This window comes from Oreochromis niloticus, linkage group LG12 (assembly GCF_001858045.2).
Source record: "Oreochromis niloticus isolate F11D_XX linkage group LG12, O_niloticus_UMD_NMBU, whole genome shotgun sequence".
In the NCBI taxonomy this organism is placed as follows: domain Eukaryota; kingdom Metazoa; phylum Chordata; class Actinopteri; order Cichliformes; family Cichlidae; genus Oreochromis; species Oreochromis niloticus.
Genome location: NC_031977.2, coordinates 6874436 through 7004400, shown reverse-complemented (window position 1 = coordinate 7004400; position 129965 = coordinate 6874436). Strand labels below are relative to the sequence as shown.

General features: G+C 41.8%; 7 protein-coding genes and 2 long non-coding RNA genes across 11 annotated transcripts; 6 read left to right on the top strand and 3 right to left on the bottom strand.

The window, feature by feature from the left end:
- Positions 1-5973: 5973 nt before the first annotated feature.
- LOC102078728 (uncharacterized) lies at positions 5974-8224 on the top strand. Of its 3 annotated transcripts, none has more exons than XR_003213170.1 (4): positions 5974-6132; positions 6228-6334; positions 6924-7508; positions 7903-8224. It is a non-coding gene; the product is annotated as an uncharacterized LOC102078728 (long non-coding RNA). The 3 variants fall into 3 exon arrangements; XR_002064088.2 differs by having other exon boundaries at positions 5974-6334; positions 6924-7251; positions 7412-7508; XR_001224710.3 differs by having other exon boundaries at positions 5974-6334.
- Positions 8225-13079: 4855 nt separating this feature from the next.
- On the top strand, positions 13080-20971 carry neff1 (neuronal intermediate filament family member 1). Its single transcript, XM_025896915.1, has 4 exons — positions 13080-14108; positions 15908-16225; positions 16418-16542; positions 19061-20971. Exons 1-4 carry the CDS (start codon positions 13104-13106, stop codon positions 19428-19430), a joined length of 1818 nt encoding a protein of 605 aa, XP_025752700.1. The 5' UTR covers positions 13080-13103; the 3' UTR covers positions 19431-20971.
- A 21293-nt stretch (positions 20972-42264) lies between these two features.
- Positions 42265-47627, bottom strand: LOC102082868 (ATP-dependent RNA helicase DDX54). Its single transcript, XM_019365240.1, has 7 exons — positions 47621-47627; positions 47183-47328; positions 43545-43693; positions 43341-43454; positions 43140-43250; positions 42934-43024; positions 42265-42770 (listed from the first exon to the last, which is right to left on the bottom strand). Exons 1-7 carry the CDS (start codon positions 47625-47627, stop codon positions 42702-42704), a joined length of 687 nt encoding a protein of 228 aa, XP_019220785.1. The 3' UTR covers positions 42265-42701.
- Positions 47628-48266: 639 nt separating this feature from the next.
- On the top strand, positions 48267-67656 carry cds2 (CDP-diacylglycerol synthase (phosphatidate cytidylyltransferase) 2). Its single transcript, XM_003448618.5, has 13 exons — positions 48267-48485; positions 56238-56380; positions 56867-56963; positions 57695-57792; positions 58271-58410; positions 59809-59867; positions 60937-61019; positions 61133-61220; positions 61392-61460; positions 62288-62440; positions 62711-62830; positions 62943-63046; positions 64915-67656. Exons 1-13 carry the CDS (start codon positions 48414-48416, stop codon positions 65051-65053), a joined length of 1365 nt encoding a protein of 454 aa, XP_003448666.1. The 5' UTR covers positions 48267-48413; the 3' UTR covers positions 65054-67656.
- Positions 67657-68671: 1015 nt separating this feature from the next.
- arhgap25 (Rho GTPase activating protein 25) lies at positions 68672-85013 on the top strand. Its single transcript, XM_013273376.3, has 11 exons — positions 68672-69314; positions 73243-73445; positions 75539-75626; positions 75788-75901; positions 78660-78864; positions 80540-80672; positions 80796-80869; positions 81063-81184; positions 81573-81727; positions 83068-83612; positions 84029-85013. Exons 1-11 carry the CDS (start codon positions 69251-69253, stop codon positions 84225-84227), a joined length of 1902 nt encoding a protein of 633 aa, XP_013128830.1. The 5' UTR covers positions 68672-69250; the 3' UTR covers positions 84228-85013.
- Positions 85014-87018: 2005 nt separating this feature from the next.
- bmp10 (bone morphogenetic protein 10) lies at positions 87019-90873 on the top strand. Its single transcript, XM_003448620.4, has 2 exons — positions 87019-87881; positions 88402-90873. Exons 1-2 carry the CDS (start codon positions 87473-87475, stop codon positions 89433-89435), a joined length of 1443 nt encoding a protein of 480 aa, XP_003448668.1. The 5' UTR covers positions 87019-87472; the 3' UTR covers positions 89436-90873.
- A 3659-nt stretch (positions 90874-94532) lies between these two features.
- ch25hl3 (cholesterol 25-hydroxylase like 3) lies at positions 94533-98335 on the bottom strand. Its single transcript, XM_003448621.5, has 2 exons — positions 97630-98335; positions 94533-96227 (listed from the first exon to the last, which is right to left on the bottom strand). Exons 1-2 carry the CDS (start codon positions 98067-98069, stop codon positions 95867-95869), a joined length of 801 nt encoding a protein of 266 aa, XP_003448669.1. The 5' UTR covers positions 98070-98335; the 3' UTR covers positions 94533-95866.
- LOC102078129 (uncharacterized) lies at positions 98116-100383 on the top strand. The gene is made up of 2 exons (XR_269621.4): positions 98116-98249; positions 98333-100383. It is a non-coding gene; the product is annotated as an uncharacterized LOC102078129 (long non-coding RNA).
- Positions 99379-119044, bottom strand: erlin2 (ER lipid raft associated 2). Its single transcript, XM_003448586.5, has 12 exons — positions 118897-119044; positions 114006-114113; positions 113554-113635; positions 109295-109341; positions 108994-109055; positions 108746-108871; positions 108566-108639; positions 105121-105179; positions 102099-102190; positions 101904-101993; positions 101286-101365; positions 99379-101191 (listed from the first exon to the last, which is right to left on the bottom strand). Exons 1-12 carry the CDS (start codon positions 119031-119033, stop codon positions 101012-101014), a joined length of 1137 nt encoding a protein of 378 aa, XP_003448634.4. The 5' UTR covers positions 119034-119044; the 3' UTR covers positions 99379-101011.
- Between the last annotated feature and the right edge of the window lie 10921 nt (positions 119045-129965).

Below are 129965 nucleotides of genomic sequence, written 5' to 3'. Positions count from 1 at the left end.
TGATATACTCTGGCAATTTCTGTGAATGTACAACAAAAACCAATTTTGAGCAATAAGCTAACAGAGGTCGATCAACTTGGATAATTAACTCACCTTATGTGGATATGGTTTTTCTTATCAGGCCTACAACCACACTTCAGTAAAGAACTGAAAAAAAAACAAAAACCCTGTGTGTTTGAGAACTGTGGATTTGTGAATTTCTGTAGTTTTGAAATACATTTTCCATGTATCATTCTTGCATCTCTGCTGTTTTATGCATATGTTTTTTCCTATAACAGGTCTGGACTGCAGGTATGCCAGTTTAGCATCCGGGCTCTTTTGGAGTCAGGCTGCTGGAATGCATGCAAAATGTGGCGTGACATGGTTTCACTGAAATTAAGCCCTGCCTTGAAAAAAGTGCAATTTGAATGGTACTCCAAACCATGCCATTACAAGTGACTGTGTGTTAATGCACCCTTATTAGTATATATGATTAAGATATAATAACCAGTTACTGTATATGGGCCATTTATTTGGATCTCTGAACAAAAAAAGAAGAAATAAATCCGTGTTATTTGTCTAAATAAATCAGTTGGTTGAATCAATGAGGCTTTCACCTTGTCCACCTCTTCCAAGTGATGCAAAATGATTCAGTCCACCTGCACTCTGGCTGCCTTTACAGCACAGCTAATTTATTATAAATAGAGAACTGCTAATGTGCATCCTGAGTCATGTCTTTCCCCCAAGAAAGCAAAATCGAGGAATCAAAAAGAAGAAATGAGAGGTGAAGAAGCAGTAACTGAAATTTTAAAACATTTCTTTCAAATGAAAGGTGAGCAGAGTAAAACCTTTACTGCTCTCAGCATTCATTGGGTATGATAAGTAATTTTCTGAGGCTATTTAATAGGAAAAAAAACAATATCATAATTATAAATATACATTGATTAGCATGTAATTACTCTTCCAACAAACTGATATAGCCTCATAAATATATAAATAATCCATACATAGGATCCATCCATACAATACATAGGAGTGGGCGCCAGTTTGTGTAAGCCACCATGTGGAATACAGTGGTCGAGATGGATCTCCATTCTGCTTATTTGTAGTTTGTGTATGTGGCTAGAGATCAGGCACTTATGAAGTATGTCACAGATGGAGGGTCCTAAGATAGGGTCCTTTTCCCCAAAGAAGCATAAACGCAAAGGACGATGTAACCAGGAGATCTTATTTCTCCTTGCTTCAGGCCTCATGTCTTAAACTAAAGTCAGGGCTTCAACACACAAAAATGTTTATAAACACACTTATTTATTCCTGATGTTGTTGCTTATTGTCAGCAGATTATACTTACCACAACAACAGCTGATTATAAGCTAACACTGGGCTAGTTAGGCATAATGTAAGGCTCGAGTATCCTTAAAAAAAAATCACATTTTCCTTGTGATAGTTTGATTACATTATCACATCCTATGAGATTTTATTATTAAGTATCCTAGTCCAACAATGTAAGACCAACTTCAAAGAAAGTTTAATTAACACTGGCTCACAGCAGCTAACAGCAGCTAACAGAGCCTAAAAGCAGCTAACAGAGCCTAACAGAGCCTAAAAGCAGCTAACAGAGCCTAACAGAGCCTAACAGCAGCTAACAGAGCCTAACAGAGGCTAACAGAAGCTAACAGTGGCAGAAACAGCTGCACTTATGAACAGAAAAGTTCAGGGTTTCCCCCTAAGTGGTTATATTAAAAGAAAAGGGGATATTAGAATATGTTAAACTATAGTGTGTGTACAAAAATGTATTTCTACACTAACTGATAGAAAAAAGTCATGTTTTTCATCTCTCTTGGCCAACTTAAACATGTTAGTCTTACAGTGGCCACCATAGCTGGGAGGCAAGAAAACAGAATTCAGGTGAAATAATCTGCAGTCAGTGAGAATTTACACACTATAACTATAAAGATGTGACATTATATGGCAGCAGCAGCAGCACATGAGCTCATATAGTAATAAGTAAAAGTAAAAATAAGTAAAAAAAAAAAATATGTAAAAAGAAGTAAAAGTTATTCCAAGAAATCATTTGTATTGATAACAGCTTCAGCTTTAGCTTACCAACACTGATATCAAGTAGCATTAAGCATTAAGCTTTATTGTATGTTAGTCAAGGATTCGCTGCAGAGGTAGGACCCAAATGAAAAGGTTAACTGAAAGAGGCTGCTTTATTGGCTGTGCAAAAAAACTATCACTAAATACAAGAACACAAAAACTAAATATGGAAATTGGAAACAGGGAACTAACTAGGAATAGCAAGGGAACAGCAGAAGACAGAGGATAATGAGAGGATGGGAAACAGGAGGGAAGACTGAGGAGACAGAGAGGGAGAGAGAGAGTGGGGGACACAGAAAGGGAGAGAGACATGACGGGCTTGGGAGAACACACCCTGACTACAGAGCATGACAGGGAACAGACTAAATGAGCAAGAATCAAAGGCCTAGAAATACAGACTAAACTAAGAAGAACAAGGAAACTAAACAATACCAGGAGGGAACAAAGAAACGCTGGGTCACAGATCCAGAACCATGACAATGCTGGCTGTCAGGCTGTGAGGTAGGAGAGGCATTTTAAGAAAGCCAGTGCTTTTCAGGCTGATGAAAGAGCAGTTAAATACCACAGTGACTTCTTAATTAAAAAATGAAAAAATGTAATTTTGCTAGCTCTAATGAAACACCATCAGGCAGCACACCAACACACCTGCTCATAAGTGTTTTCATGTTTTACTAAATCACTGAGATATCCGCAAGACCATTAAACTGCCGTGTTTGACATGTCTAACCTGGATCAGATCAAAGTAGCACTTACAGAAAACGGTCAGCATATGTCATGTAACCAACAAACACAACCAAGCTACTTTAATATACACAAATAACTTTGGACTTATTCAAACATCACACTTTACAGTATGAAGACATTGTGTCCAATAGATGGAGAACAGTATGAGGCTGAAAGCAGGTTAAGAGGCTAATCGTAGTCCTCTATACTTCATTCTTATAGAGGGTGTGTCTGTGCAGCAGATAGTGAGCAAGACAATATGATCGAGGATAGTGGAATGATAGTGAAGAGAGCATGGGAAACATGATGAGAGGATATAATTTTTTGGCATTCATGCTTTTTGAACCACTACTCTGAATCAGGAAGGCAGTGTCATTTTTCCCATTTCTGCAAATAAAACACATTTCTAGGGTATTGGCCTTAAATTAGCATTTTACTCTTTTTTTTTATACCATAAAGAAAACAGAATGAAAGTGATTTTTCCACAAAGTAACTGTAGACTACAGTATGTTGTGAATTGTGTGGAAACTGCAGACTTATGGACATATCACAGATTTTTAAAAAAAAATCAAACTGGTAGGAACGGTCATAACTGGCTACCCTCATCGCCACCACGGTTTACTGTACTGTTGTCAGCGCAATTATTTGTTGAAAAAAAATGTGAGAGGTTTGGATCACCAAAGCAAGAGGACCCAGGAGGCTTAAATAAGCAGGCAGGCAGGCAGGCAGGCAGTCTGTCTGTCTGTCTGTCTGTCTTGTGTGTAAATGTTTGTTTGTGGGTGTGTATCAGAGTCAGAGGCTTACTGGCCAACCTGTCCACATCCTCATTTGTCATATAAGTCAAATCCAGCAGCTTATCCAGGACCTGCACGCTCAACTTAATCGGACCAATCATGCGCAACCTCACACAGACCTGGATGGAGACATCTAATACAGGCACACACCTGCATGACACACACACACACCCAAGGATCAAAATCAAACAACAAATGACATGTGCCATGGAAACATAACAACAAAAACCTCGCGAACAAACGAGAGGCGACTTCAGGGATTTAATCATTTGTGGGCGACAAGTCACTAATGGAGTGTACATAATGAGTCGCTCCACCCCACTCACTCTGCCCACAGACGTGGTGGCTGCCTGATGGTGATCACTAAGCACTTACGTATGATCTGTATGTTTACTGTTATCAGCAATGTCTGACGTTTCCCATTGCCAACATGAAGCTATAAGACACAAATGGCACACAGCTCACACAGGCTATACTGCAAACAAACACACTTCTTTACATTTTTTACTCAACTGATGTCTTTGAATCTAGTTTTTCTGCAGCTGCTTCGCCATATTTCACTTAACAGCTTTCACACAGCTCATTTTGTTAACCATACAAACATATAGTTAACCTTCAGGAGACTGAAGTCAAGTCGCAGGAGACAAAATCTTTGAATCGTGTGTCGAAATCAAGTTTTTGTATCAATGAACAAGTCACCGTCGCCGACACTGCAAGCCAGGACGGTTAAGTTGTTTAGATACTTTGTCAAAATGAGTGCACATTGGAAGTGCTCCTCATCCTCTGGTTTCCTGACAGGCTTGTCATACTTGTTTCTCTCCCACTGAATACTGACTGCACCAGTCAATTATTCTTCCATGGATGACTGACTGCTTTGTCTGTCACAGTGAATACTCACTGGATACTCATTTCATGGGCTCAAGGTTTTACGTTCCACTTGGTAATGAAAAAGCGTAAAAGTGCGCTAAAAACAGCACTTTTTCTGCAATGTTCGCACAATTCGGTACGATACGTACTTGAACATGTTCTATAATACTATTAAAACTGAAAAGTATGTGCAATGGAAAAAAGTCATCCTCTGTGCAGCGCTAACTGCTAACTGCTGGGTATCACCGGACATCCGGACACGGATGCATCTGTTTTCCTGAAAGTCTCGTCATACTCGTTTTCTGTGGTATGACTACTCACTGTAGCAGTCCTTCTTATCATTTATGTCACACTTATGCTCTCTATTGCAATCTAACACTGCTCTTCCTATGTTCCTATGCTTATCTTCCTCCTTCAGAAAAATGTTTATCTGTGTTGGTTTCCTACACATTTCTACATTTTCTGCAGTTTGACGGAGCATTTCGCAACTTGTGACAACTCCAACCTTTTGGAGATGAAAACTATTACAGAGTGAGGAACCATAATCAAGATTGCCCACAGAGTCACCAAAGGACCAGTACTGGTCTGAATCGCACTGGCTAACCTGCATTACTTTGACAGCTTCAATAATCATTTGAAGAATTGTTAGTTTTCACAAAGTACTACGCACAGTAAACACTGACGAGTAGAAACCATCAAGTTTTACAGTATCTTTATAACATGTAGCGTGACTAATTATAGAAACTATATAAAGAAAAGAAAACTGACTGAGAGGCTTCAGCAGACTGTGGCTGAGCTTTTGAGGCTTTTGACTGGATTGCACCACTTAGTCTGTCTGGTGCTGTTATCATGGTGCTAGCATTTTTGTTCTTGTGGGGTTTTGAATTCTTTCAGAATAATTGGATTTATTGTTTAAACTATGGAAGTTTTATTGTTACTCTCAAGTTTTTGATGTTTTGGTTTCTGTAGTTCTTGGATTTCTGGGTCCCTCGAAAAATCCATGGACTCTTCCGAGGAATCTGCCATCTTTCTGTTGTTTTTCTTTCTCAGTGAAACGATAAAATGATGTGAAAGGTGAAGAATAGGAAAAATGGGGTTGGGATTAGGGCTTTATTTTCTTTAGTTTCACTTTTGTGTTCCGGGTTTTGGTCATGAATTGGTTTCTATTAGTAGTTTCAATTATTTGGTTGTGTTTGTATCTGTTCCTCCTTCTGTTTCATTACTCTGTGTTCATGTCTTTGTCCTGTGTTGCTCTCTCCATGTTTAGTTTAGTGTTTTGGTTATTTTCACGATTTGTACTTGTTAATTGCAAGTGGTGGAATTAACACTCATGTCTGTGTCAGTCTTCTTTGGTTAGTCCCTCTTTTATTTTGAAGGGTTACTTCCCCTGTCATGTGTTAGCTTTGCTTCCTGGACTATCACAGTCTCTCCATAATTATATTCACCTGTGTGTGATTGCTTTGCCTGTGTACACATGTACACATCACATGTACATGTGTAAGTTCTCAGTCATCCAGGTCATGGTAGGGTTCGGTTGGCGAGGACATTTCACCTCACCAGCTTCTTCACTTCTAAAAACAAATGGTGAAGACTCCCAGGTATTTAACCCCTAGTGGGTGTCGTTCCCTTAAGAGGTGGTCGTGAGGGTCGCTGACCCACTGTTGGTCATGTGAGTTATCACGTTGAACCAAGGTGTGAAAAAAAGGCACAAGTCTTTACCGTCACAGTGAGATCTTGTCCTAACCCATCATGTGACCTGTCAAGGTCACCAAAAGCAAGGTGTGAGTGGGGGTTGAAGCGCTTGGGAAAGGACCTCAAGACTGTATCAAGACTTCACTCTGTATCATATTGTGCTCCTGATCTTCTCATTGGTTAGTTGTGTTTCTCCATGTTAGTAGTGTGTTTTCTTCCTTATCTGGTTTGCTTTTGCGTTAACAAGAACATGGCAACAACTACCAAGAATATCCTGTGTATAATTACCTGTGTTCAACAAGTCAACATACCTGCAGTAGAAAAGGTTTCTTTATACGTGGTGCTTTCACTTGTATTGTAAACAGACCTGTTTGTGACATTGCTGAAATGTCAAGCATGTAATCATTTAAACTTAATTCAGATTATATAGTGTCAAATCACAACAAGCTGCTTTATATTGTAAGGCAAACATGCTACAATAACACAGAGAAACCCCCAACAATCGAACCATCTCTCTCTACAATCACTATTGGGTGAGAACAATTCTGTGCAAACTGCACAAATGTACTGAAGCATCAGAGTATTTCATGCCCTGAATAGAAATTCTGCAGCAGCATGGCTCTGTGGCTGAGTGACAAGAACTCTGCGTGATCATCTTCCATCATACCTGACGGCGTAGGTTGAGGTAAAGAGGTTTCAATGAGTGTATGTGCGGTTTGTGTCCCTGTGTGTGTGTGTGTGTGTGTGTGTGTGTGTGTGTGCAAACAGATGGAGGAGATCGTCTGCATGCGGGAAACAGGGATCTCAGTGGACCAGAGCGAAGAGTGCACATCAGACAAGATCAGTGCATCCAAGATAGAACAAAGGCGAGGGAGCTGAGTGGCCTGTACGTGACATGTAGTGAAGCTCTTCACAGAGAGCCTTGCTCGGTGCCTCTGAGAAACACCTGGCATATCAAAGCGCCAAAGGGAAACGAGTTTCAAAGGAGCAGGGCTGCCAGAGACTGTTTTGTGCCCAGGCCTCCACGGAGATGTGTTTTCTGAGTTATTAGATGCCATTATACAGCATGCATGTGGAGAATAACACCACTGAATGAGTAAGTGTTGAAATAACCCGCAACGTAAACGGCAACTGTTTTGTTTGCTGTGTTCCAAAGCTGCAGCGAAATCATAATGAAGGAGCTACATCTAATATTCAATTATATATGTGCCAAAGCCTTGTGTATAAGTGTTAACAGTGTTCACACTTTTTATGAGTCAATTATGAGACCACAGCGAAGATGGAGTGACTTTGCTGGCAGCGACCGTAGCTGGACTGCAGAGAGAGGAAGATAGAGTAGCTGGCTGCTGAAAGGTAAGTCATAACGTTGGTGTCCTGCCAGGGTAGGAGTGGGCACTGGACAAAGAAAGAATCTTTTCTTCTCTAAAAATACAAATACATTTAAACACAGTTCACTTTTGCACATTTATAATCACCGTCACCGAGACTGGAATGGCTCTACCTCCATAACCCTCCATTCAGTCTGCTTTTGGGCTGAAGCTTTTATCCACGACAGCTTCATAATTTATTTCAGATCATTTGAAAATCCTCCTCTTGCCAGATTCAGAAGCATCCACAGTCTTTTCCTTTAGGCCTGAGGAAGCTCTTTAGATCATGACGTGATGATGCCAATCTCTTGCAAAAAAAAAAACAAAAACAGCAGACGTTACATGTTATATCTGAGGTGTCAAACATGTACAACCCACAGGCCAAAAGCAGCAAGCTCAAGACTCAAATCCAGCCCACTGAAGTGGAAGGTGTAAAAACTGAAGAGAAGGACTGGCAAGTGAATTGTGTCAAGAAACATGGTTTTCCCACATACTAATTTAATCCTAGCCTGAGGTCCAAATCATTGTGAGTTTTACGTCGCTCTGGCAACTAACCCAAACTCTCTGATTCTAATTTTAGGGATGTAAATCTGTGTGTGTACTTACATTTCCACTGTGACTTTTCTGTTGCTTTTAATATATTTAAATTATGAAAACAAATGTCTTTTGTACTTGAAGTATGTTCTTTAAGTATGTTATATTAAAAACAGGTAGTACTTCAAAGAGAAACAAATATTTTCTTCTTAAAATAGGTCAAAATCACCATATTACAGTTTACAAACAGCTTCTGAGTGATGGTTATTACTTGTCCTATTAAAAGCAAGTAGAAATAGTCAAAAAGTTACCGTCCCATTGTTGTCAAAGCTAACACAAGCTAGCAGAGCTACATTTGAAAAAGTTGCTCGAAACTAGTACATTTAATATTTGGATATTTGTATATGTATGTGGCACACTGAAAGACGTTTGTTGGATTTAGCTAGCTAGCCTTACACATTGAGTTACATTAATAAATAACAGCAGGTAGCAGTGATAATCCTAACCAGGTACCAGGTAGCATGAGTGATGGATATAAAAAAAAGCGATATTAGTGTGTATACATTTCATGCTGTTCATTATAAGAGCCAATAGGACCTTATTTTGAATAACAGAAATACTAATATTGTACATCTGAACTTCATGTTGTCATCTTGCTGGCCTAACTACAAAAGATTTACAGTACTGTGTAAAAGTCTTGAACCTGTATCAGGTCTTTGCTGGATTTTTTCCTGTTTCTTAAGAAAATAATTCAATTCAATTCATTTTATTTATACAGCGCCAAATCACAACAACAGTCACCCTAAGGAGCTTTATATTGTAAGGTAGACCCTAAAATAATACATACAGATAAAAAAACCAACAATCATATGACCCCCTATGAGCAAGTGTTTTGGCGACAGTGGGAAGGAAAAACTCCCTTTTAACAGGAAGAACCCTCTCCGACAGGGACGGCCATCTGTCGTGACCGCACTTTTCATAGAGTAAACTAACAAAGGGGAACAAAGTGTGTGTTTTTGCATCAGACTGTGACAAAGTGCTTAAAAATAGAGTTTAAATTCTTTGCTACATTGTCTGTTACCATGTCTAGACACAACACTGGTTCCTCGAGTTGAGTTAGATGCCTTTTTATGCTTAAAAGATTAACAGGTTGAGTGGCTTAACAGACAAAAGTATTACTTTAACCTTCATTTAAACAGGGGGCCCCTTGGGATTAAAAGGAGGGTTAGCCAAGAAGGCACACCATTACAATGCTATAAGGTAAACATCACATGTAACATCAAAACACATAAAACAGAATAAAACAAGTCAGAATCAAAATAATACAAATACAAAGTCCAGCTCATGAATAGCAGTTATACTCTTCAGTTACAGAAGTCTTTATGAGAGCTCTGGTACAGGGATTGGCTCAAGACTTTTGCACAGACTTGAGCCACCTCTCAAACTGTCACGTCACATTTGTCTTCGTAGTGCAAAGCTGTATGTAATATTGTGTGGTCTATAGCCTACAGGTGAACTTCTAAGCCTGAACAACTGTTTCACTATATGCTACACTCTTGAGCATTTGATAAGATTAGATATGTGTTTTTTACCAGCTATAAAAACACAGCGACAGTATTAGCTCTTCAATCTTAAATCAGACTTTTATTCCTCACCAGTGTCTGCGCTAAGCTATCCATCACATCATTAAAATGCTAATAGCTAATAATCGCTCTGGGCTGCGAGACATAAAGGCTTCCCAGTTGGCATGCAGAACATTTTCCCTACATTACAGCCGCCCAAATATTGCCTATTTGTGATTTTTATAATAAGCTATTAGACACAGTGGCTTATTTTCAACCAGCCAACTGCAGTGTACCAGTGATGTTGCTAAGAAACCTAACTGGGGGCCTTCATAATGGCAGATATTGTGACTGGTCAAAGCGCGGCCAGCACAAGTGTAACTAATAAAATGAATGATGGCTTGGTTCCATTAACTGCCCCAGTAAGCAATGCCAGTGAACCAGCATGCATAATAAATCAGGGTAAGTAAAATGGAACACAGTCATTATTAACACGAGCTGTTTCCTCAAGTAATGTGTCGGAGAGATTTATTACCTGGCATCTCCTGCTTGTTTGCCTTTTCATACCTAACATGTTTTTTTTTTTTTATTATCCCTCCAACCTCTCACTTGTTCCACCATTTGCTACAAACCCTGGAAGCTTCATTCCTGTTTTTGCTGGAAGAACAGCGCCCTCTTTCTGTCATTTTGCCACAAAACACCCCAGTGCATTTCCAGCATTAAAAAATCCACCTGGAGGCACTGACTGCAGGCAAAAGAACATCCTCCCCACTGGTCTTTGTTGCACTTCATTGCACTGACGCCTCAGAATGAATGTGTCCCTGTTTTTATATTAAAAAAAAGCAATGCACATTTCACCTGCACGTTGAACTGAAGGTTTTTGAAGCTGCAGTAAATGCAGACAGAAAATAAGGACTTCATATCAAAGATTATGATGCTTTTAACAAAGCTTATTTAAATACAGCTGGTGTGCGTGTTGTTACTGTGCTGAATGGCAACTACAAAAGTGGGCAGGGAGGCAGATAGAGACACAAGCACAGAATTCAGATATTTGTGGGTACCTGATATTTCCTGCTGAGTCACCAGTACCCTGCATCAATAGGCCCTTTTGTTGCCACTGGTGGTCACAATGGTGGAAGAGCCAAGGTCCCTCACTGTCACACATACACACACACACAGATGCCCACTATGTATCAAGAGCTCTTTCTCATTCTTATGAAATTTTACATCCCAGCTCGGTGACTTTGAACCTTCACCAGATCATCACTGCCTTCTATCAAAGGCCCGGGCATCTTCCCAGGAGAGCTCAAAAGCACGATCCACATTACAGCTGCGGTCATGAACATGAGGGAATTAAAGGATACTGTAATAAGGAAGTTTTTGTTTACACATGCTCAGCATCAGTTCAGGCTGTGAGCTCAGGTGTGTAAAATTGGTGCTTTGTTGCCCCCTAGTGATTAAAATGTCTCTCTCCATCTGTGTTCATGCATTCATCAAATAAAATACGAAAGTTAAAGTGAAAAACATCATCTTTATTCAGATTTTTGATAATATTATTATTTATTTAAACTACATGATTTGTGGAAAGGCCTGGATCAAAATCAACATCAAAATGATCTGAAAGGTGGCTCGGCCGGTCTCTCAGTTCAGCTGTATCTTTGCTCCACTCACCTTCTTTAAAATATAACATTTTGTTATATTTAGACTATAAACTTTATTTCTCCATTTTCTTTAAGACCTGTTTGTCTCATTAGAAACTACAGGGGCAAATGGACACAGATTTTTTAGATTTTTGTTCTTTCTTCAGCTATGAGCTTTTTCCAAATTAGTTGTTTTCAAAAATCTTCATCTCCTTATTAAAACTGTGACACATCTGCTTCAGCCCTGAGACATTTCCCACAGTGTCCAGGTGTGTTTACTTACACATTCAAGCATATTCAAGCAAAAGGTTTAGAGTTTATGGTGAACGTGGTCACATAAAATTCAATTTTGAGCACAGTCTGTATATAAAAGATAAAGGTATGTGTCATGGAATTCCTTTTTTGGTTGTTGGCTGGTGTTTTGAAGAGTTGAGGTGAGCTCTTTGAACCATCATTCTCACAACTATACAGCTTAAAAGTAAGGTAAGATAAAGCATCCCTGCTTTAATGTTTATTCCACTATGAAGCTTCTTTGGGCTGCTGCTGCTTTACTCACATCACTCAATCAACATGTTTGGTTTGGCCCAGTGTTTACATGGGAAGCTATAGGTGGGCTATAATTTACAAAATAAGTATCATGTTATATTTAATAAGACCGAAAACTAGCATTTGTGGACATCAACCGAGATAATAGAGTGTGCATCAGGGTCATTTTCTCATATACATCTATACAATCTGCCTAACCTTTACAGCCAGTGTGGGCGCCCCCTGCTGCTCTCAAGAAAAAACTGCATTCTAGAAGTCTTCAGTTCAGAATTCAGTGCATCAACTTTTGAAATGGTTGACTTAAATCAGTGTGACTTATAAAAAGGAATTTTGCATTCCAAACAACAGGTCCGATGATATGTGACAATAATTTGCTGCAGTGCAAATAGTTCTATTTAGAAGTCACTGTTTTCCAAATTTGCAGATAAATAAATAAATCAAATCAAATTCATAAAGCTAAATAAAATATCAATTTCTGCTCAGTTCACATTTTTCTGTAACTTTAGTTTATGGCAACTCTTCACTGACGCCTGTTTGACAAAAATTTGTGGGGGAAACGAGACCAACGAAAAGTAGTGATTTAGGATGACCTGGCGATGTCTGCGCTTGGGGTCTGTTCCAGACAGGCAACTTGAACAGCAGCGCTGGAGGCGCCTCCTGTGGTGTTCGGAGCTGTTGAGGCTGCAGTCCCGTGGGTGGGTGCCCTGTACTTTGCAGGGGCGTGGTCCTTAGCCTCTGTCTACAGCCTGGATCAGGACCAAGGCCAGAGACCGCTCTGCGCAGCACTGACAGCCCCCCCCCCATTCTTCTAATTCCAGTGCCTCAGAGAAAAATACACACTTTATGCACATTGTTGCCACTAATATGATATTATCCCGGCTTCCGACACTGCGGTGGTCGGAGGGGGTGGGGGGGCTGACTGCAGACTGCAGCACCATCAAAACACAATCTGGGCAAAGCTCTATACATCGATCCCATTTCCCATTCTGCTGCGACAGCACAGGAAAAAAAAAAACTGCAGTTACAGTGAGCACCATGGATAAGGCAACACGAGACAGTCCCGCTGCATAATGAATGTGCTGTAATTCAGATGACACCTGTGTTTGTGTCTGTGTTTGTGTTACAATGTGTTTTATCCGCGTGCCACTAATTGCGATCAGGAGTTGGTAACTTGAAAAGAAAAAGTGAGATTTTATAGATCTCAGTTCGGGCACGGACAGCAAAGACCGTGCAGAAACCTGCTCATCGTTGAGTGTGATTTTGTTTAGCTGGAGCTGCAGGGCGGAAAGGGGGAGATGCATGAGTGACTTCGTGTCTCCCCAGAGGGTGGAGGCTTTCTGCAAAAGCTTGCAGGTTTCCCCTCGTCTTCTGTTGTTGCTGCGTCAAATGATGCGCCGGCGCCTTCCCTATAAAAGCACCTGTCCCGGGCAGCCATCACTCGCATCTCACTTTCTCTCTCTCTCACACACACACTCATCCTGTCACACTCCTGAACTCCACACACACACTTCCCTGTGCAGAGCAAAGGCATCGGCCCAAATCAACCAAGGTGAAGGAACCATGAGTTACTCCAGCGAGATTTACAGCAGCTCCTATCGGAAGATCTTCGGAGATGCCCCCCGCTCCGGTCGCGTCGGCCTGGGTAGCAGCAGCCCGTCCCGCCTGCACTCTGCGGGATACCGCAGCAGCCACCGCACCTATGGTTCCCCCTCCGCGATCTCGTCCACCACCACCTACCGCCGGACAGCGGCCCCCGGCCGGGTCTTCTCCTCCATGCCGGACCACGCGGTGGACCTGACCCAGTCCACCGCGGTCACCAACGAGCTCAAGATCATCCGCACCAACGAGAAGGAGCAGCTGCAGGGCCTCAACGACCGCTTCGTGTCCTTCATCGAGAAGGTGCACAACCTGGAGCAGCAAAACAAAATCCTGGAGGCCGAGGTCACGCTGCTGCGCCAGCGCAACAGCGAGCCTTCGCGCCTGCACGAGCTCTACGAGCAGGAGATCCGCGAGCTGCGAGCGCGCGTGGAGGAGCTGACTCACGAGAAGAGCCAGATGCACCTGGACTGCGTGCAGATGAACGACACGCTGGAGCGCATGAAGGAGAAGTTCGACGAAGAGAGCAGGCTGCGGGAGGAGGCGGAGAACACGCTGAAGGGCTACCGGAAGGACGTCGACGATGCCACCCTGGCGCGCCTGGAGTTGGAGAAGAAAGTGGAGTCGCTCCTGGATGAGATCGCCTTCCTGAGGAAAGTCCACGAGGAGGAGCTGCAGGAGCTCCAGGCGTCACTTCAGGCCACACAGGTACACGTCCCACGGGGGTCTGACGGCCTGCCCGTAGACACGCAAGGATTACGGTCAACTGGTCAGAAATGCGATTAACACTAGTTTTAAAGCCACAGAATATCACCAGAAACACAGTGTTACCCACGAACACAGTTGGTCTCCAGGTTTGAGTGTTTTTACACTTCATAATCACCTTAGTGGCCACAAACAAACTGCGCAAGAGAGGAAGTTGTTGATTTGTTGCACTCAACACAACAACAAATCACCCGCCATTTTTTCTTTCTTATTTTTGTGAGTAGTTCGGGAAAGCAGTGACCTACAGATGTGTTAGGGTAAAAAAGTCTGTCGGCAGTCGTCTTTTCCACGTCGCTTCGACGTGCTGAACAGTGCGCACATGAAAATTAATGGCACTGCAGTTCCGTTTCAGCACCACGCGCTGTCCTCCCTCCCTCCCTCACTCTCTGAAAGCAGGAGAGTCTCGAGCGTCCCTGCGGTGTCCCGCGCGCTCCTGTGCTGACGCCCCCTCGTGCCAACTTAAAGCTGTTTTAAAGTGTCTGTTTTTCGGTCGTTTCGTGTAGAGAATTGCCCAGAAAACTGAGTCGGACATTATGAGAGTGCGACAGCGGAGGGATAGGCTACCTGCTGTGCACCAAGGTCAACTATAAAGTTCATGTAAACTACTGTAAGGCCCGCCGTTAGCTTGCTACCATTTCCTAAAAGAGAGGGGGAGGAAGAGGGGGCAGAGGGGGGAGAAAATGCGGAGAAATAGCGCAGGGGTGTGGTCGTCCCAGGGGGCAGCAGGCAAGACAAACTCCAGCGCTTGTTTCGTGTAGGTTACATATTAACGTGATAAACTGCCTTCACAGGGCAGCATGGCGGTTCAAACCCTTTCCCACTTTGTTCTAGCCAAGAGTGACGCGTGTAGCTCGAGTTTATGCGCACGAGTGAGTTATTTTCATGTTTATTGGGATGTTATTTATGTCCCGCTGTCGACAGAGCAAGATAAAAAGAAGAAACTTTGCGTGAAACTTGTCTTTATGTGAAACAACGTCCTTCGCGAGCTTGTGCTTATTAAATTAGTCACGCACTGGTGGTTGCTAGGTAGATTTCTCCAAGGATTCTCCTTTTACCCCCCTGTGGGGAATTTGAGTACCATAAAAGCCATTGACAGCACAGCTTTCTGCAGCAGAGATGTCTGAGTCAGCAGTCCATTCATCAGCCCCGCAGTCCACCACCTCAGCTCATCAGCACACCGCTCACCTTAAACATTTGTGTTGCGGCGCTAGATGAGAGGGTAGTTTAACTGCAGAACAAGCGCATTAACATGTATTAACAGTGTTCACTATTTAAAAGAAAATCACAATTACACGCTGATATTTTCATCAGGGTAATAGCTATAGATAAGCCAGAGTTAGAACGGCTTTGTTATCCATGGTGACAATGATTTCAGCAGTTTGTTGTTACAGTCACCACTTTTCAAGAAAGGACATCCAATCAGAGAAACACTAAGATTTACTCACTGAGTATTAAAAGCATAAACTTTTCCAGCATGAGCCAGAGATTCAAACAAGCTGTGTTTGTGGAAAATGATGGTTCCACATTATATAATAATATGGTTGATTGGGATCAAAATGAATTTATAATTCCTAATCAGTGAGCTAAAGCAGTTTTCGAAATGTACACAGCTTATAACGGTGCATCTCTTAAATATAAGGATGATCGATTTAAAAGAAAATTGCTACATTTTATTTACAGTTGTAAACTCAACATATACAGTAAACACAAACAATTTTTACTTTCTACTTTTCTGAATCAAGGTGTCAGTGGAGATGGATGTGAGCAAACCTGACCTGGCTGCAGCCCTGAAGGACATCAGGGCCCAGTATGAGAGCCTGTCAGCTAGGAACCAGTCCCAGGCAGAGGAATGGTACCGCTCCAAGTTTGCCAGTGTGACCGAGGCGGCTGCCCGCAACCATGATGCCATCAAGCACTCCAAGGAGGAGCTGAGCGAATACCGCAGACAGGTGCAGGCCCGGACCCTGGAGATTGAGGCCCTCAGGGGCCACAATGAAGCTCTGGAGAGGCAGATTGCAGAGATGGAAGATCGCCATAACAATGAAATTGGTGAGATGCAGGTATGTAAATAATTTTATTTTTTTATAGCTGTATTTAGCTAATTGTTAAAAACCTTAAAAAGCACTTGACCTTATTACTTACAGACAAAAACAACCAAAAAGTAGCTAACAAAATTGAGGAGTTAATTTTAAAAGCCATAGGTCACATAAGGCTAATGCTGGCTAATATGTGCATGTGTCTGTTGCATACAGGATACCATTCAGCAGCTGGAGGCTGCCCTGCGTAGTACCAAAGGAGAAATGTCTCGTCATCTGCGTGAATACCAGGACCTACTGAATGTTAAGATGGCACTGGATATTGAGATTGCTGCGTACAGGTCTGTCATATTACAAACAGAACAGCAGTCATCATTTTGGCAGGTTGAACTAAGCTGAAAACATACATACAATAATAATAGCACAGGATGTTATAAACCTAGGTGTGACAAAGGACCCGATGCACATAAAGTTGCCAGAAGGTTCAATGTTTATTTACAGTGAGGTTTTTTTTATATCGCCACACCTTTGGTTGTGCAGCTTTTCAGTTGATGTCTCAAGCACAGCATAGATAGCATACACAGCATACCCATTAGGTCCCGGTGTCCTACTCAAAAGAGAGGGCATGATTAGATGATGGGGATCAGCCGTGTGGGTCAGCCTCCCCTGTCACCACACCACAAACCCGCTGCTCCATCCCTCCAACCATCTGTGCCCCTGGCCTGTGGACCACCTTTGGTGTGTCAAGATAGAGTCTGCTATGAGTTTGCATCTGTATCTTACTCATTGCTAACCAGTTGCACTCAATCTGTCTGGGTTTATAAATTAGACAACACTTATTTGCAAACCTTTGCCAGTCTGTCTGAGGGTGATTGCACTTAGGCCGTGTCAGACCGTAATTGTTTGCAGACAACTCACCTACCACCAAGTGACCTGTACAATCGCTTCACGGTCATAGGTGGACACCCAAGACTGATTGGATGAGTTTGTTGTACACGCAACCTCTGAGGAGCAAACACAACTACTTCCAATCAGTCACCAAATGTAGAAAAATGTACAAGGCAATAAGTGATGTTTCCTAGTCACAAAGAGGTTGTCATCCTACTTTTACTCTGGCATGAAGGGCAATTATTGTAGGACTGGATGTGGCAGTTTCAAAATGGGACACAGCAGCCACTCTCTTAGCTGATTTTTCTTTCAGTTTTACAGCACATGACCATCGTAGCAACTGGTGTTATTTTCCACCATTTCCAGATACTTATAGGATGGAAATCATCTGGCAGATCAATACTTCGGTGCAGCTAGCTGGTGGTCACTTGTCAAGAGCTTCATCCAACAATATATTTACTCTTTCGTTCACTGACTGGTTCTCAAAGTGACTGATAAGAGGTCAGCATCATAGTCTGTTTAAAAGAAAAATCTAAGCATGATCTCAGTGTGGTGCTTTGTCTGTCTCCCCATCTGTTGGATTGAAGCCAGACTGGATGTTAGACTGCACCATCTCGAGGGACGAAAAAGTATTACATAAGGCAGCTGGCAAAGAAACTTCAGTAAATACTTCTGCAACACAATACATAAATCTGTTTGAAATCATATTATAGATGTTAATTGTTTGCCATTTGTGTGCTTATTACACCTTTATTGTAAGAGTTTTGGAGTGAAACCACACTGTATCTTGTTTATTGAAGTTATTAATATAATGAAAAGTGTTTATTATTGACATTTAGATTTTGCTTTTAAGGACACACTGCGTGCAAAATTCCACTTTATTTATATAAACCTTTTAAAAATGAGTAGGTGTAGGTCCCTCTTCTGTGGAACAAGTTCCGAGTTTGGAGTCAGGAGACAGATGCCTCGTCTACTTTTAAGATTAGACATAAGACTTTGTGTGACACAAAGGCCCGACACGTATACACTGTTGCAGAGTTGGCGATGTTTGATTACAGTGCTTTATTTTTCAGACTGCTTTGTGCAGCTTTGCAGCGGTCTTGTTCCCATCACAGCTCTCTCCTCTGCTCCCAGCGGCCTCGTGAGTTAGGGAGAGTCTGATTACTTGAACAGCCCTAGCTGCCCTGACAGCCTCCCTGGCACTGCCCGCTGAACCACCCCTCCTCCTCAGCAGAGCCACAGACCACACAGAGCCACACTTGCCTTTTTGATAAAGCGTATAGTTAGGGCTGGATCAGGTGACCCTGAACCCTCTGTTACTTGTGATGCAATAGATCTAGGCTGCTAAGGTCTTCCCATGGTGCACTGAGTGTTTCCTCTTCACTGACCACTTTTCACTAACTATGTGTTTATACACCATTCTGTATTTAATCATTCTTTATTATTAACCCTAGCTCTCTTACACAGTGTGTCTTTTGTCCCCTCACCCCCCGTTGGTGGTGGCAGGTTGCTGCCTTCCCTGAGCCTGATTCTACTGAAGGTTTCTTCCTGTAAAAAGGGAGGTTTTCCTTCCCACTATCTCCAAAGAGCTTGTTGGGGTTTTCTCTGTATTATTATAGGGTCTTTACCTTATAATATACAGCTACTGTTGTGATTTGGAGCTATATTAATAGTTGAATTAAAATTGTAGCTTAAACACATCCCTTTGCTTCATGTCACAAGAGAGGAGTGCTCCCTCACCTACTTTCCTAAAATGTGATTGTAATGCTTTCACTAAGAGAAGTCAGACACTTCCAACTGAAATAAGATGACGTGAAACTGCAAAAGCACCAAAACAGACAGCAGAGGTGCTTCATCTGATATCACGGTGACATTAGATCCCTTCAGAGGGATGCACTGAGCGTCTAAAAGTAGCACATCCAGTGTTGGCGGTGACGTCACCTTTTGTCCTCTGTTTCTCCATCTGCACAGGAAGCTGCTGGAAGGCGAGGAGTGTCGCCTCAGCTCTGTCGGCGGCGCAATGGTCCAGTCTGGCTATCCTGGCTTTTCCTACATGTCCGCCCGCACCTACACTCTCGGCGCCTACAGGAAGTCTGGAGCTAAGCCTGAAGAGGAGGAGCAAGAGGAAGCGGAAGAAGAGGAGAAGGAAGAGGACGAGGAGGGAGAGGAGGAGGGTGAGGAGGGAGAAGATGGCGAGGAGGGAGAGGAGGAGGGTGAGGAGGGAGAAGAGGGTGAGGAGGGAGAGGGTGAGGAGGAGGAAGAGGAGGAGGAGGAGGAGAAGCCAAAAGAGAAAGAGGAGAAGAAGAAGGAGAGCCCCACCGGGAAGAACAGCAAGAGCTAAACTGCTTGTGTCATCACTGTCATCAATAACGCATTCCACGTTCCACGATCAGTCACCTATGGATCTGTTCATGTTCACATCATCTCACACAGACACACACAGACACACACACATCTGCACAATCCAGATGCCTCACACCTGTGTTTTTCAGTCTCTGTTTGCTCTGTAAGTGATTAGTTCAATCTTTATTAGATGGAAAAGGAGATTTAGAGACTAGCTAGTACTACAGTGGCAAAAGAGTTCAAATCACTTCCATAAATCTGCTGTAGCTGTCACTACTCTACGTCGCAGGAGTACAGAGAAAAGCGCAGGAAGCTAGCACGATGCCACCGAGTTTCACAAGTCTGAAAAGGGGAATGATCCGTCTTTTGACCAAGCAACAGCAAACGTGCCATTGGTAATTAATATTCACAGTAAGAGCAATCAAAACCTGTCAGCACACAGACTTTTAAAGAGAAACGCACAGATCCTGGAGCATGTGAAACAGCCAGTCCAACTTTACGGTGCTATTTGATTTTTACATTTAAAAGTTGGCGATTTCTGTAAGTTAAAGATTTTGTCATCGAACGAAGCGTCACCAGCGCATTCCTGAATGTCGGCCTGTTAGGCAGGAAAATTTCTGTCTCCACTGGAAGTCCCAACTCCTCATTTCACACAGCAGGTGAATGCTTCCACTTCTTTCCATTAGCCGCTGCTTAGTTCTTCATTTCACCACCTTTAATTTTCTCCCTCCTTCTTAACTGCAGCATAGCACAGCAATACTGGCAAACCTGGAACCTGGAAAAACATAAATGTACATGTAGGAAGGGCGGGTGGAAAGGTAGATCGCTACAGAGTCGCTGGGTGTGAAAATGTAGAGTTTAAATTGCTGCTGTATATATTTTGGGAATATAAGTCCCCCTCCCTTTGATTGAATCATTTGTCATACACTTTATCCGATCATCTCACACACCAGCTTGTTTTCTATCCCCTCACATAAACATGGTGGTGCTTTGGTTTCATGTAGCTGAAACAGGAAACAAGGTGAAGGTGAGCGTAGGTGTTAGGAGCAGGCAGGTGGTGCTGACGCTGACAGTCCTCAGCCAAGACTGTAAGTGTCTGCCAGAGTAGATTCTCCTGGGTTTATGGTTTATGTATACAGAGTCAAATAAAAGGGCTATTTTCCCCATAACCTCTTCTATCACCTTCTGTCACTGTCCTTCATCATTTCTCTCCCTTGCTTTTATTATTTCTTTATTGACAAATGAATCAACCAACGGATATGAATGCATGGCCTGATTCTCGGAGCTTGAATATCTGCTGGATGAGTAGATTTTTGCTTGTTGTGTGTTCAATTAAAAAAAAAAATTGCCTTAATCATAAATGAAAGTTAAAAGAAACATGTTTTCACCTGCATCTCACTTGTTTCTGGGGAAGTAGAGGAGTGCTGACACTTTCCAGACCGTTCTGCTTTACAACTGTGACTGTACGTGCTGCTCTCTCATGCAGTGATGTTCCTCTCAAAGCCAAATAAAGACATTTATTAACCAAAAATCATCTAACCACGCCTGTGTCTTCTTTATTCACTAAAAGCTAAGAACACAAACATTCATGCCTGTAGTTCTGAAGTTAACATTTTGTTTTATTTAATTTGGGTAACTTGCTAACTTTTTTTCTGTTGAAGATAAGGAAGTTATAACATGTTATACATATTACAGAAAATTTGTTACGGTCTGATTTACTTTTTTAAAAATTACATAAAAGCAGCATATGACTTTAAGCCTTTAAGGCCATGAAATTTCAGGTGGGTGGGTTCATTTCTCTCTCCCCTCACCCTCCAGTTTATTTTAGCAGATGGATGCACCTTCCTAAGTCTGGTTCTGGCTGAGGTTTCTTCCTGTTTAAAGGGAGCGTTCCCTTCCCACTGTTGCAAAGTGTTTGCTGATGAGGGATTGTTTGATTGTTGGGGTTTTCCAGAATACTGGAGGGTCTTTATAGAATAAAGTGCATTGAGACAACTGTTGTAATTCGATGATATAAAAATTCTCCTGAATCAAATTGAAGAGAAAATCAGAAATATAACTTGATAACCACCTCAGAGGTTTTCCTGCTGCATACTAGCTATACTACCATGGTGACAGTTAACAAATCAGGTACTCACTGCACTCTTGGTGTCACAGCTTTGCTCTGTTGCACCTTTAACATAAAGGATAAACACAACTTGAGCAATATACTGATAAATGGAACAAAAATAAAGCAATTAAGAGCTCCAAAGTGTTTTAGCATCAAAATTTTCTCCAACACATCCACATGTACCAAAGTATTAGTGGACAAGTGCAAACTAGATACACATAAGTACTCTGAAGTCATACTTATAGGTGCAGATAACTTAGTCTACAAAACAGTTAATCAACATTAATCCGATTTTTAAAAAATTGTTTCTTTAACTCAAAAAGGAAAAACAAAATAAACAAAATAGTTCATGTTAATGTCAGGGTTCCTGGGTCGTTGACCCAGTGCTTTCAGTTTTGTTCATGTTCAGTTTATTTTGCCACTTCCATGTTCTCATTTCCTGCTTTTCCTGTGTCAGCTCGTCTCGTGTCATTAGCCAGATTATGTTCAGCTGTGTACTCACCGGTTTCTAATCACTCATCATTCAGCCTGTGTATTTATGTTCCTCAGTTCAACCAGTCCGGTGTCGTGTCAGTGATGTTCTCGTGATGTTAATATCGTATGTTCAGATCAGTCAGCCATTCAGTTCTTCAGTCAGTCGTCCACTCAGTCAGCCATTTCAGTTCGTGCTCTGTTCGTTCACCTGCTCCCAATAAACCCACTTCATTCCTGCACCGTGAGTCCAGCGTTTGGGTCATCTCTTCCACGCCTCCACACACGACACCCCTGACAGAATGACACGACCCGCTTTTGACCCAGCGGACTCGGACCTTTTTGAGCGGCAGGAGGCAGCGCTCTCCATCTGGACGGAGAAGCTCAAGGGGAAACAGCGGCTCTTCGCGGAGCAAGAGCACCTCTTCGAGGGAACTCGCCTGGCTCTGGGCGGGCCTCGGAGACGCCGCGTTCCCCCACCTGCTGCCTCACCTGCACCGGAGCATTCGCCGCGGAGAGCGGACGTTTCACGCCGCGCTGCGGCCGTTCCCTCTCTCGCGGGTCCGCTCCTCGCTCACACACCATCCGCCTTATTCACCGGAGCTTCCACTTCGCCACGGCACAGCTGCTACGCCTCCCACCTCGGTTCAACAGAGGCTACCGCGCCAGAGGCTCATCTGTTTACCCCGCCTGCTTCCTCTTCCCAGAGAAAGCGGCGTTCACGCCGCCATAAAACGGACTATTCCCAGCAGCTCCCGGCGGTGAGTCCCAGTGACTGTTTGCCTCTTTCCTCATTTGATTCGTCACATAACATGCATAATGGACTCTTCTCCGATCCATGGGGGACTTCCCTCGTAGACGATGATGTGGACTGGGAAGACCTTTTCTGCTCTGCTTCCCCAAAGACAGCTCAGTTAAAGACTGTAAATAGCGATGGCAGGAAGACCAGACCGAAACCCGTTAGACCTGTCAGTGTCACTCACCCAGTTGTTATGTCCACTCCTATCAGCCAGCCTACACCCACACCTGTGCCAGCTCCCAGGAGGAGGGCAGCTGCGACCCAGTCTACCTCCGCACCCGCTCCTGTTTCTCGGGTGGGGGTGACTGGTGTCCAGCCACCTCCCGTGCCTGTCCCAGCGCCTAGGCTGAAGGCAGCTAGAACCCAGCCTGACCTCCCTAGAGTCTCGGAAGAGCTAGCCTCTCCGTCTGCTACTTCACCTCCTCATCCACCTCCTGATCCAGCCTTTCACGCCCTCGCATTATCACTGGTTAAGCTAGCTGAGGTTTCTCCTGCTCAGGCACCAGCGTTACTAGCCCAGGCTATAGCTTTATCTCCCTCACTAGCACAGTCTATAGCTCAGCCACCAGCCACACCAACCACAGCTCCGTCGTCAGCCTCACCCACCTCTATTCATCCCTTAGCATCCCCACTCCAGTCAGTCCACTCACCTGCTGTTCAGCTTCTAGCCCAGTCAGTCCACGCTCCTGCTGTTCATCTCCCGGTCCAGCCAGTTCACTCCCCTGTAGTTCAGTCACCTGCTCTCGTCCAGTCTCCTGTAGCTCAGTCACCTGCTCTCGTCCAGTCACCTGTAGCTCAGTCGCCTGCTCCACTCCAGTCAGTAGTACAGCCTGCTCCACTCCAGTCAGTAGTACAGCCTGCTCCACTCCAGTCAGTAGTACAGCCTGCTCCACTCCAGTCAGCCCCTGTCCAGTCAGCCCCTGTCCAGTCAGCCCCTGTCCAGTCAGCCCCTGTCCAGTCAGCCCCTGTCCAGTCAGCCCCTGTAGCTCAGTCTGTCCAACCGTCTCCAGCCCAGTCTGTAGTCCAGTCCTCTCCAGCCCAGTCTGTAGTCCAGTCCTCTCCAGCCCAGTCTGTAGTCCAGTCCTCTCCAGCCCAGTCTGTAGTCCAGTCCTCTCCAGCCCAGTCTGTAGTCCAGTCCTCTCCTGTCCAGTCTGTAGTCCAGTCCTCTCCTGTCCAGTCTGTAGTCCAGTCCTCTCCTGTCCAGTCTGTAGTCCAGTCCTCTCCTGTAGTCCAGTCCTCTCCTGTGGTTCAGTCTCCTCCTGTCCTCCAGTCCTCTCCTGTGGTTCAGTCTCCTCCTGTCCTCCAGTCCTCTCCTGTAGTTCAGTCTCCTCCTGTCCTCCAGTCCTCTCCTGTAGTTCAGTCTCCTCCTGTCCTCCAGTCCTCTCCTGTAGTTCAGTCTCCTCCTGTCCTCCAGTCCTCTCCTGTAGTTCAGTCTCCTCCTGTCCTCCAGTCCTCTCCTGTAGTTAAGTCTCCTCCTGTCCTCCAGTCCCCCGTTCTCCAGTCGCCTCCTGTCCAGTCAGTCCAGTCGCCCCCCGTAGCTCAGTGCCCTGCTCCCCGGTTGCCTCCTGTCACCCAGTCACCTGTCCTCCAGCCTGTCCAGTCAGTTCAGTCTGTCGTCCAGCATCCTGTTATTCAGTCATCCGTTCTCTCACCGTCTGTAGTCCACTCTCCTGTTCAGTCCCCAGACCAGCAGCCACAGCATCCAGAGCCAGCTGTGAGCTCTCCCGCACCTCAGCCAGGGGTTTCCGCACCCGCTGGCCCGGCCGCACCTCAGCCAGGGGTTTCCGCACCCGCTGGCCCGGCCGCACCTCAGCCAGGGGTTTCCGCACCCGCTGGCCCGGCCGCACCTCAGCCAGGGGTTTCCGCACCCGCTGGCCCGGCCGCACCTCAGCCAGGGGTTTCCGCACCCGCTGGCCCGGCCGCACCTCAGCCAGGGGTTTCCGCGCCTCCTGGCCCTGCCCGTCTCCAGCCAGAGGCCTCCGCTTCACCCTCGCCTGGCCCGGCCTCGGCCTCCGCTTCACCCTCGCCTGGCCGGCCTCGGCCTCCGCTTCACCCTCGCCTGGCCCGGCCTCGGCCTCCGCTTCACCCTCGCCTGGCCCGGCCTCGGCCTCCGCTTCACCCTCGCCTGGCCCGGCCTCGGCCTCAGCTTCATCTGCTCCATCACTGCCGGCTCCCATGCAGTCGCCTGGCACAGCCTTGGCCTCGGCTTCCGCTCCGCCTGGTCCAGACTCAGCTTCGCCTGGTCCTGCGGCTGCCACGCCGCCGCCCGAGCCTGCACCTCGGAATCGCTGGCCACTTTCCAGGCCAACAGCTGGACGTCATCGCCAGCGTGGTCGACCACCGGACCTCCTCAGTGGCCGCCGCCGTCTTCCTCGCGGCCGCCCACCGGACCTCCTCCTCAGTGGCCGCCGCCGTCTTCCTCGCGGCCGCCCACCGGATCACCTCCTCAGTGGCCGCCGCCGCCCTCCTCGCGGCCGCCCACCGGACCGACTTCAGCGTCGCCGCCTTCCTCGCGGCCGCCCACCTGAACTGTCCGGGCTCAGCCACTGGCCGCATGGCCGCCCACCTGAACTGTCCGGGCTCAGCCACTGGCCGCGTGGCCGCCCACCTGACCTGTTTTTGTTGTGGACTCCGTCCCTCCATCCTGGGCCCCCTCCGCCCACCCTGTTCTGGTTTTTCTTTCTTTTGGCCGTCGGGTGCCGGCCTTTGAAGGGGGGGGTACTGTCAGGGTTCCTGGGTCGTTGACCCAGTGCTTTCAGTTTTGTTCATGTTCAGTTTATTTTGCCACTTCCATGTTCTCATTTCCTGCTTTTCCTGTGTCAGCTCGTCTCGTGTCATTAGCCAGATTATGTTCAGCTGTGTACTCACCGGTTTCTAATCACTCATCATTCAGCCTGTGTATTTATGTTCCTCAGTTCAACCAGTCCGGTGTCGTGTCAGTGATGTTCTCGTGATGTTAATATCGTATGTTCAGATCAGTCAGCCATTCAGTTCTTCAGTCAGTCGTCCACTCAGTCAGCCATTTCAGTTCGTGCTCTGTTCGTTCACCTGCTCCCAATAAACCCACTTCATTCCTGCACCGTGAGTCCAGCGTTTGGGTCATCTCTTCCACGCCTCCACACACGACACCCCTGACAGTTAAAATAGTTAAACAAAAGCAAACTAATTAAACTACTTAAATTTCCATCTTATTCATTCAGTCGCAACCATGGATTCAAACTTATTTGAAGAAGTTTGTATTTAAAATGTAAATGAGGAGTAAAATTAATGCGTGGAGTCTATATATATGTACAGTGCTTACTGATAAAGCTGACAGTGACAAATTATGCTGCTGAAAAGGTTACTTGAAGTAATGAAATATGATAATTCCACTCACTGCAGGAAAAGGTGCTACCAATATGATGATCGACGACCCCCCCACCACCAGGTAGGAGTCTCCTTTAAACTAACTTGCTCATACCTAAAACAGCCTGTTGTTGTTAGACTCCCTATCAGAATCACAAGCAACACAGATCAGTTTTAGGATCAAAGTTACTTGCTTCCTTTCCTCTTGCTGACAACAACAGAGGAGCCAAAGGGAAAAAGAAGGAAGGCTCACATTGTCTTCTCAAAACGTCTAAAAAGCTGTTACACTGCTTAAGTAAGTATTGTTGCTAGTTTGCTCACTATCATGTATCATGTTTATGGAAATGAGCCTTAAAATTTAGCCCCAAACCAGGGGTGATTCTAGGCTTAAAATGTAGGTGGACTCAGCTCCCAATGATAATGTCATACATGCAGTGTCTATCAATTAATATCAATGGAATATGCTGTTTGCATATGTAATCAACCCTTTTTACATTTTCAAATCTCAATTCGATTAGATGAACATTACAGTATTGCCTTCAAAAGCAACCTCATTAGTTAGATGACCTGTTGTCATGGGTGAATAATTTCAGAGATTTCAATCTAATCCACCCGTTGTAGGGTGGAGCCTTTAGTTATCAAACCCAAGGCAAAGGCTCTGTCATTGAAGAGGTTAAAGAAGCATTTATGGTAAAGCAGATAAAATAAGAAACATGCACAACATTATTTCAGTCTCTTAATCACACAGAGGCAGTCCACCAAGTAATCAAGTAGAATTCAGTGCAGAAACTAAAACATCATGCTGCCACTCCATGGACCTGTACATGGAGCAAACTGGTAGAGTTGTTTTATATTAAATTTACATTTGTATTCCGTCACATCAGTGTAGTGGCAGCCATCCCGTTCAGCTACGTATAGAGTGATATGAATCCTGTAAAATGCTGCCATTCATATCAATATGCTGTGTGGAGAATGTCCACAGCTATTTTTAAAGTCTGCTACTGAAAAGCATGCAAAGTAACTTCTGTCGGTGTTGTGCTATTGGAAACCGAATTTCCCAGAGGAACCCACCCGAGGGATTAATAAAGTTTTATCTAATCTAATCTAATCTAATCTAATGAAATTCACGAAAAACTACTCGTCTACTACAATGTTAGTTTGAACTTTTGCTATATTTTAGTTAAAATGTGTTTAAAATTTTCTTTCTGCCAGCTAGTGTCAGAAAATAATACTAAAATACAATATTATTAATACTATTAATATAGTAATTTTTAGGGGTAGCTCAAGCGATCACAAAAAAAGTCTAAACTCACCTATATCCAAAACACTGTGTGCCATGTTTTAACTTTGTAGAACGATTTGAAGCCATGCTGAAAGAGATGTGAGCTATTAATGTCTCAAGGTTTATAAACTAATTTATCACTCATGGAAACAGGTAGCACATAAAATGAAAGCAAGTTAATTCCTGCAACAACCTCAAAGCAATGCAGAAAGCCAGAGAGTCCCACTGGAGTATATTCCTATTCCAGTTTATGCTGAACAGTCACATCACCTACATTTCCATCAGAAATTTATGCAAATGTATAAAAATTGTATATGATGGACGCTAAAACGATGTGCTTAATGCCCCCCCCCCATGACATTTGCTTCTTCTATGCCTGACACTGAAGCTGACACGTCATCGACACATCCCAGCTGACAAGGTGAGTGCTTTCATTGTTTACACATTAGCTGACTCGTATATACACATTACTGCTGTAACTCCATGAAAAGCCTTCCATTAATCCAAAATGCTGCAGCAAGAGTACTGACAGGGATGAGAAAGAGAGAGCAGATTTCTCCTGTATTGGCTTCTCTTCATTGGCTCCCTGTTAAATCCAAAATTGAATTCAAATTCTGGCTTCTCACTTACAAGATCTTAAATAACCTTATCTTAATGACCTTATAGTACCATATCACCCTATTAGAGCACTTCGCTCTCACACTGCAGGCTTACTTGTTGTTCCTAGGGTATCTAAAAGTAGAATGGGAGGCAGAGCCTTCAGTTTTCAGGCCCCTCTTCTGTGGAACCAGCTTCCAGTTTGGATTCGGGAGACAGACACTATCTCTACTTTTAAGATTATAGTGCATATATAGCATATAGTTAGGGCTGGATCAGGTGACCCTGAATCCTCCCTTAGTTATGCTGCAATAGGTGTAGGCTGCTGAGGGATTCCCATGATGCATTGAGTATTTCTTCTTCAGTCACCTTTCTCACTCACTATGTGTTAATAGACCTCTCTGCACTGAATCACACTTGTTATTAATCTCTGTCTCTCTTCCACAGCATGTCTTTATCCCGTCTTCCTTCTCTCACCCCAACCAGTCGCAGCAGATGGCCCCGCCCCTCCCTGAGCCTGGTTCTGCCGGAGGTTTCTTCCTGTTAAAAGGGAGTTTTTCTTTCCCACTGTCGCCAAAGTGCTTGCTCATAGGGGGTCATATGATTGATGGGTTTTTCTCTGTATGTATTATTTTAGGGTCTACCTTACAATATAAAGCACCTTGAGGCGACTGTTGTTGTGATTTGGCGCTTTATAAATAAAATTGAATTGAATTAAATTAAATTATTGTAAGGTAACACCTGAACTGCCACATTTAATACATTTTATTTGTGGTTTCAACCCTTCATACTCAAATAAGAGACCCATCAGAGAGGATCGAGTTAAAAGAGGTTCAGCTGTTAGAAGGAAAAACTTGAAACACTTGTTCTTGAACTTACTTTTCTTCAGTCTACTTCCAATGATACAACTACCTGGCTCCTGATTACCCTGATATTTATCTGTTGGCTCATCTCAACTTCTTCCTGCCCCAAGAGGCAAAAGATGGATGGCACCCGCTAACACCAGCCCACCTGCACAGCTGTCAACAGCAAGAACTTCATCACAGCCCGAGACTGTTTTTCCCCAGCTCCTGGGCTGTAGTCTTCTGTGTGAGTATGAGTGTGTCTGAGAAAAGAAGAGACGATCAATAAAAGTGTCAGAAAACAGGGGAAAGAGCAAAGACGAATGATTTTTCTCCAAAGTAGAGGATTAGATGAAAAAGAGCACGTATTCATTTCAGGAAAGCAATATGATACATGTTGTATGGGGCAATCAATAGTTTTACATCACCATCTTACTGCATCAATACGGTCAGTGGCGCTGAGGTTAACTGAACCTCTGCTGGACGATTTCTTATCACACATCTACCCGCAAGTGCATCTGGATCTGCAGAAAGTGTTGACCTCCTCAGCCGATTTTATTTACTACAACAACTTCGGCATATTTCATGACATATTTAAATAATTGTACCTTCATACTGTAAAAATGTTCAAAGTTTCAGGTCCAGGTGTGAAAAATGGACTATATTAGAAAAGTATTTCTCAAGGTTCTTCTGCAGGTAAAAAGACCTTTCAATTTTTGTTTTTTCCTGTTATACTGCATCACAGACATCACACTGGTGCAGTTTTGCCATTGAAACTATGACACATCTTATGATACGGATGCTCACATATAAAAGTAAAAAGAAAAAGAAAATTTTATGATGGAATGACCCAACAAGATTACATGTGACTCGATTTATGGTGCTTTATTATCAGTATGCAACATTTGACACTTGATATTTTAGAAAAATATGATTAGTTACTTTTTTAGATGTACTCACAGCTGCCTGGTTAAATAGGAACTGTTAAGTTAGCATAAAGCTCGTAAAGAAAATTAGAATATTCAGATAGTAAACATGCAGATTACATGTTTCCCAAACTGGTTAACTTTGTCTTTAACAGATACAACATTCAAATGACTGTGGAGTGCAAACTCTTATCTATATTTCCAAATCAGTACAGTAAAGAGTAGCCTAACGCCCCCTAAAAGTGGTGCACATCAGTGGTTTAATGTATTGCAGTGATGTACAGGGGTACATGGGCAAAATGCAGATTTTAGCTCATATAAATAGAGCTTCTTGTAATCTTGTTATATAAATACAATGTAAAAATTTCAATTTAATGGAATCTGGTCAAAGAAAATTGACCTGAGTTGTATACATTCAGATTAAACCAGCACATTTTCTTTAATGAGTAATTATTTAAATAAATAAGCCTTTGATTTGATATATTTCAATTATATTTTACTCAAAATTATCGCTTCACATTTAATTAGGGTGATAAATTCCTTTTTGAGTGTAGGCGTAGGTGCACACCTGCATCAGGTGAGGAATGACCTTTAAAAAGCTATTGTGCAAAGCCCGTGCTGCTGCTCGAGCTTTCCTCTCTGCATTCTGAACTCAGCTCAGCAGTGACAAGAGGAGCATCGTGACTCAGCACAGACCTCTGTGGTGAGGAGTAATGCAGAGAGCGTGTCAGAGGGCAGACTTATTGAAAATTCAAGAGTTTTTGATCAATGCCCCTGGCAGCTCTGCAGGCCTGTGGTCCACAAGTCCGCCTGTCCAGCCGTCCTTCATTTGGCCGGGATGCTGCTGTGTGCGTGATGATCTCTGTTGTCAGCAGATTCTGTTGTTTGCGGAGGTGCATACATAATTGAACCGCTCGCCTGCTCCTCCTCCGCTGCCCTCCCGAGACCCCCCCTCCGAGATAAAGCTGTAAATCCTCAGCAGTATACAGCCCACCTTCCCTGCTCTGTTTGCTGGGACTCTGCAAGAACGTAATTATATTTCCTCTTTTAACTGAGTTAAATAGAGAGATACCACACTCTCCTCAGTGTCCTTGTCACCGTGTGTGCTGATATCCTGAGTGGACACTCAGTTGGTGCGTGGGTTTCACAGACACACAAGTTATTTTTTTTCACATCCCAGTTTTCAATTTCACAAGATATGGAAGTAAAACATGAAACTGCTTTCTGCAAGCTCAAGATGGACACTTTTTATTCCTTGTTTCCCTCTCTCCTGTCCCCCCCCCCCCCCCATCACCATGTCTCGCCTCCTCTCTCGTTTTCTCTCTCCCTCTCTCCCTCTCACACCACTGCTATATATAGACTTCTGCATTGCAGATGTCCCAGAGCCCTGCAGTTCTGGAGGAGCTGCTGAAGAGTCCCAGCCAAAATTTGGGCTGCCTGACACAGAGGCCAGGCGAGCGGAAACAGCAGACTGGCTGTGCACCACAGGAAGGGTGACTGTCGTAGCATGACAGGAACAAACACAGTAACACGGCACATGTGCAGCCAATGTCCACGGCATCACTCTGCACCAAGGATAAAGCCCTTCACTCGCCCACCCACCCTTCAAATCACCGCAGTCCTAATCTTTGGGTGGGCGGGTGTGTGAGTGTGTGGTGTGGTGATTTTCTGAACCATTTTCCTTCTTTTATTGATTTGAGAGAATTTCTAGGTCACAGCTTAATTTAAAAAGAAAAAGGATACACAGTGAACGATCAAACTTTAAAAAAAAAACCCCAGCATGCTCTCCTTTCCACAAGTCATGGTAAATGACTGCAATAAATTTAGATACGTGTAGATACACACATCAATGGTGCATCTGGTAAAACAATATATCCATATAACCATACAAACAACAACAGATAGAGCATGAAGTGAAGCAAGGCAGGCACAGAAGGACCAAATGCCACAAAATCAATGCAGAATCATCAACAAACATCATTAGTATTGATTAACAAACAGAATGTCAGTAAAATTAAATGTGTTGTATTTCTGTAATACTCTGTGATACTTCAAAATATTAGAACTTTTTTTATATCCATGAAAAAACATACATCTTCTAGTGATGGCTAAATGTGATTGCCAACTTTCTTCCACAATTTTGTTGTACGTGTGCAATGACTTTAAAAGGCTATTCTATTCTATTCAAATGGAAAAACAAAACTTTTAAAATTGTCTCTTTCTGAGTTTAATGGAAATTGCAGCACAGAGCCTGTCAAAAACAAGGCAATTCAAGTCATAAAACACTAGGGTGAGATATAAAAGAGACACAAGCTAATATAGAAAGAAAGATTTATGAGAATTCAACTAAATTAGGAGATAAAAATAAGCCAGACGTGCCTCCAGGCGAGACATGGCTGAGGCAATTGAGAAGAAGCTTCACTTCCTCCGTTTAGTCGCTAATCTGTAGTTTAGAATACTTTGAACATCTCCTGTACAGGTGTACATTTAATCTCTTACAGCTCACTCCTGTGGTCTCTACAATACAAATGCATGCAAAAATCCGTGATGGTCATGCAAATCAGCGCAGCAGTGGCATCTACTGATATATTCCAGTATTAAACAACAAGGTTTAGAGTCAGGTAGGCTGTTGCTAAATGCAAACTGCCTACCTGACTGCCTCTGCCTGAATAATGCTGCTCTGCATTGCAGCTCTGCTCATGTGTAGAGAGTGAATGCTCAACACTATAATACCACATCCTATTGAACTGTTGTCTTTGGGCTGCACCGCTTATTCCACGTCTGCTGCAACAGCAGTGAGCCATTAAGTATTTATAAGTGCTGGATGTCGTCAGTTCCACGGAGCTAAAACGCAGGCACACACACTTCCAGCGAGCGTTTGCTGCCACTTGGTGTTAAAGGTGCAAATTACAGATAATTGTAAAGGGGTGGAAACTGCCTCACATGTTCTGTCTAATAGTCCTCTAGACATGAGACAGTTTTTCTTTCTGCCTTTTTGTTGTTGAAAAAAAGTTTGGAAAATGTTAATATTTGTGTAAGATTGTGATGCATGGTCATTTCTTTTATTGTTAAACATGCTTTCCTTTTATTTTTAAGTACCACCCTTTTCTGCAAAAAACCCAAGAGCTGCATTTTTCACTCTATAAGCCTTAGTTAGCATGTTAAATGTTAACATTCATAGCAGTATCAATGGAATAAGAATGACCAAGTATGACTTGTTTGGAAGTGTTGGCAGGAGAAAGCCTCTACTCTTTAAAAACAGCATGGCAGCATTGCTTAGGTTTGGAAAGATGCCTCTGAACAAGCCCCCCAAATTTTTGGAACAATGGCCTCTGGACAGACGAGACCAAAGTGGAGATTTTTGCATGTTTGCCCATGAAGCACAGTGTCAGAGTTGGTGAAAACCAAAGACAGCATATCCGCACAAACACCAGCTGTCAAACACGGTGGTGGAGGGGTGATGATTTGGGTTTGTTTTGCAGCCACAGGACCTGACCACCTTGCAGCTATTGAGTCATCCGTGAACTCCTCTGTATGCCAAAGTATTTTAGATTTGAACATGAGGTCTTTTCTCTGACAGTTAAAGCTTGTTCAAAACTGGGTCCTTGAACAACAACCATGTTCTCAATGAACCCAAAAAACTCATTAATATCAAAGCTGAATGTTTTTGGAGTAGTTTTTAGTTTGTTTTTAGTTTTAGCTATTTTAGGGGGATATCTGTGTGTGCAGGTGACTATTACTGTGCATAATTATTAGGCAACTTAACAAAAAACAAATATATACCCATTTCAATTATTTATTCTTACCAGTGAAACCAATATAACATCTCCACATTCACAAATATACATTTCTGACATTCAAAAACAAAACAAAAACAAATCAGCGACCAATATAGCCACCTTTCTTTGCAAGGACACTCAAAAGCCTGCCATCCATGGATTCTGTCAGTGTTTTGATCTGTTCACCATCAACATTGCGTGCAGCAGCAACCACAGCCTCCCAGACATTGTTCAGAGAGGTGTACTGTTTTCCCTCCTTGTAAATCTCACATTTGATGATGGACCACAGGTTCTCAATGGGGTTCAGATCAGGTGAACAAGGAGGCCATGTCATTAGTTTTTCTTCTTTTATACCCTTTCTTGCCAGCCACGCTGTGGAGTACTTGGACGCGTGTGATGGAGCATTGTCCTGCATGAAAATCATGTTTTTCTTGAAGGATGCAGACTTCTTCCTGTACCACTGTTTGAAGAAGGTGTCTTCCAGAAACTGGCAGTAGGACTGGGAGTTGAGCTTGACTCCATCCTCAACCCGAAAAGGCCCCACAAGCTCATCTTTGATGATACCAGCCCAAACCAGTACTCCACCTCCACCTTGCAGTCTTGACGTTTCAGCTTGTGTGTCTTGTTCAGTGGTGGTCGTCTTTCAGCCTTTCTTACCTTGGCCATGTCTCTGAGTATTGCACACCTTGTGCTTTTGGGCACTCCAGTGATGTTGCAGCTCTGAAATATGGCCAAACTGGTGGCAAGTGGCATCTTGGCAGCTGCACGCTTGACTTTTCTCAGTTCATGGGCAGTTATTTTGCGCCTTGGTTTTTCCACACGCTTCTTGTGACCCTGTTGACTATTTTGAATGAAACGCTTGATTGTTCGATGATCACACTTCAGAAGCTTTGCAATTTTAAGACTGCTGCATCCCTCTGCAAGATATCGCACTATTTTTGACTTTTCTGAGCCTGTCAAGTCCTTCTTTTGACCCATTTTGCCAAAGGAAAGGAAGTTGCCTAATAATTATGCACACCTGATATAGGGTGTTGATGTCATTAGACCACACCCCTTCTCATTACAGAGATGCACATCACCTAATATGCTTAATTGGTAGTAGGCTTTCGAGCCTATAACTTGGAGTAAGACAACATGCATGAAGAGGATGATGTGGACAAAATACTCATTTGCCTAATAATTCTGCACTCCCTGTATTTTTCTTGAACATAACCCCACACCTTAAAATGACATCAGGGAGTTCTGCTGGAAAGGTCAAGCTAGCCCAAATTCAAGTAAACATTAGCTATAATTTCACAATAAAAGCACACACACGCACACACAGTTTTTTGGCATAGCTGCATAGGGGCAATGTTTTCAAATATCCCACGAATAAACCTTTTAAAAAGAACCAAAATAAACAGGAAAAAATGAAGATACAAAGTTGATGTATTCTACAAATCAAATTGTGAAAAGGGCCTCAGTCAAAAAAACACAAACATGACTGACCAAACCAGTCCAGAGGACCCTACACAGTAGCGGTTTTAGATACGGGCGACACGGGCGGTTGCCCGGGGCGGCATCGTGATGGGGGGCGGCATCACGGGCATCGGCAAAAAAAGAAAAAGAACGATCGTACTCATGCCTCCCCTACGGCAGCCAGCGCATATTGGGAATGGCACAGGCATCGATCGGTTTTCTATCGCCCATTTGCTGGGAGTAAGGGCGCCCTCCGTTTGCGAGGTGCGCCTGCTGCTTGCGGCGCAGAGAGGAGAGGGCGGGGCGGCGGGGGATTCTCTGGCTGACTGGAGCGGCATCTAATAACCAACTAGCAAAATAAAACAAAATAACAAACACGAAAACACCAGACATCATGATACAGACTTATAATTTGCACCGATGTTTTTTTCAAAATTCTATACACGAAAAGTGAGCGCGAGAGCCCTCGGTGCGCCTGCTCGCTGCTGAAGTCAAAGTAAACTTTATTGTCATCTCCGCTACATACAGTCCAGTATATAGAGAGACGAGACGACGAGGCTCCAGTTACAGCAGTGCAAGTAAACAAACAATAAATATAAGAAGAGTAAGAAAATAAATATACACTTTAGGACTCGGGGTAAAGGGATCAATGACAATTCAAAATTTACAGTTTGATGATTTAAAGTCTCACACACAACCAGTCGAAAGGGGAGGGGCCCCGGCTGCTTCCAAATCGAGCACATTTCATTCCTAATGTTGTAAATCCAAGTCTGTTATGTATTCATGATTTGAATCCTGGGTTGTGTGAAATCTCAGAAATGCACCCTAGACAAAGTGAATCTGTGAACTAAGGTGTAGGTCTATTAGGTTATGTTGTGGTGATCCTCGGGTTGGGGGATGGGTGTTCATACTGGAGTGCAAAATTAAAACCAATGGAAGATGGACAAGAAAAGTTCAAAGCCATCAGGTGCTCAGTTTAGAAAAAATAGAAAAGAAGAGGAGAAGAAACTAACAAAAGATACAGGTAAGCAGATGTGTCATTGGATAATGGCAGGTCATCCTGAAACAGTCAGAATCAGAATACTTTATTAATCCCTAAGGAAATTACGTGTGTTACAGCTGCTCCAAGAAGAAATGGTAAAAATAGTAACACTAACAGATTAAACTCCAAACAATACATTATGTTACAGATTTTAATATTAATTAGTCATTGTCAGTTGTTGATTTGTCCTGTTCTCATTGTATGAAGAATTATGATGTCTGTTTGGTAGCCGTTTGCATACTATGCATACTCTCTCTGTCTTCATATGTGTGTGTGGACAACAGTTTTATGTTAATGTACGATCCTTAATATGTTTTGTGTGTGTGTGTGTGTGTGTGTGTGTGTGTGGTGGAGGGGGGCGCCAGAGGGAGTGTTCGCCCAGGGCGCCAAACAGGCTAGGACCGCCACTGAGAGCATGTATAAAAAGGGTGTAAGTGTATTAGATGGAGGAGTTGTACAGGGAGATGGCCACAGGCAGGAATGATTTCCTGTGTCGTTCAGTGGTGCTTTTTGGTAATCTCAGTCTCTCACTGAACGTGCTCCTGTGAGTAGCCAGCAGAAATGGGTAATGCGTTACTGTAATCCGATTACTTTTTTCAAGTAACGAGTAGGGTAAGGGATTACTATTGCAAAAAAGGTAATTAGATTACTGTTACTTTCCTCTAAGAACGCTGCGTTACTAAAACTGTGATTTTTTTGCGAGAGTGTCTCATGACAATGATGTAAGTGAGTGCGACGTTCATGGCAACAGCTGTGTGCAGATCAACAATGGATAATATATGGAGTGTGGGAGAAATTCACAAACAAACTCGTGGATTCTTCCACTGATGGCTGCGGCACACCTGCACCAGGGCAAACATCCGCCTGCTATACAGGTGAAAATAGAGCAACAGGACCGCTGAGTCTTTGATTTTATTTATTTTCTGTTGTGTTTCACTTGCATTTATTTGAAACAGTGAGTGTAAGCACAAAAAAATATTTTATTTTATGTGCTGGAATGTACAGAAAATAGGTTTAAATGTTAAACAAATTTCTTCCAGCCAGAGAATGTTGCATATAATTTAATTTTTGCTTGATGTATAAAGTTAAAAGAATAAAACTAATAAAAAAAAAAAAACTAATAAAACAAGTTTTAAAAAGAGATTTTTCCATTTGATTAAATTTTGTATGATGGATTATGCAGAAAAAGTAGAATTGGGCTGAAAGATCTATTGCTTTATTACCTATTCAGGTTGTAAATCGTGTTTTTAAAAAGTAACTAAGTAACTTAGTAATTAATTACTTTTGAAAATAAGTAACCAGTAAAGTAACGGGATTACTTTTGGGGGGAAGTAATCAGTAATTAGTTAATGATTACTTTTTTCAAGTAACTTGACCAACACTGGTAGCCAGCATGTCATGGAATGGGTGGGAGGTATTATCCATGATTGTCCTTATCTTGGACAACATTCGCTTCTCAGACACCACCCTAATGGAGTCCAGCTCCATCCCCACAACATTACGGGCCTTGTGGATCAGTTTATTTAGTCTGTTGGCATCTGTGACCCTCAACCTGCTGCCCCAGCATGCAACAGCATAGAGGATAGCACGGGCCACAACAGGGATACAACAAGATAACATTAATTAGTAGGGATAGTGAAAACTTCTGTTTACGTTTGTTAGCCACTTGGCTTTGATAGCAAACAGTAGACACTGATGTAGCTTACTGAATCTTTTGGACCGTGTTCAGCACAATAATAATTAGTCAGTGTCAATTGTTGATTTGTCCTATTCTGATTGTATTAGTCGTTTGCTGTTTGTTAGGGGGGGCGCCAGAGGAAGTGTTCGCCCAGGGCGCCAAACAGCCTAGGACCGCCACTGTTTGCACCAATCAATTGTTTTTCATCTTCAGCTGCATTCACACAGACAACTATAAGCCTCAAGTCTTCATGAGCCAGGAGCCAGCAGCAATCAATAAATGGGTAACTTATTATGGTATGTATGCATATCATCCCGAAACAACAGGAGCATTATAATCACATCCAGATGGACCAAATTAAAATTTTATCTCATACTTCTAATGTGATTTGGCCCCATATGCATAAAACTGAATTGAACTACATTTAATTTCTTTTGTAAATTTATCTATTAATATCTTACATTTCCAATTTTATGAATAAAAGTAAATGTGGATATTATAGGCATATAAAGCAACTGATGGCTCGGTCATTGTGGCTTTTTATGAAACAGGAATTATGTTTCTTATTTTGTTGGTTTGTTATTTTTGTTGGTTAAGTGAACATGCCCAATACAGTTATAATAAAGGTCGTCAACGTCACAGTTATCTTAGAACATACACGTCAAATTTCCTTTCTTCAAACTTTCCTTCCCTAAATGTAAGTGACTGACAAAAAAAGAAAAATTTACCAGACAAGATTAAAAACATTTTAAAACTGGACATGTAAATGATGTTTACTATTATGTCTGCGCTTTACGGAGCGGAGATGTGAAAATTACTAAATTACTTAAAGAAAAAAAACTTCTATACCAGCGCAATAACTGAAAAAACAATATACAATAACACAGTACAGACTCACTATCCACTAACCTATTCAGCTGCTTATGAATGCAAATATCTAATCAGTCAATCACACGCCAGAAGAAAAAAAAAAAAAGGTGATTTAAGTGACTTTGAAGGCAGCATTGCTGTTGGTGACAGATGGGCTATTTTACGTTTTTCAGACACTCCTGATCTTCTCAGATTTTCTCAGGAATTTACAGAGAATAGTCCAAACAGAAAAGCGAAATAAACATTTCCCTGGGTAAAAATGCCTTGTTGATGCCAGAAGTCAGAGGGGCATGGCCATGCTGAAGGCAAGAGGAGTTCTAAGCCAGTTTCTCAACCCAGCCCATCTGATATCAAAACCACAACACATTCAAAGTCAATTAAAAGTCGCCTTTCTTGCCCGTTCCGATGCTCGCTTTGAACTTTGAAATGAGACCACTTGGACAGCGGTAATGATAAATAATTTTGAATAGGACATGTGGAGAGGGTGAGCAGCTCCACAGTGAGACCCACCACATGTCTTTTAGATCCAATCCCCTCTTCACTTTTTAAAACACTTTATGGATTTCTTGAAGCTGAGCTTTTATACATGATGAATTGCTCTCTTCAGTTGCGTGTCTTCCCTGCTGCCTTTAAAACGGCGGTGGTGAGGCCCCTTCTGAAGAAGAGCAATTTGGATTGTAATGATTTTAATAACTACAGACCTGTACCCAACTTACCATTTTTAAGTAAAATTTTAGAAAAACTTGTTTTTACTCAGATTAATGACTTTTTGAATGATAGACAGATCCCGGAGATATTTCAGTCTGGATTTAGGGTGAACCACAGCACAGAGACCGCTCTCCTAAAGGTTTTAAATGATCTTAGATGTAACTGGGACGCCCAAAAGCTCTCAGTCCTGGTGCTACTGGATCTAAGCGCAGCCTTTGATACAGTAGACCACGCTATTCTTTTAAACAGACTGAAACACATGGTGGGCCTCTCTGGTGCTGTACACAACTGGTTCACTTCCTATCTCTCAGACAGAACTTTTATGGTGAGTATGGATACATGCTCCTCTATGATCCATAAAATGACATGTGGTGTGCCTCAAGGGTCGGTTTTAGGCCCTGTACTTTTTAATTTGTATATGCTCCCTCTTGGCGGTGTCATCAGGAAGCATGGAGTGAACTTCCACAGTTACGCTGATGATACTCAGCTGTATATCTCCGTGTCTCCTGATGACACCAGACCAATGGATGCCCTTTTTAACTGTATTCTAGATATTAAATCTTGGATGGCAGAAAACTTTTTACAGCTTAACCAGGACAAAACTGAAGTTTTAATCATCGGTCCTGAGGCTCAGAGAGAGAAACTCTTGTCTAAATTACAGGCATTTTCACTATGTCCTTCGCTACAAGTGAAAAACCTGGGTGTTATTTTTGACTCTGAGCTTGGTTTTATCCCACATATTAAACATGTAACCAAAACTGGATTTTATCATCTAAAAAATATAGCCAGAGTCCGCCCTATTCTCTCTCGGGCCAACACGGAGATGCTGATGCATGCTTTTATTACCAGTCGCATTGATTACTGTAATGCCCTGCTCTCTGGTCTCCCCAAAAGAATATTTCACCTTTACAACTTTACAAAACTCTGCAGCTCGTGTGCTGACGAAGACCAGAGGGCGGGCCCACATTACACCGGTTTTAGAATCGCTGCACTGGCTCCCCGTGTGTTTCAGGATCGATTTTAAAGTTCTTTTATTGGTTTTTAAATGTCTTAATGGTCTTGGGCCTTCTTATCTCTCAGATCTGCTTTTACCATATGAAACCTCGCGGACCCTGAGGTCCTCTGGTACCGGCCTTTTGAGTGTCCCTAAAGTCAGGACACATACTCACGGAGAGGCAGCTTTTCAGTGGTATGGTCCTCGTCTGTGGAACAGCCTGCCGGAGGAGCTCAGGGCCGCAGAGAACGTACATGTTTTTAAGAACAGGCTCAAGACCCACCTTTTTAATTTAGCTTTTACCTAACGTTTATTTATTTTATGCTTATTTATTCTATCCTGTTATTCTATTTATATTATTAATTTAGGTTTTACCTAATATTTATTGATTTTATTCTTATTCATTTTTATCTTCTTACTCTATTTATATTATACTGTATCCCATTCTTATTTATTTTATCATTTTATCCTGTATATATTCTTATTAGGTCATATCTCCAGTGTTTCCTCAGAGGGGGCTCTCTGCACCGGGGCTGTGATCGACCGTGGCTGCTGGGGCTCTGTGGGTCTTCTCAGCCTGGCTGGGGGCTTCTTTGCCTCCCTCCTGCTGTGTGCCCAGCCTGGAGGCTGCGGTCTGTGACCGGCTCCCGGTGCAGCCGGCTCCCTGTGATAGTGTTTCCTCACCTGGCTCATGTGTGCCCAGCCCAATTTTACTTTTTAAGTGTGTGTGTGTGTGTGACTGATTGATTGATTGGTTTACAGAATTTAATGTGGTTTTTATACAGCACCTAACTAACTGCAAATTACACATCAGACGCCATTGCTGCTGCCCTTCACTATTCCCTCTCCCATCTGGAAACGAAGACTTATACATCAAAGTACTTTTTGTTGATTACAGCTCCACCTTCAATACAGTCATCCCTTACGAACTCACTCACAAGCTGGCAACACTCTGTGGCTGGCTACTGGACTTTTTGACTGGCAGGCCCCAGTCCGTCAGGATCGGCAACAGGACTTCAGCCAGCATTATTACAAACACTGGTGTTCCACAAGGTTGCGTCCTCAGTCCCATCCTCTACACCCTGTACACCCACGACTGTGTCACCTCCAACAAAGATAACATCATTTTGAAGTTCGCGGACGACGCTGCAGTGATTGGTCGCATCACTGGAGGGGACAAAGCAGCTTACAGGAGAGAGGTGGCCGGTCTGGTGTCATGGTGTGAGGACAACAACCTCACCCTCAACACTGATAAGACAAAGGAGATAATAGTGGACACGAGGATGAAGAGGAGGCCTCACCAACCGCTGTTTATCCGGGGCTTGAAGTGGAGAGGGTGAGCAGCTTTAGATACCTGGGCGTCTACATCTCTGAGGACCTCACCTGGACACCGAACACCACACAGCTGGCCAAGTCCAGAGTCCAGAGGAGAGCTGCCTCCATCCTCAAAGACCCCACACACACCCAACACGGACCGTTCACACTTCTGCCCTTGAGACGAAGGTTCAGAAGTGTGAAATCCAGAACATCCAGACTCAACAACTCCTTCTTCCCCACTGCTATCAGGCTCATGGACAGCTGACCTATTTTTGAACAGTAATAATAACTTTGCACATCAGGTCATCCTGCATATTAAGCTCATTACTCTTTTACACACATCTCTGTTTCACACTTCAATATTTGTCTTCTTTTTGTCTTCATTTATTTATTTGTACTATTTGTATTTTATATGTTGTATTTCTATTGTACATATTAATCAGCATCTGTGTGTGGACAGCAAAGAAAGAATTTCATTGCACAGAGAAATGCCTTTTTGTTCTTTGGACACATGACAATAAACACTTTGAATTTGAATCTTGAAATTAAGCACCTAATATCTGTATTTTCCCAATTTGATAAGACATATTTCAGTACTCCAAAACACTTTATTAGACTGCCAACATGCTTACAAGTAGTAAATCCAGGTTAGTGGATCATAATTAAACATAACTCTGTGGCAAACGCAGAGTTCAGCAGGCCATCAAGGAAGAAGTGACGTGCATTTCTGCAGTGTAAAGATGCACAAATCATTGTCTCCTTAATCTACAGTCACACAAAGCGCCAGGAAAATCTTTGGTGATGTTCTCAGGTGATTCTGATGCTTACTTCCTCGTGATGTCCTCCACACCATCAACCCTCTGTCCTCCTCACAGCTTCTTCCTCAGCTTGCCTTTCTTATGGCCACCCCTTCCAAAACCTGACTTTTTCACTTCTCCGAGCCACTTTTTGTTCTTGGAGTGGAGCTTGCTCATCCCCCCGCCCTGCAGGAACTGGTGCTTCTGCTTTTTCTTGATGTGATCTGATCACATCAAGATCTGATCCTTTGTTTTCAGCTCCGAGCGTGCTTTGTGGTCACCGGAGCTCTGTACGTTTGGACCTCGTCGGCCACGGCCACGACCTGGGAGAGGCACGACACAACAAAGAGGTTGGAGGTTATAGCTTGCAAGGCTGGAAGAGTGACGTTAAGTATTTACTTTTAGACTTGAGTTAAAACATGGTGGCTGATGGTCTATATTTAACAGGCAGACGTGTTTGTGCTATTCATTTTGATGCCGTCCTACCTCTTGCTGGCTTCCTGCCTCCTCCGCCTGTTTCTCCGTCTGATCCAGATCCTGTATCATCAATCTTGTATTTTTCTTCCACTCCTCATAACTGACATGTTGTCAAGTGATACAACATCTTCACAGTACAGCTTAACATTGTCATAGGAGTAGAGAAGAGGGTCATTGAGAGCAGCACACAGAGAAGCTTTTTGTTGGAAGGATACAAGTTCTTCCTGTTCTTCTTGTTACTGATAACCTGACCGCTGTCTGTTTTGATCTTCTTCTTCTGGTCTTCTTTTCCCGTTTCTCTCACAAAACGCTTCTTCTTACGGTCCCTAATAAAACAAAGGGGGAAAAAAGACTTTAAATTATAGTTTTAAATGACCATTTTATGGATATTGAGTCAAACATAGGGAAATTTGTACCATTTCATCATTTTTTTCTGCTGGTTAAGGCGATCGCCTTCATCTCCCATGAGATCAAGGACAGCTGAAGAGGCCTGCTGTTCAAAAGCACTGCCCTCTCCACCGAGACTCAACCTGTCGACGCGTAACACAGGACAAAACAGCATAAAACACAAAGCCATTCACATTTTTTAAAGAAACAGATGCAACAGTTTAATGCCTCACCCTCTCTCAGAGTCAAAGTCTTTAGGTCTGTAAGGGATATAATACTCTTCATCTTTGCCTGACTGCCTTTTTTTCTTGGTCTTTGGTCGTTCTACACCATCTTCCTGCTGACCTCTTCTTTTACCACCTACCACCTCTGAAAACACCCCCTGGTGGAAATGGAAAGAATTACATGGTACAAAGTGACAAAACATGATACAGAGATCCTACTATCTTCCTCTTCTAGTTTGTATACAACATCAGCTACATCAAAACTGCATTTTATTTTGCTTCATCTCCATCAGACAGCACAAACAACTTCTCTTTTTGACTCAAATATTGGTTTTGAATGAAAATGATGAAACAATCCTGGGTGTTTATTCAACTTGTGAGCAGGTTTCTAATCCACCGTACTATTATTATTGACACTAGTACATGTTCATGCTGCTGGCGAACTAATACACTTAAGAACATAAAGCAAAGCAAAAAAGTGAAAAGTAGGTCTTGCCTATATAAATAAACATAAGACAATTGTGAGACTTTGACATAGTAACATCTGCAGTAATATTTACACCTCTGATGACATCTCACAAGGGTTAGCTTTATTTTGAAACCAAGATTGTTTACACAAAGTTTGTAATTGCAGAGAAATACTCCATTTATTTTGGTCATTTCATTTTCGAGCAGGAAGCTCACCTTTTTTGTTATACCCTTTAGATGAATAGAGAGTTTTTTAATTAAATACATATTCTTTAAATAATGTTCCCTCTTATAAAAAGTAGGATAATTAAATTTTTTTTAAATAAAACAGAAAAATGTCTGTTTTTCTGTTGTCTGTTATATAACATTAGGTATGTTCGTGGCAATTAATTTCTTAATCAGCAAAACAGGTCATTTAAGAAACAGTTAAATATTAAGTTAAATTTGAAAACAGTTTAAAAAAAAATATCCCCATTCCAAAATTTCACACGACAATCTCATTGGCTCACGGAGTGATGATGTCACAAGGTCGCCTTAAGAACCTTTAATCCTTTGAAGTTTTTTCCATAAATAGGGGTGAGACACAGCTATTCTTAGTTCGTTTCTTCGCAGCATTTGTGTTTGCAGCCTTCAAACGTTCACCACAGAAAGTTTTGGAAAGCTTTTCAGAGTCGTCGTGTACAACCTTCAACATGTATCCAACAAGACACCAACCAAAACAAAATGAACACGCCGCTTCTCCTTCCTGGCGTGGCCGGCCAATTTCCCCAAATGACCTCTTATTCATCCAAAGGGCATTACATGACAGTAGGAAGGAAAACTACCACCTCCAGAATAAAATTCAAAAAATTGAAGAAGAGAAACTTCAACTGGAGGAGAAGTGTAGACAGATGGAAGCGCAAAATAAAAACCTGGAGGAAAGACAACAACGCCAGCCCGACATAGAAATTATTAATGAGGGCTGGGGAATCAGGTTTGGACAAGCCCGAGAGCAGATCGTCTTCTTGATTAAAGAAAACAAGCAGAAGACGGCGGAACTAAAGGAGATGTCCAACCAGCTTCAAGACAGCAAAGCTACTGTTGAGAAGACAGAATGGGATCTCCAATATATGGACCAAATGAATCAGCTGCTCCAAACAAAGTTTGATGAAGCTGTGAAAAAAAATAAAGAAATCCTCCAACAGAAGGAAGAACAGGAGACAAAGCAAATAGACTTGCAGCACAAACTCAAAGTCACGGAGGAAAACTACAGATTGCTGAAAGAAAAGTTGGATGAAACAGTGCGCCAAAATAAAGTCCTTCTTCAAGAGAAAGTGCAACAGCAAGAAACATTGAAAGAAGAGAAACGTATTGTCAAAGACTTTGAGAGTAAAAATCTAAAACTGCAACAGTTTTGTAATGAACTGAAGAACAAAACAAGTGAACTAGAAGGGGAAAAGGAAAAACTGGACAAAAGATGCTCACAGATGCAGAAAAGGATCGATCACATGGCAAGAAACAACTCAGAGCTCACTAAGGGGATATTGTTGGAATACAACAACTTGAAGCGCAAACACACTGAAATGCAGGCGCAAAAGCAACACCAAGACAAAATACATGACGACCTGCAGCGTACTCTCCAAGACATCCACAGAAGAAATGAGGAGTTAGAAGACATGTACAAAGAAGTACAAGAGAGAAATGCAGACATGCACAAGGACAAACTAATGCAGGAGGCAACATCCAAAGAACTCAAAGAAAAGCTTGAAGAAAAACAAGCAACATTAGATGAGGTGGAGCAAACATGCAAGAAACTTGACAAGCAAAACGCAGAAACAATCGATCAGTTGAGAACCCTCATCCTGGAGAAAAAGGCGCTTGTGGAAAAGTCCATGAAAAAGAAGAAAAAATGCTTCCGCTTGCCCTGGAGGAGGGACTCTACTGCTTCACCTGATGTAGCCTCGTCTTGCTCCACCTCTGTCCTTCCCCCCAACCAGTCCCGGCAGTTGACTGTCCCCTCCTGAGCCTGGTTCTGCCGGAGGTTTCTGCCCGTTTAAAGGCAGTTTTTCCTCCCCACTGTCGCCTAGTGCTTGCTCAGAGGGGATTGTTGGGGTTTTCTCTCTTTTACCTTGTTTCATTATTTACTAGTTTAACATTTTTGTTCTTACTTCATTTTACCTTGTTTCATTAGTTACTTGTTTAACATTTTTGTTCTTACTTCATTTTACCTTGTTTCATTATTTACTAGTTTAACATTTTTGTTCTTACTTCATTTTACCTTGTTTCATTATTTACTAGTTTAACATTTTTGTTCTTACTTCATTTTACCTTGTTTCATTATTTACTAGTTTAACATTTTTGTTCTTACTTCATTTTACCTTGTTTCATTAGTTACTTGTTTAACATTTTTGTTCTTACTTCATTTTACCTTGTTTCATTATTTACTTGTTTAACTTTTTTTGACTTGCTTGTTTATAATAAACCAATTGAATTTATCTTTTGAGTATTTTTCGTCTAATCTTTACAGAATTTTTCAAAAACATTCATATCTGTCGCTTATTTTCTTCTTGAAACCTCATAAATGGTGAAGGAAAAACCCTGGAACATGGTTTGAAACACTGAAATTGTTTCAGCTCAAACCGCCAAAGTCATACGTGCGTGTGTGTGTGTGTGTGTGTCACAGGTGACACGGTGTCACTGATTAGGTCATCATGTTTAGGCTCATTCACTCAAGAAATTATTTAGGCCAAATCTTTAAAACTGTATCATTGCATACACATTTTCAATTCATTTCAATCACAAATGCAGAAATAATTATTTGCAGTATCTTATCTCATTTATTATGAGAACGTCATGCCTGATCATTTGCACCCACACCATCAAAAATGGGGGCAAAAGGGAGGAGATCGCATTTAATCGGTTATAACAAGAGGTCAGAAATATAAGTGCTGCAGAAACCTCTGAATCTCAGCTAAAAGCTCATGTAAACCATTTCTACAATCACAAAACAAATCGAAGTCACCAAACAGTTAAAAGAGCAGTTACGTCACCATGAATCTGTGGACAGGTAATATCCATATTTTGATTTATGATTTCCTGGAGTTCAATGTGTGTGCTTAATCCTTTATGAAACTGATCTGAACCTGCAACTACAACGAACCAGGGAGGAAAGAAAGAAACAATACTTCACCCATGCTTACATTTAGATCACTCTCCTCCTTTTCTGTGATGTCACAGTCAGCAGTAGTGGTGGGGTTGATTGGCTGCTGCAGCCTGCTTTCTGCAGCTCGGTCCTCTCTCTGCTTGCTGAATTTGTCCACTAGCCGAGTGTCTTTAGAGCGTTTGCCTTTTTACCTTCATCTGATCACTGACCTTTGAATCCACATCCAAACGAATCAGAACAGGTTCTGTCAGGCCTGGGAAAAAAGTTTGTATACACCCGTGTGAATATAATTAGGATTATTTGCCTTTAGATGCTAAAAAATATGGAAGCTAAGTTGAATGAATATGTTTCATGATGAGAAAATAAGCCAGAAAATCTTTCAGAAACTACACCGTGGAGGGTCAATTTATTAAATTAACCCAATGTGTAAAGAAAACATTACTTCTTTAGTTATACACAACAAACACGAAAACACCAGACATTATGATACAGACTTAAGTCTCACACACAACCTGTCGACAGGGGAGGGGCCCCGGCTGCTTCCAAATAGAGCACATTTCATTCATAATGTTGTAAATCCAAGCCCATTTCATGACCGCCACTGACCCTACAGACGGCCGTTACTGTTGTTAACTACAACTGGATTAAAAAAAACAAAACAAAAACAAATCTATGATGTGACTTTTTTTTTCTACAACCGGGGTGAAAATGAAAATTGGAATTTAGAAGAAACAAATAGCCACATTTAGTATCAGCTTATCGTGAATTCATATTGCAGTCGTACAATATGCAATACCGGTATATACGTTAAATATTTGGGCAACATGAAACAACGTGAAACTTCCGGATAAATCAAGTTAATAAAGCCTGGAGGTTTACCAGTTTATGTTGAGAGTAGTTTCAAGCATCTTATTGTTAACATTTTTTAAAGGCTGTCAGTAAAGACGAAAGGAACATAAAGAAAAATAAAAGGTCAGTTTCTTGAAGCAATCCCTAAAGAGTTATGTGTTGCATAAATTGTAATAGTACCATTAATATTTATTCTAAAATAAGATTCTTTAATACCATGTTAGCATGATGTTGGGTAGTCAATAAAACCTTTATTTTGAAAACAGGAAGTGAATGATCGTGAATTGGGTGGAAAGTGTTGTTGACAGAAATCTAGCTAGGAGCTTAGCAGAGGAGGTGTCAGTCTCCCAAAAAAAAAAGAGGTTGTTTGTGGGAGCCGCAGGACCTTCGCTGTTGTCGTCAGGTCACGACCCGCTAAGATGGCAGAGCTAAGGCACCGTGGACCCAAAGACACCGACCCTACGGTTCAGCAGCAGCCGTCAGAAGACAAGGTAACGTTGGCTTGGACTCAGTCCTGCCATTTAGCGGTCCTGACGCTAGCTAGCCACCTAGCGATTTGAAATTCCCGTTACACTGTGACTGGTGTGACTAAGAAAGGTCATGTCAGAATGAATAATACGGCATGTTTAAGTTTTACAAGGCAGTCGTCAATTTACTCTTATAACAGCAGCTTACAACGTAAAAGCTGTTAAAAGCATCTGAAAGACGCTATACAAACCATCCGCCAAACTACTCAAATTTTAAACTTGATTGGCTGGCGGTACACACCGTCTTCCTGTGTGTTCGTTCGATGCGAAAACAACAGCAAACCAAATGCAAAAGTTCAAATTTCATCGATTCTGGAGCTGCCCTTTTCACCTACGTTATGCCGATGTGTACAGCAGCTGATCTTGTCCAACAAAAACCCTTTAAATATATTTGAAGACGCTTTTTCTTGAATGCTAAGCAGTCTATCAGAAAATCCAAAAATAATAAACTTAGATTTGTAAGGCGTGCTGCAAGCTAGCCACATACGCCGTTGCACACAGAGGTAAATAAGCGATGAAGGTCTCCATGTTGGCCCTTTATGAGCTAGCAACGATGTTAAATGTTCTGCATCAACATTAGCTAAACGTGTTATTTTGTTTGTCTATTTATTCATTTATTTTTAATTCTGGTTTGTTATGACCGATAGCGATGATGTTCGCGAGCCCTGGTAGGCTAGGTGTTTAGTAGCAGTAGTTACAAAAACAACAACTGCTTAGCGTCGTAGACTGATGTTTAGCACGATATTATAATTAAGCTCTTTGAACAAACCGTTATTAAGTTGTTGCAGTCAGAGTGAGGGGAAATAAAAGCAACATTTATGACTTCAACATGGACGATGCGTGTCATTGAATGAAGAAAGGGGCGTGGTGATAGACGTGTGGATATCTAGGACGAGATAATTACAGAAAATTGGAGAGTAGCTGAAAGCAGTTGGAGAAAGTAGTGGAAGCATTAGTGACATCCTCACAGTGAGCCACACAGGCTAATGTAATTTTCCAGGGAAGCGCACTGTGACTGGTTTAACGTGTTCTTTATTATTTACTTTTTTGCCATGACTTGTTTAAGAGCAGCCTACCTCATGACCTTGAGCTTGCAGTTGTGCAATCAGGTGAATAATTTGTATTATTTTCTTTAATAATAATAATGCTACAATTCTGATACAAAAGTATCCATTTTATGTCCACCTCTGTTGAAATAATAGAAATTGACACTGACAATACAGAATACCCAACCAGATTATTTGCAGTTAACTATTTATCAGTAGTTTGCCTGAGCAGAACCAGGGTTTATTTGAAAAAGTCTAGCCTGGTGGAGGCGCACATGTGGACAAACATTTGTAACTCTGTGTAATATCACGCACCCTATAAGGTGGGGATTGGTGCCGTTTGGTTGATGTTGGATCTCGGGGATATCCACCCATAAACACTGATCTTACTAAGGAAAAAGTTGCTCTAAAGACAGTTATATTAGCTGATGAAATTACTTTTGTTGAGGTAGTTTTATGGTGGATTGCATAATTTGAAATATAGTGAAATTCAGTTCACAAGCACATGAATGCTTCAGTCTTTGATTAGGTTACATAACCAGTAATACTCCTCATGGTACAGCTGCAGTGCCTTGATGACGGCAGTAGAGTAAAACTGTTTGATCACAGTTGTCTGCTTTGGCTACTTTCCAGCATGGTGCAGCTAGATCACAAGCCTGCACTTTTGTATCTGCCTCCCCGTGAAGGAATCGCTCTCCTCTTGGCATGAAAACTGTGAGATCCAAATAAAAATGGCCTTTTATGGCTGACAGAAGCAGCTTTTTCTAATCAGTTAGAGATTAAAGAAAAAACCCCCAGATGTGCAAGACAACATAAAAGGGAAGGAGTGTTTATGTGAAAGAAGAGTCTATTTTTAACTCAAGCATCCTGAATGACGGATATTGTCTCCATAGAAACCAGGAAAAGGAGAATGGGCCTGTGTGTATGTGGATTCTTGTGTGTGCTTCTGCATTCGTCTCCTGGGTTTTGACTTCTGGGTGACAGTGCACACTAGTGACTGTTTCATATAATTTGAAGGGAACTTAATTAAATTTTCTAAGTCTTACAAAACATACAATGTTTTTTAATATATATTTGGCTGACTTGTAACAAACATGATGCAGCCAATCAGGGAATCACTATTTTGTTCACAACACTAACAGAAACATGTGATCCTCAACCTCTGGATTAAATCTCTCTTAAAAAGTTTGCAAACTTAACAGAGCAGTGTTTTGTTATTAGAACCTTTTCTGCTTTAAGTTCTTGCTCACAGGAACTATTTATCTTGAACCAAGTTTTTAGTTTTAATATGTTAGTTTGAATAACAGAAAAAGTAGGGATACTTACCAAAGTCAGATACATAGACCTTGGCCTGGGGCGTGGGCAGATGGAGACTATCAAGTTAGAGGAGTACTAGTCTGATATTAGTGTAAAAAGCTCAAATAAGTCGTTCTCACTCTCTAACGTGTGTGTCTGTGTCTCTTCAGTGTTCCTTATAAGTATTTATTGCATCTAATAACCTGTTACAACCAACTCCATTAATATTGTTTGACTTCATTTATCTCCTGGATGGTCAACTGCTAATGTAACTTGTGTATGAGGAGCAGTAAAATGAGGTGCACTTAGACTGAGACGAGGAAAGCAGAAACTATTATGACTTTAAATATCACACAGTGCTGAAGTTAGATTACAGGAGATAAATTAGGTGAATACATTTTTAATGCTTTTTATTTTGGTTCTGTTTCCATTTAACTGGTCATTTGGATTTAGTCAATTTATATTCAAGGATATATATATTTGCTACATTTTCTTTTATAAAGTTACCAAATCAGTGTTTTGAGCCTGATATTGTTCACGTCTCTTCCTCGCTGTTTTGGCAGACTTTAGGCTAAGGCAGGAGTGTCAAACTCCAGTCCTCGAGGGCCAGTATCCTGCTTGTTTTTGAGATATCCCTGCCCTACCTGCTGCTGATTACCTGGATCAGGTGTGCTTTGCCTATAAGAAGCTACAAGGGCAGGTTAGTTGGAAAACAAGCAGGACAGCGGCCCTCGAGGCCTGGAGTTCGACACCTGTGGGCTAAGGTATCTATATCTTGTCTGTGTGGCTAAGTAAATGTAGAACAAAGTGAAACTGAATTAAATAGAACAACTCACCAGCATTTTACCAAATGTCTGATCACGCTAGTTCATACTGTACTGATATCAATATCAATATTTGAGTGATGCATGCCTAACAAGAAGTATTATTATGTATTAAAGCCGGAGCCCGACTCATATAGATATTTGATGATGTAAATGTCCAGTATACCAGCTGATTTTTTTTAGGACACATTGTTATTTGTTTGTTTTTAATCTAATAAATATCCAGCTGTAGTATGGATCATTTGCCAAATTGTGAATGTGAGACCAAGTGGGTGTCACAAAACCACATGTCAGCCATCTGCTGGGTGAATTTGATGTGACAACTCCAAGCCTTATTTGGTCACCAGCAGCAGAGAGGGCAGCAGGGGGTGAATGAGAAGTGAAAGAACAAACTGCCTTAAAAAAAACCTCCCTATTATTGGCACAGGAGCTCTAACCATCCATATTTTTTCAGCATTGCCGCTATGGGGGGATAAAGATCAGTCAGACCTTCATTAGCAAACAGATGGTTTTGAGAAATCAACAATATGGATGGAGATGATTTGGAGCAGTGTTTAGCCTCCCACACACAACTGTACACTGACAGTCCATTAATCATAATATGTTCATCTTAGATGAAGCCGATGCTTTTTTTCTCTCTTTTTTTCGATACACTCAGACACACCCTGAGCAAAATTTGTTGTTCGCTCTAAACCACTTCTCAGAAAACATTGCTCTGTTGCTTTATATTTCTCCTCTTGCACAATAAGTCAGTAACTGACATTTAGTATCCATCCGTCCATGTCTCTCGGGAAAGAGAAGGAGATTACGCCTCTGCGGTGTGTGCGCTACAGCGAGTGAAAGTAACATCTGCAGCACGATGTTTGTTGCAGAAGTTTGAGTGAGAAAAAGAAAAGTATGTTTATAGTGGTACCTACTGCAGACAAAAGAGAGTCTAATGGACCCAGACCAGAAAGCTAGTTACCAGCCACGAGCCAAACTCAGAACACTAAGCATTAGCCAGAGGTATCTGTACTTCGGAGCCGGGGGATCTGGTGATAAATCTGCCATTCTGACACTTATGTGAACATGGGAAAAGTATGCTTTTGTTGCGAAATCAGTTTTACCCCGGTTCTTTTATTCCTTGAGGCATCCAGAGATGGCACTGGAACTCAGTAATTATTTTCACAAAACCTTTATTCATCTTTATTCATCTTCATTTAAGCATGCACTTCTAGAAGGGAAGACGAGGCCGGTGTCCCTCTGCAAAAATCTTCACCCCTTTGTTAGTTACAGCCAGCTTTATAGGGGCGACCCCATCATAAAACCCCCATGGTGTGCTCCAAACTCTGTCTCTGTGTGTATGCACGAGCACGTGAGTGCCTGTGTGTGCGCGTACCCGTGTCTATGTAAGTGCAGGGCTCGCAAAATCACTAGCCCGACGTCCTGGGGCTAGTGATTTTTCCAGTCGGGCTACCAAAATCCATCTCAGCCCTGCCCGTCGGGCTATCATAGGAAGGAAAAATATGTGTCAATGCTTTTGCATTTTCTTTCGCAAATGTAACTGAGTAAGTATGTTATTGGCATCGATGAGCCACTGTCAATATGTGACATATTGAAATTGTGTTTGAATTTGCGCTTGTTTTTTGCTTTCACTTTCACTTTGCGATTGCGCAACCAGTGTGTAGAGAGCGGCAGCACTGATTGGTGAGTGACGATTAATTGCGCACCAATTCCTCTGACATCGTCTTATCACTCATTAGCTTACTATTCAAACCTGACAAGTGAAATCTCCCACAGCAAGCTTAAACATGTGAGAGGTTGATTGCGCAGAGAATTGCTGACCGTTATGTGAGTGCATGTAAAAGCAGCAGGATTTATGCAGGTATTTTAGTTCTGCTGAGCCAAATGAGACAGGTCAGGGTGAAGAAGGGGCAGCCAATGAAAAGCCTACCACAAAACGGAAAAGTTATGACAAATCAGACTATGAGGCAAAAAGAAAGCTCAGCTTTTTTGGTTTCATGGACAAAAGAATTTATGTGGCTGGAATATGACGAGCTAAATAACATAATGTTCTGCCGGGTGTGTCGTGAGTTTCATTTCATTTGAGTCGACAAGCGCCTTTGTAACTGGGACCAGTAATTTTAGAAAGACCCCATCAGAACCCATGAGAAACGCAAGAAATGCATTATTGCCCAGTCTGCAATATCTTTCCCAGAACAAACAGCAATTGCAAAAAACATACTAAAAATAAACCAAGCACAAGAAGAAGTCCTGAAAAATCTTTCAAAAGCGTACTATGTTGCAAAGAGTGAACCACCATTGGCCAAATTTAGCAGTTTCTGCAAACTTCAAAAAGCAAATGGCCTCGATCTTGGTTCCACTTATCTCTTACCCTTGACTTCAGTGGAAATTTCAGATTCAGGGTCTGACACAGACTGATTCATGTTCTACACAGTTCTTACACCTTCATAGAAATTTCTGTTCAATTAGAAACAAGTATTTGAGTTGATGATTGTAATTTTTATACAGTTGTTGCGATTTGTATTTTAACAATTTTCTGATTAATTTTTGTTTCCGTTACAATATTATACTTTAATGTATAATATTGTAAAGGAAACAAAACATTAAAAAATTGCTCTCTTTTTTTATTCGGGCTACTTAAATTTATTTTGGGCTACCAAAAACTGAAGAGTGCCTGCCCGAAGGGCTACCAGAGATTTTGAAATTTTGCGAGCCCTGAAGTGCACGTGAGTGAGTGTGCATGTGGATGTGTGAATGTAACAGTTGAAGCACTGTGTGTGTGTGTGTGTGTGTGTGTGTGTGTGTGTGTGTCTCTGCGTACGTGACTTCCTAAGGGTCATAAAAGCCCATCTCCCTTCCAGACCACAGTTATCCAGTTACAAATGTTGAGACCCCCACCCAGGTATCCTCTGGGGAATTTCCACTCAGCATTAACTCCTCTTTGTCTTACTTTCACAGTTCAAACTGGGGGAGGGTCTCCTAAAATCTACTCCTAAGTTCATGACACAGTCAGGCCTTTATTTATATCCAGGGCAGTGTCAATTTCTCTACAACAATTCTATATCCTATCTAACACATTCCTAAACTCTAAAATAAGCTAAACATTCCTACACTTTCGATATGGAGGGAAATATGTCTCAAAGTGTTGCAAATGTGTCACAAGCAATGATTTGTACACATTTGTTACATTTGTACACTAGGACTGAAACACAGCTTACATTTGTGGATCTGTGTGAAGCTGACAGCTTTAAATTAGTCTCAAAACTATGTGGGCATGCGATGTCATCTGTGCGTATCAGGCGATTCATCCACATGTATTTAAGGTTTTGTGAGCGAGCGAGAGACTCGATACATGTAGTTTTAGACACTTGTATGCACAGAAAGGTTTTTGAAAGAGCTGATGCAATTTTACATTATGATCAGGGCTGGACAGTTGATTTCTGCCTGCGGCTTGATGAGAAAACAAGATGACAGCACACTGAAATGGACTGAAGTCATAATTACATACAAACAGTTTTCATGATTATTTGAAAGTGGGACTCAAATAGACCTGCAAAATGATGTTTTATTTGAAAGTAAGCCTGCACATGTCAGAGCTGTTTTTTCTCCTCGTTTGTTAAACAGATCTTAAAAAGTAAAACAGGTCTTATTATGAAGACTTCTTAATATTCTTGCATTACAAGTATGTAATAGTATGCATTATCCTCTCCATAATCTGTCCATTTGTTACCCACCCACTATCACCACACACACACACACGGCTCTTTTTCTCCTAAATCAGTAGCCTAGCATTACTGTTTTTGTTTTTACATTGTTTAGTTTTGATAGTTTTATAATACATTGGTGCTGTGTGAAGATGGAAAATATTACAGACACCAGCAACTAACAAAGAGCAGGTCTGACAAGCTGTCAGTTAATATCTCACTTATTCAGTTTTTTTGGGTTTTTTTTTTTTTTACTGAAACTGTTAGAGAAGAACCACTTCACTGCTATTTTAAAATTGTGTGGTGTTTTCACAACCACCATCTCACCTCAACCTGAGTAACTGGCAGAACTGAAAACATCTGTGCAGGTTTACATGCTGTTAGTTCTAACCAGCCTGGTTTTCATACAGTATTGGCAATAAAGTGTTTGCGGGGTGGGGAGTTTTTAGACTTGCATATGTTACCATTTTGGGTACGATCGATTTAATTTTCAACTCAACGGTAAAGGTGGTGTCAGTCTTTTTTGTTTGTGTTACATGTGTCACAAATGTGTCATATGAGTGTTGGGCAAAAAGTACCAAGAGACTACTACCAGGTATTTTATCGCGTGACCACAGCACCAGCTCATTGCCTCTGTAAATATGTAAAAAAAAAACCAAAACAGACATGCGTCATGTTCCTGGATAGCTCAGAGAGAAAAGGTAAACTCTCCTAAGTTCATTCTTGAGCAATGATTAAACAACACATATCTAAATGTTCTGTTATGGAAATACTAGAATAGCTGTTTTTCTTCCCTTTCAGAGCCACATCTTCCATTTCTTCTCTGTTTTTGTCTGTTTGCAGGGCTCGGACAATGAACTTAAGGCAGAAAAAGATGGGGTGTCAGACAGTGAGTCCAAAGTGGACTCGGGCGTCCCAGAGGTGCCGGTCCCTGCTGACGACACCCCTGAGGTTTTAAATAAGGCACTGTCTGGACTCTCTTCAAGGTATGCTGAGTATCAAAGGAAATATAAACGGCAAGCTGTTTGCAGAGTGTTTTAAAAGTATGACCGTAAAGACGTATCCTCTTCCTTGAGCCGGGACATGCTCGGTCTTGTTTATTGATATCGAACACCCCCATTGTCTCTGTACTGTGAGTTGCTATGCACTCATTTTAAACCCACCCACCTAAACAAGAGGCCCGTGTTTTTTCTGGACTGCATGTAAGCATGTAATGTTGCCAGTGTGGAGGTGTCATGATTCACACAAAGGAATTCCTTGTCACATATTTGAATGATTTAAATCACTAAAAAGCAGGATCGTTTGTTAAAGGGAACATTTTGGCCTTTTTGATAACATAGTATAACTAAAAGTTTTAGCCCAGGCTCTTTCAGTAGTGCTTACGTTTAAAATACAACTCTCTTGTTGCTTTATTTATTTATTTTTTTTGTATTGTCATTTTGCCAGTGTCATTGTTTATGTCTTTTCTTCAGATGGAAGAACTGGTGGGTACGAGGCATCTTAACACTAGCCATGATCTCCTTCTTCTTCTTCATCATCTACTTGGGCCCCATGGTGCTTATGATGATTGTGAGTACAAACTACTGATATGTCTTGGTTGACTTGACTTGATTTGTCATTCCACTTTTAGAGCCATAGTTTGTGACTTGAGAAAAATTAAGCTTTTTGATACAGAATTATTTCAGTTAAGATGAATCGTGTTACGAATCAGACTTTTTCTCACTGAGTATATACAGAGGACGTGTTAATGTTCAGAGCTACTCTAAGCAGCGCAGTCAGTTAATTTTTAATGCAAATTAAAATCAAAATATTGTGGATTAAAGAGGATCCAGTCTCTCTAATCATTTGCAGGATAGCTGCCACCGTCATCGGGGAATACCCTGAAAATAGGCCTGTCAGCCATTTTGTGTCAGTAGGACACCATACTGTGTCACACACACAGAAACGCACACTGAGTTATGCTCAGGGTTTTCCTGCACAGAGGAGTATTTAATGCCCTACAAAGAGGTTTAACAGAGCTAATGGAGAATCAGCAGTGTTGTAATAATGATCTTTTTTAACTAGTTTTGTTTATTTTGGTCTTATTTACACAAGTGTGATCCACAGTTTTGCTCATCAACACATTCAAAGACCAGAAATACCAGGAATATTCATCCGTTTCTGTCAGATAAAGTAACCGGGGTCTTCTACTGTACTTTGACTGATCGTGCCATGTTTTCTGCCCAACCCAAAAGCCCATTCTGGTTTGCCCTATCAATATTTTGCTTTTGTGCTGCTGACACAGTGTTTTATCTACGCAGGTCCTCTGTGTCCAGATAAAATGCTTCCAGGAAATCATCACCATTGGTTACAGTGTGTACCACTCCTACGACCTGCCGTGGTTCAGGACACTGAGCTGGTGAGGACACAGACACACACAGTGTTCACTTGGCAAGACAAAGAATCGGATATTAAAAGCAAATGTCCATGTGGCTTCTTTCTTATTGTATTGTCTCATGTTTTTACTTTGTTACAGATGTCCTGAGGTTTGTTATCAACCTATTTTAAATTAGCAGTATCTTAAAGATTATATATTATAGCAGAATTACAATGAATCATCAGCGCTGTTTGATTTGTAGCAGTAGTGGTTTATAGTGTAGTGTAGTCCTGATATTCACTATGCCAGGAAACTGGCAGTGTTCCAACTCCTTGGAACACTGTTCTCCATGTACAGATGTAAACTTCTAGCTATCTGCAGTTTTCATGAAGAGAAGTTAGTCAGCCTTGTTGATTTATTTGTATTTATGTTTTTTCCTCCGCTGGCATATTGAATTCAGAGTCTGATTAGCTGCTGTGACAACACCATCAGATGTGTGCATTTACTCTAACCCTTACAGGTACTTCCTGCTGTGTGTGAACTACTTCTTTTATGGTGAAACCGTGACTGATTATTTCTTCACACTGGTTCAGAGGGAGGAGCCCCTTCGCATCCTCAGCAAATACCACCGCTTCATCTCCTTCGCGCTCTACCTGACAGGTAGAAAAACATAAAGTCCTACTGTAGATTCTGTGGTAACGTCATCATGCCAGAAGTTTTTCAGTAGTCACTTATAATAAATGTTTATTACAGTAGAACAAACTGTTAAACATGGCATAAGTGCACAGTAAATAAACAGACATTAGATAGAGTTTACATTGTCATAGCAACCAGAAGTGTCAAATTTCTTTTAACAGATGTCAATGATTGGTCAGTCCGACTTGACAAAATACGTTTACAATCAGTGATATTTCCATGTGTCATTAAAAAGTTCAAAGTTTTATTGTTGTATGCACGGTAAAGAAAAATGTTTCCCTGTACAATGAAATTGTTCCTTTACTATCACCAACAGATGCCGAACAGAAAAATCCACATATATAAATAGAATAAATGCTCATTTAAAAAAAAGAATAAAAAGTTGTAAATACTGCATTTGATAAATACATTAGAGATGAAAGAGATGGGAAAAATAAATAACTTTGCAAATAAAATAAAGGAATCTGAGTTGCAATAAGCTGTGTACATATTTAGAATGCTACATCAGCTGTATGTGCAGTAGACAGCTGTGCGTGCATGAGAGAGAACTGAGCAAATGTAGACAGGCACTGAGGTATGTAATTCTATTTTAGATATCTCTTTAATCTCTTAAGGTTGTTTCTTCAGATTTGGCATTTTTGGTTATAACCAATGACTTTATATATTAATACATATCATATTATTCAGTTATGTTATTTGAGTTTCAAGGGATGTAAACTAGAACTTGACTGATTGGCAGAAGCACACAGGCATGCTTTGATGGAAAAATGAGTCTCAAGGTTTTATATGTTAGTTAGTTCAAAGCTCATTGTTTCAGTTACTATGCTAACTTTGGATGTTCCACTTCTTGTACTTCTGTGTTAGTTAGTAATATATTACTACTGTAGCTTCTTGCTGATGCCAAACAGGATGTGGGGAGGAAGGAAGCACCCAGACTGTCTTACCTACTAGATTTAAGGTGCAATTGAATGGCCCGTTATGACTTTGAGCACAAATGCTCTGAAGCTCGTAATTTGAAGTGACATAAAATGCAGAGTTTTGTCATCCTGTACATCTTAATGTCTTGCTTGAAGAAGCTTTACTGTCAGTCTGAAGAGTCCAGGAAACCAACAACGTCAGTATGTCTGAGTCAGCTTCCGTTCCAGCCACATTTTCTCAGATATTCTTTGCTTTACAACATCCTCTCGTTTCCTCAGTCATGTAAAAAAAAAAAAAAACTATTCACTGCATCCTAAAGTAGGCATGCTGTGAAATAGGTCAAGCTAAATTTAATCACTTTGACCAAAGATGACCTTAAGGAGGTTTCCTCCTCTTTACAGATGCTGTTGGTCTGTGTCTTAATAAGTTGTCCTGTTGTTGCAGGTTTCTGTATGTTTGTGCTGAGTTTGGTGAAGAAACATTACCGCCTTCAGTTTTACATGGTAAGTGCTGCCCTGCATACTCTGTGCATCCTGCCTCAAGGCTACTGGCTTATTGATGAGGCTCACTAAAATATAAACCCTCAAGTAAAAGGGAAATTGGGTCAGAGACAGATCCTGCAGAAAAAAACCCACTAGTACATTCTTCTTTCTATAATACACCACTTTGATTTGGCCATGCCTAATGTGCCTGTTATTTCTGTCAGATTTGTTTTGCTGTTGGCAGGTTATGAAAGTGTTGTTTCTTTTGCATTGAGAGCAACTTTGACCTCCATTTTGTGGAGGCCAAATGCAACATATAGAATCATTTCCAGACCTGCTTAATCTAAGATAATGAAAGAATAGCTGTAGTTACAGTTGAATCAATAAAAATATGGAATTATGTTAAAAAAAAAAAAAAGACTTCCTCAACAGTTCAACATATATCTTGAATACGTCTTTGTCACTGTTCAATTCAATTCAATTCAATTTTATCACAACAACAGTCGCCTCAAGGTACTCTATATTGTAAGGTAGACCCTCCAATAATGCATACAGAGAAAAACCCAACAGTCTTTTTTGGTGACAGTGGGAAGAAAAAACTCCCTTTTAACAGGAAGAACCAGACTCAGGGAGGGGCAGCCATAGTTGAAATAATGTTGTCAATGTACCAAAGTAAAAGGATCCAGCTGTGTGTTTACAGTAGGATGGGTTTATGTTGAAACACTAGTGGTCTTAAGAAAAACACACCCGAATGGAAATACAGTAACAGTTTTTTTTTGTAACACAAAAGTTTGTAAAAACCATCTAAAACATAACCAGCGGGTACTAATACAATACAACTTTATTTATATAGCACATTTAAAACCAAAGGTACACCAAAGTACTTCACAACAAGGTTAAAACATAACAAATATATGTACCCTGTTATGGTCTTATAAACTAACAAGTGAGAAACGCTAGTTAAACAATCAATACAGATAAAACTCTTCAACGTGACACTGCTTATAAACAAAATTTACAGAGCCTGTGTCATTTTCCAAAAATGTATGAATTTAACTACACGTCATTGATCTTGTGCCCGTCTGCGCAGTTTGGTTGGACCCATGTGACTCTCCTGATCGTTGTGACCCAGTCTCACCTCATCATTCACAACCTGTTTGAGGGAATGATCTGGTAGGTTAAAGACTCCCTATCCAATTATCTAAATCTAATTAAAATTCAGTTATTTTTCAGTATAATCCAAATATCCATACACCTGCCATGTAAACTGTTCTTTGTGTGATCAGGTTCATTGTGCCCATTTCTTGTGTGATCTGTAATGACATCATGGCCTACATGTTTGGTTTCTTCTTTGGGCGAACCCCTCTTATCAAGGTCGGTTATTTTGAACGTTTGAAGCTGCTTAAACCTGGAATGCAAATACATAAATGTTTAATGTTTTTAATATAATGTTTATCGTGAATTATTGATGCATGTAGCAAATCACCTAAAGGCTGTTGTGCTCTGTATGGTGGTGTATGATTTCTTTGATACTGGCTGTTACAGCTGTCGCCTAAGAAGACTTGGGAGGGCTTCATCGGTGGATTCTTCTCCACCATTGTTTTTGGAATCATGGTAGGATGTGAATTTTATTTATTTATTTTTTTCCTTTTAGCTGTTAGCGATGTAGCATTCTGTAGGAGCTACTTGCAATTGAATATGCAAAGTGGTATTTATCTCACAATGAATTATGGTTAAATAGAGCAAAATCAGCTGTGTAGGGCAGAAAAACTCACTCTCCTCATGTCATATACCAGACACACCTTCCTGATTTAGATGCCTATTTAAGCTGCATCTTCTCAGCTCTCACTCTAACATGTTATTGCGGCTGCTTCCTTGTGTGGGTGTCTGCTGTTTTAACCCCGCCGCCACCCCATCGTTTACCTATAGGCCTCGAGGGGATCATTGTTCATCACTTCAGTTTCTGTATGTGTCATATTTCCGGGGCGTAATGAGCTCTGAAGCTTTTGTTCTGCTGAATAACACAATGTGTTTGTCTGAACTAAATTAAACATGCACTCATCACAAATGTTTGTGGCTGAGACTCACACTGAGGCTGATTGCTTGTTGCTGGCTCTGAGCTCTGGATATCTTTAGCTTTAGCCTCTTTGGCAGCTTCTTTAAAATGCCCGTGTTCAGCTGGGTGGTGGTGTCTTAAGTGTCTGACTGGATTTGCTGTAGCTGTTGTTTCCAGTCACAGTGACTACTTTCCGCACTAATCACACATAAATGCCTTACTGGTGCTGGCACTGTGCACATGCATGCACAAACTCCTTTGTAACTGGTCATATGGGAAGGCTGACTGGCGGGCCGAGAACACAGGAAACCAGTCAGTTCTGATCCCTGTCCAGTTAGCTGGTGACAAGTGACATGGTTGAAGTGTAACTTTGCTCTCCTCTCAGCTCTCCTACGTCATGGCTGGCTGTCGCTACTTTGTGTGTCCGGTGGAGTTCAACAACGACTCCAACAGCTTCCAGGTGGATTGTGAGCCATCAGAGCTGTTTCAGCTCCAGGACTACGCCCTGCCCAGTATGCTGGAGTCTGTCACTGGTTGGGTAAGAGTCAGTTTCTGTTGCTGTTCGTTTGCCAGTATTTAGGCTTTTTACAGTCCTCTCACCAACACATTAAAAGTATGCAGAGCTTGTAGAATTTTATTGAACACCGCTAAAGGAAACCTTATAGCCTGTTACAGCTTGGAACACAGTATACAAAGTTTTATACCCACCTAGAGAACACATAAAGCAATATCTTATTAAAACTGTCAGGACCAAGTTGTTAGTTTCAACAACACTGGATGTTGTAACGTGTCCTCTTTGTTTCCACAGACCACAGTGTGCCTGTATCCATTCCAGATCCACAGCATTGCCCTCTCCTCCTTTGCCTCCATCGTGGGACCCTTCGGTGGCTTCTTTGCTAGCGGCTTCAAGAGAGCTTTCAAAATCAAGGTATGGATGTGGACCAACAGGACCTATTCACCACACATAAGGTGGATGTGGCCTACCACATGATTATCAGGCAGTGTTGTGTTGCTTAAGCCATTGTGTCATCTTCTTTCAGGATTTTGCAAACACCATCCCAGGTCATGGAGGCATTATGGACAGATTTGACTGCCAGTACCTCATGGCCACATTTGTTAATGTCTACATTGCTAGCTTCATTAGGTAAGCATAAATTTCCCATATGAAGTTTAAAATATAATGTATTTCATCTTGCTTTTTGTCAGTCTTTGTCCTCTTTGTGTTGCTTAAGCAGCGTTTGAGCTTGTAATAAAACCTAATAATAGTTTAGTGTAAGCTAATGTTCACCATCTGCACAGACTGAAGGGATAGTTTCTGTGAAGTGGGGTTGTATAAGCCACATCTGGGGGAAATTGCAAATCTTGATTTGTCAGTTTCAACTTTTGTGGATACAGTGAACGTTACAGACATAGACCACAGCCTTACATTTAATAGCCTATTGGGCTAATAACTAGACGAGGAACAGAAGATCAGGAGAAATAACAGCCCTACATGATGAATTTATCTGTGGTGTGAAGAGAATCAGTGGTCTTAGTGACTGCTAACATTAGTTTTTGTGGGCTTATTAAGCAGTACTGTACAGTTGGCTCTCTATGTTTGGAAGCTTACTACTCTTAGCTTCCAAAAACACAAGAAAAATGCATTCACATGAAGGGCTTCTCACTCCTACTAAGGAGTCTGCAATAAGGTGCTCAATATTTACAGTGTATTATCAGTATTTAGTAAAACTATTTGCATGATAGATATGGGCGTCTTCAAACCTTCAGGCTCAACTTCTAACTACCACTGATGCTATTTAAACAAAACTCTCAGTTCAAATAGCAAACTGTCAGGAGTGCGCGGTGAGGAGAGGGCTGAGGTCAGTGTCAGCTGGAGTTTAAGGGTGTTTTCACATCTGCAGTGTATAATCTGTTTAAATCAAACTGGTTTGTTTCTCGGTGCGGTTAATTTATGCCATGTTTGTATTCTGTATGCAGCAATGGCCTTGCAACTAGCCGTAAAATAAATGTAAATTCTCCATGTTCTCCAGTAGTCAGGAACACAGCACCCTCTTGCTGTGTTTACTTTTGTTTCTCCTGCCCCAGACACCTGACCAATGAGCAGACTGAACATTCTCAGCTGATTTGTAGGACACGTTTTGGTTCGCTTAGAGTTCAGTTAAATTTTTCTCTGTGTGAAAACAAACTAGACAATAAAAGAAAAAAATAAACAAAACTACAAGTTTACAAAAAGAAAAAAAGAACTACAGGTGTGAAAACCCTCTAAGATGGTTGTGTCCATCAAGGGGTCCAGTCCAGAGACTTGAACTTAACCAATCAGCAGACTCCATCTCTGCACACTCCGCACATACACCCACACAAATCTTGAGGCAAACTGAAAATCACACAGTGAGCATGGATCATAACACATGGCATCACCTGACATGAATCAACAGGTCTCTGCAGTTTTCATACTGTACTGTTTACATCCTGTTACTGTATGTACAGAGTAGAATAAGTCTCCTGTGACATATAAACATGCTAAAGAAAAACTGGTTGATCACCACTTTAAATGCACATGTTTTCATCTAAAGGTTGACCTTAATATCTTTGCGGAACAATTAAAAAAAGTCATACTAGTTTTATCTTGTATATGAATTTAGATAAAAGTGTCATATGCTAGTTGGTCTATAATTGTATGTTCAGTGGTTTCTTCGCAAGTTTCTGAAAGACTCATCGTGTCTCAAATCGACATGTTACTAATCAACCAACCCAGTGTATTTCCACTGGTTGAGCAGATGACCCATAAGCCAAAGTCCACTGCAGAGGCCAGTCTTTGAGTCTCAACCCACTCCCTCCCCACACCAAACCTGCTTTTCTGTCCGCACTCTGTACTGCATTTAAAATAACTCTTATAAGTTGTGTCCCCACCTTTAAAAAAAAAAAAAAAAAAAAAAAAAAATTTTAATGCAGTGTTTTCTGGATAAAACTTTAAGTACATTTGTGTTTAAGCATTTCTCCACCTTCTCTCAGGGGCCCTAACCCCACCAAGGTGATCCAGCAGCTCTTGGCCCTCCGTCCCGATCAGCAGCTCTATATCTTCAATTCCCTGAAGGCTCACCTGACCGAGAAAGGCCTGCTGCCAGCGCTGGAGGAGGCCGCTGCAGCTTAGAGCCTCCAACAAACACAGCTAGCTCGCCCTAAGAGGAGGGGAGAGACGGGAGAGGAGGTTAGCGGCACCCAGGGAGCCCCGCGCACCCCTGGAGCTCTGGGAAGACTCAGTGCTTTTGCGTGAGCGAGAACACATCCAAGAAAAACAAACCGAAAACCACAAAATCGACAGCCTTGGGTCATTCCATTTCATGTGGGAGTCATGCTTGTCTGTGTTCCTACAGTCTGTGAATCATGTTTCTGACACCAGTGTTTTCAGGTTGAGTTTGTGAATTACTGTACTTTTACACATTTCCATTACCGTCAACCTCTATCTATTTACACTGTTAAACAAAATGTTGGTTTGCTGTACATTTCTACCTGTACACACAATATCCTCTATATATACCTTATTATTAATGTGTGTCGATATTTTATTGTTCTTTTTTATTATTTCAATGCACTGCTCTCAGCGCTGTTACTCACTGTATTCTTACTTCTACTGCACCCTCCCTCTAATTTAAGGGTAATTTTCTTTATTGTGAGTTTTTCTATTTATAAATAGATGTTTTTATATTTGGTATGGTTCTATTATATCTTAATGTTGTCTTTTTTTCTTTCTTTTTAAAAAAAATTCAGGCTAAATTCACCATTGCCATCTGCCATGTACATTTTTTTTTTTTTTTTTTTTCTGCCATTCATCAAAGCCTCTCATGCTTGGCCAAATCTTTAAGACGTTATTGTGCCGAAATCAAAGGTGAATGACTAAATTAGACTTGAAGGGGACCTCTAATGCTTTGTTCCAGCTCTCCACTTTTGTTCTTGGATGGTACCAGAGGAGCTTTGCGTGATTCACAATTCCTTATTTGTCCTACCCCGGGCCTTGGTGCAGCTCCTCAGTTCATCCTCGGAAACGAGTTGTTTCAGCTTCCTTCCCTTTTAAACTTTCTTCTGATTGGCCGCCGCGCATAAACAGACTTGATATCACACAGAGCCAAGAATAGGGGGGGAAAATAAGCTTTCTAAAGCCAGACAGCTCCCAGAGATTGCACATGCACCGACCTCATGTTTGAAAGGTTAGCCATGGTTGTTAATATGAGCGTCCACCATTTTGTGTGTGTGTGTGTGTGTGTGTGTGTGTGTGTGTGTGTGTGTTAACAAATAAAGGAAAGCAGCACAGGTCCACCTTAGGTCCATCAAGTCTTTGAGTTCAGCTATTGGTGGTTTTGTGTTTAGGGAGCATAAAAGCTGTGCTATCTTCTTGTTGCTGTTCAGCAGAAATGATGTCACAAATAGAGCTGGCTGTGTTCGTTTTACATATTTATTTTTTAATTTTTGCGGCCCGTTGCTTGTTGACTGTAAGGCACAGAGGGATTGTTGCATTATGGCTACTTCCTCTGACAGCTGGAATGTGTAACAGTGCCACAGTTGGGGTTTCTACACTGCCATCAGCTGCTTGTGCGTGCTTTGATGTCACTGTTTTTCACCGCTTGAGCGCAGCACAAACGGCACATCGATACTGACTGATCAACTTGATTTATTTGTGGCCTGTTGCCGTCTCATTGGGTGAAACTTTGGCCAATACAATCCGTTATTGTGTACGTATTGCAGTTCATTCCCTGGGGTTTTCCAGTGGCAGCTTTCATTGTTTTTGCCACTTTCAAATGTGTGTTTGTGTGTATTGGATTTAACGATAAAATATAAAAGCTGGGACTTCATCAAAGTTGGCTTCTTTTCTGATTTCACACACAATCTGGGGATGTTGACTTGCCACCACATCATTGTTTTTATTAAACCTGCCAGACATTGACTCGTGCTCTTGATCATTTCATAATCTCCAGACAGATTTTGGCGGAATAAAGTGGGCCTTTGAGTCAGGGATCCGCTGCTAAGATGCATTGTGGGAATTGTCTGGCTGTTTTGCCCTCAGCTTTTCCACTTTTTCTTCCACTGTGCTGAGTTATTAAAGTTCACAGACAGATGGAAAGTTAATCCACTCAGATTACAGGTGGTTGTTCAGGTGAGAGGCCTTGAAGACAAAAGATTTGGATGGTGTTTGTACACATTCATTGTTTTGTTTCATGTCTGTACTCATAGGACAAAACAGCAATATGAACATTCATGCAGTAGTCAGTGTAGCAGGGATATGATCATGGACAGTAAGAAACACATACTATTTATATTATTTATATATAAATATTTATTTATGTTGTCTGTGTGACAGCACGTCTCTATGCTAGCCATAGAAATCAGCTGATACAGTAAACGACTGCTTTATTTCACCTTAAATTTCCTCTGATCTGATACTTCAAAAAAAGAAAAAAGTTACATTTTTAAGCAAAGCACTTTTTTGCTCCCCAGATTTAGATTGTGGCAATCAATTTATAGAAAGGTGACCTTTTTCCCCCCATAGGAGCCATTGTGTAAACCCAGGCATGGCTTCATGTGTTGTGTCATTCCATTCATGATTTCCATGCCACATCCAGCCACTCTCCGTCTCTCTGAAGATGTTTTATTTAAGCAAACCTTTTTGAAAGTTACTATATTATACATTTATTAAGAGGCTGTTTAGGAAGACTATTTTGAGTGTTCTTTAGTATTTTTCTTAGAGGAATATTGAAAGTATTATTATTATTATTATTATTATTATTATTGTTGCCATATAGGAAAAAGTGCAGAGATGACAGAAAGGTGTTTTCTTGCTGTGGCTTTATTGGTACATTTGGGTGTTTTTATTTAACCTTTTTCCCGATAGCCGTTGTATGTTCACTTCTGCGTGGAGTGCGACTTGAATCAGTGTGGATACTCATTCTAGTAGGTTCCAGGTAGCTAGTGTCTCAGCAGAAATAGATATCTTGCAGGGTTTTTTGTTTTGTTTTTTTTAGCCTCACTGTCTCGTTGTCCTTCGACGGTTCGGGTTTTTAAGCCTGCAGCTCTGTACTGCCATTTCACTGCCTGGTGTTCCCGACGGCCACTAGAGAGAGCTGGAGCTCCTGTGCTGGGTGGATGGGTTTGACCCTTTCTGACTGCTGCTTGATACATTCCAATACCCCCTAAAGTTGAGATTTGCTCACAAGCAGGTCATTTTTAAGAGATAATCATGCCACTTTCAGAGAGAAACCTGATTTTTGTTGATGTTTTTTTCCTCTTCCCCTGTTTTCAGGGCACCTACAGTAGGATACACCTCTGTGCTACTTTTAATCAAGACAGTGCCACTTTGCTTTTGTCCATCCTGCTCAGTCAGGAGTCTCTTTGAAATAAAAAAAAAAAAAAAAGGAATGTATGGGAGAGATGTGTCTGTCCCACATGCTGTGTAGACTCCCCTCCTGCCTTGTGTTATATTTTGTGGTTTGAAGTTATTATACAGCTATATGATTTCACTCTATAATTATTCAAATGTGCAATGGTTTGTGTTGCGTTGTACATTGTCTAGAGAAAAGCTGTACTCTTTTTGATGCTGAAATGTGCTTTGTCTTGTTTCAGAGAAAATTAAAAGGTATTTAAAAAAAAAAAAAATGTGGTTACTGCGTGACTGGTTTCTTCCTTCTTGGGTTTCTTCCCCATTTAGTTGCATTTCGTTGACTTCCTTACACCCGCTGTGTAATAGTTGCTCATTTGTTTAATGATGGAGTATCAGTGCAGTCAGGAGTATTTTGTGGGGCAGTGTGAGATGCCTAACCTTTCACCTTAGATGTAAAAGTCAGCATTTACAACACCTCTGTAAATACTGACTTTTGCTTCAGTGAAGGCTGAGCTGTGAAGCAACATGCTCACTAAGGGAGTGACACCAAGAGGTACAAACCATTTCCTTTAAGAAGACACCGGTGGCTTTTTTTTTCCTCCCCCCTTCGTCTTCTTGTGACTCCATCCAGCATTAGTCACTTGAAGATTACCCCACCACATGAAGCCCTGGAGCTTTTTTGCATCTTTTAGTGAAACAACCTGGAAGCCATTTCTGCTGTAAGCTACCAGATCAAGTATGAACATGGAAGTAAAGTCAACACGAGGGGACGCGTTGTGAACGGCTGAAAAAAAAGAGAAGATTAACACCCAGGAAGAAGGAAGTTTGATCTGCGAGATCTCCTCTTTCTCTGTGTGTGTTTGAGTGTGTGTGTATGCGTGTGTGTGTGTGTGTGTTTGTGTGTCTGTGTGCGTGTGTGTGCTCCAGCGAGGTGCATGCGTGAACTAAAACACTGACCTGTGGCATGAATGAAGGACGATGTCTCTGAAACTACCTCGCAACTGGGACTTCAGCACCCTCAAGGCAGAGACAGCTCGCATAGGTAAGCCGGTGGCCGTGCTGCGTTCACTGACAGCCAGAGCAGATGCAAGGCTTTCACATTTTAGAAACGAAACAGTTTTGTTCTTATCTAACGACGTGTAAACTTTAAACTGACCAACTGACATTCCAAGAAATCGGGGATCACATTCACATTTACACGGCAAGATCTGTACCTTGTACAACAAAGATTTGTACCTTGTAGAAGAAACAGTGGCCCTTTGATTTCTTTGCCTATAATTACATGTGGTATAACCAAAGAAGTCAAAGGTGGTTCATATTAGAAAACAAACCGATAGCAAAGGCATTACAAGGGGGTTGTGTGGGTTTTTAAGCACAATGGCAAAGTTGACCACAGTTGCTTAACACCCCACTTTTTTTGTTTTACACACCCCTCGTTGTAGACCATAGAATTCACGGTTTCATTTTACACAAAAAGCTTTAAGACTTTGCGTCACTTCTCTTGAGGGCCTCAGAGTAGCCCCCAGTGGCTGACCAAACAACACAGATACAGGGATGTATTTTTAAAGTGTACAGCGGGTTAGACCCACTGATACTGTGCTCAGTGGTGTTTGCACAGGGTGGAATCAGTGCAGAAGTTAATGGTGTTTCCTCTCAGGTTTTCAAGGCACGACAGGTTAGCACAGACAGTAGCAGTGACTAGATGAGTTTCTACAGTACAGCTGTACCATAATTTTTAACTCTAATCTTTTTTTTTTCTACCAATGGTGTCAGTGTTGTTCAGCACTGTGGAAGGAAGTAGCTGCCTGAGCTGCATCTATTTTATCTGCCTCACATGGATATTAATATCCCAAACTTGCACCAGTATGGAAGTAGAACTTCCTCAACGCTGGTGACCCTTCATGATTTTCCTCATGCTACCCTGAGATATCTTGTGTTAGGGAGTGAATGTTTCTTTTTCTTTTTGCTCTGGGACTAAAGTGATGCAGCCTTTCAACAGGAAACTGATGCAAGAGCTAAGTTCCTGTGGCTGTGTAACTTTGCCTACATACTGTATATGTAAGTGCAGGCTTGTATGATGTGCAAATGTCTGCACAGTCATACTGCATCTGTCCTTTCATAAAGTATTGTAAAGGTCGAACACACACCTTCAGAGTCAGTGTTAATGATGAGGAATAAGGCATTTGACCCAAGTACTTCCCAATCCTTTAACAAATGTCATACATTGACATTTTTTGAAGATGTTCTTGTTTTACAGGATTAAATGAGAACATTGAAGCAACTTTAACACCTCACTATTAAATATGAAGCTTCAGACTGAAGGCGTTTAACTTATGCTACAAAAGAGGAACCTGCAGAGCCTCTGAAAGTCCTAAAGTACAGACATTTAAATTGGGGACCAGCAAGCTAAAACTGCATCGCGTAACTTTTCTTTGTTTGGCATCCAAAGTCCTCAGAGACATATCGTACTTTACCAAAAGTCTTTAGCCACCCCTTATTTCTTTGTATTTTGCAAGTAAAAGTGCAGTTCTACTGAAAAATGTGCAAACGTTACATAGATGTATACAGTTGTAATGAGCGTGAAAGTCAATTTGGCATGACTTTCAAAGTAGGCATCAACATAGCTTGAACTGTCTTAGGCAGCTTTCTTGTAATTTTTTTAAGCAGTCTTCAGGAATGGTTCTCTAGACCTTTTTAAGGACATTTAATGTTGGCTACTTTTTGTTCTGTTCCCTACAAAATTCCAAGGTCAAGATAATTCCACACTGCTTCAATAATGTGGCCATCCGGGCTCCGGGGAGACCAATCCATGGCTGTTAGCGTCATGTTCTAGCTAAAAGGACTTAGGGAATCACCTTGTTGGTGAAATATACTGCTTTGTGCCTGTCAGGGTGAGTTACCTTTGGCATTTGTCACATATTCAATAAACAATGGGAACAAATCCTATGCTTCTGTGGCAGGCCTGCAGAGAAGTGCCTAAAGCAACATTTAAAATTGGTTCTGTTATATCTACACACAACTGTGGTTCATCCCTGGAATTAAGTTTCTTTTTTATGTTGGAATTACTCATAGGTCAGTATTAAGTGGTTTAATAAAAATAGGTAAACGGACTGGACTCTAACCTCAGAGAGTTATTGCTCAAGACCAAATTACAAGGAAATTCGGCTTCTTGAAAATAGAATATAAAGAAATGAAGAAATGGGATGGCTTAAGACTTCTGTACAGCACTGTAAAGGATTTTTTTTTTAAATAATTCACTAATAATAAAAAAAATTGTACCAGGGAATGAAGTATCTCGTAGCTTGTGATCAAACCCTGACTTTAGAGTAACTTTGCAGGAAATAGCTAGTCAAGTTCTCTTAAACATAAATACTTTCACTAGCTCCGCAATCCTCATTATATAACACAACAGTGATCTTTTTAAAGTTGGTTCTGTAATTGTACAATATTATAATTAGCAAGTTTTAAGGGTTTTATGTCTCTCTGTTGAGTATGAAGTTTAACTGAGAGCCAGTTAGCTTATTAGCACTAGCAAGCTTTGTTTGCTAATGCTTTGCCAGGATAAAGATTAACCTGGCTCTTCAGAGAGTTAAACTATAAATGTCACTGCTACACTGTAATATATCAGCATTTACAACAGTTTCCAGTTTAACCAAAAAACAAGTAAACAAAGCCAATTAACAAAAACATGATCTGGGACAGGCTAGCTTTTGTCCCTTCTTCTGGTTTTATGCTAGGCTGCATCTTACTTCTATTTAGCACAAAACTATAAGAATGAGATCAATTTTCTCAGCTAACTTATGGCAACAAAATATAAAGTATTCTTTGAAAAGTATCAGTCTTTTAAAGTAAAATATTTATTTTAAGTATTTGTTTGGTCATACTTTTATGTGGTCTGATCACAAGCCATCATAAAACGAGGCTAGGCACGTACATTTATTGATGGTAGTCACATTTATACACTTGAGCAGAAATATGTAAATTGGTAAAATTACAGTTATTAGTTCAATATGAAACTCTTCACAGTCTGTGTAAAACTGAACATCATACTTCCCCGAGTCCATCTTGACTTGAAAGTATTGTATTTATCGCAAATATCTTCTAAATAGTGGTCAGTGAATATATCTCTGAGGTTCTGTGGAAATCTGGCTAGTCACGATATGAAGTGACATTAAAGGAACTGTATGTTTGTCAGCTGAGGGTGGGGTGTGACATCAGTCGCTGTGTGTGGGCTCACGGTTCCTCAACTTTAACTTTCCACTAATCAGGGTGGTGCTATTAAAATGAGACCAAAGGACTCTAAAGCTTGTAGGTGGAGACCTTCAAAGTGTACCGGGCCTCCGGCAATGATGTGGCTACTTCCTGTTTACCCCACTGTGGCCCTTCTTCTTCTCTTTTTACTCTGTCATCTTGCCTAACAAGACACAGAGAATTAAAGAACCACTGAGAAAATGGGCTCAGTCTCAGTCCAGCTATCTCTGGTCCTACCTCGCTGTCTGGGACTCAAACCGTCTGTGGCCTAGTCTGTGCTCTCTAGGCCGCCTACACGTCACCTTTGTTCTTTCATCACTCCTCGTGCCCTCTAGTGTCACAGGTAATGTGACATTATCTGTCCATAACTTAACCACTAACCTTTCCATCATATTGTTTGGTGGTCAGTCTACTGCTATTTATGTTAGTACAATCACAGCTACATTCATGCGCCTTCCACAGGAAACTGGTCAGCTTAGACCAGCAGTTTCCTGTCAGCTTGAAACTCAATAGCTGAGGAACAAAAATAGCGTACAGCGAGCTGCTGTCTCAACCCTGATAGGCTGATGCATATTCATATCAAAAAAGAGGAAGTGCTCTGCTGAAGTTGAGTACCGCTGGTGTTTTGGTAATATTTCATTGCTCCGGCTGTGACACAGCACGCTGGGGGCTGTTGTTCTTGACGTTTTTACAAGCTGCCTCCTTGTGGTGTTTGGCAGCGCGGTCCAAGAGTGTGATACCTGGAGAGGGAGGCCCAGGCCAGGGCTCGCCGCGCTCCTACAGGTCCATGGAGAGGCCGCTGAAGGCCGGCTGGCTGAAGAAGCAACAGAGGTCTTTAGTGAAGAACTGGCAGCAGCGCTACTTTGTTCTGAGAGGAAGCACTTTGACTTACCACAAAGATGATAAGGAGACCACTGTCCAGGTAAGTCTGACCTTACCAGAATAATCCAGATTTTCAAAATGATTCATTTCTATATCCACTTCGTCCTTTGTTAGAATAAAATCACTTCCAAAACAAGTCATTCACATGTTATATATATTTATATATTTAAAAGTAGTTCTTATGATTACAAGACATCAAAGTTATTTCCATGTCCCAGTTACTTATTGAAGCTCTGTTTCTTTCATGCAGTGGTTAAGCGTGGAGATAAGCACAGATAAAACCAAATCACCATTCCTGTCATATAAACTTGCTATTTTTGCAATAAATGCATTTATTCATAAATAAATGCACATGTTCGTAGAAAAATTCACCTGTTAATAAGAATTGTGTCTTTTATCAGGTCTAATTAAGACCACAAACTTACTGCTAACTGTGTGGCTAACCTTACACATTTCCTGTAGAGAAAACAACTGTTGCAGGAAGCCTCACATGAAAGACCTTCTGCCATTGAAAGAATTTTAATATAGCACATTTATGTTTGATTTTAAGCCATGTTTTGCATGTATACATCTGTAGCGTTTATCTCTGATAAAGCAAAGTTTTTGTTTGTACGCTGTAGATCTGTCTGGGCCAAAAAACAAACCTTCAAAAAGATGATGCCATAAATAATTACACGTTTTATATTGTAATAGCCAGCTTAACCTGTACTGTAACCACGAACGCTCAAAGAAATAAAAAAGATGTGAGAAAAAGTATCTTAAAAATCTTCCAACTTAAAAAAAAATGGACTTCCGTTAAAATGTCTTCCTTCCTTTGAGTTGCATAAAGAGGTTATTTATATTTACACAAACTCATCAGTGCCTAAACGTAAAATGTTGCTCCGTTTATTTCTAATGTTTCAGCGTTAGCGTGCACATCACGCTATTACCAATGGACATGCAGACGTTGCCAACCAACGTCTGCATGTCTGCCACAGTCAGCACTTTCCACTGCTGTCCACTGATGTTGTAGTGTCCTGTGTGGGTGTGTCAGGGAAGTTCCAGATTTGCAGCAGCAAAGCTTTTGGACGTTAGCTGAAATACTCGCAGCTCAGATGCTCAGGTTCTGTTTTATCTGCCTTCATGTCAGAATCGCAAAGCTGACACTAAGTGTGCAGTGACTGATGGATGGATCGATAGCTGCTATGTTAGCAGAAAGAAGTGTGCACAGTCATGCTCTGCTCAGTGATAAAATAAAGACCTGCGCTCCAAACCTCAACCCATTATTCTGATGCTTATCTACGTCTATCACTGCTTGTCGTGCAATTGAAAAGACTCATTTGCAATCTCATTTCGAATAGTTACATTATGGTATTTTGCAAAGGTGCACGGTTAAATTACTCATCACTGTCTATAGCATTTGAATACTGCTATACTGCTTAAAATCTTACTGGAATTGAACTCCTTAATAAGGTAGTTGAGTCGGCTTAATAAGCACTTCGTAACTGAACTGTAACTACATGTTGGTGTTCATTATAAAATCAAGGCAAGCAAATTATTATTATTGTCTGAGCTCTGAAAACGTCGTTTTGTTTGCAGCGAAACTGGTGTAGCAAAAGTGGTCAAAGTTATCAACCATATCAAGGTGTGAAACATGAAGAAACAAAGCAGCATTTTATTTCCTTACATATAAAATGTAATTAGGACTGCATGTTGCCAGCTGTAGCTGCTCCTAACCTCTTCTGTTGTAAGTGATTTGCCTCCTGCAAAAGCACAAAATTGAGGATTTACTCCAAAAGCCTCCCAAAACCCTTCTGTTTTAATAATGTTTTAGTTTTAATACTTAGGGGGGTTGAGAGTAACGGGAGATAGAGGAAGTGAAAACAGATGCTAGGGCTGTTAGTTCTCTGTCATAAACAGTGAACATTAATGCATCTTAAACTACATAATAACAGGTCAGCTGTAAGCATTTAAATAGTACTAATAAGCAACAAAAGCACCTGTTTAGGCCTTCCCACCTCTCACACAGCATGGATACCAACTGCTTTTTAAAGGGTAAATGTAAGTATGTGTGTGAATTGCGCTGGTTGGTTCTTGGCAATGAAGGACTTTATAATTCTGAGTGTGTTTGTGTCTATATGATCTGGCCTGCAGGGAGTCATCCAGCTGCGCTTCAGTAAAGTTAACGAACTCCCCCCGAATTCAGATGACCCTGGAAAGTACCTCTTTGAGATCATACCACGTAAGCATGAAGTCAACACTCACAATTGAGACCTTACATGATATTTTTACTCTAAGGCCTAAAGAGGATTTTTTTTTTTTAGGGGAATCCCTTCATTGTCATTGGACAGCAGAAACCTTTTTATATTTCTTTATATTTCTTGTTTCCTGTTTGTTTGTCAGGCTCAACTGGAGACAGAGAGCGATGTCCCCATGTGTTGATGGCAAACTCCCAGAGTGACATGGAGGAATGGGTGCGCACCTTGCGCAGAGTCATCGGAGCGCCAACAAGCGGAGGTTCAGTAAAATCTGTCACATATTATTAAACTGAAACAATCCTGTTTGACTAATGAAATGAAAACTTGGACTTTATTGGCAAATTCAGCTGAGATAAGTGGACTAACGGTGCTCTCATATTTGACCTTTGACAACGTGATGCTACAGTCAGCTGCTGTTTAGCTTAGCTGAGCAAAAGGAATGGAAACAGCTAGCCTGGCACCATCCAAAAGTAAAATACTTAATCGAACAAAAAAACTAAAAAATATCCATCTCAGCAAGGCTTAGCTAAGCTTCGTGTAAAAGAGGAAGTCATCAATCTAGCTATGAAGTAGTCAAACATATTACCTACCCATAAAACCACAATATTACAAAAAATTTGCTATAACAACATGATATTTATTTTAATGTCCTGTATTAGTAGTGTTGGAAGGTAGATTGGCCTTGGCTAGAGCCTAGCATCAGACAGAGTCAAACCAGCTGTTTTCTCATGTCAGTCAGTAAATCCTTGCGGTTTTGACAGAAACTATGGAAATGGGAAACATTTTAATGCATTATGATTGTTGCCATTGATTCTCTGCATTCTCATGTTTATGAAATATGAAGCTCACAAACTTAGAAAAGCTTTATCAGACTAAAATAACACAGCAATGGTCAATCTTTAGTTCCGCGAGCTATGGATGCCAAATCCATAAGAGTAAACTCACCGAGGATAACAGAGAAGTCAGTATTGCTGGGGCAGTCGAAGGAGCTTGGAAAGAAAAGCGTCTGGACTTCTTTGAGTTGTTTGAAGATGTTTCACCTCTCATCCGAGAAGCTTCTTCAGTTCCAAGGTCAAACGGTGGAGAGTCCCAGATTTAATCCCTACGGGAGTGTCCCACCGAGAGGGACAAAGGATCCCCTAATGATCCTCTACCTAATCATATGAGCCAAGGTGTGAGAACGGGTGTAGGTCACAATCAGCCAAGGTTTTGGGTGAGCTCATTGTGAAACCTGGCCCCACCCTATCGTGTGATTTCCTGAGGTCAGATAGCCCAGGATGTGAGTGGGCGTTAAAGCGTCTGGGAAGGGATCTCAAAACTGGATTATAGATGGCAGACAGTTGGTGTCGTAAACCACCGCCTCTGTTCAAAGATGGTCGCTCACAGTGGACATAAATGGCTTCTTTTACTCGTCTTTCAAATCATCTGTCCTCTCTGTCCAAAATGTGAACATTGGCATCCTCGAAAGAGTGACAAAGCACTATCTTCAAGCAACTTAAAGAAGTCCAGACGCTTTTCTTTCGAAGGTCCTTAGACTACGATGACCTGGATGACTGAGAACCTTCACAGACATATTGCTGGGGCAGTTTTGTTTGTGTTTGACTTACTATTGCACTTCATCTGCAGTGAGAAATAGTAATAATGAAAGTCATTTTCAGAGCAAGTGCACTGCGTTTTCTGACAAGTATTCATGTGGGGCTAAAAGAAAGAGAACAGCCAGCATGACAGTTGCTAAATCGAGGACATCCACTCAGAGTTACACAATTTCTCTCGGTTTCATTTGTCAAACTAGGCCATTTTTAATTTGATTCACTTGCACAATTTCAGGTTCAAAGGGCCATGGATAGCTTCATAGCCACTCTGAAGGAGGCTGATACATGCTAATAGATATTTGTTTTCCTCAATTTCACAGTTTCTATATTTTATGGAGAAAGATAATTGTAAAAATTAAGCAATTATAAGATAAGATCATCTTTATGATTAAAAGATATATATAGTATATACAATATAGTGTCAAATGGGGTCAGAGGAGTGTATAGAGACCTGTAGTACAGTTTAAAGTGGGGACGGATCAAATGTTCTTCAGAGAAGGCACATTTGACGGCCTGTAGAAGCTTTAGTTGCAGCTGTAGAAGCTGTAGCACTTTCTAGAAGAGAGTGGGTAAAAAAAAGGAATGACCAGGCTGAGAGGAATCATTGACTATACTGCAGGCTTTCTGCTGGAGTCTGCCAGTGTAGATGTCCCTGATGTCCCTGATGGGGGCTTAGTGTGCTTCTGCTTCTCTCACCACCCGCTGCAGGTTTTTTCTGTCCTCCACTGTACAGCAGTAGGTCAGGAGGCAGTTTTAGTTATCTTAGTTCTATAATTTCACCACAACAACGTGTGGTATTATTTGCAATGACAGTTCAAATACCAAATATCCATAAATATCCTACTGTAGAGTAGTCATGTTATTAAAGATCTACACATTTATATCTGTGAGTGATATTCACAGGCTAATTTGTGCTTAACAGCGTCATTAGTAGGCAAAAATACTGTTGGAGCTCCATGCAGATTTTTTGGGCCAAAAGATTATAGTGGTGTTTAAAATGCAGTAATATTGGGTTTTTCTGCTGGTCTTTAACCTGCCCAGTATAAAGTCTGTGTGATGTGTCAAGTCAGAGCATGTTAGTGTGAAAACTGAGCTGCTCATATTTGAGTGCATTCACACTTGTGAGCAGGAAAACTCTTGACTAAACTATGGAGTATTTCTAATAAGGTGTTTGAAACAGATTATTTCCTGCAGTGTGCAAATCTAAAGGAAACTGATGTCAAAAATAAATATGTTTTTTCAAGAAATGTACAGAAATGAGAATTGTTCTCTCGAAATAAATATTTTTATTCAACCAAATCGAGTGATTAAGCATTAAGCATTGCCCTACGATCACCTTTTCACTAACATGAAAAGGGAAAATAGCTGTTTTATAAATCATTTGTCTAACTATACCAAATATCTTTGCTCTCCGTATGTCTGCAGTGTTTGGAAAGAGTCTCATGGACACTGTGACATATGAGCAGCGCTTCGGACCTCAAATGGTGCCAATCCTGGTGCAGAAGTGCGTGGAGTTCATCAAAGAACATGGGCTGGACGAAGAGGGGATCTTCCGCCTCCCTGGTCAGGATAACGCTGTCAAACAGTTCAGAGATGCCTTTGATGCAGGAGAGAGGCCCTCCTTCCCCAGGTAATGCACTCACTATTCTCGCTATAGTAATTCAAGACATGGGAGATATGGGATTATCATTACATCTGACCCTGGAAAACTGAGCACATCCTTCCAGCTTCCATAGGAGTTATAAGGTAGCCAGGTGCTGCTAATCAAATGAACTTGATAATTGATTATCAGCAAGTGTGAGCACTTCTATAAATGCAGAAACTTTGCAGCATTCAGGTATGTTAACACAATACCACAATCTTCCCAGGACTGGAGCGAATAATGGCCCAATTTTATTGGTCGGATCTGCGCCAATGGTGCGTGTCCTGCCCCGAGTGTCAGCTGGTGAACCTACATCTCAGTCTTTACAGGCATCAGTTAGCATATTATATATTAAAGTTAATGATAGCACAATTAGAACAAGACATAATGAGTATGGCTTGTTTGAAAGTGTTCTCAGGAGAAAGCCTCTTCTCTCTGAAAAGTCCTCGGTAGCACAGCCCAGCTTTGCAAAGTTGCCTCTGAATAAACCACCTCTGCAACAATGCGGAGATGTTTGGCCATGATTGGTGGAGGGGTGATGACTTGGGCTTGTTTTACAGCCACTTGTCCTGGGCACCTTGCAGTCATTGAGTCAACCATAACCTCCTCTGTATACCAAAGTATTCTAGAGCAGCAGCTAAAACAGAAAAGAATGAAGGTATTGCAGTGGCAAAGTCCAGATCTCAACACCACTGAAATGTTTGACCTTAACAGAACTGTGCATAAACAAATACCCGCAAACCTTAATGACGTTAAACAATGTAGTAAAGAAGAGTGGCCAAAATGTCTTCACAATGATGTGAAAGATTGATAAATTACTTCATGTTATTGCTGCTATATACGCTAATGAATCATGGGGTGCATTTAGCTTATCACAGCAGTCCTGCGAAAAAGAACGGCAGCATGAATTTCATATAGAATTCACAGGAAACAGTGAGTGTAAAGCTGTTATGGCATGAATTAATTATCACATCTCAAAGAAACTTTAAAACACAGTAAATGTGCTTCAAACAAATTTTAGCCGTCTCGATAAGAGCCGCTTCCATAAAAGGAGACAAATATCCTAACCTCAATCAATCAGCAGCATCAGCTCGTTTTTTTCTTCTTCTTCTGAGAAAGCAAGGACAGATGAGAGAGATGTAGAGAGAAGCTGATAGATTTGTGTCTGTTCTGAGCTGAGGGTGATACCACATCCTGTTCTGGCAGGCACAGGGGAGGATGCCTTTATTACTCAACATCACAAGCTCCTCTGACAGAAAACTGCAGATGAAAACATCCATTTAACTTAACTTGTTTGTTTGTCTGTAATCTAATGTGAGTAGAGTCAGGGAACATGAGGTTTGAGCCAACCGATAGATACTTTGCAACAAAAATCAAAGGCAAGGCCTCGAGTTTCCCTCTTGAACTGCACTCCTGTTGTCACAGTTACAACAGCAAACTCCGTACAAGAGACCCAGACCCTGTTTATGCTACACATCACCATGTCAAGATTATTTGTGCGTCCAAGAAAATATTTACACATATCTTAGTGTGATTGAAAGCATAATTGTGCAAAGCATTTCAAGATGTACAGATAAACTCAAGAGCTTCCACACCAGTCAGCCAATCTGCATCCCTATGGTTTATTCTCGCTGGGTAATGAATATCGTTTAAATTGCCACAGCGACACAGATGTCCACACGGTGGCGTCACTACTCAAGCTGTACCTGCGGGAGCTGCCTGAACCTGTGGTCCCCTGGAGTCAGTACCAAGACTTCCTGGACTGTACCAACCTGCTGGACTCCACCAGCTCTGAGGTGCACTTAATTTAAACACACTCCAAGATGAATACAGAGCTGAGCGTACATGTGGACAAGAAGTGGATATCTGATGTTTTGAGTGTATGTATCCTTTAACTGGTTGCTTGCATGTGTTTTCAGGGCTGGGAGAGGTTGAACAAGGAAATTGCTCTGCTCCCCAGAGTAAACTACAATCTTCTCAGCTACGTCTGTAGGTGAGTAGATGTTGAAGGACGTCATTCGACCCCAACTTGAAAATGACCTAATATGTTTAAAAGAAAGACACCCGTACATCTACCAGATCCTACAGAGACCCTCTGGTTCATCACCCCAGCATTGTTTTGAGATCAGCCTCTCGGTCTGATACATACTGTCCTGCATCTGGTTACGTGACCTTTTGTTTTTCAGGTTCTTGTTTGAGGTACAGCTACACTCCAAGGTGAATAAGATGAATGTGGAGAACTTGGCAACTGTGATGGGCATCAACCTGCTAAAACCTCAGATAGAAGATCCTATCACTGTGATGAAGGGTGAGGACACACTGCTTACTGATGTACCTGTTTTGGTTCATCTCAAAAGACCCCAGTTTCAGCTGTGTTTGTGGTAGATATATTGGGCAACAACAAGAGACAACAGTGTGTTTGCTCAGATAAACCAGTCTTGGGAAAAGTTGTACCATTTAGATACTTTTGTAATATTTAGCACATCTGCTTCTAAGTAGATGCTACCTCCGCTCGTTTTCGGCTCCTTTTTTCAGCCAGTGATCTCATGTCTTTGTAACGATCTGTCTGAACTGCATAAACCCATCCAAGTAAATATTGAAGACTGAAGAAAGTGTATCAAAAATGAGAATAAAAGCCAAAAGATAAGAGCTTTTGATCATAATCTTTTCACATTTCTGTTATTTTTTCTTCACAGCGACTCCTCAGATCCAGAAGCTGATGACGGTGATGATCAGACGACATGAGACTCTGTTTCCTCTCTCCAAAGATGTGCTTCCTCCCTCTCCTTCAAACAAGGCAGAGAGCCAGAAGAATGCTCCCCGAAGCTTCGTGGGCTGGGAATCTGCAGAGGTACGAGCCTCCAGCCGCACATTAGGCTTTTGCAATGTGCTTGTTAGTGTGTCAAAATGACACGTTATTTTACTGACATTTTAATTTATTAAATATTTAAACTAGCTTTTTCATAGGAATTTATATATGTGACAAACAACAGAGCTAGTTTATTAACAAAATCGGCTTCAGAACAATGACAATTACCAGGTGGCTGGTTGATGTTGGGAAATACTTATTGCTCATTGTGACATCGATATGATAAACATACAAGTGGATCCAGGAGATTGTTCATGTAGCACAGTGATTATTTGACACAGTGATTGGAAACAGCTACTCTACACTGTGAAGAAACCCTGGGACCAGGAGGAGAGACTGGGAGGATCAGGAAGAATAGCTGGCTTCAAAATCTGCCAAATCAAACATACAGATCTGTCCTCTGTGGTGGCCCCTTGTGAATAAGGGAGCAGCTGAAAGAAGCTTTATGTCAACTAAGTACACAAGGATCGCGTGATGCGTTAATGGTCGAGCTGTTGAGGTGACAGGACATACATGTTTGTACCTTAAACAAAGCTGGGCTAGCTCTTCATTCTTTTTTCAGTTTTCCAGTCTTCTCATGTAAAAAACAAAGAAACAAAGAAACAGTGGAGTTCCACTCAGACGTGATCATCCTGCTGCTGTTGTTGAGTCTTTTAATTGCTGCTCATATGTGCTCATATGTGTTTAATGTGTATGTATTTGGTTTGATGGGACTTATTCTGCTCATTCTCTGCTCTATATGTTATTGTTGGACTCTACTAGGGTAGCTTTGCATGATTAACTGATCAAAATAATCCTCATCTCTCCCATGCATGACTTTGGTGAGGCCTTATGTTGTCTGGACTTGTCTTTGCTCCTTTTCCTCTTAATTTAAGTCAGCTTTCTCTTGATTGGCTGCCCCTCGTGAACAACAGGTTTAAACAGGAGCTGTGTGCTTGAGATGATCATGTTAGGGATGCCCACTGTCACTGACATCATATAAAACAAAGAGTAGAAAACTTAGGATTAACTGTGCTTTAAGGCGGAGCTAATGGGGCTCCTAATAAATAAATAAATAATGCAGATGGGGACGTCCACATCGACTCTGGTGTTAATTCCTGTGTCTCTGTATGCTACATGACATGTATGACTGTGACTGTTATCATACTAATGGTTACTAATAGTCTTCCTACTGGTAAATTGACCGAGAGGTTACAAAGTACTTTTGCTACACGGATAAATTTGAGGATTATAATAGCTTAATAAGAAATTTAGGCTGATGTTGTCAGCAAATAGCAAACCTCTGTATCTGTAATTAATCTTCAGCTCTGTGTTTGTGACAGATGGGTGACGCATGCCTGTCTGAGTCTCCAGAGGAGGAGGACAATGACAGTCCGGGTCCACTCAGGGGAGACCACAGCCCCAAAACCCCGCTGCAGGAACCTCTGTCTCCTTCTGTAGATGACTGGCTAGGAAGCCCCCGCAAACGCACCCAGACCCTCCCCACCTTCAACTGCCCGCTCACCGGGATGGCAGCCAAGACCGAAGCCCTCAACAGGTGGAGTCGGATCCAGGAGAGCACAGACGAGAAGAGCGGGACGCTGTCAGAGGACATTTTTAAAATCCTAGACCTGCGGACGTCAGGATCGTTTTTCGGGGGGTCTACAATGAGTAACAAAGAGGAGGAGGACAGATTGACCACTCGGAGGGGGAGTGAGAATATAGTTTCTTCCACTTCTGTGCCGCAAACCCCTGAAAGTGACTTCCAGTCTCCCCGGATGCTCTCCAATCAGAAGAGTGTAGACACCACGCCAGTGAGCAGTCCTCCTCCACAGATCAACAGCATGCCAGAGCTGAAGAAAGACCCCGGGCTGCCACTTCTAGACAGGTGAGATTAGCAAAAGAGTCACATGGACACCCTGACCAACCATTTTAGTCATTAAACACTAATTTTCCTAAAATGAAATGTTTTAGAAATACTGACTTGAAATGCTCAATTTCTACCCCGAAACTCTAGATTTTGAAAGAGTGTAGATGTGGTGTTGATTTGATGGATTGAATGTGAGAGGATCTTATATGAGCAAAGCAGACCCTGGAGTATAATAAACATAAATGGGACTAGATTCCTGGAAACTTAAAAAGAGTTTATTTACACTGGAAACAAGTCCATGTGTTCACACAAAGCTGACGTGAGTTTTTTGGAGGGAAAACCGCCGGTGCAGAAACTCTTCCCGGCACAGCTTTTTCCTTAGACTTTCTTACTGCACATGTGAACCTGTTTATGTCTGTCATTGCCTCTTGCAGTTTGCAGCAGGAGAACAAGGAACTGAAGGCCACCGTGGCAGAGCTCCAGTCGGCCTTGGAGGCAGAACGCCGCCGTGTGGCAGCTCTGGAAATCTGCCTAAAAAATGCAGAACGCAGCAGAGACGAGGCCCAGAGACGCAACGGCGAGCTGCAAAGAGACATTCAGCAGTTCCTCTTGAGAGAGAAAGCTCCTACTTAAGCGTAATTCTGAGATTCACTTACATGTGGATTTATGATCCTGTTAACAAGGGAAACCTCATCCATTAACACGGGAGCTGGGAGTCACGTTTGGTCCTATAGATAAATTATTGACTATTATATTTGTGTTTATTTTAAGGACATGTTTGATCCTCCCGTTTGCAGCAGTCACATCACTGTGTATGAATTGCCTTGGTGTAACTGTTATACAGAACACATTTGCATGAATTACTTGCATGGAAATCTAGGGTCAGGCATCAGCTCTGCTCAAACCCTTTGATCAGAGGATAACGGGACTTTATCTAATATGAATGTTAGAGAGTACAAAGAGTGTGTGTCATTCAAACATGTTTCACTTCAGTGGTAAATTAATAAAGCTGCACAAATTGAAATGTGTCTGTTGATGTGCAGAATTATCTTACAGCACATTCAAGCTTTTTTGTACCAATATATGTTGTTTTACCCTCACAGTTCAAACAAATTAATAAAAGAAAACAGAAAAAAATCTTCCTTGAGGAACATTCAGGAACATCGGGACAGATACATGGATGAAAAAATAAAGTGAACTTCAAAAAGGTGTCAACCCCCAGAGACTCTGTAAACTCCCATTAAAACCTCTAAGGTCTGTTTAGCTAACTCATCAGCCTTCATCAGCACTGTACAGGAGGTTAGGTTTCGTCTAACTCGCCATCAAAAGGGGTTAAAAATGGGTGCGTGCTGCTTTAACTGGCACTCTGGATGGTACAAACAGCTGTAGCCAATAGGTAGCCGATCATAACATCACTCAGGCCAAGAGAGGACGGGGTGATGTTATGATGGCTACATCCATCTTTTATATACAAGCTATGAGAGAAGCAAACCGTTCAAGCCTATCCTAGCAGTCATCAGTCTATTGCAGGGCCAGACAATCGAAGCAGACAACCATTTCCGCTCATATTCACACCCACGGTCAGTTTAGAGTCACTTCAAAGTAGCCCCACGCTTGTGTTTTGACAGTGGGAGGAACCTAGAGAAACCACAGTCAAACTAGGCCCAGCTATGAATTTGTCTTCTGTGCTGTGGTCCATTCTGGGTCTATGAAGAAATATCAGAAATCATTCTTTGGTCTCAGTTTGCATTTGTGTTTGCCTGAGAGCAGCAGATTCTGGTGGAAACAGTCCCAGCCTTCCAGTTATTAATAACAGGTACTGGAATATCCACTAAAACCCCACAATATCATAACAGAAGTGCGGGCAAAGGTTAGGAACTGGTGAATATCCAGATCTTTCCCTCAGAAGTTGCCGAAGACAAAGGGTCTTCGGCAACTCTGGGTCCTGCTGGATGTGTTCGAAAATGATGACTTTGTCAACGTTTTGTCAACGATGTCTCAATGTGGTCAAAAATGATTATGTACTGCTTTAAAAACAGTAAAAATAATAAGAATTACAGTTGAGGTTTTGTGGTGAAAGTTGTGTTCATTTTCAATAGTCCTAAAAGGATAACACTGGGGAGTAAACATACAGAAGGAAATCATTAAAATTCAGAAACAGGATATCAGCACTTAATATCTGCTCCTATAACTTTCGGTCCAAAAATAGCAGCTTTGGGCTCCATAAATCCTCAGTTGTAACACTCTTGGGCCGATAATGGAGACCATATGGAGGGGCCTGACTCTGTGTGCAAATAGAAATTTTTTACTATCAAGCTTTCTTAAGTCCACCAGGAAGATGTGACGGCCTGTTGCAGCAGCAGTTTAACAAAGAGGCAGATAACAAGAACGTCTGTCAACCATCAGCCTGGCAGATGAGTGGCAGAGGCAGGAAAGGCTCATTCCTTCCCATCTGTGTGACGCACCAAAATCAGGAGTGTATCTGCGGGTCACACAAAGAAGCTCAGGAATGAAGGACAGTTGTGTAGTGAGACGAGGGTTCAGGTGACGAACCGAGCAGTTGTTCGGATCTGATTGGAAGCCAGTGGGAATCGTTGCTAACTAATGTCATCAGAGTCTCTCACGGCTTAGCTGTTTGTTTGCTTCACACGTACTGTAGCGTGTAGCACGTGTCAATGCATTGGACGAGGCCTCGGACGCCCGCTTCATTAGTCACCCAGTTTCCACTGCCATCACCTTTGACTTGTTCCTGTTATTCTAATTGAGAGGAATGCCTTGCAAGCTTGTGCCCCAGATGAAATGTCGTGAACGTGCCTCACCTCTTCTTGCATCCAGTTAACCCCTTTTCAAACATACTGCTGCTCTTCTCAGAGGAGGAAGTAACTTTCATCAAGCGTTACACAAGTGTGGAAGTGGTTGAATGAACGGGAATGATGATTTTGTACTGCTCTGTCATTCATACTTGAAATGTTGTCTTTACCCAAAGTGAACTCAGTATCTTTTATGCTCTATCATTAAGCCCTCACACCTCATTGCATTTCAATTTCATTTGCGCCACTGTTGCCTAATAGATGCATCCTGTTGCACTGAGCGATATCAACAGACCTGTGGTGTATTTTGTCCCCCAAAAAAGAGAGAAATGGTCAATGGAGCCTAGGCAGCCGCTCGCAAGAATCCACCATTTACAAAGCAAATAAACAAGTGCAGAATATCAACTCTGGAGCACCCACCCAAACAAAATAGCTCTTCCACAAGGAAGAGGCTACAGGACAGTGTTTACAAAATCCTCATTAAGGAAGTTGTGAGATAACACGCTCATGTGCATCTCACAAAGTTGAAGGGAAAGCAGGCACGCACACACACACACACACACACACACACACACACACACACACACACACACACCAACTAAGAGACCATAAGCACAGAAGCAATGCAGAGCCCACCATATCATAGATAAGGGACAGAAAGAAAGAGCTGGCAACAGAGAGCAGAGCACAGAGGGAGACTGACAGAGCAGAGGACACAACAGAGATGAGTCGGACGGACAAAGACGAGCCTCGGCCACCCTGCCACCGGAACTACAGCGGCATCGCAAAGGACATCAAAAGGTGTGCGTGAGAATAAATGCTGTGAGGTCTGGAAGACAGCATCAGGAATACACACGCCCGCAGAGAGGCTCACACTGGCCTGTGCAAGGGCCACCAGCACTTTTCAGCTAAAAGAACTTTCTTAGCCTACAGATAAACTGATCTTTACCTAAATTAACCTCTGAATTAGAGAGGTTAATTTGAACTTTTTTTCCTTTTTTTTTGCATGAGCTCATCCAAAGACAACCCTAGAGGGCATAAATTAAATTGCTGCAGATTATTTCTCCCATGGCGAGCACTTGGGTCTCTCAACTGGGAACCATTTGCACCTCCAAGACCTTGTTCTTGACATACTCCATCCTGCTGCTTCAGGGGCCTCTCTGTGCAGAGACCAGCCCCATCTCCAGTGCCCGTCAGAGACAGCGTCCCGCTCCAGGGCTCGGAGACGGGCATGGAGGGGTTGTGGATTTATCGTTGCTGGAGCAGGACGGCAACAAGGATGTGCAAAACCTGCTGGAGAGCCTAAAGGAACAGTTTCTGAGGACTTTCAACCTCTCTGGCATGGGTCCTCCTTCCTTGGCTCCTGGAAGTACGCGACAGGAGCCACCTGAGTACATGATGGAGCTCTACAACCGCTTTGCTAATGACCACAGTGCCATGCCCACGGCCAATATCATCCGCAGCTTCAAAAATGAAGGTACGTCACTGCTTGGTATCTTGTAAATAATGAAGAAAAGGGTTACTTTTTTCCCTCTGAATTATCCTAACCTTAAATTATGGTAAAGCTTTGCCTAAATGTTCTGACACACATCCAAACATTTTATTTTTTCCAAAACAAAACAACCAAACATAGAAATCCTTTAAATTTCCTCTAAAGCACAGGTTTAGGAATAAGGGCTACTTGTCCTTAATGAGGACCTTACAGGGTTAAATGCAAAGTTAATATGCGTGATGATTTTTCTTATCACTTCTTCTTATTCTTATCACTGTGATCTGTAAGACTTGTGAAACTGGTCTCCTTTCAGATATGTACAAAGTTTATTATTTGATTAAGTTCATGACACTGAAACTCTTCCTTAGTTTAAAAAGCCTCTTATTTCAAAATGTTATTTCTACTTTGACATGATGGTTTGGATTAAATTCAAACAGGAGTTCAAAGTTTCTCTGTCTTGAATAAACAAGTTTATGTCTGAACCACTTTTTTTCTCCTTGCCCAGATTCTTCTCCCAGTGCTGTTGGTGTGGGAGGAGTGAGGCGCCACCCTCTCCTCTTCAATGTGTCAGTCCCACATCACGAACGCATCACAGCTTCCGAGCTTCGCCTCTACACCCTAGTCCAGACCGATCGCCACCTCTATGCTGGTGTCGACCGCCGGGTCACTATCTACGAACTGGTATCGCATGACGATAACGTGACGGATGCGAACGCTGCCAGAGGAGACGCATTCAGCGGAAGAGAGGAGCGGATAGAGTTGGTGGAACTGGCTTCACGCCAGGTCTATGGCACCGATAACGGCTGGGAGGCGTTTGACCTCACTGCTGCTGTGCAGCGCTGGCATGGATCTGACGGTGGAACCACACACAGGCTGGAGGTGCATATTGCCAGCATCGCAGATGATGGTAATGTTCAAGACATGACAGAAGCCAACAAAGACAGCAGTTTGCCTCAAGGGGACATGAAGATTGACACGAGCCCAGAGGAAAAACACAAACCCCTGCTAATTGTTTTCTCCGATGATCAGAGCAGCGATCACCGCGAAGACAGGCGGGAACTGAATGAAATGATCGACCACGAAACCTCTAACATGGTCGTGCAGAATGACTTTGGGACTTGGGGGAGTGAGGAAAGTGAGCCAGATGAGGAAGACCTAATCCAAATGCGCTCCAATCTCATCTATGACTCGGCTTCCCGCATTCGCCGCAACGCCAAGGGAAACCACTGCAAGAAGCAGTCTCTGTATGTAGAGTTCAAGGACATTGGATGGGACAGTTGGATCCTTGCCCCCACTGGTTATGATGCCTTTGAGTGCAGTGGAATTTGTTCCTACCCACTGACAAAGCACGTCACACCCACCAAGCACGCCATCGTCCAGACACTGGTCAACATCAACAGCCCTCAGAAGGCGGCACGAGCGTGCTGTGTGCCCACCAAGCTGGACCCCATCTCCCTGCTGTACCTGGATGACACGGGGGTGGTCACCTACAAGTACAAGTATGAAGGCATGGTGGTGGCCGAGTGTGGCTGCAGATAATCTGGACCATCTTAGAAAGTCTTCTGAAAGTCTTACGATAAGAGGAAGGACAAAATAACTAAAGAAAGGGAGATGAACTGAGAATGCAGATTCCTACAGTCTCTGTAAGGGTTCCTCAGCAGGACTGAATGTGTTCAGTCACTATGCAGGAAACTATAAGAACTCTGAAATGTGCAAATATAATATCTTGTACCACGAGACACACATTATTTCATCTTATACAGCAAAGGTGAATATGGACAGGGGAGAGGAAGAGTAAAGATGAGCCACTTGTTGTCAATAACGATGCACGTCCTCATACCCGTAAGACTAAAAAGTCTCGAGACTTCCCAAAGAACCAAGCCCATCCTGCAGCCTGGTGGGAACTAGTGGGCCTGCTGCCCCCCCCCTCCCTCTCGCCTTTCCCCTGACATCTGCCTTCCTCTCCACTTATCTCTGGCCTCTCCACTTGATGCAAACACTAATCAGCACTTCATGTGCCTCGGCGCAGTGAAATGACCTCCCCGAGGCAACCTGACAAGGCATGAACTCTCCAGGCCCACCGCCTGCCTCCTGTGGCCTTCTGATACGTGGGTACTGTGCTGAGGTCCCAGGGTTATCAATTCTAACCCCGTTTCCCACTTCACATGCCTCTTTTCCACTCCCCCGAGCCTCAGCGATAACAAGGTGTTGTTGGTTGAGAACCATGTATGCCACCACTCAGCTCTGGAGAACTTAAAGCCGCTGTGAGAAGCTTTTGAGGTGATGCTTGGGGGGGCAGTGAGGCAGGGGTGGGCCACATTCCTAGGCGACAAACATTCTTAACTAGCTTGTCTTGCTGACCTAGCACTGTGTGGACCCGCCGCCCCCCACAGACACACAAATCGGACATATCTCCAACTCCTTTGTTTTTCCCACTTTGATGGTAAATGTCTTTGTTGGAACATTATTGTGGAGTGGGGAAGCGGCTACACATCATCGATATATGGATTCCCAAAGAAGATCATTATTTTCTTTTGTTAGAAGCCTTTTGATACCTCTGCTGCTTGTGTCAAATAAAAGACTATTTATTGTTCTAATTTATTGATTTTTATAACAGAGCAGAAAACTATATATGTATAACTGTAAGTCAGCATAGAGACGTTTTTTGCAACCATGACAATGCATTTGCAGCACAAGTGAATTTTGTTGGGAAGAGAAATGCTAACAGTTTCTAAAAGAATAAAGAATAATTATTAAAAACAAATCCTGAATGAATTGCATGCTTAACTATAATTGAATGACTGATCCCTGCAGTTTCACCAAACTTGCACATCACCCGGGCCAACAGTATCAGCTCGCAGGTCACAGTTCGTACACCACAAGCAAACAAAGAACCATGGGAAAATAAATTGTGGCCCCGCTAATGATCAAAACGGACGAGTTGCTGCTCGCACTGACAGGTCGCAGGCCGCAGATACCAGTGATGGAAAACCTGTTCATAAAAAACAAAAACAAACAAAAAAAAGCAAAGAAATCTCTTTCTGCTGTCGCAAAGGTTTCTGTGAATGTCTGCGGGATTGCAATCGCAAGACTGGCTGTGATGTTGTTTTCATGCACCAATGCACACTGAAGATATAAATAAAAGATGCAGTTCAGACCTGAAATGTTTAAGTCTTTCTGTTCTTTCTGATTTGTTAATCATGTGGATCACAATAAAGTTCTATGAAATGCATTTGTGCTCAGTTTGGGTAAATGATAGTGCTGTGCAATATCATGCATTTTTGGTATCTGATTCCAAGTAAACACAGGGCCAGATACTGATACTTTTACTTATAAAGGCAGCTTGTGTAGGGGAGGTCAGTGTGTCATGGGTTATGAGATTAATCATCACAAATTTGCAAATTATGAGCACATTTTAATGGCCGCTAAAAACAAAAGACACATTTCAGCTTTTCATGTATTCTGAAACTGTTTTTTTTTTTTGTTTTTTTTTTTGGAGACCTTTAATGCAAATGTGTCTGTCTGTAAAGCTCTTTGGATGCGTTTCTGTTTTTTGAACGTGTTATAAGCTATTTAAAAAAAGTAGAAGTGACAATCAACACAAAAAGGTTCAAAGAGCATGTTTGAGGCATATTTTTTAGTGGGCTACACAGAGGATTGAAACAAAGTATCGATCCCGTCGCAGTAGTATCAATCCAACAGAACTAATGGTATAGAGACTATCAATATTTGGATCAATCCGCCCACCTCTAGTAAATAAAATTGCTAAAGCTGCAGGAAATCAGGTCGGAGATGACTTAAATGTGTGAAGTAAACTATAGAAAGCTAGGAAAAGATTGGAGTCTGGCAGCAGGCAAGCGACTATAAAATAAACATATAGTCACAAATGAATATTGAGAACATGCATGCAAAACCTCTGTTTGTAACCTCTGTTTTAGGCCAAGCTAACTGTAGCCTAGCTGGCTGCACACTTGATACAAAACTCAATGATTCTGATCACAAATACAGCAAATAAATGTGAGAAGTGTAATGTTTAACTGGGGTAAATGCATGTTTTGAAATCATAGCATAGCTAAATTATTTCAGTCCTATCCTTTTGCAATCCGCTGCCTTTCAGAATGTCGTATTTACAAAATAGCTGCGCTTGTTTTAAGTTGCTTTTGCCAAAAAAAAAAAAAAGAGGAAAAAAAACTGCTTTGGCCACAGCCAGCTGATGACAAGTGCACTGAAATGTTTGAGAAGCAAACAACTCAGGCGCTGGATGACCCCTCACGCAAGGCGAGAGCAGAGGTCGGCTAAAAATGGCAACAAGAGAGCGGGAACCTCAATTACTGAGACAACAGGCGGCCTCAGCTATGCGAAGCTTGCTAATTGAATATTTACAGAACTATGGAAGAAATATGAATCTGGCCTTTGTCACTGAATGGCAAGCTTTCAGGGAATATGATGAAATGGGAAGTCTTTGGTCTGTGCTCTTTTGATAAGGACTACTGCAGAGCTCTTGTTGTTTCTCACTCTTGATTTGAAAGGATTTTATGAAGTGTTACTGCATGTGGAGCACTGCGCCTACGTGCCAAGTTTAAGAGCTCACCTAACAAGTAAACATTCAGAGCAGTTCCCCGTGTACAGACGCTTCAGTAATTCTCCTCGGGCTGACATCACGACGCCGACTGCTGGACCCCGACGTGCGTCCCGCTGTGAACGTGTGTTTTGGTGTGTGTCACCCACAGCTGAGTGACTCGCCCTAAACTCTGACGTCGGGTCTGTAATAAGGCCTGATTGTTTCCGTTTTGGGTCACATGCTTATCGTTAAATCTCCTGGCTCCACCACCCAGCGCTCATCTCTTACTGCACAGTCCTCAAATCTTCTCAGGAAAAGCGCAGTTTTCCCAGGCACTGCATGATCATCATGAGCAACAGAAACAAAAAATCTCTTCCAAATGTTTAAGCACCTTTGAAACATTTGCATCTGCTGTTGCGAAACTTCAGAGAGCCCATTGTAATGGCAAAGTAATGAAAAACAGACGACTACGGTAGTCCCAGCCAAGGATGACGTAGCAAATTCAGCTCGTTGAAAGTATTCACATGTCATTCTTCATTAAAGTAATGGCCCTCACTTTTCCAAGTTTCTAAAGAAATATATTAAAAGCTTCTTTTTTGGCATTTTTGCCTTTACTGGACAGTGAAGTGAAAGGAAAGTCACGCAACAAAGTGCGTAGCTTGGACTGGAGCACTTACCTGCTCACCCACTGAGCTAAGGTGGTGTAAAGTACCTGTTTGAAAAGTTTAATGTGACTGATACATGAGGTGGTTATCTCTCTGTAGAGGGGATCTCTCATTTTAGACGGTGGGCCACATACAGCCCACTTTAATCCTAAATTGGTCAGTAAAACTCCCCTTTCTGTCACTGTAAAGACATTTAACTACACATTTAATCCCTGTGATATCATAATACAAGAAAAAGAACATTTAACTTATTCTACATGGTAAGGAAATGCTCTTGTAGTAAATCAAACAAATCTCTCAGGACGACTCTTTGGGCTTGAAAGTGAAATTGAAAAATTGCAGACCTGTAACAATAAAACAGAAAGCTTTTGTAAATTTGCAGAAATTCAATTCAGTGTTATTTATATAGGATCAAATTGCAACAGATGTTGCCTCAAGGCACTTTATATTTCGTTAAGTAAAGATGCTGCAGTAATAGAGGCAGAACCTTGACAATCAGACAGCTCCTTGAAAACAAGCATTTGCCGACAGTGGGAAGGAAAAACTCCCTTTTAACAGGAAAAAACCTCGGGCAGAACCAGGCTCAGGGAGGGGGGGCCCCGAAAATAACTGAACTAAATGTGTAAAAAACCAACCAACCAACCAAACCAACAAACAAACAAATGAAATGTTCTGTCAAGTAGAAAAGCAATGAGAGCCTTCTTTATGAGGAGATGAAGCTGTGAAAATACAGTCAGAAATTCCAAAATGTGTGCCCTTGTTCACATTTTCAAAGCTGCAGATGGGCCAGATTGGAGTCTTTTTTTGAAGGATTTGTGTCCTGAGGCCTTATGTTTGACCCCCCCTCCCTGCTCTATAAAATTGCATTTGGCTCCTTGAACATATCCTTTAAGCACATGTGCATGCAAGCTGTATGTGTCCCTTTTCTCTTGCCATCTTTGCCTGCCTTTGGCCACGAGTCTTCCCGAGAACTTCCTTTATTTTCCCTGTTATTATCTGTATTTTAGCTTCTTTGGAAGAGATTTTATCTTTACTATCCACATTGCTCTTGCTTGTGAATGACATACTTGCTTCAATATGTAAGCCATGCTCCTTCCACACTCATGAACAGGCTCACCTACTCATACTTCTCAGTGTTTGCAGACCTTTCTTTTGCCCTCCTGAAGATTGCAACACTATGCCTCACTCTTGCTTGCCAGTACGCATGGTGTGTCATGCTGTATTCCCTTGAGGCAAACTTAGGATAATGGGCCATAAACAATTGCTAGACTTACCACTGCTGTGAAATGCAAAAGTCTTTAGAAACTCTCCTTCTATTTGTTATATGTAAAGGAGCCTCGGGTAGCTGGAAGTCATCTGACATGATGCCAGCTGAAGGTTGCAACTGCAGAAACCATGGAAAAAAAGATCTTTCCTCTAGAAAAACACATGGCTTTAATTTGCTTCGTTGTGGCACCAAGGAACCATGTTAGTAGAGCATATAACAGATTACCGAAAGGCTCAAAATGTGCTATACAAATGACTAACCGCAGCAGCACAGTAGAAACCTGAGCCTGAGGGAAAAAAACCCAAAACAATCTGTGTCCTGCTTTCATTCACTAAGGCAGTCAGGCAGATTTCCAACACAACTTTACAATCACTCATAAACAGGCCCTGAATGTAACAGGAAAAATAAAATAAAGAAGTGTCTAACTAAGCCTACTTAAAATATATACATTTTCCTCACAAAATAGCTGATCTGTCTTAAAATTTTCAGTCTAAATGCATTTAGAGTTCAAAAAGCAAAGCCTGCACTTGAATTTGCAGCCCTAGCAGATTCTTTCCCCTCTGCTTGGACCGGTTTACTTGTTTCAGTTTAGATTTTAATTAAATTTTCTGTTTTGGATGTGGGGGGGATCTGAAATGTGTCCAGATCTCCTCGCCTCGATAAACAATATGCCATGATTGTTATCCGCTGTACAATAACAATATACCGGCCACATTAAAAAGCCAGAGCTTAAAGTATTAAACTGATAAACTGTAAAATGTGATTCATTGTACTGGGTTGTATAAACAGGTCATTGTTTCTGATTTACTCCTCCAAAGTAACCAAGTCACTCTGAGATTATGAGAATATGTGGGGGTGGGGGTGCATTTTCAATTGCATGAAAAAAAAATGTCTCGCTTCAGCATAACTACAATGGCTCATTGAGGAGGGCGACAGTTTTTTTTTTCTAAAGGAAAAGGTGATCTGATTTCGTGCCAATAGTTCAGTTTATAAGTTCTGAAACAAGCCAGCAGGAGGCAGGCTCCTCTGGTTGCATAAAGACTTGTATTGGCATGGCACCGTCTCTGAAAACAGTCTTTGGCTTCATTGCTCTGTAACCTTAGTAAATGCTTTCTTGATGACTTTACCGACCCAGCTCATTTAGTAAGTGATTGAGTCATAAAGAAGGATGAATCAGGGTACACCGACTGGAGCAGTCAGCATCCGGGGGCCCAGTTTCACAATCCGCTCTAGTCCCTGAAAGCTCTGACGACAAAGGTGAAAACGCTGGTGGTCTTCACTTCACGATACAGTGGCCACATACATCATGCTGTCATAAAGTATCAGTTGTAATTGTATTGTATTATTGATTGCGACGATGTGTCGTAATAAATGAGCGAACAGTGAGATTACATGTAAAATCATCAGCCAAAAGATAACATCCTTCATTGAATCTGAGAAAAAAGCATGCAACAGGCTTGTCACTGAGGACGTGAATTCAGCGCACCGATGCGCGATACGTCCCAAAGAGGTGGTCCCAGTGCGTGAAGAGAGGGGCGTAATTTATAGTTTGCAAACTGTGGTGTGCGTGGTGGTGGGGGGCTCCTCCCAGACAGGGCAGCAGTCTGTGAAGAGCCCAGGGCAGGTCATAGCCGCAGTGGTCCTCCACGGCAAGCCAGGTGTTGATGAGGTGGAAGAGGGCCTCGCTGAGAGGGTGACAGCCCACCATCCAGGCGCTGCTCAGAGACAGCAACAGTAGAGACAACAGCTCGGCCGAGCTGCAGTCCTGAGCTGCCAGAGCGAAGGGAGTGTGGTACTGGTGGTGCATCTGGTGGATGTTGCGGTACAGCCAGGAAACTCTAAGGATGAAAACCCACACACCGATTATGGTTAAAGTGCTGCTGTAATGGAAAATTGCTGGGATGTTCTCAGAAGTCAGAATAATATAATTTCTACAGACAAAAACAGAAAACGAGTGCTGCTACTGGTACTTTAACTGGCACTGTTACAGCCAGTGGTACAGCTATTAGCAACACAAGCGATTTATCAAGGACAAAGATCAGGAACCTAACACTGATTTTAGATGGGAATGATATGAATAAAGATAATGTTACTGGGAAGCTGGAGTTCATGCTTGACACTTTTGGCGAAGTGGTTTACATTCCTTCTAACGGAAGAAAACCCTTTGTAGGACGAAAAAAACCGAAATCAGTCCTCAAAATGTATATGCGTAACAAGTATCTAACTTTAGCCATCAGCTCTTTTGTTTTCTCACTGGTCTGCTGTTTAAAAGGTCAGAAAATAGAGCAAGTGCAATCATATAAATATCTCAGGACCATAATAAACGAAAAACTGAATTGTGATGAAAATTGTAAATCGGTCTGCAAAATGCGACACCAGCACCTTTACTGCCTCAGGAAACTTGCTTATTTCCACACTGACCGAACAATTTGAACTTTGTTTTATCGTTCTTTTATTGAGTCCGTTTTATCTTTTTGTTGCTGCCATGGTTCGGTCGGACCTCTGTCACAGAGAAAAACTCACTGAATCAGATAGTGAGATGGTCCAGTCGTCTGATAGGTGAGTCACAGCCATGTTTAGCCTCCCTGTACTCTAAACAGGTACGAAGGATGGCTTTATCAATTATTAAAAATGGTTCCCATCCTCTATAGCACAGGTGTCAAACTCCAGGCCTCGAGGGCCGGTGTCCTGCAGGTTTTAGATCTCACCCTGGGTCAACACACCTGAAACAAATGATTAGTTCATTACCAGGCCTCTGGAGAACTTCAGGACATGCTGAGGAGGTAATTTGGGCATTTAAATCAGCTGTGTTGGATCAAGAACACATCTCAAACCTGCAGGACACCGGCCCTCGAGGCCTGGAGTTCCCCCACCCCTGCTCTATAGGGTGAATTTCAGCTTCTTCCCTCGGGACGGAGATTTCTAGTTCCAAGATGCAGGCCAAGCGAACGCAATAAGAACTGTTTTATTTGATTCATCTTGACTAATTAAAAAAGTATGTGTCCGTCAGGTTACAGTAGGTGTGTGTGTTTTGTGAAGGGATGCCAAATGCTATCATTTCTGTGTAAAGCACATGTCAAACATAAATAAATTAAGCGTTAAGCAGCAGCAGACTGGTGCAGTCCAAACCCTCCCTCCGGACCTCACAAGCAGACCGCTGGACCGAATGTCTTCTTTTAAACCCTGGTTCATGTTGGGGACCAGGAGGAAGGAAGCCCAACAAATGCGCGTGCTGCTCACCTGTGCATGACCAAGTGCCACATGAAGAAGAGCATGTCAAAAAGCAGCAGGCATGCCACCACCTCCACGCAGAGCTGCCAGCAGCTGGGGGCCACATCAGGTAACTTGAGGTTTATCAGGGTGTTGAAGAGCGCAGTGACGGGCAGGACCACGGTCACGTATTTATACAAAACCCTGCAGAAACACTCTAACCATCGGCTCAGAGACGGCGGCGGACCCGACCCCGCGGTCATCCTCCATGACCGAACCCGCTGACAGACGCTCCCCAGCGCATCCAGCGCGAGGAAAGGTGCGCAGAGCAGCACGTGCACCAGGAACGCAAAAGACGCTGGCAGGTACGGCGAGCGGAGCACGTCCTCCTGTCCGGTCTTCACATACTCCCACAGCCCCTGTAGGACAGGCGCCTGTGCCTCTCCATACTCAGTGCAGGGTACGACCATCACGACCTTCTAACCACACATTCGTCCCCTACATCCTCTCATGTGTGCGGCCGTCCTGACCAGATGCTCCAAAAGGATCTGTAGCCTCCTTTTCATTTTTTCTTCCCGGAGAAGTAACTTACAGCTGCTCCACAGAGAGAGACACGATGCTGTGGGTGGAGCTTCGTTTCTTGTGAAAAGGTGAAGTAAATCCCCAGATTTCAGTGCTGGAATTAAAGGGGAATTCTATGACAGGACTGTCACTTTTTCTTTTTTTCCCCCAGCCATCTGATGTCGCCCGCTGCGGTGGCTGCTGGTGGCTTCACTGTGCGCACATGGCTCTGAGTATAAATGTGCACCGACAGGAATAAAACGATCCTCGGGATTTATTTTCTTTTTTTCATACCTGCCTTCTCAAAAGCGTGTTTTCGTTACGCATCTTAAGATAAGATAAGATAAAATAAGATAAGACTAATAAAGGTTAAGTCTAAACATGCGTAACGAAAACACGCTTTTGGTGCTTTACACAACCGAGAACCATCAGAACTATAGGGCAAGCTAGTTTAAAGGCGCAATGTGTGAACTGCATGTGAACTTGAAAACCAAGTCCATAAAAGTTCAATCAAGCATTTGGCACCGCGCACAAAGGGGACAGGAGGCTAATTCTTTAACAAACACATACATTAATGTGGTGGTGTGGCGCACTGGAGTGGAACTGTGTACAAAAGAGCTCCAACGATGTAAAATAAAGAAGTGATGGAGCGTTACTTAAACATTTCTACAGCAAATCTACAACACAGAGACTTCTACTGCATCACATTCACACTTTGTGACACAACAGCAGTCCTCTCCAAAGCAAGATGTGTTCCTCAAACAGTCCTTTGGAACGAACTTCAAAATACAAATTGTGTATATAAAAGCCACTGTGACTTGTTTCTAGGCTCTGATTCTTCTGGGGGAAGGAAAATAAAAAGAGAAGGAAAATAAAAAGAGAAGGAAAATAAAAGGGAAAAAGAAGCTGCATTTTAAAGCCTCATTAGTGTGGTTCCCATGTAATTCACCCCGGCCTCATCGAGCAACTAAAAGTCACTCCTTTCTCCTTCCCTGGAACTTACACAAAGCTTTATTTTTATTCTAGAACACCCCTTAAAAATAGAGTTAAAAAAACAAAACAAAACACATTTTAAGAGATTAGAGGAAACTTTATATTAAAACAGCAAACTTTTTAAAAGAAACCATCACCAAATTTCAGCCCTGGGGCCAAATCTAAAACCAGTTTTAATATAGAAATATATAGTTTCAATATAGAAATCTTACACTACACTGCAAAGAAGAAAACACAGTACTTTATTATCAGAGAACAATGCCTTGATTGTACATTCACAGCTGATGTCAGTACAAAAACATTTGCCCGGTGGGTGCCAGTCCCTTTGAAAAACATCACTGACAGCAAAGTGCGTCCACTAAGACATGATGTGAAGATATAGCTACAAGAAATTAAAAAATGACAGACGAATCAATTACAGAAAATCTTAAAATAATAATAACTTTTTGTAAAAATGCCATTTGGCTCCTGGCCTAAAGAAATATTTGCTCACAGTGACGCTGTGTATACCGAACACGCCAATTCCCCTAAACCAGTCGGTTCTTGACACCAAATGGTTCTTTGGAAAATTAAGCGCATGGTTATCAGCGCTCAGTCGTGCATTCTGCCCCAGAGATGACTCAACGTGGACTCATGAACATTTCCCAGCAGATTGTTTTCAGACAATTTCAGATGATTTCTATAAGACCACTGAAGTGAGTAACAGAAGCCTACACACTGAGTTTATGGACAGTTAAAAATTCTTCATCATTACTACATCCTGGAGCGTTCCTCCTCCACAGCTGCGTCACGCCACCAAAGACTAAAAGGCAATTACTAATTCTTGTCTTATGAAGAGTCTTACAGGACGCCCACGAAAATGGTTACATAAAAATTTTGCTTAATAGTTTTGTGAAAAGCTGATGTCACAAATGAATATTTTGGTTATGTCATATTTCTTTCACAGTGGGGGTGGAAAAAAACAGAAGAAAACTCCAGAAACAAATAGTCTCTTAATCAGTTATTCAATGTGAGAAACAAAAACAGTAAGTGCCACACACGTATACAGAAAATATATAACAACTTCACACAGGTGCACAAATCCAGCGTTCAAAACAAGTTGAAAAAACAAACTGCAGCAATCCAGTGATGGTGTCAAAGGTGACAGTGAACAGCTACCTCAGTACATTCATCCTCAGAGACACATTTGGTCCGTCTTTCAGGCAGACAGCAGAGAAAAAACACTCTTGATTACAGTCTGTGTGGAAATGTGGAACATGTAACTGAGTAACAGCATGGTTTCTACAAAACATTCACCCAAACGCTCAACCTGCTTTGTGATGGTTATTTTGCTTTTTAAATAATGACCGTATCAAAAACTAATTAAAGCATGTTTATCTACCCTTACATGAATGAGACTACTGAGCTGATTTCCCCATAGAGACAGGCAGTGTTTAAAGGTGCCCTTTAAAAAGAACAACCTTTGACATTGTTGGCTGTGGGCATGCTTGATGAATACAGCCATTACTTTAGTGGAATGGGTGGTACAAACAAAGTATTGATGGATTTGGGATCCTTGATGCTTTGGCTACGTAGGCTCGATGCACAGACCATGAAAAAAAAAAAAGAGCAGCAGCAGCAAGGACAAGTTTTTAAATTCTTATTTTGCTAAATGACAATAATAACTGATATTATCACACTGTGTCTAGAGGACTTCAGTGGCCATCAGGACAGAGCGAATGCTCATGTTGTCTGCTCTGAGGCTGGAGAACAGGGATTCCTAGCAGTAATTTAGATGTGTTCCCTTGGAGGGAAGCAACTCCTTCAGCTGATAGTGCTCTGCCTTTGAGCAGTCCAGCAGGTGCCACTACTTTCCTGCTTAATCCAGGTCCATGATGTGCTCGGCAACAATGTCCATGGCTGCGGAGGCCTTGATGGAGCTCCCTGCTGAGCCAGAGTCCACAAACATCTGTGGTATGTCGTTCCCAAAGTAGATTTTGCTGTTGGCTGCGATGGCCTTGTATTTCATCAGCTGCAGGTACTCTGGTGTTAGCTTGAGCTGCGAGAGGGAGCAACAGAATTCCAGTCATGGAAGGTCACTTTGCAGCCCACATTTGTCAACCACAATATGTGACGCGTGTTTGTGTCTTTACCTTATTGGCCTCAGCCGCTCGCTGAGCCGTGTAGAACTCCGCATCAGCCTTGGCTTTCTGCCGGGCCAGGAAAGCACCGTCTATGAACCAAAAACACAAACTCATTTGTGGTAGGGCAGATTAACAAAAACTCTATGTAGGCGTCAGAGAGCGGGACCCTGGAGGATTTTCTACATTGCAAATATGTATGTGACCCAACCGCTAATTCCCAAATGCAGCAGCCAAAACAAATGCACTTGGAAAAGAGCAAACACGTGGTAGTGGTATGCAGAGGAGTATTTCAAAACACAGAGCGTGTCCAGCCAAGATATCTGCATCTGGGCTACAGAAACAGAAGACCACACTGGGTGTCCCTCCTATCAGCTAAGAACAGAAAGCTGAGGCTAGACGATTAGAAAAATGTTGCCTGGTCTGATGAGGCTCCATTTCTGCTGCAGCATTTGGATAGCAGGGTCAGAATTTGGCAATAACACAGTAAAAGCATGTCTCCCTCCTACATTGTATCAATGGTTCAGACTCATGCTGGGGATAAACTTTTGTTTGTAACAATGAATAGTTTCTCCTCGCTGAATGCAAAGCACCACGATCGCTCTTCTTCCTTCACTGCAGGATACAAACCTTCAATCGCAGAGATTTTTTTTTCCGTTTCCTTCTCCATGACTTTCTGCCCAAACTTGATTTCTGCAACTTGAGCCACTTTCTCAGCCTCTACAAAAAAACCCCAAAACATCGCAGCATGTTAGCATGTTTAGTGCAAATAACTCGTCTCTGAACAAAGCGCTCTCAACATGTCAGTCTCTCTTCGTTTCTCACCTATCACCGCTTTAATCCTCTCCGTCTCTGCCTCCTTCTCCACAACCTTCTGTGTCTGCTGGGAGATCAGCAGCTTGGTCTTCTCGCTCTCCCTGCGAACATGTTAAAAGAGCAATTAATAAAAAAACCCCAAACAAAACAAAAATGCTTTAACTGAGAGCTACATGTGACTTCTCTGTGCAAACTTGATTTTGGGAGCTGCTTGCTGCCGGATGTCTGTCATTTGTTTCAATATTAAATTCCACAGAAATCAACATCATTACCAAAGAAGCTCCAAGATTTGTGGAAGGGCATGACACAGCACTCAGACACTGGCAAAGGAGCCCGATCCTGGGTCTGCCCCCAAAACTTTCCAAACCTTTATCTCAAATCTGTTATTCTGGCATCCAAACCACATCTTCCAGTAAATTCCTCAGTCTACACACTGATTCTCTGTTTTACCTTCAGCCTCAGAGGAGCCACTGGTGTCCACTCAGGAGACTAATGACTAATGCCTTTCCCACAGACTGGACTGCCTTTTGTAACACTATGATCTCAAGTTTCAAATTCAATGTTTTTATTACTTTCCAGAACAAAAACCAAAACTAAGTCTGTCGTGAAAACAAAACTAGACACATTCAGAAAAAATTAAAACAAACTGAAAGAAACACGTGAATCAAAGATCTAATTACCCTCCACAAACAGCAGTTATAGAGGAAAACAGGATAAAAAGCCTGACTTCCTGTGCTGCTGTCTAAACAAAGTACCAGAAATACAGATGCTACTGCCTCCCACAGGTCAGAAAGGTACTTTAGTGACCGACTGTAACAAAGTGAAAGTAGTGATACTGGAGACTTATTTAAAAAGGAATCAGTTCATTACAAGACACTAGATTCTTATCAAGCTGTCAAAGTATACAGCTCACTGTTGTGGCTAGTGTGAACATTTCTTCATAATTTTACACATGCACACATGCACTCATGCATGCATGTCCTCTTTACTTAAAGAGATGCGAGTTACTGCAGAGCCCTTGCTAGAGCAGTTTCGCTGCTGGGTCCAGTTTTCCCATGACTGCATCAACAAGTTGAAAAAAACTTTTTTGATTTCGGTTTTAATCCATGCAGCTTTTTAACTCTTCCACACACATCACTGCTAACCAAGAACTTCCACTTTTTAGAAGGTCAGTGTTAGATTTGTATTGTTGATTGTCATTTATGCTTAGAAATATCTACTCATATATGCTTAGAGGTGTATAATCAATGCCATGTTGGTAGAGGTTTGATCCTTAGTAGTAGAGAGGTTATATCTGCTCTTACTGATATATGGTATATAGGAGGACACTTACTCTGTATCTGGTTAAGTATAAGAGCCTTTTGTTTAGATGGACCGCTAGACTCCTGGCACCAGCTTTGGGGAGTCTTCACAGGGTCATACTCTGACCACACACACACACACACACACATACTTACACAACGCACAGGCAAGGTACTCTTTGTGTGTATGCATGAGGAACACAACGAACTTTGCCTACTTGTGTCTTGCTTTTGCTGTGTAGTAAATTGTCTTGAACGTTCCAGCGAATAGGTTTAAGCTACAAACCTATCAGTCAGAAAAATAAAACTCGCTTTTTTAGGCTCTCCCCCCAAAAAGTTTTATCACTCGGACTCCTCAGCAGCACAAGCTTGTTTTGGCTGCTCCCCTATTCAGAAGGGCCACAGCAGGTAGAGCCCCATGTTTGAGTTGGAAGATTTTTAAGTTGGATGCTTCACAGCTCTGCGGTGTATCAACACATTTGCCTTTAATAAGAAACATCACTGAATGGAGAATCAGATCAGAGGTGTTGTGTCAGAAAGAGCATCTGGTGTGTAAAATTAATGAAAAAAATAAAAAAATAAATCAGACAAATCAAAAATATGTTGCGTTTCCGTTGTAGTGATCACATGTGAATAAGAGAGCAGCTTCCAATAAAACAGAGCTTCAGCTCTGCTTTCCCTCCACTCACAGGTTGATATGAATGCTGTACCTACGTGGGGGCAAAAAGAACCGATTTACTGCTTATTCTACCTTCGTACCTTCACTTATGGCCAACATAGAAACCACAGTTTCTATTTTGTGAGTATGCACAACATGGGCGTCTGAGTGCTGTAAACCTCGTAAGAGCCTGAAGGAAAGCAGCATAGATGTCCACGAGCACACCAATGATTTTTTTTGTGACCAGTCAGCCTGTCCATGTGACACCAAACACACATGCATCCTTCAGACAGGCTCCAAGTGGACAACAGCTCACCTGTGCCGTCTGTAGGAGCATACGCCGCCAGCATGAGCTTAAGAGATCAGTTGTGTGTTTTTTCTTTTAGTTGTGCTGGTCACAGTTACAGAGTTTTCCATGTAGCAATGAAAAGATATAGAAATCTGTTTGAATGTTGTGCTATGGAATGTTTAACAAATGTAGTGAGTAAGTGAGGGCTTGGCGATCAGATATGCAGGTTTACACATGATTATGTTCTGCTCTGATGGATTTAGGGTCATTAATAATGTATAATGTCGTGATTTAGTGTAGTTTGTTTTAAGGCCAGAGTGAATGTGGGTGCTCACTTCACCACTGTGGATTTTCTGCTACATGTTCACACACAACAGATCCCTGCGAACTGTTCACTTTTCTACAGTTGCATTGAATGTTTGCCATCGCCTTGCAATAAAGAGCTTAAAGGATCTTCATTCAAGGATGCTTTCCCAGTAGAACAACTCAGATTTATACATAGTATTGCGTAATAAAGTAAATGCACCCACAGGTAACAAAGACCAGATGACTAACTACCATCTAAATTATGTCCATTATGTAACAACATATGGGCGTCCCTGGAAGACTTAAGACAATGTATTAAATTATTTCATTTCAAGTTATTTTTTATATCCTTCTCATTCTGTCCTTATAAACATCCCCAACGGAGAAGTCTGGAAAAATCGTATTACTTTTTTCCTCCCCATTTCATATTCCTCGTGGAATAATTAGAAGACAAACAAATCAAAAAACAAAACTCACATAAGCTCGTAGTTCCGGCGAATGCTCTCTGGGATGTTGGGCTTTGTGACACGGACCGCCTGAGGATAAACAGGTCAGAAAAAACATTCAGATGGAATGCAACGACCAACAAGACCATAAAAAGAGCTTTTTACCACCAGAGAAGCTCCTGCTGGAGAGGAGCCCAGGCTCAGTGAAGTCCTGTTAAAGACGCTCTCAAGTGAAACTGTTATTTCAGCAGTTCCTGTTGATTTAAAGTAACCATGTGTGGAGGAGTAAAGCCCAGTGAAGCCCTTAACACTCCGGAGTGACACATGGCTACACTGATGAGTGCAGTGAGGAGGTGAATTAACAGTGGGGAAGAAGAAAGAAAAAAATCATCAGGCTTCCTTGGAACTTTAAAGAAACACTGTTTTGTGATTTGATCCAAACTGTGGGAGAGAGCCTTTGTAAAATGATTTTATGGACTGAAGACTGTGTTTCATTAGGCTGGAATTATCATGTGTAAATTATTACAAATGTGAAATGTTTCTCTCCGTTGCCTCGTTTGAGCTTTCCTTTTATTAGAACAAGAAAACTTTTAGCACTTTCTAAAAGAATGATTCAGAGTCAGACCCCCCTGCCATCCAGACATTCAGTCAGCATTCAAGATCAGAAAAGGTCGACAGAGGATGAATAATAACGCTCCTCAGGGAACTTCACCTAAACTGAAAGTGAAAGCATCCAAGCTAAAAAGACAACACAAAGCCTCTAATGTTTTTTTATATACACCCAGTAGAAAAGCAAAACTTCTATAAATATATATAATCGACCACTTAATAATGAGAATAATGTGTGTACTCTAAAATCATCAAAATCACATTTGGGGTTGGACCAATCAGAACTCCTCTGAAGAACTAAATTCAATCCTTTATAATAAATATCTACAGGTCAGAATCTGATTCACAAATCTGAACCATGTATTCCATTTTGTTTGACTCAGACAGCTCAGTTGTATAATAAACTAGTGTTTCATTTCCCAGACGAACTGTAATTTCAGTTGCATCAGTAACCTAGGAATAACTCTCGTTGTTGCTCTTGGCAACCGTTAGAGTATACAGACACCACTCTAACATGTGTCCTGCAACAAAAACAAGGAGAAAGCTAGAGCAGCACAAAGGCTGGAAGTGAGATTGAACATCTGGCACTGACTGTTTTTTGGAGGAGTTCTCACTGCACCAGCATGATTACATTTTAATTCTTCTACAGAGTAAGCAAACAAAATGAAGACCTTAGGAAGGTTAAGCAACAGCAATTTTAAAACTGCTGACAGATGTACAGTCAGACCTTCTTTATAATGTAAATAAACTCTTTTAACCAAGTTATCTTAGCAACATAGTCCTACTCAGTCACAAAAGTATGCTAATTAACAAGGCAAGCAGAGACTAAAGGCACAGCGTCCACTTTAATGAAGACATAACAACATACAGTCCTGGTCAAAAGTTTAAGACCACTTGAAAAATGGCAGCAAAAATTTTTTATATTTTGCATGTTTGGATCTTAACAAGGTTCCAAGCAGAGCTTCAACATACAAGATGAAATGGGAGTGGGACCAAACATTTTTCTGAGCATGCAATTTATTAAAAACAAAGCTTAAACTGAAACAGGCTGTTTTACAGCTGATCAAAAGTTCAGGACCACATGCTTTAAAAGGTCAAATCTGTGCAAACATGTGGATTCATTGTCATTTTCTGTCAGGTAGTCACACTGTCATGAGGCAAAAAAACCTTTTTGATCGCAGTCGGGTTGTTGAACTGCGTAAGCAGGGTCTCTGGCAGCACGCCATCGCTGCTGAGGTGGGACGCAGTAAGACAGTTATTTGGAATTTCTCAAATGATCCTGAGAGTTATGGAACAAAAAAGTCAAGTGAAAGACCGCAAAAAATTACACCATCATCGAGTCGAAGAATCCAAATGGCTGTCTGTCAAGACATTGGATGATCCTCAGCCCAAATTAAGGCTGTTACTGGTGCCGACTGCAGCCCCATAACCATCAGACGGCATCTGAGACTGAAGGGCTTCAAAAACAAAAAATGTCTTCAAAGGCCTCGTCTCCTTGAACGTCATAGAACTGACTGTTTGGACTTTGCAAGAGAGCACCAAACATGGGACAGTGAAAGTTGGAAGAAATTTTTATTCTCTGCTTTTTCCTTCAGTGGAACAATGAAGCTTCAGGAGGTGCAGGGGTGTCAAACACGTCCAGATGTTGCAGAGAGCATCCCTCATGACTGAGGGTCCTCGTCTGTGTGTTAACGACTGGGTTTTTCACCAGGACAACGCTACAGTACACAATGACTGCAGGACAAAGGACTTCTTCCAGGAAAATAACATCACTGTTTTGGACCATCCTGCATGTTCCCCTGATCTAAATCCAATTGAGAACCTTTGGAGATGGACGGCAAGTGAAGTTTACAAAAATGGACAACAGTTCCAGACAGTAGATGCTCTTCATGCTGCCGCCTTCGTCTTCATCTACCACTTGGTGAAATGTTCCCACTCACCTCATGGAAACACTTGCATTAAGCATGCCACAACTGACTTTTGAAGTGAACAACAAAAAGGTGGAGCTGCTCATTACTGAGTTCATGTTCGTTGGAACTTTGCTTTCCATTTTGGGGCGTTTACAGGGTTTTTTTGGAGGTGTGGTCCTAAACTTTTGATCAGCTGTAAAACAGCCTGTTTCAGTTTAAGTGGGTTTTTTTTTCAATAAATTGCCTGCTCAAAAAATGTCTTGTCACACTCCCATTTCATCTTGTTGCATGTTGAAGCTCTACTTGGAAACTTGTTAAGATCCAACTGTGCAAAATATGAATTTTTGCCATTTTTCAAGTGGTCTTAAACTTTTGATCTGGACTGTATGATGAGACAATATGATAACCCAATGGATCGAAATGTTAGCATAATATAAGATGACTGGTCCAAAGCATGTAATGTTTGCAGTTTGCTTTTAAAACCAGCTACAAGCACCACATCTACACTGATTCTTCTCCCAACAACATGATGTACATGGAACAGAGTCTGAGAGAGGACCTAGAGGAATATGCAAACCCTTAGAGCTGTGTTTTACTATACTGTAGTATGAGTATATGTTAGACTAGTGAGAACTGCACATTACTACATTACTACAAAAATGACCATGTACTTAATTAGTGATGCAGAAAAACTTTTAGACCTGATTTCCAAGTCTGGTTTAGACTTTAAGGCTCAGTAGGGTTTATTGGTATTCAAAGGGTGTACCTGACCACCCATTGCCCATTATCTCTCATTCAGTCTTGGGTTTTGTTGAGCCAGCTAACACAAAGAAAGCCCTGCTGTGTGGTACAGCCCTGTGCTGCCAGCAAACTGGAACTGACACAGCTCTGACCTCATATTTACAATCACACTGAACTTCATTCTGGCCTGGGGTCTGTCTGATCCTCTGCCTTTACCTGAATGATAAGCCCAGGTGCCATGCTTGTTAGATCCTCTTGTAGCGTCAACTTCAGATTTTCATCAATTTGGTCTGTGGGGGAAAAATGCGCAAAAAAGGCAGGTAAACATGAAAAGCTCTGAAACACTTCTAGCTCTCCAACTGTTAACAATGGTCCCCTGAAGGCCCCTCCCCTCACCAAACAGGCCGATGTAGACCTCCTGCAGAGAGTGAACGCTGCAGAACTGGTTGAGTTCGTGGTGAACTTTGTTGAATATCAAGGCTTTGTCATAGTCTGCAGTGAAGTTCCTCACTATGTCATACACTGCAGAGATAGAAGTTTTAAAAATTACATTATATATATAGTCACAGATAGATATGGATGGATAGAGTTACAGCTGTCCCGATGATATCAGGATAAACACACTGTTAGTGTGGTGAAATTACCCGCCGATGGAATGAGGTAGTTCACCACTTCTATGCGATCAAAGTAAATCATCACTCCTCCACTGAAAACAGAGACAAAAAGAAGCAACATATAATTCAAAAGCTTTTACCCAAACACCAGTGTGAACTGACAGGGGCTATTGGGGTTTTTTTGGTAGTTCAGACACATGTTGGTGAAGCTCTGATCCGTGCAGCGTACGAGGTTGTGTGTGGGAGTCTGTATTGTGTCATGATAACTGCTGAGTTTAATAAGGCACGAAACCACATCTGATACTGCTTAATCCAAAAACAGCAAACTAACCTTGTGCCGCATGGTACGTTCTTCACTTCATCTGTCTGCAGCGTCGTCTACGAGATAAAGATCACATGTTTGACATGTTGTTTTTCAACACTTCAAACTCCTTTTATTGGATCCAACATTGTTATAACAACCCTCGACCAGTAAGACTCAGAGGAAACAGCAACAGGACATCACATTATTATTATATACCAGTGCAGCACCACAGAGAGCCTGACCAACATCTCAGTCTGGAATTATTTTGTTTCTCCTCGTAAGCCTAATTAATGTGGGCTTAATTCTAAATACGTGTAGATCATTCCCTGCTAATATCAGGACTCAAGAGGACTCTGTACACAGTGCAGTCTTCCTCTTAACATTACAGAAGATTCAAGATTCAAAGTGTTTATTGTCATGTGTCACAAGAGAAAGGGCATTTCTCTGTGCAATGAAATTCCTTCTTTGCTGTCCACCCACAGATGCCGATTAATATATACAATAGAAATAGAACATATAAATACAAATAGTACAAATAAATAAATGAAGACAGAAATGGAGACAAAATATGGAGGATGAGGATGATTTGGATGGAAGGATGGGATTATTTAACAGGAGTAGTGGACATTTTTGGTTGTAACACCAAATAACCCCGACTAACAGTGTTTTTGGAAATCATCGTGATGCCACAGTGAATTTGACCTCTAACCTTTTGGATGTAAAAGGGCATCACTTCATCAGTCATTGTCAAGATGTCCTTTGTGAGGTCTCAGTGACCTGTGACCACCAAATTGTAATCAGCTTCACCTTCAGTTCAACTCGACGCTTGTGCCAAACATTCCATTAATCCCTAAGATATCATGTTCACAAGGAGGAATGATCAATTACGCCTCCATTCACAGCTGTCATACCTACAACTGGAGGCACTCGCCAAAAATGAAATGAATACACTGCTCAGGACACTCAGTAAGTATGAGCGCTTCTCAGAGATATTTATTCTATATCTTTCAGGACGTAGACCGTTATCTCTGCATCATATTTCTGTGTATGCACAGTCATGTAGAAAGGAAAGTGCACCCTCTTTCAGTCCTAAAGCTTCATATATCAGGACACAATAAAACATTGATCTGGTCCTGAACAGGAGCATGTGACATCATTGGGATCATTGTCCTGCTGCATGACACAATTTTGGCCGCCGAGCTTTAGCTGTCAGACAGATTTGACTCTATGATACTAGGATAGCAAGGAGCCCAGGTCCTCAGCCCTCCACCACCGTGCTAATATGAGGTGTTTTTATGATATGCTGTGTTTGGTGCACTCTGCATTAAGGACAAACATCTACACTTAAATCTCATCTGTCCAAAGGACATTTTTCCAGAAGTCTTGCGGTTTGTTCAGTTTCTTGGAATATTATCATTATTATTATTATTATTATTATTATTATTATTATTATTATTATTATTGAGCTACAAACCGAATGATAACATGCATGCAAAGGCTACCAAAACCATAACCTCCTTCCTAGCAACAATGTCTCATAAATAAAGCGGGTTACCTCAAAGCAACTGGGCCGTATGGAAAAAAATCATATCCATGCCCCTAGCTACTAAAGCCAAAACAACAACAGAACTCAACCTGATAAGTTGCTTCAGCTTTAACAAGAAACTCTTGATTACCATCAGCTGCATTCAAACCAATAATTGCATAAAACTTCATTTTCATTTTTCCCCTTACTCAACGACTGCAGGTGGTAGCCTGTAGCTAAATCTGATACAAAGCATCTTTTCTTTGTACAGTGGCTTGCAAAAGTATTCGGCCCCCTTGAACTTTCCCACATTTCGTCACATTACAGCCACAAACATGAATCAATTTTATTGGAATTCCAGGTGAAAGACCAACACAAAGTGGTGTACACGTGAGAAGTGGAACGAAAATCATACATGATTCCAAACATTTTTTACAGATAAATAACTGCAAAGTGGGGTGTGCGTAATTATTCAGCCCCCTTTGGTCTGAGTGCAGTCAGTTGCCCATAGACATTGCCTGATGAGTGGTAATGACTAAATAGAGTGCACCTGTGTGTAATCTAATGTCAGTACAAATACAGCTGCTCTGTGACGGCCTCAGAGGTTGTCTAAGAGAATACTGGGAGCAACAACACCATGAAGTCCAAAGAACACACCAGACAGGTCAGGGATAAAGTTACTGAGAAATTTAAAGCAGGCTTAGGCTACAAAAAGATTTCCCAAGCCTTGAACATCCCACGGAGCACTGTTCAAGCCATCATTCAGAAATGGAAGGAGTATGGCACAACTGTAAACCTACCAAGACAAGGCCGTCCACCTAAACTCACAGGCCGAACAAGGAGAGCGCTGATCAGAAATGCAGCCAAGAGGCCCATGGTGACTCTGGACGAGCTGCAGAGATCTACAGCTCAGGTGGGGGAATCTGTCCATAGGACAACTATTAGTCGTGCACTGCACAAAGTTGGCCTTTATGGAAGAGTGGCAAGAAGAAAGCCATTGTTAACAGAAAACCATAAGAAGTCCCGTTTGCAGTTTGCCACAAGCCATGTGGGGGACACAGCAAACATGTGGAAGAAGGTGCTCTGGTCAGATGAGACCAAAATGGAACTTTCTGGCCAAAATGCAAAACGCTATGTGTGGCGGAAAACTAAGACTGTACATCAGTCTAAACACACCATCCCCACTGTCAAATATGGTGGTGGCAGCATCATGCTCTGGGGGTGCTTCTCTTCAGCAGGGACAGGGAAGCTGGTCAGAGTTGATGGGAAGATGGATGGAGCCAAATACAGGGCAATCTTGGAAGAAAACCTCTTGGAGTCTGCAAAAGACTTGAGACTGGGGCAGAGGTTCACCTTCCAGCAGGACGACAACCCTAAACATAAAGCCAGGGCAACAATGGAATGGTTTAAAACAAAACACATCCATGTGTTAGAATGGCCCAGTCAAAGTCCAGATCTAAATCCAATCGAGAATCTGTGGCAAGATCTGAAAACTGCTGTTCACAAACGCTGCCCATCTAATCTGACTGAGCTGGAGCTGTTTTGCAAAGAAGAATGGGCAAGGATTTCAGTCTGTAGATGTGCAAAGCTGGTAGAGACCAGAGATGGGCAGTAACGCGTTACTTGAAACCAGTTATTTATCTGTAAAAAATGTTTGGAATCATGTATGATTTTCGTTCCACTTCTCACATGTACACCACTTTGTGTTGGTCTTTCACGTGGAATTCCAATAAAACTGATTCATGTTTGTGGCTGTAATGTGACAAAATGTGGGAAAGTTAAAGGGGGCCGAATACTTTTGCAAGCCACTGTATCTGATTTACGTATTTTGCAGCCAGTCCCTGAAAAGAAAGAAAAGATCAACAATCAAGAATGAACAGTGTATGAAAACATTCAGTGGAGACGAGTGTTTGGATCTGAAAAGAGAAGCTTCTCTCCTACAGGGCTACCAGAGGGGTGGACGCTGACACCAGAGACAGAGCTCCAGTTATCTGAAGCGTCTGGTTGTAGCTGCTGCTAAAGGTGGCCCAACTTACTGTTAAGGTCATAGAACTGATTACTGTTTTACAAAATTTGGCTTCACCATTCTAATGTTTAGTAAGACTGCTTTTGTTTTATACGCGATATAGTTTGAAGATATAACAACTTAGTGTGAAGCTAAACAAAGAGCTTTTCATGTGTCTAAGTGTGAAACACGCACTATATTTTCCCATCTTACATTGAAAGCACACTGTAATCTTCTGGGAGCGAGCCATATAATGGCTTAACCATGCCCACTTATATTGTACAGTAGAGCAGACACTCCTTTTCTGCACACACCTTTTAAAAGTTATGTTTAAACAGTGATTATGAAAGAAAGAAATCATTTACACTTTGCTTATATGGTCACATAACGCTTTGATGGTATTTTTTTTATAAGTTGGTATGGGGAGAACAGTCCTCCTCACACGGATATTCATTCAAAGAAAAGAACAACTGAATAACAGAACATGCAGCATTCACATCATCACTCCATAATACAAACCACTCCATGGAAAGCACAGCATATTTATGATGTAAGATAAGGAAATCTTTGTTTGTTTTTCTGCAAAATCACCATGAAATTGTTAACTTCTGTGTTACCAATAACAGTATGGCATTAATAATATTTATACTCCATTTATTTATTTTGTATCCCACAGAAAAAAATGTGACATTAAGCGAGTAATGTTCAGATTATTAATAACCTGAGAGTTCCAATAAAAGGACCGGCATGACTCACCTGCACAGACTTGTATGTGGTGATGAACGGAAGCATAAGATGGAAACCAGGACCGCTGGTGGTGGTCAGGAGAGCCCCTCCCCTGTGTGACGCACAGTTAGAATCAGTAAAATCATTAAAACAAAAAACATCCAACCTCAAATTAGAAACTTCAACCTCAACCTAGAAACTTTCCTGGCTTCAGAGGACTCATTTGTGCAAAGAGATCCAATTAAACAGGAAAACTATGCAATTAAACCAATTATTTACTGCATGTCCATGCAAGTGATCGCATCAAAATATCCTGAAGCTAAGATGGCTTATAATAGCTCACAGCTGGTAATTACAGTGCTCACCGTGGGACAGACAAGACGCTAAAATCAAAATGATCTGAAGCAGGTGCTTGATTCTGGGAAGTTGTGCAACGGAGGAGTGTAACGCTAATCTCCCACATAACAAGTAAAACAGCTCACCTGTAGTAAACTCCAGTGTGCCCCTCATCAATCTTGTGCACGGAGGCTAACAGCGCTGCTCCTCCAAGAGCAGCAATTATTGAGAATACGGCACCCCACTGTGCCATCCTGGCAAGAAGACAGGAGAGACAGCATGTGAAAATAATGAGCAGATGGAGTTTCTCTTCTGGTGTTTTCACACCGACGGTCCTAATTACAATCAAATGCTCACACAATCTTACAGCTACATGTCGCAGAACAACTGTCTATCCTGCCAGCGGGCCACAAAGTGCAGTAGTAACACACTGGAGCTTCCTTCTTCCTCGCTGGTTTATCTCCTCTCAGCTCAGGCTTAGCCAGACATCAGCTGTGACCTTGTCACACTTAAAGAGGATTGAGCACAGTTGGCCCACTTAAGAAAACACGTGCAAATAGTCAGAACGCGAGCCAACACAAACTCAAACGCACCATGCAAGTAGCAACAAAAATGTTTCCAAGCAAAAAGTTGAATTTGACATTTAAGCTGACAAGCAGCTGACTTCAATAACTTCAAAAGTCCTAAAGCATTGAAAACAAAACAACAGCATCCTGGTCTGTTCATAGATTTTTAGTCTATTTGCAGTATTAATGTGCAACATCTGTCGTCAAATTAATGAAGACATGTTCTTGGCTGGCTGGTGTTTAGTCCATGTTTGTTTGTTTGGTTTTTTTAAACTGGAGTATACTGAGCTCGTTTGTTACTGAGTGACACTTTTTACTTAGGCTCCACACAGAGAGAGTCCACAGAGCATCATCAGGCTAGATTTTTCAGTTCGGTAACTAAAGGATCGTTACTAAACATGTCTCACATTGCAATGGAATGTGGATGACTGAGGAATTATTCTCCAGGCTTCCCGGAGGAGATTCAAACGCCTTCTTTCGATGTTTCTGCCTTTTGTTCTGTTTCCTGTTATGTTGATCCCACACTGCTTCAATAAAATTTGGATTCATCACTCCTTAAGATCTGCTGTCACATATTTTCAGTCCAGTCCTTGTGTACTTGACAGCTACCCTCTCACTGAGATCATTTCTGATGCGACCTCAGCAAACAACTGGTGGGATCAACTGAAGAGCCTCAGGTCCTTTCAGGTCTTTGGAGTTTTTCCTATTTCTTAGGAACATAACTTTCATATTCTGCTCATCTGCATTAGATAACTTTCAGGCCTCTGTTGTTGTTTTTTAAGTTGAGACTACACACCATGCCAAGATGGGCCAAACCTTCAGCCAATAGTTTTTTGCGCCGGTGAAACTGTAATCATTGGCATTTCTCATAGATGTAACTAAACCAATGAGAACATATGACTTGTTGTGACACGCTGCTAGTGACAAAGTGACAAAAGACAAGAGTTTTCTGCTCATTTCCACCCCTAAGTCTTCAGATCCAGTTTGGAAACATGGTGACAGCTAGTCATCTCAGCTTCACAACAAGACGACACCAACTAGTGAGTGACATAATTAGTTTATTAGCTCTACGGTCTCTGGTTGTAAACTGTGTTACAAATCATTCTCCCTCCAGTGGTTGTGGTTTTCCAAGTAAGACAAGTTGTTTCTGTCTCTACATGCTCAAGCAGTGCCTCATTTACACTGGAACCATTACAGAATGAGACACAACACCACTTGTTTTACTGATGTAAAAAATTGATGTCCACAGGTTACAGCATGTGGAGGAAAGAAGGCTGCATTCAAACTTACTGATGTGGTGTTGCACACCGCTTCTTTCTCAACAGGGCAGTGTTCAGGGGTGTTAAGCTGGGCAGACACTGTGCGATTTTTTCAGTCGTGCTATTCAGCTCCTGCTCAAACTGTACGACTGACTCGCAGGGGTTAGAAGTTCGTAGGTCACGATGCAGGGTCTCACACTATACGGCCTGATGCTCTGATGCGACCTGAGTGCTCACACTGTGCGTCCATAAAAATGAAGGTTATAACAGAAAATCTGTCGCTTGCTCTGCCTCTGTGTCTCTCACTCACACAGACACGCACATCACCACCATCAACTTTGCTAAATTGCTAATGAAAAACATTGATCAGGCAGCTGTGATTGAGCAGTGGTGTAAATCCAACTATTTTCACGGTTGTTGTGGTCGTGATAATTTTGTGAGGCCACATCGAAAAGGCTCGGATGAGCTTTCCAAAGTTCTACAAGTTGTGCCTCCATCATTTGTGTCCAGATCACACGCTGCACAGCCGTGCTACTCCGTCTTTTCACCGACGTTTATGTGTTTGCGTGTGCGCAGTGTGAGCGGCTGCGGTGACACCCTCACGACAGTCGGGCGATTGATGGTCGGGAGCTGGTCATGAGGTGTTAATCGCTTCTCGTTACCCCACGTATACTACACGATGAACGACGCACGATGAAGGCCAAACTCGGGCCGATCACCAAAACGGTCGCACGACTCAAAACTCGGCTCAAAATGGGCCAAAAATCGCACAGTGTAAGCCCAGCATTAATTACTAATTAGATATTTAGATGTATTTAATATAACATGATATAGGATAGATTTCTATATCCAATTGTGGTCAGATGTTTCCATAAAATCATTATGAGCATGAATGTCATTGTAATTTTGTGTTTTTAATTATTTTATTTGAACTGTTCTTTTTCTGGGGTGGAAGACTGTACAGTACACATCTTGGATCGCTTAAAAAAAAAAGAAAGAAGAAAAGTAAGAGTTTGGTGCACAAGTTATTTCTATTTTGGACTTTCTCTAATCCACAAGGCTCACATGTATATACAGGCACAGATTTACACATACAGGCCTGCTTATATTTGGTTTAATGTCTTTTAATTAAGTAGCACCCACAAGCTTTGATATTTGACCACTTTTCGTGGCAGAATTGGCAGAGTTCACTTAAATTATTTGGGTTCCGGCACAGACTCGGCTTTTAAACAGAGTTTCAAGTTTCAATAGGTGAGGTCGGGGCTTTGAGAAAACTACTCCAGAGCATTGACGCTAGACTGTTTTATCTGTTCTAAAAAAAGTTTTAATGTGTGTTTGGGATCACTGTCCTATTTGAACACACAGTTGTGTCCAACTATTAACCATCTAGCTGCTAATTTGAGGTGGAAAATTTGGAGTTAGCCGTCTTTCTTCATTACTCCATCCACTTTGTGCAGTGTGCCAGTAACAGGGCAGCAAAACAGCCCCAGAACATGTCGTCACCACCACCATTCTTGGCAGCTGGTTCAGTAGGTTTGAAAGCCTTGCCTTGACCACTTCAAACATATATTTTGTCGTTGTGATCAAATAACTAAATCTTGGCCTCATCTGACCCTAAAACTTTTCTCCAGAAGGCATTTGGCTTGCCCATGTGGACAGCTGCAAATTTCAGTGAAGCTTGCAGGCGTCGATTTTGGAGCATCACTTCTTTCTTGGTCAACATCCTCTCAGTACATGGTGATGTAAAACTGGCTTTACTGGTATTCCTGCAGTTTCTGGTTGATGGCAGGCTTGAGTCTTAGTAGTTCCTGAACATCCCATTATGAATTTACTCTCATCTGAGGGGTAACAATTTGCCAAGGTCTGGAAGAAGACTCCAAGTGGTGACACGTGTGAATAACTCCACCTACGTACAGCTGTTTGAGATGATGATCCTGGAACGGCTCCAAGAGATCTTCCCAAATTGTGAAATTCTCCTTCTTAGATCTGCACCGTGCTCCTTGAACTTTCTCACTGTGCTGAGTATTAGTGAATACAGTTAGTGCTGCCAAATAAATCTTTTTTATGCTGGCAAAGAGAACCTACCAGTCATGAGGACTAAATTAAAAGTCCTTGGCCTTGTCGAGTTAAAACAAATTGTAGAACCTTTGGCGCCATTTATGGAAAAATCTAAGTGAGTCTATGAGATATTTGAGCCTGTATGTACACTCTTGACCTTGTGTGGATCACAGAAAATCCCAAATAAATTCAAATTTGCAGACCCAACCCTTGTTTTTATAAAATCATTCAAGCTGACTATACAACCATTCCACACTAACAGCTCACTGAAAACTCCAAATTGCATCCATCACATTTATGCCCCTGCCGAGTGTGCGTAAACTTGTGACCACAACTGCAAACTTCCTGTTGACTAACTTGACCTGATGGAGCTAGATACGGAGCCATTGCAGCTTTGCTTAGTAAGGATTTGCAGAGATGCAATCTGGTAACCCTGCTACCTCAAATGGCTTTTATAAATACAATGCTTAAAAACATATGGAGAGATATAATCCAATGTTGATTTCTCTACTGATCTACAACCTTTTGCTTTTTAATATACAATAGTGTTGGATATATTCATTAATGCTGCGCACTTTAAAAACAATGAAACTGGGTTTTCTTCTCGTATTAAACGTTTAAAACAAGTTGTGTGCACAGCTTCCTCTGATAAACGAACACACCACCATTGCAGCATTTCAAAGTTCAAGTTAACGTTGGATTAAATTTAAAACACACTTAGGCGAAACATGTACGCCGAATAATAGGAAAGACCCTAAACATCTGACTGTAGCATGAAAATTATTAAAATGTGACAGCCACCTAAGACATACAACTAAACCAAATGAAAAACTCCAAAAATTTGAATGGGATTCAGATTCATGGGCTTCGTGGCTTAGCAACAGCGGGATATAAGTTGTTACATCATTGCTGCCTCACAGAAAGGAGCCTCTTTCAGTGGTAGATCTTATCCAGATGTTTCAACCTTCACTTGAGTGTCCGTTTTAAAAGCTTAACACGAGGCCAAACACTAAATCATGTTTAGCTAACACTGCTAAGTAAAACAACCTTAGCCAGTCTCTTTCCTTCTAATATGCTAGTGGCATGTGAAACGGCCATGGTACATAGTTTAAATATGCAGAAAGGCACATTTCTGTAGCTCAACAATATCTTACCTGCAGTTTCTGCTAAGATGACAGCAACACAAATAAGAAACACCTCCGGTACTTTCTTTTTCGTTTTCCTTTTGACTGTGCGGCATCTTTTGCTTTTTTGTACCTGCGCCCTCTGGCGGACAACCAGCAAACCGCATGTGCCTCACTGAGCCAGGGCTATCTACGGGGTCAAGATGCAGTTTTGTTATGTTAGTGTTGTAGGCCAGCTGATTCACTGTGTGCGCCACAGTTTTAATATCGTGGGGTTATTATCACGTGATGCTGATTAGGTGACACCTCTGACACCGCCACAACAGGAAAGAGAGCCACAGACTATGGTTAAAACCCAAAGGCCCCTTTTTACAGTGGTTTGCTGTGGAGTTACTACATGTTTGCGCAGACCAAAGCAAATATTTTATAACTGTATATATTTATAGGAGAAGCTAGGATTACCTGTAAATACCCAATATAATGGCTCTTTCAGCACTATCATATAGGCTGACACATTTCGGTCTTATGTATCACTTAAACATCACAGCTCTATCACTAAACGCCTATGTGGTGCTTTTAAATACTAAATACCTAGAGCTAAAGCACAGTTACCGATGAACTTATCAATGTGAAAGTGAATAAAGCATTTTAAATGAAATACTAGTATTCTCCTAATAGGTGCAAGTGTAGAAGAAATGGGTTCTTTCACCAATAACTAAAACTCACTGTTAAATTCACTTTACTTAATGCCCCATATATAGTCTGGGTCAGACTATAGCCTGCATATAAAATATGCAGGCTTTGTATAGAGTATTTGGTTGACCTGTTTAAAAAAAACAAACCCAAAACAAGCAAGTTTTAAAACATGTAACATGCGAGGAAAAATCATTTACAGAGCAGAATGAGGACAGCAATAAGTGCAACTTCAGCTTTTTGTCTTATTATATTTGCCAAAGACGACATGTGTGTGTCATTCTTTCTGTCTGTAAACATGACAGCTTGAAATGTTTTAAATAAATCTCAGCCAGAGACTGAACAGGTTGGTCCGGAGGCCCAGCTCTCTTCTAGGATGCCCTCTGGACCCAGTGGAGGTGGTGAGTGACAGGAGAATGGTGGCTAAGCTGTCTTCCCTGCTGGACAACATCTCCCACCCCGTGCAGGAGACTCTGACAGCACTGAGCAGCTCCTTCAGTGGCAGGCTGCAGCACACACGGTGTGGGACGGAGAGATTCCACAGGTCTTTCCTTCCTACTGCTGTCAGACTCCACAACAAACACTTCACAGCTGACCAAACACACACACATGTGCAATAACACTAAGTGCAATCCTCTTTGTCTGACAACATAGCATAACATGTATGCATCGGCTCACTCCCGGTGGCTGTTTATCGGGGCCTGGCACCTGTGGCTTGGTCGGGCCCCTTCGGGGGGTGGTGTGCCCTCAACCTCTGGGCCTGGGGCTTGGTCCACTCTGGCACAGCTGGCTGCCAGTGGAGCTCGCTGGCATGTCACTACAATCCCCCTTCAGGTGTGAAAACGGGTGTAGGTCACAATCAGCCAGGGTTTCGGGTGAGCTCATTGGGAAACCTGGCCCCACCCTATCATGTGATTTCCTGAGGTCAGATGGCCCAGGATGTGAGTGGGCGTTAAGGCATCTGGGAAGGTATCTCAAAACTGGATTATAGATGGCAGACAGTTGGTGTCTTAAACCACCGCCTCTGTTCAAAGATGGTCGTTCACAGTGGACATAGATGGCTTCTTTTACTCCTCTTTCAAACCATTTGTCCTCTCTGTCCAAAATGTGAACAATGGCATCCTCGAAAGAGTGACCTTTGTCCTTTAGGGGGTCCTTTTGTCCCTCTTGGGGGGACACTCCCGTAGGGTTTAAATCTGGGATTCTCCACCGTGTGACCTTGGAACTGAAGAAGCTTCTCGGATGAGAGGTGAAACATCTTCAAGCAACTTGAATCCAGACACTTTTCTTTCTAAGCTCCTTAGACTACAATGACCTGGATGACTGAGAACCTTCACAGACATCCTATTCCAGTGTTCTTCTTAACTTTTGCTACTGTAACTTTGCACTGTCCATTTTCTGCTGTGACACAACAAATTTCCCAAGTGTGGGACTAATAAAGGTTATCTTATATTATCTTATAAAACCTTGTACAGGTTAGAGGTGGGTCATGTTAACAATCCACTAAAATTTGACGTCTTTTTGATGAGGTCTTCAAGGTCAACTTAATGATTTATTGGTCAAAAATGAACAAAAAAACCTTATAATTTAGAAACTGTGAAGATTACAAGTGTGCTCTGTATTGTCCACATATAGAAAGTACAGTATAAAAAATTAAAATATCATGTCACATTTGACCTTTGACCTCTCATTCAAGATCAATAGATTGATCTGAAGGTCAAAGTGATAATCATGCTATATAGTATTACTATATAGTACAATTTAAAACTATGCAACAGACAAACTGCTACAGTTCAGTGAGTGTTGAAGGAGAACCCAAATGCAGACACAGGAAGGCAGGTGGAAATGAACAAAAGGCAAGTTTTTTATTAAGCTGATGTGAAAACTAGCCACAGAAAAATACAAATTCAATGGGAAAATAAGAACGAAACCAATGTTGAGCAAGAAAACACGAGGGAACTAAACAACACACTCTGCCAAAGGACAGGGGAGACTGAGACAGGAGGGTGATTAGGGGAAGTGGAGACACATGGGAAACACAGCCGGATCAAATCATCAATAACGAGATGGGAAAGTTAGGCCCAACAGAACACACAGTAGACAAGAGAGGATCACAATAAAACAGAAAACATTACTAATACTAAGACTGCGACTAGGATATGCAGACTTGACACAGGGACAGATCCACACAGAGAAAAAACACAGACCAGACAGACAAGGGGGCCTGACCGAGGGAAACAAAGAGATCACAAAACTAAATGTTCCAGACCCAGGAAGGGCCAGAAGATAAACTGAGACTACAAAGGATATGCTAAGAAAACTAACAGATATATTCATTTGTAAAGAGAGACAAACAAGAGTGTAGGATTCTCACAAAAACTTAAGACATCACAAAACCCAAAATCTATAAAGAAATAAGCACAAAGCCTTATTCTCAATACAGGGAACCATACATGGGATTCTAAATATCACATTACTTTGAACCTCTGACCTCTTCTTGAAGGTCAAATATGTATTATTATGACCTTAGATTATGATTAAAATTCTGCTGCCTTTGTTTCTATTGGGAACACTGATAAAATGATGCTGGTTTATGGAGATTCTGAACGTCACATTATAGTTTGCATTAAAATATTATGTCACATTTGACCTCTGACCCTTTTTAATGTTACACAGCTGCTTTTCTTTGACCACAAAATGTGTGTGTGTTTTTTTTTTACTCCACTATAAATTTCTATGAATAGATGCAAAATATAATAATTCCATTTAAAGTGAATACTGGCTTTGGTGCTTCTTGTTTCATGTGCACTGCATTTCACAGCTGATGTTTAAAAGCACAAAACCTTAGCATGTACAGCTTTTGAAAGTACATAACTGATCTTCACTCACTCCACAGCAGGTTTTATGCTTTGCAAAGCCATCCAGAGGGCAACACTTGACCTACTGTAAGACCAGTTCAGGCCCTCATGCTGGATGTTTGATGCTTCCACCGTAAACCTAATAATGCTGGCTGGGTCTGTTGACAAAATCATAACATATCAAATGCCACTGTTGGCTCTATTTTTACACTCCTTGCAGTTGTTGCCATTGCCCATTGAGGCTGCATCAGCCTGAGTTGAGTTTACGAGCTGGAACTCGTACTAACGAGCCCACATAGCATTTGATCCAACATTACGAATTAGAAATGAAGGTGAAAGCTCACAAGTGCAAAGCTTCACCCACTTTCTTTAAGTAAACAGCAGGTGGCGACAGAGACCATTGGAAGAGCACTGCTTCATTTCTCCCAGGACACCATGCAGAAAGCTTCATTTTCCTGCTACTTCAGCCTGCCCAGATTTGAACATTTCACAGGCAGTCCCTGCTGGTGAAACAGATAAGGCTGACCATGGAAAAACCCAACCAAACGAAAGTCTTACGTCTAATAACAAAAATGAAATAGGGGGCAATTAGAAAAGAAACATCAGTTAATCTTTAATCACCAACAACCCACTAGCGGTTGTACACAGCTAGAGGTCTTGACACGTTAATGGTTGTGGTGCTTTATTTTTAGACGTTGGCCTACTGAGAAATTTGCACAGGACTAGAGCTAACCCCAAGGTGCCGCAGTGGCAGCTCTGTGTTGTGCATTTTAAACAGAGAGGGGCGGGGTGGTGGAGGGTAAAGGGAACAACAGAGCAAGGGAAAAGAAGTTTGTCAGAGTTCATTAAGTATCAAGGGAACATCGCTGGAACTGGCAGCGTAAGCCGCGCCGGGGCCCTAGTGCCATTAATCACGACTGACAAGAAACCAGGGGCCGAGGGAGGAGGTGGAGGGGAGTGAGGGGAGGAGAGCTCTGCCAGAGACTCTGGTAGTGATTATAGAACGAGGTCCAGGCAGCCCGGGCCAGGGAAGGTAAAAGACACCGCAGCTGAGGCTGCAAAGTTCAGCTACCTTCATGCAGATCACACTCGCTCGCACACACAGGTAGACGGAGAAGAGAGACGTCAGACTCGAGGCTGCACGGCGGGGTCATTTCAGAGGGAGCGGGGTATTTCGGAGTGAGAGGAGAAGTGCAACGCAGTGTGTAGTGGCTAGATCTCTCCCCTCTCTCCCACATTTATATGAGCTGAGCCTCTGGCTTAATAGCATGCAGGATGAAGAGAGTGGAAGTGCGGCAGTAACAGAGTGCCGCCCATATATCTCTGTCGGACTCCCTTATTTTCTCCCCGCACCCCCAGAAGTCTTGTGGTAGCTCGCCACGCTGCTGCCACCCCAGAAGAAGAAATAAATGGGACCGAGAAAGAAGGAGAGAAAAAGAAAGAGGCGAGCTTGTGACTCGTGAAGATGGAGGCCTCTGTTAAGTGCTGTGCTTGAAAGCCCGTCCGGCCTCATTAGCTGTCAGTTGTAACAATACTGAGCTGGCAGCGAAGACTGCTCCCAGTCTCGGTGCCATAAATCACAGGCTGACAGGGCCCTGACAGGGCTGGGAACCACCACACATGCAAGAGTTGCTTATTTTCTGTTTTTTCTGCTGTTCCCTTTTCTTTCTCCTCCCTCCCTCTTTCTTTCTGTTTTTCCAATGCTCATTCTTTCCCCCCCTTTTTTATCCTTCTTTCCCTCGCCCTTCCTGCTCTTCCTTTGTTGTTACTTTTCTTTCTCTTTATCTCACGTTCACCCCCTTCTTTCTGTCACACACGCTTGCAACACATTGCAGCACGTCAGCAGACAGCCCGGGACAGCCTGCATGCTCACGCACTTGCTTTTTGCAGCACTTTTTCGTTGCCTTTCCATACATAAGCGTGTTTGACAGGTAGGGATTTGGAAAAATCTGTGACTCTTTGATGGATGAGATGTGGGTACTGGGCTTGTGTGAAACACCAGCATAGTTTAAGGTGGACTGGTCAAGGTTTTACTAAACATGTTGGCTAATTATTGTTTTCATATCAGCTAAAATTACAAACTGACCCTTGTTTCTCCTCTCCCTTGTATCCTCAGCAACATTTAGGGAAATCGACTGACTTGCTCTCTTGCCAAGTGTAAGTCGAGAAGATCGATAGCACTCTCATCCCGCCAAATATAGAACAAGAGTCAGCAGCCGATTAGTTTAGCTTAGCATAGACAGAAAATTTGATCCTGAAAGATAAACTCAAACAGTCAAAAGTAAAGCCAAAACTTGTTCTCTTTAGACTTTGTACAGACGGCAAAATATTAGATAATCTGTTCATGAATGAACTTTTGGGTAGCTAACTTTTTAAAGCTTCAAATAGAATCAGAGGAGCGGTTTTCCCTATTTGTCCATTAGTCTTTATGCTAAGCTAGCTAACCACCAGTTAGCTGTAGCTTCAAATTTAAACCTGAAATAATTTTATTTGACTTATCATCCCACTTTTAAACAGACTTAAAAGCAACCTATACAGATTTACACATCCAGCAGTTACAAAGCAACATTCAGAACAAATAGTTTACACTATAACAGCACAGTCTAGCAGCAGTTTATCATGCTGTGAGTAATGACGTAAAATCAGCATAAGGTGGAGGTCAGTCCAGAGGTGTGGCTCAAGCAAACAGTAGGCTTAACAAGGCAGACTACTGTTTCTTTCTCATTTCAAGAGGTTTATTTAACTATGACTTAAGTGCATATGTACCATTATGACCTTGACGAAAGGCATTTAATAGATGAAATTGTCTTTATGCCTCTAAAAACTAAAGGGTACTTAAGATGTATAGAGCTGCAGTTTATTGCTCCAACAATGTCTCTCAAATTACATCTGTTCATTTACCTTTATTTCTTTTCTTTTTCTTTGAATTCATTATAGTTGTTTTAATAGACAGATATGTGAGTGGTAATGATTTTCTCAAGGTAGGAAAGGGTAAATAATGGCAAGGAACTTAAACCCATTTGCTGAAGCATTAAAACCACCTGCCTAGGTCACTGCAGCCAAAACAGCTCTGACCACAGGACCTCCAGGGTTGTCCTTGTCCGGCACCAGGATGTTGGCAATGGATCCTTTGGGTCCTGTGGATCACGTTTGTTCCAGACCATTTCACGGATGCCTGATCGGATTGGGATCTGGGGGTGTTCAGAGACCGGGTCAATGCCTCGGTGTTCCCCCAACCATTCCTAAGCAGTTTCTGCAATGTGATGGAGCGCATTATCCTCCTGTCAGTGGTTTTAATGTGGTAGCTGATCGATGTGTTCTCTGCAACAGTAAACCTAGTTTCTCCCTGTGTTAAAGAAGTACAGAGAAACTGAAAAAAGTGCATCTTACAAACACTGTAAGTTGAGTGGAACATCATCCAAACCAATCCATCTATTTTTTGTCTACTTTAAGGTTGCGGGGGTGGGGAGACATATCCAAGCTCTCACCGGATAAGAAGCAGGCTGCACCCTGGCCTGGATGTCAGTGTCCACGCTATCACAGTGCCAATAATACTTCTACAAAATATCACCAAATATTTTGTTATTACGAAAGCAGTTATCACTGCGTTTTTAATCTATCAAACAACAGCTGAAAAGAACAGCTTACTGATTTTGTAATGGGGCTACTAATGTGCAAAGACTCCAAATCCAGCTTAAAACGAGTGCTTTCACATGACAAGGATGTTATGGTTTTCCTATTACCGTGAGGTCAAGCGGGAGCTGCAACAGCCGCCTGCTGCCGTCACTTATGGTGACGTGTGGTGATAGTGCTGATTTGTGTGACATGCTTGGAAAGGAAGGAAGTTGAAGAAAGCAGGGCTGTAGGTCATTAATCACTGATCTTTGACACATGAACACATACACTTATATTCCAAACACAAACACATTTATGAGGCTTAGTGTTGCTGAGTGTGCAGCTGCTATAAACTCAGCTAACATTTATACACACATTAAGTGTGTGAAGCAAGTGAGTATAAATGCAGGAGCACAGAGAGTGAGCTCACAGTTGAGCTAAATACTTTGTTGGACTCCTTCTTCAAACTCTTACACTCTTTTTTCTTTATTCCAGAGCTGCATATTTGTACCAAAAACTAAGAGCACTTATCTGGCTCTAACACACCGCAGGTCAGCTCAGGTTGCATTTTGGCACCATCTTAGTTATGTCTGCTCACTGCAATCTTATGGTTGTTCCAAGTTTTAAAAAAAAACGTTGGGTGAAAATCACAAAATATGAACCTCAATGAGACGTCTCTGTGACGCATCAGTCTTCAGAATGTCTTAAATACCTAAAAAAAATATGTTTAAGTTGACATGACAAATGTGTTAGTATCTTCGCTATCTTCAACATCAATGTGAATTATGGACACTTAACAGACCACATAAAAGACATATCCTCTGTGATATTTCTTATTGGCTGGTACGTGTCACTGGGGAGCCTTGAGTTGTGCATTTTCACTGACGCCATCTCCATTTTTCTAAAACCAGAGATAATGCACTGATATGGTAGCGACTTGCAATACCTGCTACATCTTCCTCTGTGACTTTTACATGATATAAAACATCATATTGTATTTAATAACAGCAACATAGGTTTCCTGGTCAGTCGCCCCCTGCTGGCTGACTTAGGCAGCACTGCTTTTAGCTGACAATGGTTCATTTCTACCTTAAGGCTAAATATGATCACATTAAATAACTTCATTAGTTACTATTAATATGTGGCTCTCTTTCACAGCGTGACTCCCTGAGCCTGGTTGTGCCTGAGGTTTCTTCCTGTTAAAAGAGAGTTTTTCCTTTCCACTCTCGCCAAGTCTTGGCCATAAGGAGTTGTCTGATTGTGGGAGTTTTATCTGTATTACTCTGGGGCTTTTAGTTGACAATATAAAGCACCTTGAGGCAACTGTTGTTGTGATTCGGTTCAATATAAATATAATTGAATTGAATTAAATTGTCCCAACCTTCTAAATGTAGTTTCCAGCCTCCTGTTGATATAAGTCCAGGCTTTTTTCAGTTTCATTTTTTCTGTTATAACCTATGAAAAAAATATTGGATTCTGCAACAGCTAAATTTTCTCTCTCTCTTTTTTTCTCCTGAAAACAGCTGCCTGCTGTGCCCGATGATGGTGGTGAGACAGAACAGTGAAGCTGACAGTCAGGAAACAATGAATTTGAAGTCGCTGTAAATCAGCAGCTGGGATGCAGCTAATTTTCTGTGGGTTTATTACAAGAAGTCACCTTTTTTGTCACATATATAAATGCCACTCATTGGTGTTATTATAATATTTATTATAGCAAATTCCACCCATCTGTTGCATCCTCTTCGCTCTATTTGGAAGCTAACACAAATGTCTTGACACCAATAAGTTCTGATTTACCTTTAAAGGTTTGAAGATCCATCTTCATTCTCCTTTCCTTTTACCTCCTCTCAGCACCATCTGTACCTATTATCGTGTGAAAGTTTGGGATATCCGGCTCTTTGTGGTGCTTCAGAGACTCAGAGGATGTCCTGGCACAATATTACACAATTGGCCCCTCTCTGCAGGGCTACATTAATCTTCCCCTGGTTTTAAATTTTTCCTTTTAACATCCTCCTCATGGGTGTCTCTCTGCTTTTGCTTCATGGTGAAATTTATTAGAGGTCTTGTGTGCGATTGTGTGCATGCGTGCCTGTGTGTGTGCGTGAATGTGTGGGTGGACAGGGTAATTGGTCCTGTGAATGTGCTCGGCTCTGCTCAGGGCAAACGATGCTGCAGTGTACGTACAGTGTGGTGTGTAGCTGAGCTGTGGGGGTGTGGGAAAGCGATCACAGTGGACTTCAGAGGGAACTGAGGAAGAATGAGGAAATTGCAGACAGATAGGCCTAATGGTTGTGCTGAGGCAAGAGGTTGTAGGCCAACAGCTGCTAGCCATCCATCTGGACCAGCCTGCACCGCTAAGCAGTGACGTATTCACCTTGAGGGGACAAGTGTGCTGGGACTTTCCATCAGAGCTGGGTCAGTAAGTATTTGTAATAAATTCATGGAGTTTGTTTTGAAATCCCTTGAAGGCCTCATTTATTCAGATGCAATGAGAGGAAACATCATTTATGACTTTGTTGCAGCAGCAAAAGAACTTTTTTATGTACCATGTTTAACAGAATGGAGTTCTTTTTTCTGGAACACTGGAGAGCAACACCAACTTGTGGCAGGAAACACAAGAATGAATTCACGTTCATTTTTTAAAGATACTTTTTTTTTCTTGTTTTTTACTTGTCAGAGAAACAATGTGGGACATGCTGATACCTCTTTCCTTGAAAAACATTTCCACAGTGAAGTTTCGGTTTCTTTGTACTGGATGTGCCTTTCTTTCCCAGGTACTCTCAGAAATTAACATGAATCATTCCTAGAAAAGTTTTTGTTAGAAAAGACACATTTCTTTTCTTGTTTTCAGTAGCCAGAGAGACAATGTGGGAGATCCTGATATGTGATCCTGATATTTTTCTGTGAAAAACATTATCAGTGAAGTTTCGGTTTCTATGTGCGTGCCTTTCTTTGCCAGATAAGTATTCTCAGAAATTAATTTAATTCATACCTAGAAAAGTTTTTTGTTAGAAAAATAAGAACAATAATATGTCCTTAAACCATAAGGTTTAATCTAAAAGCAAGAGTTCAGACCAACATGTGAAACATTTCATTAATGAATATTAGATGTAATCCACGCGGGGTCTATAACCATTTGCATAAATAAGGTTTGGTTTTTAAATGATACTTGGAATGGACGACGTGACATAAACTAAGTGGAAAACTTGTAAACCATCCAGTACAAGAGTGTGGGCAGGAAAAAAAATATGGTAACACAGTATCTTTTGTCAGATACATATTTCCCCCGACAACTCATGGGAATACTATGCACCGCTACCAGCAACAGCAGACACGTCATTTTGTTAGTCAGGTGAAAAATGTCAGCTAACAGGTTTGGGCAAGTGAAGGAAAGTTTGTTAAGCTCGGACTGAATGTTTTTGGTTGTCATTAAGAGACAGGAAATTCCACAGAAATTAAAACTTAACTCAGCCTGTTTGCTCACTCGAGCTAGAATCGACGCCCTTACATCCAGTGCTATTCCTGTAGCAACTACTCTTTCTTTCAGCTTAGGAAAAGTTTCACACATTATTCTACTTTGCTGAAAGTTGAGTGAGAAGACAGATGCAGGCTTGTTTTCTTTACACTGCTTAAAGGTTATAGTCTGAAGTTGGTTAGTTAGCTCAGATGCTGGTACCTGAAACAAGGTAGTCTTGCTTTGTCTGCTATCAGCAGCTCTAAAGCGGGCGATTTAACAGGTTACATGGTGTTTGTGTAGCTCATACAGAACAAACTGTCACTTTCTGTCCCCTGCAGATAGAGCAAGTCTACCTAATTCCCAGTTTCCTGGGTCAATGCTAAGCTAATTGTTAAGCTAAGCTTCAAGACTGCCTGCTACCAGGACATGAGATATAATTAGCATGCCATTTTCTATACTAAGTTATTTTGGCCTGT

What these genes read in the sequence shown, in the direction of transcription:
- LOC102082868 (XM_019365240.1), bottom strand. An exon ending in GACTTTGACTCTGAGAGAGG is followed by an intron (nt 43,455 to 43,544) that starts GTGAGGCATTAA and finishes ACGCGTCGACAG; the next exon opens with GTTGAGTCTCGGTGGAGAGG. An exon ending in AGGCAGGAAGCCAGCAAGAG is followed by an intron (nt 42,771 to 42,933) that starts GTAGGACGGCAT and finishes TGCCTCTCCCAG; the next exon opens with GTCGTGGCCGTGGCCGACGA.
- neff1 (XM_025896915.1), top strand. Translation starts at nt 13,104, where the DNA reads ATGAGTGACTTCGTGTCTCCCCAGAGGGTGGAGGCTTTCTGCAAAAGC. An exon ending in ATGAAATTGGTGAGATGCAG is followed by an intron (nt 16,226 to 16,417) that starts GTATGTAAATAA and finishes TGTTGCATACAG; the next exon opens with GATACCATTCAGCAGCTGGA. An exon ending in ATTGAGATTGCTGCGTACAG is followed by an intron (nt 16,543 to 19,060) that starts GTCTGTCATATT and finishes CCATCTGCACAG; the next exon opens with GAAGCTGCTGGAAGGCGAGG.
- cds2 (XM_003448618.5), top strand. Translation starts at nt 48,414, where the DNA reads ATGGCAGAGCTAAGGCACCGTGGACCCAAAGACACCGACCCTACGGTT. An exon ending in CTTCGCGCTCTACCTGACAG is followed by an intron (nt 58,411 to 59,808) that starts GTAGAAAAACAT and finishes CTGTTGTTGCAG; the next exon opens with GTTTCTGTATGTTTGTGCTG. An exon ending in ACCGCCTTCAGTTTTACATG is followed by an intron (nt 59,868 to 60,936) that starts GTAAGTGCTGCC and finishes CCGTCTGCGCAG; the next exon opens with TTTGGTTGGACCCATGTGAC.
- arhgap25 (XM_013273376.3), top strand. Translation starts at nt 69,251, where the DNA reads ATGTCTCTGAAACTACCTCGCAACTGGGACTTCAGCACCCTCAAGGCA. An exon ending in GAGAGGCCCTCCTTCCCCAG is followed by an intron (nt 78,865 to 80,539) that starts GTAATGCACTCA and finishes AAATTGCCACAG; the next exon opens with CGACACAGATGTCCACACGG. An exon ending in TGGGCTGGGAATCTGCAGAG is followed by an intron (nt 81,728 to 83,067) that starts GTACGAGCCTCC and finishes TGTTTGTGACAG; the next exon opens with ATGGGTGACGCATGCCTGTC.
- erlin2 (XM_003448586.5), bottom strand. Translation starts at nt 119,033, where the DNA reads ATGCGGTTTGCTGGTTGTCCGCCAGAGGGCGCAGGTACAAAAAAGCAA. An exon ending in GGTCTACATCGGCCTGTTTG is followed by an intron (nt 108,640 to 108,745) that starts GTGAGGGGAGGG and finishes TTTCCCCCACAG; the next exon opens with ACCAAATTGATGAAAATCTG. An exon ending in CGCCGGAACTACGAGCTTAT is followed by an intron (nt 102,191 to 105,120) that starts GTGAGTTTTGTT and finishes ACATGTTCGCAG; the next exon opens with GGAGAGCGAGAAGACCAAGC.
- bmp10 (XM_003448620.4), top strand. Translation starts at nt 87,473, where the DNA reads ATGGCGAGCACTTGGGTCTCTCAACTGGGAACCATTTGCACCTCCAAG. An exon ending in CCGCAGCTTCAAAAATGAAG is followed by an intron (nt 87,882 to 88,401) that starts GTACGTCACTGC and finishes CTCCTTGCCCAG; the next exon opens with ATTCTTCTCCCAGTGCTGTT.
- ch25hl3 (XM_003448621.5), bottom strand. Translation starts at nt 98,069, where the DNA reads ATGGTCGTACCCTGCACTGAGTATGGAGAGGCACAGGCGCCTGTCCTA. An exon ending in TGGCACTTGGTCATGCACAG is followed by an intron (nt 96,228 to 97,629) that starts GTGAGCAGCACG and finishes TTTCATCCTTAG; the next exon opens with AGTTTCCTGGCTGTACCGCA.